General features: G+C 46.0%; 20 protein-coding genes, 2 long non-coding RNA genes, 2 other non-coding genes and 1 pseudogene across 35 annotated transcripts in view; 12 read left to right on the top strand and 13 right to left on the bottom strand.

Moving 5' to 3' along the window:
• Positions 1-127, top strand: part of LOC136351055 (uncharacterized) — a 2,211-nt gene extending 2,084 nt beyond the window's left edge. The window contains exon 1 of the mRNA XM_066305091.1: positions 1-127. This exon is cut by the window's left edge and continues 2,084 nt beyond it. The gene's annotated coding sequence lies outside the window, so the exon portion shown is untranslated.
• A 527-nt stretch (positions 128-654) lies between these two features.
• Positions 655-1,966, top strand: LOC9270054 (uncharacterized). Its single transcript, XR_010737284.1, has 2 exons — positions 655-960; positions 1,386-1,966. It is a non-coding gene; the product is annotated as an uncharacterized protein (transcript).
• Positions 1,967-2,415: 449 nt separating this feature from the next.
• Positions 2,416-6,484, bottom strand: LOC4327426 (internal alternative NAD(P)H-ubiquinone oxidoreductase A1, mitochondrial). Its single transcript, XM_015795571.3, has 8 exons — positions 5,991-6,484; positions 5,067-5,283; positions 4,561-4,721; positions 4,417-4,482; positions 4,107-4,270; positions 3,716-3,830; positions 2,780-2,959; positions 2,416-2,694 (listed from the first exon to the last, which is right to left on the bottom strand). Exons 1-8 carry the CDS (start codon positions 6,432-6,434, stop codon positions 2,542-2,544), a joined length of 1,500 nt encoding a protein of 499 aa, XP_015651057.1. The 5' UTR covers positions 6,435-6,484; the 3' UTR covers positions 2,416-2,541.
• A 393-nt stretch (positions 6,485-6,877) lies between these two features.
• On the top strand, positions 6,878-10,035 carry LOC4327425 (UPF0051 protein slr0074). Its single transcript, NM_001409098.1, has 2 exons — positions 6,878-8,425; positions 9,457-10,035. Exons 1-2 carry the CDS (start codon positions 7,010-7,012, stop codon positions 9,673-9,675), a joined length of 1,635 nt encoding a protein of 544 aa, NP_001396027.1. The 5' UTR covers positions 6,878-7,009; the 3' UTR covers positions 9,676-10,035.
• A 397-nt stretch (positions 10,036-10,432) lies between these two features.
• LOC4327424 (probable metal-nicotianamine transporter YSL18) lies at positions 10,433-13,635 on the top strand. 2 transcript variants are annotated; one of them, NM_001409096.1, is made up of 6 exons: positions 10,433-11,059; positions 11,171-11,337; positions 11,439-11,536; positions 11,622-11,756; positions 11,905-12,094; positions 12,247-13,635. In NM_001409096.1, exons 1-6 carry the CDS (start codon positions 10,726-10,728, stop codon positions 13,315-13,317), a joined length of 1,995 nt encoding a protein of 664 aa, NP_001396025.1. In that variant the 5' UTR covers positions 10,433-10,725; the 3' UTR covers positions 13,318-13,635. The 2 variants fall into 2 exon arrangements, with proteins under 2 accessions (NP_001396025.1, NP_001396024.1); NM_001409095.1 differs by having other exon boundaries at positions 12,202-13,635.
• Positions 13,636-13,723: 88 nt separating this feature from the next.
• LOC4327423 (malate dehydrogenase, chloroplastic) lies at positions 13,724-16,466 on the bottom strand. Of its 2 annotated transcripts, none has more exons than NM_001409093.1 (2): positions 16,163-16,466; positions 13,724-15,175 (listed from the first exon to the last, which is right to left on the bottom strand). In NM_001409093.1, the coding sequence occupies exon 2, from the start codon at positions 15,167-15,169 to the stop codon at positions 13,979-13,981; it is 1,191 nt and encodes a 396-aa protein (NP_001396022.1). In that variant the 5' UTR covers positions 15,170-15,175; positions 16,163-16,466; the 3' UTR covers positions 13,724-13,978. The 2 variants fall into 2 exon arrangements, with proteins under 2 accessions (NP_001396022.1, NP_001396023.1); NM_001409094.1 differs by having other exon boundaries at positions 13,724-15,171.
• Positions 16,467-16,798: 332 nt separating this feature from the next.
• On the top strand, positions 16,799-18,618 carry LOC4327421 (uncharacterized). Its single transcript, XM_015789714.3, has one exon. The coding sequence runs from the start codon at positions 17,082-17,084 to the stop codon at positions 18,267-18,269; it is 1,188 nt and encodes a 395-aa protein (XP_015645200.1). The 5' UTR covers positions 16,799-17,081; the 3' UTR covers positions 18,270-18,618.
• Positions 18,619-22,526: 3,908 nt separating this feature from the next.
• On the bottom strand, positions 22,527-23,603 carry LOC4327420 (uncharacterized protein At5g39865). The gene has a single exon (XM_015778007.3). The coding sequence runs from the start codon at positions 23,560-23,562 to the stop codon at positions 22,795-22,797; it is 768 nt and encodes a 255-aa protein (XP_015633493.1). The 5' UTR covers positions 23,563-23,603; the 3' UTR covers positions 22,527-22,794.
• Positions 23,604-25,658: 2,055 nt separating this feature from the next.
• On the top strand, positions 25,659-26,731 carry LOC9271335 (uncharacterized). Its single transcript, XR_001546969.3, has 2 exons — positions 25,659-25,851; positions 26,280-26,731. It is a non-coding gene; the product is annotated as an uncharacterized lncRNA (long non-coding RNA).
• A 3,672-nt stretch (positions 26,732-30,403) lies between these two features.
• Positions 30,404-30,475, bottom strand: TRNAG-UCC (transfer RNA glycine (anticodon UCC)). Its single transcript has one exon. It is a non-coding gene; the product is annotated as a tRNA-Gly (tRNA).
• Positions 30,476-33,294: 2,819 nt separating this feature from the next.
• LOC4327530 (protein VAPYRIN) lies at positions 33,295-35,443 on the top strand. The gene is made up of 2 exons (XM_015788202.3): positions 33,295-34,173; positions 34,756-35,443. The coding sequence occupies exons 1-2, from the start codon at positions 33,358-33,360 to the stop codon at positions 35,218-35,220; spliced, it is 1,281 nt and encodes a 426-aa protein (XP_015643688.1). The 5' UTR covers positions 33,295-33,357; the 3' UTR covers positions 35,221-35,443.
• A 526-nt stretch (positions 35,444-35,969) lies between these two features.
• Positions 35,970-38,138, bottom strand: LOC4327529 (thioredoxin-like fold domain-containing protein MRL7 homolog, chloroplastic). Of its 2 annotated transcripts, none has more exons than NM_001409127.1 (5): positions 37,404-38,138; positions 37,043-37,127; positions 36,838-36,949; positions 36,484-36,658; positions 35,970-36,340 (listed from the first exon to the last, which is right to left on the bottom strand). In NM_001409127.1, exons 1-4 carry the CDS (start codon positions 38,054-38,056, stop codon positions 36,555-36,557), a joined length of 954 nt encoding a protein of 317 aa, NP_001396056.1. In that variant the 5' UTR covers positions 38,057-38,138; the 3' UTR covers positions 35,970-36,340; positions 36,484-36,554. The 2 variants fall into 2 exon arrangements, with proteins under 2 accessions (NP_001396056.1, NP_001396055.1); NM_001409126.1 differs by having other exon boundaries at positions 35,973-36,340; positions 36,500-36,658.
• A 2,736-nt stretch (positions 38,139-40,874) lies between these two features.
• On the top strand, positions 40,875-42,071 carry LOC107278610 (protein G1-like7). The gene has a single exon (XM_015788494.3). It carries the CDS (start codon positions 41,152-41,154, stop codon positions 41,788-41,790), a length of 639 nt encoding a protein of 212 aa, XP_015643980.1. The 5' UTR covers positions 40,875-41,151; the 3' UTR covers positions 41,791-42,071.
• A 3,312-nt stretch (positions 42,072-45,383) lies between these two features.
• LOC136353829 (uncharacterized) lies at positions 45,384-46,112 on the bottom strand. The gene is made up of 2 exons (XR_010737265.1): positions 45,823-46,112; positions 45,384-45,733 (listed from the first exon to the last, which is right to left on the bottom strand). It is a non-coding gene; the product is annotated as an uncharacterized lncRNA (long non-coding RNA).
• A 27,637-nt stretch (positions 46,113-73,749) lies between these two features.
• Positions 73,750-79,346, bottom strand: LOC4327528 (probable methyltransferase PMT23). Its single transcript, XM_015772272.3, has 8 exons — positions 77,948-79,346; positions 77,198-77,347; positions 76,657-76,927; positions 76,388-76,498; positions 75,598-75,769; positions 75,103-75,366; positions 74,381-74,575; positions 73,750-74,269 (listed from the first exon to the last, which is right to left on the bottom strand). Exons 1-8 carry the CDS (start codon positions 78,599-78,601, stop codon positions 74,062-74,064), a joined length of 2,025 nt encoding a protein of 674 aa, XP_015627758.1. The 5' UTR covers positions 78,602-79,346; the 3' UTR covers positions 73,750-74,061.
• LOC107275986 (gamma-interferon-responsive lysosomal thiol protein) lies at positions 79,335-82,057 on the bottom strand. The gene is made up of 6 exons (XM_015789785.3): positions 81,426-82,057; positions 81,243-81,308; positions 80,867-81,007; positions 80,310-80,402; positions 80,098-80,214; positions 79,335-79,814 (listed from the first exon to the last, which is right to left on the bottom strand). The coding sequence occupies exons 1-6, from the start codon at positions 81,693-81,695 to the stop codon at positions 79,758-79,760; spliced, it is 744 nt and encodes a 247-aa protein (XP_015645271.1). The 5' UTR covers positions 81,696-82,057; the 3' UTR covers positions 79,335-79,757.
• Positions 82,058-82,599: 542 nt separating this feature from the next.
• Positions 82,600-84,579, bottom strand: LOC4327527 (phenylacetaldehyde reductase). The gene is made up of 6 exons (XM_015774996.2): positions 84,374-84,579; positions 84,094-84,266; positions 83,777-83,962; positions 83,221-83,383; positions 82,957-83,143; positions 82,600-82,869 (listed from the first exon to the last, which is right to left on the bottom strand). The coding sequence occupies exons 1-6, from the start codon at positions 84,501-84,503 to the stop codon at positions 82,728-82,730; spliced, it is 981 nt and encodes a 326-aa protein (XP_015630482.1). The 5' UTR covers positions 84,504-84,579; the 3' UTR covers positions 82,600-82,727.
• Positions 84,580-93,540: 8,961 nt separating this feature from the next.
• LOC107276820 (abscisic acid receptor PYL12) lies at positions 93,541-94,647 on the bottom strand. The gene has a single exon (XM_015788139.3). The coding sequence runs from the start codon at positions 94,594-94,596 to the stop codon at positions 93,826-93,828; it is 771 nt and encodes a 256-aa protein (XP_015643625.1). The 5' UTR covers positions 94,597-94,647; the 3' UTR covers positions 93,541-93,825.
• A 3,225-nt stretch (positions 94,648-97,872) lies between these two features.
• On the bottom strand, positions 97,873-103,331 carry LOC4327525 (exocyst complex component EXO70B1). Of its 9 annotated transcripts, none has more exons than XR_010737262.1 (5): positions 102,443-102,561; positions 100,607-102,318; positions 99,026-99,091; positions 98,194-98,908; positions 97,873-98,095 (listed from the first exon to the last, which is right to left on the bottom strand). XR_010737262.1 is itself a non-coding variant. In XM_026022211.2 (4 exons), the coding sequence occupies exons 2-3, from the start codon at positions 102,286-102,288 to the stop codon at positions 99,043-99,045; spliced, it is 1,662 nt and encodes a 553-aa protein (XP_025877996.1). In that variant the 5' UTR covers positions 102,289-102,402; positions 103,277-103,331; the 3' UTR covers positions 97,873-98,908; positions 99,026-99,042. The 9 variants fall into 9 exon arrangements, 4 of the variants coding, with proteins under 4 accessions (XP_025877996.1, XP_025877997.1, XP_025878000.1 ...); XR_010737261.1 differs by having other exon boundaries at positions 100,676-102,318; positions 102,443-102,557; XR_001540879.3 differs by having other exon boundaries at positions 100,607-102,549.
• LOC4327526 (GDSL esterase/lipase At1g58430) lies at positions 98,311-99,982 on the top strand. The gene is made up of 3 exons (XM_015784209.3): positions 98,311-98,916; positions 99,036-99,291; positions 99,589-99,982. The coding sequence occupies exons 1-3, from the start codon at positions 98,311-98,313 to the stop codon at positions 99,777-99,779; spliced, it is 1,053 nt and encodes a 350-aa protein (XP_015639695.1). The 3' UTR covers positions 99,780-99,982.
• Positions 103,332-103,802: 471 nt separating the features above from the next.
• On the bottom strand, positions 103,803-106,182 carry LOC4327524 (exocyst complex component EXO70B1). The gene has a single exon (XM_015759601.3). The coding sequence runs from the start codon at positions 105,995-105,997 to the stop codon at positions 104,039-104,041; it is 1,959 nt and encodes a 652-aa protein (XP_015615087.1). The 5' UTR covers positions 105,998-106,182; the 3' UTR covers positions 103,803-104,038.
• Positions 106,183-106,874: 692 nt separating this feature from the next.
• Positions 106,875-107,885, top strand: LOC4327523 (PRA1 family protein B2-like; annotated as a pseudogene).
• A 2,301-nt stretch (positions 107,886-110,186) lies between these two features.
• On the bottom strand, positions 110,187-112,690 carry LOC4327522 (laccase-3-like). Its single transcript, NM_001409125.1, has 5 exons — positions 112,484-112,690; positions 112,195-112,346; positions 111,806-112,050; positions 111,572-111,700; positions 110,187-111,475 (listed from the first exon to the last, which is right to left on the bottom strand). Exons 1-5 carry the CDS (start codon positions 112,577-112,579, stop codon positions 110,394-110,396), a joined length of 1,704 nt encoding a protein of 567 aa, NP_001396054.1. The 5' UTR covers positions 112,580-112,690; the 3' UTR covers positions 110,187-110,393.
• A 2,655-nt stretch (positions 112,691-115,345) lies between these two features.
• Positions 115,346-128,719, top strand: LOC4327520 (protein RETICULATA-RELATED 5, chloroplastic). The gene is made up of 12 exons (XM_066305050.1): positions 115,346-116,331; positions 116,578-116,787; positions 116,871-117,131; positions 117,987-118,073; positions 118,847-118,904; positions 124,312-124,519; positions 125,001-125,130; positions 125,519-126,049; positions 126,352-126,459; positions 126,678-127,223; positions 127,422-127,544; positions 128,248-128,719. The coding sequence occupies exons 1-12, from the start codon at positions 115,456-115,458 to the stop codon at positions 128,404-128,406; spliced, it is 3,297 nt and encodes a 1,098-aa protein (XP_066161147.1). The 5' UTR covers positions 115,346-115,455; the 3' UTR covers positions 128,407-128,719.
• Positions 128,720-135,814: 7,095 nt separating this feature from the next.
• LOC4327519 (uncharacterized) overlaps positions 135,815-136,005 on the top strand; it is a 941-nt gene continuing 750 nt past the window's right edge. The window contains exon 1 of the mRNA XM_015787136.3: positions 135,815-136,005. This exon is cut by the window's right edge and continues 750 nt beyond it. Coding sequence (XP_015642622.1) covers positions 135,952-136,005 — 54 coding nt within the window. The 5' untranslated portion in view covers positions 135,815-135,951.

The raw sequence follows: 136,005 nt of genomic DNA, 5'->3' as shown, positions 1-136,005 counted from the left end.
AGTGTAACATTTTTTCTTCTCTTTTCATTTTCCCCCGTAGGTTGCACTGAAATGTTTATCTGTTTAGTTCTCATGTAGCCTGTACCTGTTTAATTTATGGAAAGTTATTGATCAAGACATTTTTGCATTCGAAAGGTAATGAATGGTTCAACTGCATTTCCATGACAATAAATTGGATGCTGAAATGTGCATCCAACACAATGGTATTCTTGTGCATCAAATAATAGGCATAAACATTGTGTTTTTATTTGTGTCAATAAGCTCCTTCAGACATATAGAAAACTAACAGGTCAATAATGTAGTATATTGAAGTTGGAAGGAATACCCAGAGAATGGATCCATGGACACAATTGTCTTTTGTTGCTTGGGAGAAGGTACATAGCCTGATCTTTAGTCCTTGTTTATCCTCCAATGAAAATACTCACGCATTGATTGTTTCAATAGACAAGGTAAACTTTGCCATCGCCGTGAATTTTATGATCCATGGAAGCTGTTTCATTGAGCAGTGGTGGGTGTAACTGTGATAACCTTTATATTACTTGCTTGCTTTTAAGGAATAGCACACTTTTTGTGGGGATGGGATTACTCCCCTTTTTGGAACTACATATTGAGGAACGGATTTAACATAGAAAGAGCTTAATACATTTAAGTACTGATTGTGTGCATAGAAAGGGGTTTATTATTTGGAACAAAATTGCTTAGCTCGTAGTAATAAGGAAGTTCATAGTATTGAACTTTATATGACATGTGAGTTATATATATCATGTTTGTCTTTGGTCACTTCTATTTTATGACCATGTAACATTTATTTCATGTGGAACTTGGCAGAAGAGAATTTGAAGAGATTTCTTCTGATTGATTTCCATTTCGGACAAAATACAAAGCTCCCAGACCAGCTGTCACAAAGAGGTCTGGTTGATTTTCCAGATTTGTATGCCTGTCTCTAGCCGAGAGTAACAGGTATTTTTCTGCATCTATGACTGGCATGGATAGTAGATTGGCATATGGAAACAAACTCGGAAGGGTTTGGGTGGTGCTTAGGTGCTCTTGGCAGGGAAGGGAGACAACTCTGTGTTTTTGGGTTTTCAGTACATCTATCCTACATATCTTCCAAAAGCTCACACATAAGCCAGTTAATTGTTTTTTTTTTTGGCTTGCAGAATTACCTCAATAACTTCCATGTAAATATTTTACTCTTTTGCAGTATTACATGAACAGATTCAATGCTATTTTTCTGCAGAACTGCCCCAAGATGTAAAATGAAAATGCATTGAGTCTGTTCAATTAGAAAACACAAGATCACTGTGTATACTGTTCAAAGAATGTGCTAAACATATTATAGAACCAAACACAGTTCATCTCAACATTGTTGCTTTTTGTCTTAGTTGTCACAACTATTTAAACGGATGAAACAGTGGAATCTCTAAGCAAAGCTGTGAAGAGCTTCAGGGCTACCTCCTGGCGCGAAATGAAGGTGCTATTGCAAGCTGCTGCAGCTCTACTGGGTGAACAATTACTCACATGTCACCAGAACTCTAGCAATGAAGCAGCATATTGGAACCTGAAAAGATTTGGATCTCACCAATGTGGACAACGAGGCTCATGAGTTATGACTGCTATGATGATGATGATGAAGATCTGCTTCAGCAAGCTCATGTTATGGATGTACTACTTTAGTATGCTTTGCTTTGTTGATTGGGAGCTGCATCAGATCCTGTTTGACTGCTCAATCAATTGCACCATCTTACTCTCACCTACTGTTGGATGAGGGTGGGGCTTTGCTGTATGCTCAATGTTCTTGAACTCTTGCATATGACAGTAATGATGTTCCGTCCTTAAGAAATTGTACTTATGTAGTGCAGCAGTTGATCATCCAGGATTTAACCCAAGTTCTAGGTGATACAATATAGGTTGTACATGACCTAATAAATTTCTAAATAGAAGGTAAATCCATGTTGATTTTCAGGCGCCGTTTGTAGTCCGTACATTATGTTTTCTATGTGTAGATGTGTACCCAGTACAGTATTAATTTTGAAGTTTAAATATGAAGATAGAGTGATCATACATCAAATTTTGCTTGGATTCTGTTTTTGAGGTTTAACTACTTCAAGATGTCATAATTTTATTATTGTAAAGGTTTATAAGGATTTTATAAATTATATGAAACAAGTAACCATATTGTTCACATGCGGTCTTCACAGATAGTAATCACTCTAGTTATTGTTTTCTGTACTTCTTAAGTCAGCTCTGGGTAAAAATGAAGCCTGAACAAGTGGACAGTGCACAAAATCGCGATGGAGGCCAGAACCCACGGATTTTAAAAGATGGTGATAAGTTGCACGGACGTTCCATGATTCTTAGACTTCTCCAGATAGCGATACTAATCATCAGTATTTAAAGTTTGAACTCGCTTCCTTGGTTTGTTTTGATAGTGTTATTTAAGAAAAAAATTCTGTGGAAATTACACATATCTGACAAAAAAAAAGAAGTGGGAAAGGATGCACTGTACTGTTCATCGTTCAGATATCTACAAACAGGCACCTAAATACGGCTAATGTCACGGCCAAATAACAGTGTGGTCAGCCAGTTGATAGCCACATAAAACCTGTTCCTCCAGCTAACAACACGAGTCAGGTATGCTGAGCGCCAGATGAACCAGCTCACAAATCCTGCAAGAGATATCCCTTTCGATTCCTGACAATAAAGGGACAATTTCAGTTAACTCGTCAGAAGTTTAGAACAATGCAAGTTTTTTTTACAGACAGAAACAGTAACCAGCCTTGCTTTGCCTCAGATCGACTAGAGCTTTGTATCTTCCGACAGTTGCCATGCTCCCCAGATGCTTATACACAAAGGCAGGACCTAGATCAACGTCGATCTCACAGTTCGCATGCCCTCCTCCAGCTTTCATGACATGGTTAAGCAGGTGAGCTAGATACTTGCCTTGTCGTTCTGCAACCTGTTCCAGAGTACAAGTGCAGTAGAATGTATAAATATCTAATACGAGAAGATGCCCATTTCTTTCTAACCGATATCAATAATCCAAGATAGTGAAAGGATTGGGAATTGTTTCACCGAAAGATCTTGTTTCGGTTTATGTTAAACCCTTTAGCCTTTTAAGTTACTACTTAGCCTGGCCTAAGTAAAGCGTTTTCTGAACTTAAAGAGGGTCTTATACCACACCCTGCATGTTTTCCTTTACCTCAAACCTGCGGAACTACTTGGTTTTCTTTAAACAAAATGAGGGATGATACTGTTTTGGAAGTTTCTTCTAAAGAAAATAATTGAATTAAGTAATCATATGAGAGAGTGCATCTACTTCAAACAACAGAAAGTATTTGTATGAGAAAGAACAGAAATTAGGGCCTGTTCACTTTGATGCCATTTTCAACCTTACCAAATTTTGGTAAAGTTGCCAAAAAAGTGGCTACATTTAGTTTGCTGCCAAATTTTGGTAACTATATAAGAAATCATGCCAAAATTTGGTAAGATTTTTTTTGGCATCAAAGTGAACAGGCCCTTATACAATAGATGAGGTTTGTCATGGCCAAGAATCTGTTTAATGTTGATGTAAGGCCCTTTTGTCTTTTTTTTTTCTGGTTCCTATTCCTCCCAGTGTTCTTGGTACTCCAGAAAAGATTAAGGAAGCCCAAATATTAGTTTGCCAAATACTTTGTGATTGACTCGGACTGTAGGAAGATGTTCAGATAAGTACCTGAGCTAAAGCTGGGAGAACATCCTTGCCTGTGCTTTCAAGAAATCCACTGCAATCCCCAATAGCGAACACATCCCGGGCAGAAGGAACACGTAACCACTCATCAACCCCAATCCTGTGACCAGGCAACCAGTAAATCTATCACAGGTACCAAAGATGTAGATAGCCATGTTACACCAGTAATTGGGTGGATACCAAAAGCCTATAGATAGTAGAAGCTTCTTATAGTGCATGGTGAAACCTGATTCACAAATGAACTACATGTAGAAGATATATATATATATCCCTATTCCTCAAAGTACAGAAGGTGCGCAGGTGCATATAATCAAATCCCATTCAGTATATGATGCATATACATGAAACTCCATACGGTCAAGCCAATTTACAATACCTTCCACCTGGTGACTTTGGAAATGGCAACGACTTAACGAATGATGAAGGACCAACTCCAGTAGACCATACCAGCAAACCATAAGGAACCTCTTCTCCATTGTCCAGGATTAATTTGTTGGGTTGTACATCCTTCACAATGCCTCTCACAAGCCTAACACCTGACTGTTGGATGATCACAAGTTATTTTTAGTATTTCACTGCCAGCTTTCTTATACGATCCACACATATTTTTAGGTCTTGGAGTCTTGGTACATGATGGCTTAAAATGGCACAACAGTACAACACTAGATTAGACAGAGATTACATACCTTAGTTAGTTGATTTGTAGCATATTGCCTGAGGCGAACATCAAAAGATGACAATATCTCATTTGCCTGAAATAATAAAATGAAACAAAATTTGTTAAGTGTGGTCAAAGTTTAGAGAGAGGGAGAGATGCCAACAGCTCTAACCTCAATCAAGGTAACATGGATATAATCTTTAACATGTGAATAACGCTGTTTAACATCTCTGATGATAAAATCACTAAGTTCACCACTAAATTCGACACCTGTTGGACCACCTCCAACAACAACGCAATGCAAAAGTCTGCGCTTTTCTTCCTCCGATATTCCTGTTTTAACAAATAACATTGGCCAATTGGTTATAATAAGGAGGATATAAACAAAATTAGATTTCAGCACACAAGGTATTTTGTAAAAAACAAGTATACCTAAAATGTAATAGTTCTATTCTAAATTCTGCTCAATCAAACAGAGAAAAACAAGAAACAGCAATAAGAGCCCAGGTTAATGTAGTTGCAAATTTCATCAAGAGACAAACAAAATGTAAAAGTAACGAGTAATTACTGATTCCTTTGTGCCAGTGAAGTGTGAGTGTGTGATAGTTGTCAATGTGACAAATTACCTAAGTAACACAAATATCTTGATTTGAGTTGTTTTGTGTTTCTGTGGCATACCAGGTACATCAGATAGCATCAGGTTCAGAAGGAGCTTTCTGCGAATTTCTTGAGCATGGTGAACTTCCCGGAGAAATATTGCATGGTCAGTAACACCACGTATCCCAAAAGTTGAGGCCTCAGCTCCACACGCAAAGACCAGCTTATCATACGCTACCTTGAATTTCCAAGGTTTCAAGGTATCTTTCTCACCTTCAGTAACTGTCTCGCAATCAATCTAAAGGTCAAAGGACGATGAATAAATAGGTGAAACAACTTTTCAGAGAAAAATTGGTATAGGAAATTCATGTATTAACCATCCAGTGGGTTTGTAAAGTTTAAATGAAAACTGCACCCTAAATATGCACTAGATGGTGAATATTCACGAAGTACCATGCCTCTTTTCCAGGCAAAAGCTATTTCGTCCTAAAATATAGCAACCTAGTACTCTACTAGATAGGTTGCTACATTTTGGGCCGGATGGAGTACTAAACAATAAATACAGTATCACATAGAATCTGACGAACCATAGATGAATTCGTGAATATACGCAAGTTCAGCAGCGTTCTCTAGCTATTTTCCCCATTATTATTGGTCTAACTTTCTTCTCCTTCGATGTGACCAAAAGGCAGCTCACCAACTACTCAATCAACTACTTAAGAGACACGCAGCACATGCTGTGGATGGATCACGATGCAGATGAGTAAAGTCAAGATTCCTCCAGCAAAGCCCAGAAATCCGATTCACTCCTCTCCCCTATTCAAAAAGGTCAAAAGTATCGATTCTGCACGAGGAAAAATAGAAAGGATCGAGCTTCGATCATTCCCACATTTTGATCACTCCTCCAAGAATGTTGGAAACAGGCATTCCCCACGCAGGCACGTCTGTAAAACCAGTGGCCATTTGGCCGCACACACCAACCCAGAGCTGCTATGGGGGTCTCACCGTGTGAGCGTCGGGGTCGACGGCGGTGCAGCGGGCGAGGAGGAAGTAGGAGCCGGGGGACTTGGACACGGCGGGCTGGATGCGCGCGAGAGGCTCGGCGACGGAGCGGAACTCGAGCGTGCCGACGCAGGTGGAGGCGAGGAGCGGCGTGAACACCATGTGGTTGCGCGGGGAGACGCACACCACCTCGTACCCGGTCGTGTCGATGTCCTTCATCAGCCGCGACCCCGCCCACCCGGTCCCCAGCACCACCACCCGCGCCTTCTCCCCCTTCGCCGTCGGCCCCAGCCCCGCGAACCCCCTCCTCTCCACCGCATCCGCCGCCGCGGTGGAGAACGGCGAGTACGGGAGGCGGCTGTGGTGGAACGGGCTCGGCCCCGCGCCTCCCACGCAGCCGCGGCGCGAGATGCGGGAGAGCGACCGGAGCAAGGACGACGCCGCCATGGCCGGCGACGATGAGACGAGATTGCGATTGCTGAACCTGAACGAGAAGTGAGCGACTCTCGTTAAACGAACTGCGTTTTTGCTAGAAAGTCGCCGCGTGTGGAGAAAATGTTGGGTGACCCGACGACCTCACGCTCCGTCCGATCCGAGAGGCTGAGATCTGGACGGCGAGGGGCTCCCCCACCGTCGGATCGCGGGTGAACGGGCACCGTTGAAGGTCTAAAGCCCCCAGCCAGAGGCGGTTTCGTCGTCGCGTGTGCGGTGGAATTTTTTGCGGTGGCGGAGTGGCGAGGCCAAGAAACGGGGAGAAATCGCACAAAACCACGGCGTTTTCCGCATGGCCCGCCACGCGGCGCGAACCACATCCACTGCCGCGCCACGCCTCTCGGCCGCCACACGACCGTGCCCCCATCGCGCCGGGCTTCCCGTGGACCGCGCCCACCCGCGCCGGCCTCACGCGCGGCTGAGGCTCACGTAGCACGGGTCCACACCACCGAACAACAACCCACCCCTCCTGCGCTCTCCATCCCATCCGCATCCCTAATTTCGCCTCGGCCTCGCCACGCCGCCGCACCATGGCCGCAGCCGCCGCGTCGTCCACGCCCCTCTTCTCGCCCTGCTGCGCCGCCGCGACCGCCAAGCTCGGGGCGGCGTGCCCGTCGTCGTACGGATCCCGGCGGAGGCCGTGCACGCGCCGTGGACGCCTCTCGGTGGTGGCCGTGCAGACGGGCCCGCAGAAGCCATCGCCGTCGTCGTCGTCCCAGGCGGGGACGGAATCGGAGACGCTGCAGAACCTGCTGAAGAGGGAGTACAAGTATGGGTTCGTGTCTGATTTCGAGTCCTTCTCCATCCCCAAGGGGCTCTCCGAGGCCACGGTCCGCCGCATCTCGGAGCTCAAGGCGGAGCCGGCGTGGATGCTCGACTTCCGCCTCGCCGCCTACCGCCGGTTCCTGACCATGGTGCAGCCCACCTGGAGCGACAACGTGTACGAGCCGGTGGATCTCCAGTCCATCTGCTACTACTCCGCGCCCAAGACCAAGCCCAAGCTCAACAGCCTCGACGAGGTCGACCCGGAGCTTCTCAACACCTTCGATCGCCTCGGGATCCCGCTCAGCGAGCAGAAGCGCCTCGCCAACGTCGCCGTCGATGCCGTCATCGACTCCACCTCCATCGCCACCACCCACCGGGAGGAGCTCATGAAGAAGGGCGTCATCTTTTGCTCCATTTCCGAGGCCATCCGCGAGTACCCGGACCTTGTCAAGCGCTACCTTGGCAGCGTCGTGCCGCCGGCAGATAACTACTATGCTGCCCTCAATTCGGCCGTGTTCAGCGATGGGTCGTTCTGCTATGTGCCCAAGGATACGGTTTGCCCAATGGAGATATCGACATACTTTAGGATCAACGACAAGGAGACCGGGCAATTTGAGAGGACTCTAATTGTGGCTGATGAGAGGAGCACGGTTAGCTATCTGGAAGGGTGTACTGCTCCAGCTTATGACTCCAACCAGCTCCATGCGGCGGTTGTGGAGCTTGTGTGTGAGGAGCAGGCAGAGATCAAGTACTCTACGGTGCAGAATTGGTACTCTGGTGATGAGGAGGGGAAGGGGGGCATTTACAACTTTGTTACTAAGAGAGGACGGTGCAAAGGGCGGGGCTCTAAGATCTCATGGACACAGGTTGAGACAGGTTCAGCAATTACATGGAAGTACCCAAGTGTGGAGCTTCTTGGGGATGATACTGTTGGAGAGTTCTACTCAGTTGCACTGACGAAGGATTACCAGCAGGCAGACACAGGGACAAAAATGATCCACAAGGGAAAGAATTCGCGGAGTCGGATTATATCCAAAGGTATCTCAGCTGGGAAGTCACGGAATTGCTACCGTGGGTTGGTCCAGATAAACTCAGGCGCAGAAAATGCTTATAATTCTTCACAGTGTGATTCTTTGCTGATTGGGGATAACGCTGCTGCCAACACCTATCCGACTATTCAGGTAACTGCTCTGCTGTTCTTGATTTGCCTGGCATGAAGGGCCAATTGCATTTTTATAATGCAAACTATTAAGAGTAGGTTGTTAATCCTTTGTTCTGTATGTCATTTTTCAGTTTCTGTTTTACAAAAGCAATAGAGCATGTATAAATTAATAGGGGCTTTGATAATTTTGCAAGTTGGAGGGTTTCATATTAATCTTCGTAGTCCTTGGTTACAATCAGTCTTCTCCATTTAAGTTTCAATATATTGACATGCAAAGTAAATGGTAATGACACCCTTTTTGGGAATACACACTGTTCCATATATTAGAAGAAATATGGTCGCCGTTGATTCCATATTACTGAATTTAACTTTTATGCTGGCTAAAAACTATAAGAGTCAAACTATTGGTTTAGTCCAATTTATCTTATGGTTAGAAAATCTCCTGCCATGCACGTTTTCATGTTCAAAAGCAGGAAAAATCTCATACTTATTCATCTGGAACATTTATATGACACTGATGGCGTATAGCCAGCACAACTTTAGTACCGCTTCAGGTTTCATCATGCTCCCATTCAAATACACCTTTAGATGACCTTTTAGCTTTCCGCCCTTCAGCACCCTAGCCGCCTTCGGCCTTCCTAACAAGCGCTCGGGCCTCCTTTGCGCTGCCTTCCTCATAGAAGCCGCTGGGTTGACCTCGTTTGTCTAATAGTGTCATGCATTCTTTCTGCAATATCACTGTACCTTTAAGTTGCTTACCATCACCTCTAGGCTACTCGCTTAGTTCCAGCAGTTAATGTTTCTCATGGTATTCTTGATGGCCCATTGTGATCTTGAGCTAGACATGAGTTATCTCTGTGCACGCATGTCCTATGCACAAGCACTTCCATAATCTGCAATTACATGTATTTGCAGTTTTGAATACAGATGTGTAACTAATGAGCCTCCAGTACTATACTTATGCCTAAAATGCGTATCATCTATTTCTTTATCTAATATGGCTGAAATTACATTTACACTAACATTCTGTTCCAACTTGCGTGATAACAGGTGGGTTGCATTTCTAGTCGTGTTGAGCATGAGGCAAGCACTTCAAAAATAGGGGAGGACCAGCTATTTTATTTCCAACAAAGGGGGATAGACCATGAAAAGGCTGTTGCAGCGATGATTGGTGGATTCTGCAGGGCTGTTTTCGAGAATCTTCCTTACGAGTTTGCACATGAGATGGATGCACTTATGAACCTGAAGCTTGAGGGATCAGTTGGTTAATTAGATGGAGCAAAATGTCTTTGCAGTACAACACAACAATTATTTAGATGTCCTTTGTACAGAAGTATGAGAAGAATAAATTGCATGAGCAATGGACGTTTTCCTAGCCTTGTCTACCACTAGGGATGTCCTTGGCAACAAAGAAAATTCTGTTACTTATCTACTGTTTTATCCCTTTTTGTTTCTGTTTCTTCTGTTGTAAACAAACCCTTATTAGAATGCGTAGCCACACTAGAAATGTCTCCAAAAAAGCTACACAAGAAATGGAATCTGCTTTTTTAGACTTATTTGCATTGTATCTGTGTGAGCGCCACCTGAGCATGCATGATTGCTTATAGAAACATTTTGTTTTAATGTCTAGAGTTGTTTGGTCTGAGGATCCATGAAAGTCACAATAGTTACGATTCCCTTTTCCTGAGTACCATTCCTCAAAACAACCAAGATGACGACGATTCACTGATTTTTGGGACTATCATCCCTCGCATTGCACCGCTGGTAATTGAACTACTTATTTGCATGGCAAGAACGTTGCGCTGTTGGTATTTGAGTAACTTCTAGCCAAGGGTCACGATCTCCACGAATTTCGACCATCTCGAGCCATCATTTCGAATGGTCTGTTCAACTGTTGAACTTCGTTCGAAATTTATCAAAAATTGATTGAAATCAGCGAAAAAATGATTGGAGCTCGAATTTTACCGGCTAATCGAGATTCTGCTTCTGGCTTCATGCATGGCAAGAGCCAAGAGGGTGCGAAGGAGCAGTGACACCTCCAAATCTAACATTTCGCGGTTGCATTACCATCTCTTGCCTCTTGGGCTCTGCCAAGAATAGCCAAAGCATATGTAGCCTTCCTGCCTCTCGTGTTCACTCGTTCGGTCCTCTTCCTCCGTTCTCCTCTTCCCCTTGCCCTCCTCCAGATCGACCATCACTTGCATGCATGCGCAGGCACGATCGAACGCAGTAGATGCATTGGCTGCCAGCTCGATCCGCACCGACGATACTCCGGCGAGGCAAAGCGCGGCGTAAGGAGGAGGAGGAAAAGTGGCCGGGATGGAGTCGGTCGGCGACCCGCGGGATGGGCCGTCGACGGAGCGCGCGTTCGAGGGGCAGCCCGTCCCGCCGTGGACGGAGCAGGTGACGCTGCGCGCCGTGGTGGCGAGCGTGGCGCTGGGCGTGGCCCTGAGCAGCGTGATGATGAACCTGGTGTTCACGTCGGGGATCATCCCGTCGCTCAACATCTCCGCCGGCCTCCTCGGCTTCTTCCTCCTCAAGGCCTGGACGCGCCTGCTCGACCAGCTCGGCTCGCCGGGCCGCCCCTTCACCCGCCAGGAGAACGCCGTCGTCCAGACCTGCGTCGTCGCCTGCGCCAGCATGACATACAGCGGTACGCCACCGCGCGCGACACGACGCCGCGCTCTTGCCTCTTCCTGCATTGCCTCTTCCATTGATCTCGCCGTCGTAACGCCGACGTCGCTGGCGGCTGGCCTGTTCTTAGGTGGGTTTGGATCGTATCTGCTGGCCATGGATCGGAAGACGGCGGAGAAGACGAGCACCGGGGACGACTCCAGCGCGAGCGTCAGTGAGCCGGAGTTCGGTCGGATGATGGCCTTCTTCTTCCTCGTTAGCTTCGTCGGTCTCCTCGCCATTGTCCCCATGAGGAAGGTACGATCCACGAACGCACCTAAAAATACAAAAAAAAAAAGAAGAAGAAGAGATCATAGCTCCCTGATTCTTCGCCGATTTACTGGTTCATCCGTCCGTAGACAATGATCATCCGCCACCGGCTGACGTTCCCAAGCGGCTCGGCGACGGCTCACCTCATCAACAGCTTCCATACCCCTCACGGCGCTAGACAAGCGAAGTGAGCAGATTATCACTAGCTTGGTGAGTTATAGCCATGTTGTCACATGATTTACGGTAATATCTACGTCTACTTGTGATCACAGGAGGCAAGTCTCGCTCGTTCTCCGGTCGTCGTTGGCGAGCTTGTTCTGGTCCATCTTCCAGTGGTTCTACACCGGAGGTCCAAACTGCGGCTTCACTTCCTTCCCAACGTTTGGGCTCAGCGCCTTCAATCGCGGGTAAGCTGAGCCGAGCCTGAGCTAGGCAACGAACCGAGGAAACCGACGAATTCGAACACTGAATTCATGCAAAGTTTTTATTCGGGCTGGAGAAATTAATCGATCATCGGCTTGAGTGACTTGTGTTTCGTTGTTTGTTGCGTTGCAGTTTCTACATCAGTTTGAACGGAACTTATGTGGGAATCGGGATGATCAGTCCTCACCTGATAAACGTCTCGATGCTCTTCGGGTCCATCATCTCCTGGGGGATCATGCGGCCGTACATCCGGAGCAAAAGAGGAATCTGGTACGACGCCGATCTCCAGGAGACGAACTTGAAGAGCTTCAGTGGATACAAGGTACTACCAATGATCGAATATTTGTTGTTAGACAAAAAAAAAAAAAAGACGACGTCGATGATGTGCATCAAGAATCAGTCAGACTTCACTTTGTTGTGATCGAGAAGGTGTTTTGCGCCATAGCAATGATCCTCGGCGACGGCATCTTCCAGCTCGTCGCGATCTCGCTGAGGACGATACACACGGTGCGCCACCACCAGGTAGCGGCGGAGACGCTCAGGTCCTTCTCCGACGTCGACGCCATGCCGCGGCCGGTGATGAGCTTCGACGACCGCCGCAGGACGCAGGTGTTCCTCAGGGAGCACATCCCGAGCACCTTCGCCATCAGCGGGTACGTCGTCCTGGCCACCGTCTCCACCGTCGTCATCCCGCTCATGTACGGCCAGGTGAGGTACTACCACGTCGCCGCCGCGTACGCGTTCGCGCCCGTCCTGGCCTTCTGCAACGCCTACGGCACGGGCGTCGCGGAGACCAACTTCTCGGCGCAGTACAACAAGCTGGTGATCCTCATGTTCGCGTCGTGGATCGGGATCAAGAACGGCGGGATCGTCGGGAGCCTCGTCATCTGCGGCATCGTGTCGTCCATCGTCTCCACCGCCTCCGACTTCATGTCGGACTTCAAGACGAGCTACCTGACGCTCACCTCGCCGCGGGCCACGCTGGTGAGCCAGGTGATCGGCACGGCGATGGGGTGCGTCGTCAACCCGGCCGTGTTCACCGTCTTCCACCACTTCTACGAGATGAACCCCAACAAGACGTACCAGGCGCCGCTGGCCAAGATCTACCGGGGCATCGCCGTGCTCGGCGCCGGCGGCCTCGAGCTGCCCAAGTACTGCCTCGCCATCAGCGCCACCTTCTTCGTGCTGGCGCTGGCCGTCTGCGCGATGCGGGAGGTGGCCGCGCACGGCAAGTGGCGCGCCGAGCCGTACATCCCGAGCGTCACCGGCATGGCCGTGTCGTTCCTGCTGGTGCCGGCGGTGTCCATCGACATGTGCATCGGCAGCCTGATCGTGTTCCTGTGGAACCGCAACGACAAGCTGGGATCGCAGGTGTTCGGGCCGGTGCTGGCGTCCGGGCTCATCTGCGGCGACGGCCTCTTCTCCATACCGTACGCGCTGCTCGCGAGGTACGACGTCACGCCGCCCATCTGCATCAGGTTCCTCGGCCGGGTGCAGAACGACAAGCTGGACGCTTTCTTGGCGAGTAAGGCTAAAGCTGGATGATCCTGAATTCTTGATCGAGGAAGAAGTGGGCACAATTGTTTATTCCGTTCTTTTTCTTCCAACACCTGTAGATTATTTAGTGATAGAACTGATCTTTTCATGTAGAGCGAAATGGACTTTTTGTGCTTTTCAAACAGTTGAGATTTCAATCCAACGAACATACTATGGCAGCCGAAATAAATTCAACATGGTTTGCCTTGTTTTCTTACCAGAGTTGTAGGCTTGTAGCGGATTCAGTAGAAACAGACGTGCCATGGCATTGCAGCAGCAGCTCCTCGCCCTAGCTGTTCAGAAAATTTTGGCATGAAATTGGTAAGTAGTGACACAGTGAGAGATGATATCAATGAGGTTGCTATTTTGCCAAAGGCAATGGCGCAATGCCATGTTGCACTACCCAGAAGGTATATATAATAACATAAATCAGGCAACAATCAAAAACTACTTTATTCCTTAGTTTGTGTATCTCATCAAGATGCAGGCACAAGGGTCAAATAGCTCATGAAAACAGGCAACAGTTTGGGCATCCACGCCCTCATGTGATCAGAAGAGACTAAACAAGCAACAACTAGACACGAAAAATTCCGCCTTCAAAACTAAAAGCTATTGAGAACCATTTCTGCATTTATTATCTTCTCTCATGCCGATAGTCATTCTCCACACTTCAAGAAGTAGCGGCAGCCTGCTGTTTGTGGACGAACTCGATGCCCTTCTCAATGCTGGCCTTCAACTCAGGCTTCAATGACTCAAGGGCCTTGGCCTCATATTCAGTCACTCCCTCAAGGTCGGAAGAAATGATGGACTCAACACCATTCTTACCAAGCTTAACCCTAGATGCAAAGAACAGCAGCTCAGTTAATTCAGATTGAACAAATGTGCACTCGTAAACATCTGGATCACCAGCCAATGCACGGAGGGATGACTCAACAAATCTGGCAGCTGCATAGGCCATCGACAGGGTAGCAGATCCAGCACCAGCTTTCGCCTCCACCACCTCTGTCCCAGCATTCTGTATCCTCCTTGTCAGCTCTTCAGTTTCCTCATTTGTGAAGGTGACAGATGGTCTGGTTTTTGACAGCAATGGTAGGATAGTAATCCCAGCATGACCACCAACAACTGGGACATCAACATCAATGAGCTTCAGGTTCTTCTTCTGAGCTATAAATGTGTTAGCTCTGACAACATCTAGGGTGGTAACTCCGAAAAGCTTCTTGGGGTTATAGACACCCTTCTGTTTCAGAACCTCAGCAGCAATGGGCACTGTTGAGTTTACTGGGTTGCTAATGATATGGATAAAGGCTTCTGGACAATTGTCTGCAACAGCCTCAACAAGTGTCTTGACAATGCTCGCATTGATGTTAAAAAGATCATCACGAGTCATTCCTGGCTTCCTTGGGACTCCAGCAGGGATGACAACAACATCCACACCTTTCAAGCAGTTGGCTAATTCCGAGGGCCCAGTAAAGTCCAGAACCTGAGAAGGTGTGTTGCAGTGGCTCAGATCAGCAGCAACTCCTTTGACATTTGCAATATCATACAGATGTAGTGCAGAGACCAGAGGAGACATCTTAATTAACAAGCCCAACGGTTGACCAATGCCACCAGCAGCACCGAGAACTGCCACTTTGTAAGATGCCTCAGGAGAAATGTGAGATCCAGAGTTTGCCTTTGGTACAATCCTTGGAGAGATAGATGATCGAAGAGATGCATTCTGACCCAGGAATGATGACCTTGACTCAAAACTAATAGATGATCTTGCCTTTAAGCCACTGTAGCTTGTGATGTCGCAATTCCTTAACTTTGAGATAATGCCAGCCTGAGCACCAATCAAATTGATGGCAACAGTTGATGCCATGCCTAACTGCAGGAACAGTTCCATTAGATTTATATTGAGGAGATGCCGAATAGAAAATAGACAGGTCGTGACATGAATCATTTGTATATCATTAGGGAAGTGCATCTAAAACACTGACAAGTAATGGTAATACATATTAAAGCGATTCTTTATCTTTTGGACTACATGATGAAATGTCTTCTTGCAAATAGCAGTGAAACAACTGATGACATGACACAAAAGCTGGATCCTTCAGAACTTCAATAAATTACTAGCTTGTGAATTTCTTAGAAATTTTCTAAAAACTTTTAGTATGAAAATTATCTACAAGCTGATGATTATCATTTAAATATTGGTCATAACAAACAAAAGGTTCAGAAGAAATGAGCCCACGAGAAGCATGAGATGATATAATCTGAAGCTAAATTCTAGCATTATCATCACCTGACATCCAAGTTACAAAACTTATGAGCAAGATGAGAAAATTGGGGGTGCTAAAGTATCTTCCATACCGTTTCCCCACAAGGTATCTATATCCATCCTAAAGTAACTAAGGTGTTGATGCCTTTCTACATCAAAAAAAAAAAAAATACTACGATCGTCTTCCTCCAATCCATCAGCATCCAGAGAATACCAGTATACCAGAATCTTTAGTTGTCCCGGTTCCTCTTTTCTCTAGTACGCCGTTGCAGCCCGCTCAATTCTGCTCGGTCACAATCTACTGATCCAGCACAGCCGGCGCCAATCCTTTGTAAATCTCACAAATCTACAGACAACACCAATCCGCAAAGCTTCACGCTAGAACTAAGAACTACGCTGCAACCCAAACCGCACCAACGCGAACAGATCAGGACCAAGGAAGCAACACGAAAGTAGGAACCCACCACCTGCGCGGACAAGCAACAACGATACACAAAACAGATCCGCCCAATGCAAAGATCTCGTCCCAAACCACCAGCAATCGACACAAATACGGGCATGGGAGATCCTCCAATCGACTAAACAGTCTAGTACCTTGGGATGAGCAGACCGAAGTTGCTACCCTCCGCCTTCGGTTGGTCACTTGGGTTGGGGGTGGCAGCAGATCGTTCGGTACTCTCGTGAGCCGTAGCGGCGGCGGCGGCGGCGGCTGTGGAGGGGGCAGGTCAGGGGGGGGATGCGTGGGTTGGCTACCTCTTCGGTCGTAAAAGGGCAGAAGCGCAGAGCGCGCAGCAACGGGTTTGCTCGCTTTTTTTATGTTGCGGCGATGGCGACGGCCGCCGACGGCGACTTGCGGCCTCGCAAACGACGGCCCCCTCGAACCGCTCTCCGAGAGTCCCCGACCCATCTACTGACTACGACGTCAGTTGCTAGGTGGAACGGTGCGTGGAGTCGTGTCGTGCACCAAACTAACCTGCTGGCCCACGCCACAAGATAGGTGGCCCATAAGCAAATGTTAATGGGCCGAATAGCGGAACAGAGCTAAACCCGTTGTGGCGTCTCTCTCACCTTCCCCTCAAGCCACGGCGATCACCGGGATTCCATCGCCGAACAAACATGCCCTGGACACTTGAACAGTGCATCCCGAGTCCGCGGACGAATCCCCAAGGCGGCCACCAACCACCCTATACACATGGCAAGGCCAATGCAGACACGCGTACGTTTCACATCACAAGCTTTTAGCCTATGTAATGTGTGCAAGTTTTAGCCTGATTTCCTCTGCTACCTTTCGGCAACCTCCACCATTAAGGCCATCGAGCATGCACCTTGATCACGGGAACGAGCTAGCGAGAGGCAAAAGAACAGTACGTGAGATGAACACACAACCATACACGAAGGTTACTGTCCAACCGCCGCTACTGCCACTTTTCGCGGGAAAAGCACCTCTACCTACAGTCTTCGCGTGTACTCTTATACGTCGTCCCCTCCACACGTTGAACGCCCGAGACGATGCATGCTGCCGACACAGTCAGTCGGCGCAATGCCCATGGAAATCGTCACCAGGCGGGACAAGGAGGGGCTGCGGTGCAATGGCGCCGACGGCGAGAAGCTCCCGCAGCTGCTCGACTCGCCGCTCCCCACGCCGCGCCGGTCGTGCGCTTCGGCGGACGCGGCCAGCGTGCGGTGCCGCCGCGAAGCCTCCCCGCTGCGCACGCAGGTGCCGTTTTCCTGGGAGAGCTCCCCTGGGGTGCCCAAGAGGAGCAGCGCGTGCATGCACATGGCGCAGGAGATCATGCCGCCGCCGAAGCCGCCGCCTGGGCGCTGGAAGCAGTGCCCCGGCAGCAACTGGTGCGGCTACGGCAACTCGACCGCCGCGAGCAGCGACGACGACGATGCGTCGTTCTCCGACGCCCTGGACAGGGTCTCCACGCCCGATCAGCGGGTCGGCTCGTTCGACCGGATCACGTCCAAGCGCTTCGAGGACATCTTCCTCGGCCGCGCCACGAGCTTCGTCAATGACCGGTCCTCCCGCCGTGCACCAGCGGAAGCCTCCCTCGCCACGCCGTCCTCGTCCTCGGGCAGAGGCCCGAAACACTGGCGGCGACGCACCACGCGCCGCGATCACGACGGGCAGCAGCCGACGGCCAGGCAAAGCAACGACCACCCCGTCCAGGTGCAGCTTTTGCCGCGCATCAACATCAACGGCCGCGACGAGCAGATGTCACCGAGAGCCTGCGGGCTCATGGTGTTCTTCCCCTGGAGCGCCAAGCCCGCCGTTTGCGGGTTCAGGAGCCCGCCGGCGCAGTACGCGCCGTCCCCTCTCGCCGGCGCCAGCAACCCTTCGTCCTCACAGAGCCGCAGGTTCGTCACCCTACGCGACGCAATGCAGGAGGAGAACAAGACCGGCAGCGGCGGCCGAGACTTGCCGCGGCCGCGTGGCGAGAAGAGGAGCCGCGAGGAATGGCAGGCCGCAAGCCGTGGATGGGGCGTGTCGTCGCTGCTCGACGCGAGCAAGAAGTACTGCACCGACGCACGGAAGGCTCTGAGCAAGCTGTCCATCGGGTTAGGAACGGACAGCGGCAGTGGCAGTGGCAGCCCGAGAGTTGGCAGCAGGGAGAGGAAGTGCGGCAAGCAGGACCCCTCGTCGACGATGCCGGCCATGGCCACCAAGCTGACGCAGCTCAGGACTAGCAGAAACTAAGGTCAGATCATTCAGATTGATCGGTAGTTGCAAGAACAACTGCGCGTGGAGCATGTATATCTATGCATTTATGTAGGACTGCTCTCATCTCCTGACAGCTAGAATAAATCAGATGTGCCTATAAACATGTTAATCATGGTGTTATGCCTATAAAGTAATTATGGTATTTATCTTTGCAACTATTGATATGATCTTTTTAGGATTGTAATGGATGTTTTGTGTTACTGTGGCGATCTAGTGAGGGAATTGTGTTTCTATGTATAACTTGGTTCTTCTTCTTCTTCTTACATAGCCAATGTAAAGTGGCATTGTGGTGAGACAGCAAGGAGGTGTTTGGTTAGTTGCCTCACATTACCAAGCTACACTTTCTTAGATATGTGTTTATTTCAATGCCGCAACTATGTCGTACTACAATTTCTTAGCCTAGGAACCCATATGTCATTCTCTCAAATTTGAAACCATACCACACCGTTAAACAATTTAAAAAGCGTGTACGTGGAAAACGAATGAGAGAGGTTGGGAAAAGTGGCATCCGAATACACCCGATTTGCTTGGACTGTATCCCTTGCTTATTGGGTAGAGCCATATAAAAGTTGTGAAATTTATGGGTCATTCTGGTTTGATGTCAAAATATGTCATATCAATTTGGTAATTTGAATATTGATAGTGTATATTTGGATTAAAGCCAAATCATTGGTAATACCAACTATTAGTATAAATCTAGAACTGATCTCTATATCATCAATATTCAGTTTTCTTGTTCCTATAATTGTCTCGGATAACCCGCTTGACCTCCAGTGATCTGAGCCTTCAGTTTTCTCTCGGCCTACGAGTCACAACTTCTATACATGAACACACTACAATGTTGCTGGCTTGCTGCATTACCCTTCGAGTTGGTCACCAATTCATCTGCATTTCGCTTGGAGAAAGACTGCCTTGTGCTCCGCTGTGCACTTGTGCTGCTCATCGTTGCTTCCAGTGAGCAATGAGCATCACCCCTTGCCCATCAGCGCCACCTCCATCCTCAATGCGCTGCTGCTTAATCTGTTTCTTTTTTAAATGTCAGGCGAGGTGTGGTCTGTTCAGGGTGAGGACTGCTGGAACGTGGACAACGTCCGCTACCTCGTATGCACCCACACCCACAAGTGCAGGGAGACATGCCAGGATCACGGCAACGTCGACGGCCGCTGCAAATGGGGCTGCTCCCACCTGTGGCCCATCTGCGAGTGCCTGCCTCCAAACTTCCAATAATCCTAGGCGTCCTTCCGGCAAGTTACTGCATCCGTGCGTCCTTATATGTGTCCTTTGTTACTCCTACAGTGTTCCAGTTGTACCATTACCGGTGGTGATCAGTGGCAAAATTACAAGCGTAAGGGCAGGAAAAGGGACAAAGGGTGCCTAGAGTAAATGGCCGGCTCTGCAGTGCTCCTTTTCCTGTTCAGTTATTGACGATAGCCTGAGAAATTTACTACTCTTTTTTTAGAACAGAGAAATTTACTCGATTCAAAGTTCTTGCCTTTCTGGTACCACAGGCTAGCAAACCGTAAAGGCAGCCATTCATGCGTGCGTGAACGTACATACGTGGCAGGACGACGTGTTGCATGCACATATGCACGGTACACTTAATAATGCTTCCACACGCAGAGGCTGCCGGCCCATTCATGAGGTTCAAGCGCTAATGAGCCAGCATTTAAAACACCTTCACCTCAAGCTCTGAAGGACAATAGCAGCGGCCACCGCTGGTGACGGCTAGGTGGTCACTCTAACCCTCATCGCCGACAAACAGTGGATCGTGAAAGTCATGGAAAGAGAGGCATCATATAGGGCAGCAGGATTAGGACATACTAGCAGGGTACTACAACTAGTCTACACTTGCTGTGAAGCGGCCACTTGATCCACAATGATGGAGCACGCACGGAGCGGAGCCGCAATCAACAAGGCTGTCAAGGCGCGGGGCCCTCGCGGAGGCACGTTACCGCTGCGTGTGCGCGGTGCGCGACTGGGTGGATGGATGGGACTTGGGAAGCCGGAGGGGGAAGGGGATCACCGAGTCCCACCACCACGTGCCGTGGGGGACTTGCGCCCCTCGCGGCTCCAAGCTCCGGTAGCCCTTGACGCCAAGCGTAACCGCCGCAAGGTTCCACTTCCACGCGCAACACGCCGAGCGGCCGGCCACTGGCGTGAGTTGTGCGACTCTGACTGGTGTGGTGACTGATGCACGGTACCATGCCGTGCGCCGCCATCAACGCGTTGCGCGCTTTGCACGGAGCACGGTTGCGCTAACTAGCAGCTAGCACTGTGCAAGTGTGCATTGCGGGCACAGGGCACGAGATGGCAATGTGGCAAGTAAAAGCACCACATGGGTGGTCAATGTGCTGCCTGATCATGTTCGACGCTTGGTCGCTTCAACAAATTGGGGTTTGGGAGCCGGTGAGAGAGAAGAGAAGAACAGCACTTTTGTATCGCTGCATCTTGAGTCACACGCTCGCTGGTATTTAAGGTTTCCGAGCATGTATGGAAGTGGAAGAAAAGGAAAGAGAAGATTAGGAACTTAGGATCAATCTGAGACTTTGAATTGTACCTTAGAACATATTCAACGGTCTCTCCGAACAGTTCTCTAAGTTAAATTTTGATAAGTCTAGCAAAAAAAATTGTGATCCAACAGCCTCTTCGCATGGCTACTCCCCTCTTCCCTCTTGTGCCAGAGGAGAGGAAGCGTCGATGGCAGCCATTGGGCAAATCCGGGGTGGTGTGGTGGTTGAGATGAGGCAACGGCCATGCCGGAGCCCGCCCCCTAGCGCTAGCAATGTGGGAGGGCCAACCGGCAACTGGCGCGGAGAATGAGGTGGCCAATCAACTCTTCCTTCCTTCGTCTCCCCTCGGCGTCGATGAGAAGCATGTTGTCGCCATCGTCGTCTCGAGACCAGCTTCCTTGCCTTACTCCACTATAGACGTCCAGATCTACGTGTTGTAGGTTGTCACCGGAGGTAGCATCCCCACCGTTGGTCGACCTTGGCCTACGTCGTCCCAACTTCCTCCCGCTGGCTCCACCGCCTCCACACACTATCGTCGTCAACACCTCTGCCTAGACCCCCGAGGGGGGTGAGGAGGGGAAAGATATGGAGAAAGGAAGAAGTATAGAGATTGACATGTGAAATCCTCAGTCATGTTGGAATGACTGAAAAGTAAATTTGGCTCTTTAATTTTTTACAAGCTGATCAAAGAGATATTGGTCGTGTTTAGTTCATGTGCCAAATTTCTTTTAAGTATATAGACACACATTTGAAGTATTAAACGTGGACTAATAACAAAACAAATTACAGATTCCGCCTATACACTGCGAGACGAATTTATTAAGCCTAATTAATCCGTCATTAGCAAATATTTACTATAGCATCACATTGTCAAATCATGGCGTAATTAGGCTCAAAAGATTCGTCTTGCAATTTACATGCAAACTGTGCAATTATTTTTTCGTTCACATTTAATGCTCTATTTATGTGTCCAAACATTTGATGTGACTGAATTTTTAGAAGTTTGAAGGGAACTAAACACTGCCATTATTAATATTTGGATTTGGAGAGCTAGATTTGAAATGGTTGTTGGAGGTGCTCGTACCGGCTGTTTTGAAGCTCTTAAACCTGAAAAGGTACTACTACCTCATGGTTATGGAAAAAGGGTTGGCTGGCTGGCGACTCGTTAAGCCTTCACATAAGTTTTCAGTTCGATGATACTTTGGAGGTTAGTACGCTGAGCCTCTGAAACCTGTCCTATGCAACGGACACTTCACCGATCGGATTGCATTCAAACCCGGGCCGCACCCTTTCCATTTTCCGAATGAATAGCAGCCTTGAAAGAAAAGCTTTCTGACTTCTGAGCAAGGCGCTTGCTTTTTCAGCGTAGCAGCAGCCCACCATAGATATCGCCAGCAACCGTTGGCGTGTATGGCGACTGGCAAGCAGGAGTAGCAGCTTTCTAGAAACTTCAACAGTAAAGAAACAAGCAACATCGCACCAGCCATTCGAGCTCAGTGATCAGAGCGGTGAACAGTTTTGAAATCAGGCCAAATATTGCAGAGGAAGTGAGAATTAACAGCAGTAGAATTCACGCATCTACTAGTAGATTTATATATCTTTCTTAACTGCTACTCTAGTCATCTAGTGGCATTTATCAATCATTTACTCAAAAGTTAAAATAAGAGTATAGAACAAACCGATTCAGACTGACAATCTGCCATTCAAGGCTGAGCTAAGAGAGGGTAAAAAAGCGGTACTTGGTACTATAGCCAAGAAGTAAGGAAACAACAACTCTTTTACTAAATCCTAATCAAACATTAGAAACGTTGGTTAGCAAATGCTAAGAACTTGGAAGTTTCAATTGGGCACTGTCACACACAAAAACACCACTACAATAATAACAAGTAGTAGGAGTAACAGCTACACACACAGCTCATTTCATATCTCAAGTTTGAGCTAAAAAAACATTAAAATCTAGTAGTCATGAGATTGTGACCTTTGGATCTGGATCAGACGGCCGGCGGGGAGCAGTCCGGGCACCGGACGAGGCCATTCTCGTTGCAGCCGGCGCAGGTGCGGAAGCCGCCGCCGCCCTTGAGGCTGTACCGCTTGTGGCTGCCGTTGCAGCTGCCGCAGAGCACGTAGCGCTCGCCGCCGCACCGGCTGCAGGCGGCGAAGGCGGTTGCGCCGGCGCCGGCTACGACGCGTCGGAGCTCGCCGGACTCGTGGAGGCGGCGGACCTCCTCGGCGCCGCCGAGGTGGCGGCCGCCGACGAAGACCTGAGGGAGGGTGACACCGCGCGCGCGGGGGAGGAGCGCGCCGAGCTCCTGGAGGTAGCGGGGGTCCATGGCGAGGTCCCGCTCGTCGACGGAGGCCCGGAGGCCGCGCAGGATGGCGCGCACGGCGCGGCAGTCCTCATACGTGGAGCGGACGACGTGGAGGGAGGTGAAGTAGAGCACCACCCGGCGGTCGGCCTCGGCCACGGCGGCGTGCGGCGCCTGGAGGGTGCGGAGCGCGCGGAGGGCGGAGGCGGCGACTCGGACGCGGTGGAAGACGCGGACGGAGGGGGAGCAGGGGGCGGTGTTGGGCGGCAGCTGCGGCGGCGTCGGGGAGGGCGAGTGGTCGGAGAGGAGGAGAGCCTGGAGGTCCTTGAGGGAGGGAGAGGAGAAGGACAAGCGAGGAGAGGCGGCGGCGGCGGCGAGCGCGGTGGAGGGCGAGGGGGAGGCGGCGGCGGAGGAAGGGGAGGAGGGGCGCGTCTTCACCCAGGGCAGCCACATGGGGGAGATGGATGAGGCGAGGGGAAGACGGGGGCGGAGATGGGAGGGGGGAGGAGGCGAGGGGATTTGTTCGTTTTCCGGTTTTGGAGTTGCGGGGAAGCGTGTGTTTTGGGCTTTTGTGTTATGGTAGGCCTACTACAGCTTTTTTGGCTCGCTTTCGTTTTGGTTTTGGGTTCAAGTTTTCGAAGTTGTTAGGTTTGGTTGGGGTTTGAAGCCTCGAAGAGGAGCGCTCTTCTTTTCCTTTCTAGCCCTTAAAAGTTTGATCCTTCAGAAAAACGCCCCTCAAAGTTTGTAGGGTGTGTTTTCTTATGTACCGAAGTACCCCTTCGTTCCAAAATAAACAAATATTAGATGAGATGTCACCTAGTATAACGAATTTAGACATGTCTCTATCCAGATTTATCATATTGGGTGATGTCCCATTACATCTTAGATTGGTTTATTTTGAGATGGAGAGAGAACTTTCTAAAAAATGTCTTTTTTCGATTATCAGTACTAGACTAGTAGGATTTTCTCAAGAAAGATAGTCATATGTTATTTATGTTTTTAGGTAACATAATGTTTCATTAAATAATGTAAACAACCCACTTATATACTAAGTAGGAATTCACACAGTTACGGAAGAAGAAGAAGAAGAAGAAGAAGAAGAAGAAGAAGAAGAAGAACTCAGCAACATGAATCTATCATGTTCCCCTATATACGATAGTTTGCAATTGAGAAAGACACACAAACACGGGCGGAGCCAGGATTTTGAGTTGTTGGTGTCATGGCACGTGAAGGTTGCAAGACGTCGTTTTCTCCCATAGAGTCATTTCACCGAAAATGGCCCTAGTGATGTCGATGTACTCTTTGATTAACTTAGTTACAGTGAGAAGGGGATGGAAAAACTGCATGGCGTTTTCTGACCAGCACAAAGAACTGCCATGTTTATATAATGGACAAAAACTATGTAATGGTAAAGACCGGTGATCATATCTCCGCACAGTAACATTATGGAAAATGTTCAATTTGGTTGAAATGGAGGGTTTTTCCTAGCAGTCAATGGATGGTTTATTTAGCCTTAATGCAAGAGGACGCGGTGGCCGGTGCTGATTTGTGGAAAATGGATGGCCCAACGTGTGGGTGTCTTTTTTCTCTTGTTTATGTTTCTTCCTGTGCCCCTTCTGTTACTTAATGACAAACATGTGACTATACTATGAGCTTAGCTTTTCTCACCTCCTCCTATCCTTCATTATTGAACCCAACCCCACAACACTGCCCAGTGGGCCACTTATCTGCATGTCAGTACACTCCTGCCCAGTGGATCAAAGATCAAAACTATGAAGAAATTAATATTGTTCAGGAGATGACACTATGAGAGTTTCTAAAAATAATGCATTAGTAGTATCATAAGAAGATAACAGACTATATAATCCCGTTGTGTAAAGCTAATGAAAGGCCCATGTACCATGCACGAGTACCATGATAGTATGCTTGTCCAGGCAGGGTACTCAAGAACAGTAGGAGTATGACGGTAACTGATACGATTGGCTTTATCTGCAAGCATTGCAGTTTGGTTTGCGACGTCGAATTATTGCATGCCGGCTTTTCCCTCCTGTAGCACGGTCGGTGAAGCAACAAGGAAATGTAAAGATCTTTCACAACAAAATGGATGCCTTCTTTCTGCTAGTACTCCTCCTCTGCACCCCCAAACTGTCTCAGGCAACGACTGTCACCTGGCAACTACCGAACCTGCCTCTCGGAGTGCCAGTATTGGAAAACCGTGCTTCAAAGCAATGGCATATTGACAGGTGAGTGAGTGATAACCAACATCAGGCTCGTGCGTTGCAGGGGATGCCACCATAACGGCATTTACAATGCGCCCAACAGTTTTGAGGAGCCACAGCTGCCATGTGCGCTGAAACCACGCCCTAAAAAAATTTCTCTCCCACAGTGCAAGGGTCTTCATGCGTAGCTTTGGTTTTTTCGTTTCAGCCCCTCGTATTTTCTATTTCAGTCCCTTGCTATCTTTCTATTAACAAAGAAATCCAAATTTTACACTTTGCACCCCAAAAGTCAGATAATACGTATAGATTTCTCCCCAATCAGATAAGGCTGGAGCTGCCACTTCTTCTCCCCCTCACCGCGTCCCATCCCCATCCCCATCGCCGGCGCCCCTCCCTCCCCATCGTCGGCGCCCTCTCTCCCATCCCTATCCCTGTCGCTGGCGCCCCTCCTTCCCATCCCCATCAACGTCGCCGGCGCCCCTCCCTCCCCGTCGTCGGCGCGACGAGCCGCGATCTCTGGGAGGTTAGTTTCTTGGGTTGCTTTGTTGCAGAGACTGATCTCCTGTTTTTTCTTTCTTCTTGGACTGCTCTTTCAGATAGAATTTTTTAGATCGGTTTTCTGTTGAGGAAGGCAAGTTCTTTCCAGCGTGATTTGTTGTTTGTTCTCGATGTCTTTTTTATTGATTAGTACTAAAGCATCGATTCTAGATTGGTCTTGTGTTCATGTATACGCTTCAGGTGTTGAAGCCATCAATCAGTTCAGTGTGTGCTAACCTGTTCCAGGTTCTCATCTGGGTTCATGCTTTGAATTGGTTTAGTTTTTTTTGGTCTTTGTGATTATGAAATTTCAGTAGTTGGATGTTGATTTTCCAATAGATGAACAGTCGATCAGTGCAGTATGTCAATCAGTCAATGACTAATGCAGCTGTTCATGTCTTGTGCTTGATTCAGGCGAGCGCGGGAGGAGAAGAAACGCGCGCGCAGGGAGGGCGATTTGGGGATGAAGCGCGCCGGGAGGAACCGCGCGGCAAAGCCACGCCTCAGCAATGCGCCATGCCCTTGTTTCTCCACGCTGCCCCGCCTCGATAGCGCCGAAGAACGGGTGACCAAGTTTGGTCACACGCGCTCGCGATTTGTGGGCCAACGCTAGGACGTGGCGGCGATTTTTGGCGGCTCGCCTATGTGGACCGCTCGGGCTGAATACCAGCAGGGTGCACTGTGAATGGCCTAACTGTATTGCCCTCTTTCTCAGCAAAGCTTCGCTCTAAAGTTGTTACTGTATTTCTAGTGTTGCACATACAAAAGTAGTACTAGTACTCCTTTAGTTACAGAGTAAATACAACTTGGAGACAGGTTTTACATTCTTGCTTCCTAAAATAATCATACAAGAATCTTGACTGCTCTGTCTCGGGATACAAGTTTTAATTAGCAGGTGGAAAGTAGTGCTGACAGCTCGGTTTAGGAGTAAGCTGCATTGACCACCGACTGATGTTCGGAAAATATATTGTACTGTACCTGCCAGCAGTCCAGCGGTATCACTCGGTACTCAGAGAATTAGATAACCTAGCGCCATCAGCAACACCACCAATTCACCAACGCATCGAGGGGTCGAGAATATGCCCGCGGCGTGCTCCGTTCACGTGACGGGTGGTGGGTGCCGGGGAAGAGAGCGAAAGGCTGCGAAAGCTTCAAGGACAGTGGAAATGCCGCATTTCAAAGGCTGTGTTTACATCTAAATTTTGGATCCAAACTTTCAACTTTTTCCATCACATCAACCTGTCATACACACACATTCAGTCACATCGTATCAATTTTAACCTAAACTTCTAACTTTAGAAGAAACTAAACACAGCCAAATGCCTCTGCTTCGACCCCTAGCATGCATGTGGCACGGCCCCGTCACCATCAGATGGGCTGAAGTTTTATTTTGGTACCGGAACCATGCGGCGAGAGTTGGAGAAGTGGAGAGGTTGACTCGCGATCTATCTCTGATTCTGCAGACCTACTAAACCTGGCGATGCCATGTGACGTCCACGGTTACCCTTAGCAACTGTCACGGACCTGGCTAACCACGGTTACCTTGAACGATCCCGAAATCTTAGAATGCTAATGAGATATCAAAAAACTACTCCAAGAAAGGATAAAGGAGTGTTCTCGTCCAATGATGTTTTTTTTTTCTCAAACTTTGGATAACCTTCCATAATCATTCCCTTGATTACATTATGGTGATGTTTGAAACTCATGAAGATAAATATTAAGTTGATGTACGTAAAACGAGAAAGCTATTAGCACATGATTAATTAAGTTTCAATTATTATAAATCTGATAAATGAACATATTTGGTATTTTAAAGTAACTTATATATAAAAAGTTTTCGCATGGAATATACTCCCTCCATTCCAAAATATAGGGCACAACTACTTTTTAAAGTTGTTTCATAATATAAGGCGTGCATACATGTATGGCAATTAATTAGCATCTCTTCTCTCCTAAATTATTATTATTTAAATCATACACTCACAAGATGCTTAATTCTATTGGGTGCATGTATTGTATTAGTTGGATTGACAAATAGGTGATAATAATTGTTTCTTGGTCTTTGGGTCAAGGGTGGTTATGCCCTATATTTTGGAATGGAGGGAGTACCGTTTAGTAGTTTGAAAAGCGTGCTAACGGAAACCGAGATAAAATTTATATCTTCATGAGTGTAAAGCGAAACGCACCGTTTAGTACTGTAGTTTGCTATTTGCGAGTGTAGGAGTATCGCTACAAAGCGAAATGCTGACTAGGCTTTGCTTTTTCTCGGTACATGAGGGTGATGGGATCTTATGACCGTAGGATATGGAAAAAATACACCTTCGTCGCTTCCGTCGTCCACCTTTAAAGCCGGTGGATCCTATGGATGGACACATGTTGTGCAGGGGCGCATCAACCATGAGATGACGGGGGCTCGAGCCTTCACCATTGGTGTTAGAATTATTGGAAACTCCACTAGATTTTCTTACCATAGATTTACCATAGATAGATAGAAATAAGGCTATAGGTTTGTTTAGTTTATTCTTTTTTTTCGGGGAAAAACATGAACTTTATTACTTAGCCATAGCACACAAGGTGGGAAATAAAATTACAACTTCCGTCCGGCCAAAAGTTCGTAGGGGACTTACACCGGGCTTTATTAGCTAAAATATGGCTAATACGATTGCAGTCCCTGTTCGCCTTCTTCAGCTTCATATCCCTGGCCTCCTTCATCACGCCCTGGATCTCACTGACTAAAAACATATACCATGTATTGGAAGTAGATAAGCACAGGCTTCCTTTCGAGCCAGTCTTCACATATTTTTTTCTCTAGAGCCGGTCTCCCTTAGGAGATGTACCTCTTAACACAACTATATTTTTATCAGCGTGAAAAAAAACACAAATATATATTTATTTATGTTCAAATAATATTGAGCAATTTTAGTAAGAGAGGCACGAAGGCTAATTAGCACAGTTGCACACATGTTTTAGCCTTTTGGTCCATAAGGCCCACAACAAAGTTTCTAGTGAAAGACTTACAAATGGAAGTTTGCAGGCACTACTAAAAGTTTTGCAAACAAAAGTAAAAAATGCATATTGAGAACGTAGTTGTGCTAAATAGCAATTCCTAGATAGGGATCGCTTGATCACCTGCTATTGGGCCAAGCGCCAGTTCAAAACTAGCCCTTTTCAGAGGTGTGAAAGCCAGGTTAAGCTGTATTTATGCCATTGGAATAAGTCCACTTGCTGCCCCTCATCTTTACGTCGAGTACTCAAGTCTAATTAACATCCATAAACCGCAATACTAGAAATCTCCACCCATTATCTTAGCAAAACGGTCCAAATCAGGTCCCATAATAATATGGGTGTTTGTTTTTCGCTAATGTGGCATCCTAGTCAGAAAAAAAGATTAAAGAACATGTGGAGCCCACATGTAAATGGCCACCTCTCCTTCTAATACTTCTCACCTCTTCCCATCTACTCCTACATGCAGACAAGCTGCCACCGACCACCCAATCCGTGTCATCCCCATCCGCACCATCGAAGCCACCGCCCTCCTCCAGCATGCTAGCAAACCATGCCCTTAGCATCCCCTCCCTTGTTAGTGTCTACCCTCGTAGTCCCCTCCGCGTCGCCGCCATCCGCCTTGGGTGGTCTTGCCACCCCGGTACCACCGTCGTCTGAGGGCGGTGGCAGGAGGTCACCGTCCACGTTGAGTCATCCATCCCCAAAGTAGCCAGCCCTGCATTCGTTAGGGAGCGGTGCCCAGGATGCGGGGTTTGATCACAGATGGCCGGCTACGGCGAATTTCGCGCGCAAGCATAAAGAGGGATGCAACTGGTGGCAGGTGGCCTCCTACTCTCGGCGGCTACGAGATTGTTCCGGATCTACGCTGCGGTAGAAGATGAAGGAGCTCGAGCTCAAGATATATTGAGCAGAGAGCTAGTTGTGAAGAAAGCGGTGTAGCGTGAGTTCACCCGTGAGAAAGGAAGCGTCGGCGGCAACTGCTATTGTGGTTGTGTGAGCCGTGTGAGCCTCGCACAAGGTTGAGCTCGGCCCTGCGCTCACGAGAAGGAAGGCGGCAATGGCGGCGCCTGGCGTCTCTCCATAGCACATGCGTACGAGGTGGCACAACAATAGAAACGAGTTCGTGGCTGCAGATGTTACTGTTCACCTTGAGTCCTCGACGAAGTAGCGCCACCCGCCGTCCGGCTGCGTGCAAGGGAGGTGAGCGTCCCACCACCGTTGTCACCTCCTGTGGATGGGCTCATCAGCCACGCCCCTCTCCCCACTAGCGAGCTACTTAGGAAGAGAGGTGAGAGTGGGGCCCCACATGTTTTTTATTTTATTACTATCTAGGATGCCACATTATAACTAGGTAAGGGTGAAGATGTCTAGTATTGTGGTATAAGGATTCTAATTAAACTCGATGAGAAGGCAAGGAAGTGTCCATGTAATTTAGGCCCATTGGAGACCGCCTAATGGGCCCAACAGGAAGGTGAAAGAGAGTCTCTATCCACGCGAGCCCAAGAAATTTATAAGCAAAAAATTAAAAAACATGCGTTTGCCGGGAGTCGAACCCGGGTCTATTGCTTGGAAGGCAATTATCCTAACCGTTGGACTACAAACGCTTTGATAGCAGTAATTCAAAACTTAACAATAAGTTACATGTTTAATTGATGTCCTGGATACAGCACGTATCATGCGATCGGTCCTATTGGAGTTGCGTGATTCAACTAGTTTATAGACAATAATTCGCTAAGGCAACTGGTCTTTAGGCTGATATAGTAACTGGTTCTTGAAATTTTCCCTTTTAGAATCTATGGATTTTCCCGTGTACAACAGGCTTAGCATTTCTAAATATTCCCCTTTCCCTCGCATCACGTGAGGTTATGTGAATTATTCCGGCCATCCATCCATCCGAGCATGCCCGGTGGATCGACCTGGAACTCAACGTCTGGGTTTAAACTTTAAACCTACCAGGATTGTACTACTACTTACACATGACCTACGGCGCGTGATAAGTCCAGGGCGACGGAATTGTTGGGTAGCGGCAGCATCCCCTGAAGCCGAGTATTCTACTACTCCACTGGGTCTCCTTGCGGCCGCGTGCCGCCGAGCCGCGGGGCACGCGGCCAAGCCCCGGTATTGTTCAGATTCGTGCGCGAGAAACGGCAAGGGAAATGGGGGGAAGAGGAGAGGGCAGCCGGGCACATGCAGGCTAGAATCCAACGAAATTGAGGGGGTTCTCACCTTCACCAAGCGACCGGGGCCGTATTCTCGTCGCGCGCGTGCGAGGCTGTGCTCGTCTGAAGTCCTTCACGAGGGAACTGTAGCGCGCTCGCTTGCTCGGCGTGATTTGCCGATTGCCACCCGTTCTGATGGGACGTGCGTGCTGGATGGATCGTAGCCTGGCTCCATCATTCTTTGCAGGTCCCAGCAGATAAATGCGATCGAGTGGCAGTCGGATCCGCCGGGGTCGGTACGGCCTGCCGGCGATGGTGTGGCCATCTACGGTCTGGGTTGGGGGGCAATTGAACTCGATCCACTTCCAGGATGAATTCACCGTTTTCGCTGCGCAAAACGGTATAGGTCTGAACGCTATGAATCCCTGAGTGGTCCCAGTTAAGTTAGGTTGGTCTGATTATCTACTGCTACTATGTCAAAATTTTCAATTTTGTTATTGGTAAATTTTGGTAAAATAAGTATCATTTGGTGCATGCACATCTCCTACTTTACTGTAAGTTCGTAACTGGTGAGTTTAGTCCACATCAGTATTAAAAGTTGAGGGCAGTCCACATCCATCAATTAGCATGTGGTAGAGATGGCCCATGGTTGATGAGCTAGATTGCGCGCTCCAACTGTAACTTCTATAATAAAGAAATTTAAAATGTTTGTAATGCTACCTAGCACTAAAATCTGTTGGTGAATTAACTATAGGTACATATATTATATTACTATACCTCTCCATGGAGTGAGTTCCAAAATTAATCTCATAATTAAGTAAGAGCAAAACGAGGAATTCCTTTATATTTTGTCCTCAATGTTTTTTCTTCAATTGTTAAGAGGATAATATCTTATCCTCTTAATAATTAAAGAAAACCGTTCAGAAAAAGATAAGATAAAACTCATCGTGTTAGCTTATTATGTACCTTTTATTAATCTCTACTATTATAAAAATTAAAGATGTTTTTACCGATACTTTGGTATGCCATCGTGTATGAGTCGGTTTTTAAGTTCGTTCACTTTAATAAATACATATCTGTATTTGAGACGGGTTTTAAGTTCGTTCGTTTTTAGAAACACAGAAGGAGTCATATAAGAAATCTCTTAAAAAACTCGCTTGCTAACTTGAGATGATCGGACTCCTAATTATAGCTAATGATTTTCTATATATATATCCAAGCTGATTTCCACAGTGAATTTTACCTTAACTAAACTATATAACAATAATAATATTATTAGAATAGCTTTCACCCGTTGCAATGCATGGGCATTTTTTATCTATTATCTCTTAATGTTCAGAAAAATCTTTGCATTTTCACCTGCATATATTTGTTCTAATTAGTTCAACCGAATTAAAAAATTTATCCTCAAATAGTAGGGACATATATACCTTTCCAACAAGGAGAGGAAACCTATTCAATCAAATAAAAGAATTGTTTGAACCACTTTTCCCCGAAACTGACTTTCAAACTACTAGAAACTTATGACAAAGAGGTTTCCAGAAATGGTCGTTTTTTTTTCTTATATCAAGATTATTGTACCAATGTGAGATGAATTCTTTGGTGTTATCAATATTTTTGTAACGTTGGAAGTATTCCTTCCGTAAAAGCAACTTGATTTTTATCTATGCAACTTTACAACTTATCATTTGGGATGAAGGAAGTAGGATATTGGTGAGGTATTTACTCTATTACCGTATAAACATTTTGGATAAACCCATGTTGCTCTCCCTTCCTATCGTCTTATTCAACTCTACATTTTGTTAAGAAGTGTGTGGACGTATGAGCATGAGTATGTACTACCTCATGACGAGTGGTTTCAATTTCACCCTTTTGTTGAGAAGTGTATGAACATGCTAGCCTAAATACTCCGTAAAATTCCTAACCAAAGCTAAATACTCCCTACCATTTATTTTAAAATTTTAAAAAACCCACCCTTTTGTTTGTATATAGTCAGTGAGTATGTTCGATCGGCCACTTGGTTGTAATACTGCTTGTATAACGTTACATACTCGGCAATACACCCCGGCTGTGTTAATTTGGCAGCGTGTGCTGTTCACTTGTACATTACTCATCAAGTGGCGGACAAGTTGTAGAAATGTAGAGGCCAAACCATCAAAAAGCCAAACTACTCCACACAAGACACCGTATGCACAAACGATCAACATTCCCATCATGCCCATCCAGCGTGACATCAAAAGCGGCGTCCTAGGAAGCCAGCCACCATTCCATGCCTTCCCCTGCCGATTCCACCCCCTGCTACTACCAGTCTCTCTGCCTTCCAAGAAATGGCCACCGCGAAGCCAGCCTCTCCCTCGCCGCCGCCGAGCACCGCCGTCGTCCCGGCCGCCAATACCGCAGCAGCCGCGGACAAGCCGGCGGTCGAGCAGCTCCTGGAGGTGGCGGAGGACGAGGTCGTCATCGACTTCAAGCCCAACGCCAAGTGCCGCGCTGACCTCCGCCTCCGCTCGCTGCACCCGTCCCTCCCCGTCGCCTTCAAGGTCCAGACCTCCTCCCCTCTCAAGTTCCTCGTCAGCCCCCCGCGCGGCGCCGTGCAGCCGCTCTCGTCGGCCTCCCTCCGCGTCGTGCTCCGCCCGCAGCAGCACGCTCCCGCGTCCTTCCCGCGCTCCCGAGGCGACCGCTTCCTCGTGCTCTCCTCCCTCTCCGCCGCGCACCTCGACTCCTCCGCCTCCTCCAGCGCCGCTACCGGCGGCACCACCGCCATCCGCCTCCGCGTGTTCTTCGGCGGGCCGTACCTGCTCCGCCTCGCGGCGGAAGCCGGGGACGCCGCGGCCGTGCGCCTCATCCTGCGCCGGCAGCCGCACCTCCTGCCGCTCCTGGAGCCCGAGGCGGCGGTGCCCGACGGCGCCGAGCAGTGGGCGCCACTGCACGCGGTGGCCGCGAGGGGGGACACCGGGGAGGTGAGGCGCCTGGGGCCGGACTCGATGGGAGCGCGCGACCGTGAGGGGAGGACCGCCCTCCACGTTGCCGCCGCGGCCGGGGAGGCGGAGGCGGCGGCGGCGCTGGTGGACATGGGCGCCGACGCCGCGGCGACCGACGCGCGCGGGAGGACTCCACTGGACGTCGCGCGCGAGAAGGGCTATGTAAGTTTACTCCTACTAGAATCTACCTGTCTGTCCTTCTTACTGTCGTGTACCTAAGCTCAGGGAATTCGGATGCTGCTTTTTAATTGCAACTCGACAAAGATTCCTCCTGGTAACTAACCGTGCAACCATGTGTGAATGTGAACCATAATCTGTGTGGTCCTAAATGCACTAGCAGGTCGTAAAAACGTTTGTGTCAAATTAGGAAAACATTGATTTAGTTGTAGACTTGTAAAGCATCACTGGTCGTACAAAAGTTACAGAACCGACGGGGAGGATCATGGACCAGCTGGAGGATGTACGTAGGTAGCTTGGCTTATGTGACCTGTCGATGCGCTCGTGAATCATGATAGGAGTAGGACGACGCTACAGTAGTGCAATTCCATTATTGTCCACCAGAAATGCATAAATGGCCAGCATGGGACTTTCTGTCTGCGAAATGACATGGTTGAACAGTACTTCTGTTACTTTTCAAGAGCAGCATTATCAGTATTGTTTTGCAAGAAGTGTACTCTAAGCAGCGCGTTTTTATTACAAATTAAGTTATACTGGTGTAGTTACGATGTTGTTCGGTGGGTGTAGCAAGAAGTGGTGGACGTCCTGGAACGGTGGGAACTGGTCATGACGGCGGCGAGGCGAGGCGACCTCCAGAGCCTCGAGTCCCTCCTCAGCAAGCGCGCCGGCGTCCGGGGACGTGACCAGTACGGCCTGACGGCGCTCCACCTTGCTGCCATCAAAGGGCACTGCGACGTGATCGCGCTGCTCGCCGGGTCAGGCTGCATGGACATCGAGTGCGAGGACGTGGAAGGGCACCGCCCGCTGCACCTCGCCGTCGAAGGCGGCAGCGCCGAGGCCGTCGAGCTGCTGCTCGACATGGGCGCCGAAGTGCACGCCGCCACCAGGCGGGGCGCGACGCCGCTCCAGATGGCCGTGACGATGGGGTACGAGGCCATCGCGCTGCTGCTGCGAGGCCGTGGCGCCGACGAGGCGGCCGCGCCGGCGTTGTGCATCGCGTCCTCGTCTTCCTCCTCGATATCGTGTGCGTAGATTCGTTGTGTCCACTGCTCAATCCAGAGTTGTTGTTTATACTTTGTAATTTGTACCAGGAGTCTAGGTGACAGTATTGTACTGTATAGTTTTATAGTTTACAGAGGTGATTGTTCTGTTTTTGTCAGTAACTCTTGTTAAGCAAAGTGAATGTTTGCATCGGATTCCTTTCTTTATAGTTCGATATGGGGAACAATTAATAATTGTTGATTTCATAGGCTGACATGACGCGTGTTCCATTTCGTACTAGTACCTTTGATCAGAAATTGCATTTTGCATTCCTTTTGGAGCACTCAAAACCAGTGGCAGATTGTTCATGATCTCTCTTATGCGGACAGTCTACTATTAAAGCTCTTGTTATGACAAACTTAAATATATCATTTTCATATACCCAAAACCTATAGTTCAAGTTATTTTTATAGATGGAAACACCCAAAACATATACTTTAATTTATTTTATAGCCAAACTTAACTTATGCTGACTGGACGCATTCTCAAGCGACTTGTTTTTGAGACCGGGGGAAGCATTGCCATCCCATTCTCATGGGAATTTGGAGCACAACTATACCCCCTTTGCCACCCAAGATAAAAAAAGGGGGGCTAACCAAAGAAAAGAGTATCTGAAAGCAGTTCCACAAGATGAGATTGTTCTACCAAAATGACCCTATAATGCATGTATGGTATGTCTTGTATCGTTCTCCATCCAACAAATTCAATTACGTCACTGAAAAATAATCAGAGGAGTTATAAGATGACAAATGGGTTGACCCCCCTGCCTTCATTTTGCATCTATGGCGTGAAATGACATTACACTACGCCTCAAAAGTTTACAATCGACTTTACAACCTCCTTAACAGGATGGCCACGCAGATAATTAAGCTAGCATTCCCTCCTGTTCTATCTAGAAATTTGATGAACTGTATGTTTTGTTAGAGTACAGTACAAAGGTGAAAGTGTACAGCTAAAAACATGAGCATACCAAAATATATGACATAGTTGATACCTGACCCCCTCCCAACTTGAGATGAGCCAGTAAGAGGTTTCTCTCCTTCCTCTTCAAGTGATACATTTATTACAGATACAAGCATCATAACCACACTGGTCTATTTAGACTATTTTCCTGGCAAATAAAGTTAGCAAAATTAATAATATTCTCCCCTGAACCAGGTACTAATACAGAGAAAGGACATTAAAGAGAACAATGACCAGTATAGAATACAGTTTTCTAACGGGGAACAGGTTATCATTGGATGAAAAGCTTACCACAGTGTACACTCACCAAGAGTTGAGAATTAAGGCACTGTCTCAATACATAAGCGCTGAAATGCAGGAGATTAGCACGGAGGTGCAATAGCTTCAGGATTAACACAAGATGGTCTCTTTGCATTGTAGTAGAAATGGGCAATCATTTGAACTAGTTCGTCGGCAGTTCTTAGTTCTGTAAACAAGCAAATGAGGCAATCAGGTGTTGTCAGAGTGGCAATTTTGACCATTGAAAAAGGTGGGCCTAACATGAAAGTGCATATTAGCAATCAAGGAATTTAATAATTCAAAGTTCCATTCAATTTGTTAACTATGTGAACAGGATTTACCATAAAAATGGAACTAACTACTCACCTTTTTCCCTGTATAATATCTTGTTTCCCCTGAGGAATAATAATTGTGGGCATTCTTTTACTTGAAGTGCAAATGCCAGGTCTCTCTCAATATTCATATCAACCTTCACTGTCTGGAACTCAATTAAATTTAGCATATGACCAACCACCTCAATAACCTTACCGTAATACATCAAGTATTAACTATAAATATGATTCACACTGACCCGAGGAGGTAGCCGATCTTTACTATTCCAGTAAACTTTAGCCGCCTTTTCCAATTCTTGAAGAAACTTCCAATTGTCAGCTGCCCTATAAACAAAGGCAAAACATTACGCGTACATATCATCCTGTCATGGAAGTAGAACACCTAATTTTCTGAGGCAACTCAAAACGATAGTACATTTTTACATTTTTATGCATTACTTCAGGGGTAGTTCTGAACTTTTGATTCAATGGATTCAAAATTATCAGATATGACAATATAAAGTGAGAAGCTTGAAGTTTATGAAGTTTATCACTTTGGTCCTAACATATAGGTACTATGGGTTCACATGAATAGAGTCTGGGTAGAATAGTGATTTATACCTGTTGTAGCGCTCGAAGACAAGAACGATGAGGGGGCTAGGGTGGAAGGCGAAGCTCTCCCACTCCAAGCAGTTGATCTCTTTGACCCATCCCTCCTCGACCTCCCTCTCCCAATCGATCTCCACACCATCCACCGTCACATTCTTGATGGAATGCTTGTCAAAGTACTCCGACGCCCGAATCCCCCACCCGATGTCGGCGTCCAGAGGCCAGGAGGGATCCTCCTCCTCAACCACAGCCTTCAGCTCCCCCTCTTCCTCACCAGTCCCCTCTTTTCCCTCCTCGTCGGAGAGCTCCTCCTTTCGCTTCAAGATGTCGCCCTTGCCTTCGAGGACTTCGGGGTCGCGCTCCCGGATGGAAGCGAAGACCTGCTCGAGGCGGCCACGCACGAAGTCCTCCACCGCCGCCGCCTCGCTCCGGCGCCCGCGGCGCGGCTTGCGGGGCTTGGTTGTGGGGAAATCGGGGGTGTCGTCGCCTAGGTTCTCGTGGCTGGTACGGGGCTCGGGCTTGGGAGGCCGTGGTGGTGGCGGCGGCGGGGCGGAGGAGGCGAGGAGGCGGCTGGGGTGGTGGCCATGGCGGCGGCCGTGGATGGGGTTTAAGCCGGTGGTGGGAGGCGAGGGTTTTAGGGGGAGGAGAGTGGGAAGACGAAGCATCACGGCGACGAAGTTCACCGGCCTTCGCGCGGCGCTCGTCTTTCACCGTTCTTTCCTGCCCTATCCGAATTGGTGCATCACTGCATCTACCGAGCTACGGGCTACTAGTCGGCCCACTACATTGGTCTTATTACAAATTTGGGCACAAATCCGTGTGATATGTGCTATCGGGCCGGGATTCCTCTTCTCCTGGTGGTGTTGGTATCCGGCCCAATGCATGTGCTCCCAGTCGGGAACTTGAGACCAAGCCCAACTACCTGACGTCAGCGGTTGACGTAATGACGGTGCTAGCCAGGCGCTGTCGACGTCATTTTCCTCCGTGCGGAGGAGGCGCTGTCGATGAACACGCGCGTGGCGTGTCAGGGCAGCGCACCTGGGCTCGTCCAGGCGCGCGGCGGCGATCGATCGATCCGCGGGCGTCAGGCGCGCGTCGCCCGGCCGGCACTGGGTCCGTCAAACTGGAGTATATACTAGTACTAGCTCTGATCCACCGGGCTCCCGCACCGTGCTGCGCTCTTGTCTTTGCGCTCTTGCTTGTCCCACTTAACGCGATCGGTGCAGGTAGCGCAGCCGCATCCCCTGTCTGTCCCTCCACCGGCGAAGAACGGCCGGTGCGTTAGACGATGGAAGCTTGATTAAAACGGATGGCTAATCGCGATCGATTCGGCGGCGAATTTAAGGCGCTCACCAGTACGTAGAGGACGAATACGGGTGTTTGCGTACTAGTATTCCCCTATTCAAAAAATTAGAATTTCAAAGGCAAAGGAAATTCGTGGAGGATGGAACAGGGAGCATCTGCCGTACCAAACAGCTATAGATGTGATACTACTGAAAATCTGAACATAAGTATTAATACATATTACATCCCGTAGTAGATCCTATAATAAATTCGTTTATTTTGAGATGCAGGGAATAGTATGTAACTATCTATTAGCCATCCTCTGCACTACAGTGAATGTAAAACAATAACAGAAAAAAACTAAGAGATCAACACACTATAGCTACGGTGTTTTCTCAATATTCACTGCATTAAACAAACTGTGGTGGGCACAGCTATAGTGCTTCTCCGCAGTACTGTCGACGATCCATGTCCCTGGAGGATTACGCCTACCGTCAGTACAGCAGCCGACCGACGATCACTTACCGATCACACGTATCACTGTGTCAGCTATTGATGATGGCGCTGGATACAATGGATTATGAAATATATTAATCATCCGAACATATGCTCAATTGCAATTACTTGTATTTTTTGGCAGTTTAATTTTCTGCTCAAACGTGGAGTGTATATGAATTATTAATTAGCATTAATTTGTACTCATTCCATCCAAAAAAAACTCAACCTAGAAAGGGTCAGGGAGTAGAACTCTAGCTTCTTTCCGTAGTTTATGTAGATAGTACTAGAAGGTTAGAATTAGAAAAGATCGAGATGAGAAAGTGACATCTGAACTGTTGAATCTGTATTGTAAGCAGAAAAAGTCTGGAAGTAACTGACAAAGAAGAAAATTGAAAAGGATGGGTTGTTCCCTATGCATTTGGGTACTGCCTTTGTGATTACTTGTGAAATTGCCGACGAACCTTTTTAAAATCAAATCGCCAATTTACTTGTATGAAGGGCACTGTTAATCCTTCTGTAGTACTCCCACCAATTCACTTTTGACGGTGCTTCAGTGCTTGCTAACTTTTACTTTGCATCGTTTTAATATCACTACTCCTATTTCATAAATAAATTAGAAGTATATATATAAAAAAATAAAATCTAACAAATACTATTGACAAATACCTCATTTCAAAAAATCATCGTTTCATCGACGAATGCAACTTCCAAGAAATTCTATTATACGAGCCAACTTATCCCAGAGATATCATAACTTATCCCAAAGATATCATCACTGTCGGGGTTCTATTCATTTCACTCTGTTAACCCATGTAAAAAGACCATGTTCTGCTAGGAGGGCTGTACAATGCATTTTTCAACACGAGAGTTAATTTTATACTTTGCCAAGAGCATGAGATGAACAGCATATCCAAATTTCATAATGATTATATTTTCGTAGATGATTCTATTTAATTAGACTTTTGTAAAGCAATAAGGCACTCTTACTGTATTAAGTCAAAAGCCAGGTTTGAGTAAATTTTCCGGTCTATGAGGATTGGAGTTAGTTAATTCACCTTTAAACTTGCTACTTCCGTACATTTTAAGCACAACCATGAGTTTATGTGTTCAACCTTTGATAATCTGTCTTAATTCTTGAAAAAAAATAAAGAACATAAGTCACGCATAAAATACTATTCATATTTTATCATCTAATAATAATAAAAATACTAATAATAAAAAATTTCAAATAAGATGTACGATTCAAGTTAGACACGGAAACTCATGGTTGCGCTTAAAATAGGACGGGGGAGTAATAAAGTTAAAAAACCATCAACCTATAAACCGTAAAAATCCAAAAAATCATATTAGAAATCCAAGCATAAATAAAAAGAAACCATATATAAACAGAATCTCTCTCTCTCTATATATATATATCACAGGGTGCGCACAGCACACGTATAACTGTACAGTGTACACAACACTGTACAGTACAACCACAACTGGGAGATGTACTGTATGCATTGCATTATGTACGTACTCTCTACGTGCAATCTCTACGTGGTTTTCATAAGTACGTATGTATGGCGCGCACGTATATACATAACGTACACCTCCGGATGCGCCGGCCGGCAACCACGTGAATGGGCCGGGTGGCCCGCCAGTGTAGCTGCTGCCAATTGCCATCAACCTCACACCCCCTCCGCTCCACTTCACTGACTAACATTCAGCTCCCCTCCCGGCTGCCCGTCGCTCTCCCCCGCCCCCGCTCCCTTTCCAACGTCCCATCTCGATCCACCCCGTCGAGCACCGCCCAGATCTCTCTTCCTTTTTTTACCGCGCACCCCCCCCCCCCTCGCCGGGTGCGCCTCTACTCACCGCCCGCCGACGATCGATCGCGCGCGAGAGAGAGAGAGCTAGCTTAGTTTCTTGATGCTAATTAAGCTTGGTCGTCGTCGCTGTGGCCGTCATCAGCTAGCTTGATTTCTTGCTTGGGTATATGGATCCGTCTGGCCCCGGTCCGTCCTCTGCGGCGGCTGGCGGCGCGCCGGCCGTGGCGGCGGCGCCGCAGCCGCCGGCGCAGCTGAGCAGGTACGAGTCGCAGAAGCGGAGGGACTGGAACACGTTCCTGCAGTACCTGCGGAACCACCGGCCGCCGCTGACGCTGGCGCGGTGCAGCGGCGCGCACGTGATCGAGTTCCTGAGGTACCTGGACCAGTTCGGGAAGACCAAGGTGCACGCGTCGGGGTGCGCCTTCTACGGCCAGCCCAGCCCGCCGGGGCCGTGCCCGTGCCCGCTGCGTCAGGCGTGGGGATCCCTCGACGCGCTCATCGGCCGCCTCCGCGCCGCGTACGAGGAGAGCGGCGGCACGCCCGAGTCCAACCCGTTCGCCGCGCGCGCCGTCCGGATCTACCTCCGCGAGGTGCGGGACTCGCAGGCCAAGGCGCGCGGCATCCCGTACGAGAAGAAGAAGCGCAAGCGCTCGCAGGCGGCGCAGCCCGCCGGCGTCGAGCCGTCCGGCTCGTCTTCTGCTGCAGCTGCAGCTGCCGGTGGTGGAGACGCGGGCAGCGGTGGCGGTGCAGCTGCTACTACCACAGCTCAACCTGGAGGGAGTGGCACTGCACCAAGCGCCTCCTGATCAGTATAGTAAACCTGCAAACCTTGTCCATTAATTTGTTTATCGCATCCAACATCGCAAGATCTGAGTTTTTTTGGTATATTTTAGTTTAATTTGCTTGTTCCTTCGTTGATCTCCTCCACTTTATATTTTTTCTTCTTTCCCCTCTTTTTCCTTGATCAAATTAATTAGGTTTAGTACATGGCAAGGAATTGTAGGGGAAAATAAACTAATCGCTGTCGCTGCTACTATTTGCTCATGATCCCATACATATTCTGATAAGAAATGGAGATTCCAGGTAATATTAATGGCTTCCTAGCTTAGCCCTTTCCTTTCATCACCGTCGCAAAGCTTTGTCACTAACTTACTAGCGATGCACCGTAAGATTGATCTCAAGCTCTCACTCACATGCATCCACTGCAAATCTGCAATTCCTCGATATTTTCTTGGATTTAGGGGCACAAATAGTACACCAAGAATAGAATGGCTCCGTCCCTGTTGCTTCAATATCTGCAGCATCTGACCCGGGAACACTCCTTGTCTAAAAACATATTTTTGCAGCATCCGATGAAATTGCATATCTCCTTTTTCTCTCCTAGGAGGATGAACTGTGCAGGAGGAGAGCGACACAGGCACAAGCTAGCTAGCTAGGCCCCTGCATTGATGGCGGTGCTCCCCAACGTACTCCCGCACGGCCCTAAGCCCCTCACGCTCCCTACAGTACTCCGGCCAGCTGCGGCCTTCTTCCCCAGCCGTCCGGCCAGCCCATCTCCCACCTTTTGCTCCCACCTTTTTCGATCCGTTTCCACTCACAGGCTCATAGCCACATCTGCAGGGAGAGATCGATCTGTTCTTGAAATGCGGATGCTCCAGTCTCCAGGCATCGATCTGTTCTTGAAGCTTTTCTAATGGTGAGTGGACAGAGAGAGAGAGGAGGAGGAAGAAGAGGAGAGATAGGGCTAGGCAGGCATGAAGGCGGGAGGGGTTTGTCGTGGGCGGCTTTAAATAGTAAAGAGCGGGGGGTGGAGGAGGAGGAGGAGAGTGAGGGGATCGATATATGATCAGCAATCACACTGGTCCCCGGCGGAATGAATCGATTGGTTACTGTAGGCTACGGATGGGGATCGAGAGAGCAACGGCCGCCCGTGGCATGGCAGGGCAGGCGCCCTCGCTAGCGCTAGCTCGCTACCTCCCGTGTGATCTGTCTCTCTGACCGCACGTGCACACTCCCTCACTGTCACGCAGCCAAGCTGCCGCGCCCTCTCTTTCTATCTTCTTCCCAGGTGCAGCTTGCTTCATGGTCTAGCTACCCTCCCGCGTCTGCATGGCCAGTGAACTAGTGACCCATGCTGGCCAGTGTGCGTGTGTGTGGGCGTGCTTGTACTCCGCTCTGCGCACTCACTCCCTCGCTCGATCGATCAATCGCCACTCAATCTCTGCAGGTCGGTCAGTCAGTCAGTCAGTCAGTCAATGACCACCTCATGCAGGGCCTGTTGCTCGCACGCGCCCGTCGTCCTCTCTTCCGGCATGGTGCTCGCTCCAATGCATTCAAATCTTGTCTCTTTACATACAGGCATGAATGCATGATTGATCTACTACTTTCTATACTCCGTATTTCTTTCTCTCTCTCTCTATCGTCTCCTCTAATTTGTATATTTTCCACCCTTTTCGTTTTTCCACTTTTGGTTGCGTTTCGTTTGTGTAGGTCATGGTTCCGAATATAGCTGACGGTAGATGGAGGGATTAATTAGTTATTAGTACTGCATACACCTAATTAATTACAGCTGAACTAGTAAAATTTTTTTGGGTGTTCTGAAGGAACTTTTGGGGCCAAATCACCTGCCAAAATTAATTTACAGGCTCTGAACCATACATTAGCTTCTTGTTCGACGCATATATACTGTTAATCTCCTCCCCTGAATTAATTCCCTTTTCTGATCTGAAACTCTCTTAACTTTCTGAAATACTAGTATTAGGGACCGAGGTAGAAGACGATGAACAGTGTATGGCTAGCCTTTCTCCCTCGCTTTCTCAGCAAAGGAGTGGCGGGCCAATTAGCGAGGCTCGACTTTGCTGATGTCGTCGTCCAACCAACTACTTGCATTGGCCGGCCAAGAAATAGCGGAAAGCCAATGAATCGCTTCCCTTGCAGGCCGGGCCCTCTCCCCCCCTTCCCCTAGCTAGCTAGCTTCTCCTCCTCTCACGCGCGCGCGGCGCTACTGTAGAACACTGTAGCGTTGCTGTTCATATGCATGCCGGGGCGCCTGCTTGCGCCTGCATGCCTTGCCTGCCGCTGCGCCATCAACACCCCAAGCCCTTTCTTTTTCTTGCCTGTTTTTTTAGTGCCCGGTTGCTTTGCAATGCCTTTGTTGGACCCACGGTGCAATTGCGGCAGGCCAGCGATCGACCTCCTCCTTCGTTTGCCTCTTGAATCGAACGATCGATCACAGGAGCCCCGTGTGCATGCTTGCTTGCTTTCAAATCTCACTATACTGTCAGGTCTTGTCGCACTATAAATATTATCGTGCATATGGGCCATTATTTGCGGCCCCCACCCTACATATATATATATATATATAGGATATATATATATATATATATAGGACGACTCTTCTGTATACTCAGGTGTATGTACTTCCCCTTGTTAATGGATGATCCATTAGCATCCAAATTAAAGTGAAATTATTAATTTGAAACCACCGTATGCATGTGCACAGCTGACACCGGATTTTGTGCTCACTCAAACGAGAACGTTGGTATGCATTTGCTTTCAAATTTTTAATTTTCTTTCCAGCATATATTACGTCCGTACTGAATGAGTATATACTGTTTTTTTGTTTGGTCAGTAGACATACTAAGTTTTTGATATATACTGCACATACTATTTTTTAATTTGGTCAGTATATACTTTTTTTGTTTGATATATACTATTTTTTTTGTTTGGAAGTATATACCTTTTTTAGTTAATATAAGTATTATCTGCTATTTTTTAGTTAATAAGTACTATATATACTACAATAATCATCAGAGATGTATATATCTCATTTTTTAAGTATACTCATTGAAGGAGAATATACCTTTTTTTTGTTAGTAGTAGTATGTACTGTTTTTTTTTGTTAGTAGTATAGTAGTATATACTGATCATGTATATACTACATTTTCAGTTAGTAGTAGTATATGCTACTTTTTAAACTAGTGTCGGTATCTTTTTTTTTTTAAGTTAGTATCGGTATATACTGTTTTTTATAGTTAGTATCGGTATATGCCTTTTTTAACATATTTTTTAAGTTACTAGCGGTATATACTTTGTTATCTATTTTGATTTTACACTGTAGCAGTACAGACTACTGGGCTACTGGCTGCATTCATGATTTGATGATGCAAAAGTATCAGTAGTATAAAATACATGCTTTTTTCAAAGATTCAGAAAAGCGGCATGTATTTCCAAAACTAGCCATACTCGACTATACTCGTTGGGTTTATTAATTCCTAACTGTTGCATATATATGCGCTTTTCACAGTAGTATGTAATAGTGACAAATAATATGAAATTAGTTGATCTTGTAGTAGTATATAATCAGGAAGAGATTCAATGGAGTATAATTAAGAAGAGAGATGTATATGCAGGCAACCAGATCGATACATGAGCTGATGTGCACATATATACTGTGATTACTATAATCTGATGTATACATTCGTTGGATGCCATGATCTTCGGTTGGTGGCTTGGTGCTGTGCTGTCTGATGTCTCCAGCGCCGCTTTTTTCCGTTCCCGTATGATTTCAGTGAGCCAATAGATTGGTCGTCGCCTCCGGCTTTGCCGATGGGCTGCGCGCCTGCATTGTCGACGCAACATGGCCGTGGCCATCGATCACGATCGAATCGCCGCCATTGATGACGATCGAGTCGCCGATGGATCACGAGGCAGCTGGCGACCTTCATGCTGGCTTATACCTCGATCGATCTGTAAGAAAAAGAAAGAGAGAATCCTTGATCAATCTGCAAGAAATACAAAACGAGAGAAAACGGGATGGACATACCAGAATCAATCACCTGGGAATATCCAAATAATGGTGGTGCAAAAGCCGATCATGTCGATGGAATCACGCCGCCGGCACTCCGGCAGGCGGACGAGCTGCATGGGCTTGACGATGATGGATTTCTGCTGTGTCGTTGTCCGCTACTCGCCGCCGTGGCCTGAGCCATCCTTGCGGCCTTGCCGGTGGATCGCGCGCATCGCCGTCGTTGTCTGCTACTCGCCGCCGTGGCCCAAGCCAGCCACCCTTGCCGATGTATCGCCTCGCCGTCACCTCCAAATTGCCCTTATATCGGATCGGTCTGTTGATTTTCTGTTCGGTTTAGCACTACGTGAGAACGAGATATTTATGTGAGCATTCAGTATGCTCCCGATATGTGCGGGATACAAATATTACGATGATTTTTTTCCTCGCAAAAATCAAAACGGGTCGTGGTATGTGGATCCGCTAGCAGACTCGATCTCTGCTAGTTGCGAACGGACGGTGGATGAAACCAGGAGTATGTACACCTGGGTGTATAGAAGCATTTTTCATATACATACATACATACATACACACACATATATACACACACATATATACATACATACATACATACATACATACATACATACATACACACACATATGTATATATATATATATATATACATATATGTATATATGTATATATATATATATGTATATATATATATATTGCTATATAGTATCTCTGTGTTGCACCAACTGCTAGCTAGCTGACCAGAGTCCAACACATTATGGCCGGGGGGGGGGGGGGAAGACAGATGCTTTAACTACTGCTATATTGGAAGAACATTGATATTATTTCTTGTGGTTGATCATTCATGCACTGTGCCGATCGATCTATCTACAGTAGAAGCATGCAACGGTAGAAAGGAACAGTAGATGTGTGCATGATTCATGAATGTGTGTTGAGGCTAGCTAGCTGCCTATTTCTGTTTGGAATTAATGCAGACAGTAGTATGCTGATTGCTATGTCGCGGTTGATTCATGCTTAGAAGCATTATAATCACAACATGCGCGTGGACTAATTATATTCCCCTTTTTTTGGTACGGAGAAGAACTGTGTTCCAGGGACAGGGCATCGTTGGATTCTTCATCACATGATGATTGTGTTTCGATTTTAAAATCTATGGTGATTGGGCATTCGCTTGTGCGCTACTGGATCTGAATGTACAACGAACTGTGCGTATGCACAGAGACGTACAAGCCACCGTCGCCGCGCTATTCGTTATTAGCTGCACTGGAAAGCTAACTGCAAGCTGTCAATTATTTAATCTCACATCACTTGCTAGCTGGTTGAAATAAGAGGGAAAAACGTGATCTAGTGCATAAATTGATCTGAGTTTATCGCCGTGTCGGAATAGATACAGCTGATGGAATATTTTCGCTGTTCTTAAAGCTGAGGAAAACCGTTTAATATTTTCGTTGTTTCAAGATATCATTAATTATACCCATCTACGTACTATTTGATTTTAGATTTTTCAACTCTTTTCTAAATGTAACTAGAACATTTATAAGTTTTTCTAAAACTATTATTCCCGTTTACATAGCTAAATAAAACGATTTAACTTTTCTAAATACAGAACAAATGGACAGCAGCTAAGGTTGTGTTTAGATTTAGGGGTGTAAAGTTTTGGTATGTCACATCGGATATATAAACACACATTTGAAGTATTAAACGTAGTCTAATAACAAAATAAATTACATAATTCGCCTGTAAACCGTGAGACGAATTTATTAAGCCTAATTAATCCATCAAGCAAATGTTTACTGTAGCACCACATTGTCAAATCATAGCGCAATTAGGCTTAAAAGATTCGTCTCGTAATTTACACGTACGCAATCTGTGTAATTAGTTATTTTTTCGTCTATATTTAATACTACTCCATACATGTGTCCAAACATTTGATGTGACAGGGTGTAAAATTTTACCAGGGGATCTAAACATGGCCTAAACATGGCCTAAGTTATTTTTGAAATGTTCCGTAGTACCATGATGGAAATAATTAATTACACGCTGTACTCATGCCACCACATACAAGGACCAAATGCCCTGGAGCCTAGGCATCACATTCTGACCCTACAGTCCTATACATATATATGGGTGTTCTCAACTCCTTTCGTCCATAAAAAAAAACAAGTATTGAATGTGACACATACAAATACTATGAATATAGACAAATACTAGGATGTATCACATTCGGTACTCGGTTGGTTTTTTAGGGATATAGAGAGTAGCTCCTTAATGTAAACACTACACTGGATCAAGTCACCTCTGACGGGCCTAAACCCTCACCTTTGACGGGTTTAGCCCTGGTCAGAGATTAGTGGTCACTGATGACTTCGATTCACTTGTGACGGGTTAAGACCCGTCAGAGGTAAGAGTCACCTCAAACGGCTCCCAACTAAAACCCGTCACAGGTGAGAGTCATCTCTGACCGGTCTCAATCAAAACCCGTCACAGGTAAAAGCCATCTCTGAGGGGTATATATTTTAACATGTCACTGGTCAAAATTGGGAGCCGTCACTGGTGTGAAAAGTGGGAAAAAAAGAAAAAAAAAACACCATCCTCCTAGGTTGCCATCAAATTCATTTGGACAATCACAAATCACATCTGGCATTCACAAATCAAAAAAATCGTCGCAATTCTTCTCGTCTCCATTACATTTGTCCCGATTACAAATCACAGGAACAGTCGCAACAAGAAGCAAAATCATCAATCACAGTAGCAACATGAACACCACAAGGAAGGCAAGCAGAATCGTTCATCATGAACAGAACAATGGGCCTCCACCTGCCATCAGCTTGGGCGCGGAGAAGACGAAGAAACGGCGGTCAGCGCTACGGCGACGGCGACCCGAGCTCGGTGGCGGAGTAGACGAAGAGACGACGGCGGCGGAGTAGACGAAGGAGACGGTGGCCGGAGCATGGGGGCGACCAGATCCGGTGGTCCCTAACCACATAGAGACCGGATCTGGTGCCCAGGAGCTCGGGATGGTGGAGATGAGGCGACCGGCGACCTTGGGGCGGAGGGTGAAGGAGGCAGCGACCGGAGCTCCGGGGCTTGTAGATCCGGTGGTAGGGCTTGTAGATCCGGCAGTACTTGAGGGCGCCGACGCGGAGAGAGGAGGCGGCGTGGCGACCGGTGGTGGCGGCGGCGAGCGGCCTGCGGCTGCCACCGGCGGCGGCGGCGCTGTAGAGGAGGAAGGGCGAGGCGGCGTCGAGGAGGGAGGGCGCCATCTGGGGCTGCGGTTTCGAGGAGGGTGAGCGCCATCAGGCGGCGACGAGCAGCCTGCGGCTGCCTCGCTGCTCAACACTCATCGCTCGATGCCGCCGCCGTAGAGGAGGAAGGGCGAGGCGGCGTCGAGGAGGGAGGGCGCCATCTGGGGCTGCGGCTGTGAGGAGGGAGGGCGCCATCCGGTGGCGACGAGCGGCCTGCGGCTGCCTCGCTGCCCAACACTCATCGCTCGGTCTCTCGTTGCTGTGGGGGAGGCGCCCGGAAGAAGGGAGAGAGAGAGGGGAGGGAGAAAGGGAGAAAGAAGAAGAGGATAAGGATGGACTCGGCAGTAGGGAGAAGAAGAGGATAAGGGTGAGGAGAGCGATTTTTTTTTTTTTGTGATCTTTGACGGGCACACAAAATTTGATCCGTCACTGGTGACTTTAGCTCACCTTTGACGGGTTCTATTTTTGGACCGTCAGAGGTGACTAGTTACCTGTGACGGGCTAAATATTTTTGGCTCGTCAGAGGTGACTTTACCTCACCTTTGACGGGTTCTATTTTTGGACCGTCACAGGTGACTAGTTACCTGTGACGGGTCGTCGCCGGATGGCTCACCGATGACGGCACCCCGTAGAACCCGTCAAAGGTGACCCTCATTACTGACCAACACTTATGTCCGTCACAGATATGCCGTCACAGGTGTGAGGATCTGGCGTAGTGAAATTACCTACTCCTAAGTAGGAGTAGTAAGTAAGGTGCACCATTTAAATGTAGGTAATAATAGTTGAAGTTACCATTATAAGTATATATTGCTAGAAGTGGATAGTAAGGTGGGGCCATATTACAATAGAAAAATGAGACAAATAGGGAATGAATGGAAGATAGAGATTTTAATATTTGTTTAGTTCTTATGACCTGACAGTAATGCTATTACGAGATGATACTACTACCTGCTTTATTTACCACCTCCACGATGGTGAACCAGGTATAAGAACTCATTACTACCTGCTTTTCCTGTGCTATACTCCCTTAGTCATGAATAAATTCCCTCACCACTGAATACTTGAAATTCAACAGAACCCCAGTTTTCTTCTTTTTCTTCTTTAACCATAAATCCAAAAATTTTTCTACCTCCTTTCTTTTTCATGTATTTTTCTGATCAGGAAAAATAAAAAATTATGTCAGTTATTTTGAAGTTATTCTAATATCGTACACACAAAAATTTGCAATTATTCATCTACTACTGGAATTTGGATTTATTTTATCGATGCAAATTGGATTTGGATAGAAGGGTACATTCTTTTATTTTAGATAGAAGAAAAGTTTCTTCTATCTAAAATAAAAGAATTTTGCTGATTTATTTATTGCTATATCCAATTTATGAAATTGATACACCGTTTAATTGATATCATTTAGCAAAATGAAAGTTATGTAAGGTATCAAAGTTTGACTGCAAGCACTATTTGAGAACGTAGATGTAGTATTTTTTTAATTCGTACCTGGTGCTTTAATTTGAACTCAATTAATTACTATACAGGCTTAATAACAACACTTTTCTACTGACACGGTCATGCATGCCATAATCAGATGTTTCAGAAATGTCTGCTAGCCGACAAATTAAGAAGCATATATACTCCAGGTCGTGTTAATTTGTAGACACTTTAATTCTCAGAACAAATTGCGCTGCTGAAACATGCGCGGCCGCGATAATCCGTTTACAAATCAAGGTCATGTAGAAATCGCGGGATATATGTGGGTTGAATACCGACCGACTTGAAAATCTTCACATTTTTAGTCCCAAAAGGGTTAATTCATAGCTAGTAAAACAATAAATTTTAAAACGTAAAGAAACTATTACGTTGATAAAAAAAATTATGCTATTATTGGCTGCAACCAAAATTTAAATTTTAAAACGTAAATTTAATTTTAAGTTGATTTTGAGGTTTTCGCAAGGGGAAATATTAGTGAGAACTAACAAATAAGTGAAAAGCGGTAAAATTGGACCTAAAATGTACCTAAAGTCAACAAAAAGTTTATCGAGACAGGTATATGCATGAACTATGTAATTATCAAATCTCAAGTCTAATCTCAAATTCATTCAGATAGAAAAACAAATTTATTTTTCTTAACAAAGACACCTTAGGGGCGCATCTTATCCTATCCCTTCTTCCTATATAATTGGTACCCACTAAAACTCATTCATTGCTATAAAGCTGCAAAACTGTGAGGCCACGTCACCTGAATTACTGAGCCGTTCGATCTATTCGTTATATACGATCTCATCCGTTTGATCCCTCCGACGTCAGCTCAGTTGGGAGCAATAGGAACCCAAGTATTCTACTGAAGAAGCACGGCCCATTTTCTGTACCAAGCCCACCAATCGTGTGCTTCCTCTCCATCTCCTAAAAGCTCCAACCTTTGAGCTTCTTGACCGTTAATCTCATTTCTTCTTAAACTCCCTTTTAACTCCCCCATGGTCCCACTAATCGTTTATAGAGCTTCTCTTTTCATCAAAACAAATTCAAGTGAACAAGTACATCTAAAAAAATCCCACAGCAACACGCGGGGTATCATCTAGTTTTACTATAAAGTTAATGCTCACAAACTCTTAAAGCACATCATGTAAGTGTGCCACATCATCATCCACTAGCAATTATTATTTAGAGTATTTTAGATATCATGCAAACATGACATATTTTTACAATTTTGTTGGATTTTGTAGAACTTAATATGCAAGCAATATCAAATCAATATCTTCACATAATTTTCACATTATTTAAATATATACATCTATCATTTCTATAATGTATAACATGCATTCATCCACATATTCCGCAGCAAAGCGCGGGGTATCAACTAGTATTAAGGAAAACAAGAACCAATAAAGAAAAGGCCACACCAAAAAGGAAAATTAAAACCAAATTTGACAAAGACTTTTTCTCCACCACATCGCAACTATGATCACTCTATGTTATTCCACATCCACATAAATTCTAACGCAAGTGAAAGAGAGGACAAACAGAGAACTAAGAAAAACCTAGATGAACCCCAATTGCATAGTGACCTTTTAAAATCGCAATAGACGTATGTCCCGAAAGATAGATCTACAAGGCCGCTGAAGAAACATTGGCAAGGACACACTCGATCCCGAATTATATTTGCTCATGTACTACCATCTGTCAACATGAAGCGGGGAGAGAGAGAGAGAGATTGTTATTCCAAAGAACACCGTCACCCCCCTCTCTCCGCACACACCCCACCACATGTCCACATGCATGCAATGACGCCATGGACATGAAGCCCAGACCCAATCACACCCTTATGGAAAAAAAATCACCGAGGTAAGATGGCTAGGGGACAACAATAGTAGATCCGTCATAACCACTGCCATTGAAGACGATAAGGGAAAACAAAATCTTTATTTGGAGGAAAACCTAAACAAACTACTAGATCCACTAGAGGGTCAGATCCCCTTTTCCTTCTATAATAGCAGGAAGGGGGCACCAGGGAGACGCTAGGGTTTCTGGGTTCGGCAGTGAAAAAAGAGAGCAAATTTCAAGTGAAATAGTCAGCGTCATGTTACTTTTCGCCTGTATTTTTCCCCCTTCCGAAATGTAGTTGAGTTTAATTTGGACTTGTGTTTTGGTGGTAATGTAATTCATGCCGATATCTTTGTATAGTAATTTTTTCATGAAATTAGTAAACTTTTAGATCCCTTTTTTTTTTACAGATTTTTCACTTATTTGATGGTTTTCTTTAGACATTTCCACTTGTCATCATAATCTATTATCCAACATTGTATTTTAAAACTAAGGGCCTCTTCGGATTACAGTATTTTCAAAGGATTTTTTGAGGAATACTGTTGACAGGGATTTTTTTTCCTTTCCTATCATTCGGAAGGCACAAACAGGTTATAGGAAAAATCTAAGGAAAGATTCCTTTGCTGCTGATTACAAAGGAAAAACACAGGAAAAATAACATCCACTCCGACCTCATTTTTCTTTTCCTTCGCGTAAGACCGAGGTAATCAAGCAGTAAACAAGAACTTTTACGAATACAGACAAAGCAACTAAGCAAGAACTCTGAAGGATAGGAATAAGAAGCAATCCAATTAGAAGAAAAAAAAATAAGGGGAAAAAGCAACTCGAGGTTGCCAGCCGCTCGAGCTTGTGATGGCCATGGCGGCAGCTCGCTCCTGCCGCGCGGCCGTGCGAGCTCCGTCTCGCTTGCTCTGCCCGGTACGTAGCTCGGCTGTGCGCGCGAGCTTGCTCCGCAAACCATCAAGCCCGCCATCCCTGTTGATTTTGTTTGTTTGCTGCTCCCCATGCCTCTGGAAGATTGGGGAAAAGGATGATGCGGTGAAGAGGATAAGGCTTTCCTGTCTAGAGAGTACTCGAGAATAGTAACTAGATAGAAAATAGTATTCTATTGCTTAATTAGATTATAATCTACGTAGTTACTCTTGATCGTAAAATTCCTGTGTCGTATATATTCCTGTTTTCTGAATGCTTTCTACCATCAAATTCCTTAGTTTTTCAAGCCTCCGTTTTCCATATGAAATCCTATACTATCCAGTGTTTTTCCTATTCCTGCATTTTTCCTATCCTGTGTTACGAATAAGCCCTAAGAACACCGTTCTAAAAATTGAACCCATATTTTATTTATTTACTTCATTCCACGGCTTATCAGCACACCGTAGATTAAGTGATGAAGTTTAGCTCAAAGTTATATGTAGTACTTCCTCCGTTTCATAATGCAAGACATTCTAGCATTGACCACATGCATATAGATGTTAATGAATCTAGACATAGACATATGTTAATGAATCCAAACATATGTCTATATCTAGATTCATTAATATTTATATGAATATGGGCAATGCTAGAATGACTTACATTATGAAACGGAGGGAGTATATAATAGTTGTTCTGTTGTAGTACCGGATATATAATAGCTCAAAGTTTGATAAAGGTAAGGTACGTAGAATGATGCTTTCCCTAGTGCCCTAGCCACTGATCAATATTTGAGGAATAAAAGGTGGGGCTGATTGATGATATTTCTTGTTTTACTCAAATTATATGCGGTATGACAGCATGTACGGATTGCTTTTAAATCTAGAGAACAAGCTAGACGAATATATATCATCGACGTACGTTGGCAGACAAATGGTTCATAGAGAAGTTCAATATAACGTTATAAAATGACGTTTGTTAGCATTTACTTCCTCCAGCCAAAGTCTAAGTCCAGTAAGTAATTAACACATCCACCATGTGACAAACCAATAAAATATACACACATGCATGCAACCAATAAGTCCTAAGATGACTTGTTGAGTTGCAGTCAACAATTTAATTTAGCACATATACATTACAAATAGGCTTTAGATTTTTTTTAAAAAAACCAAAAAATAAAATAGGTCTTAAACTTTTGGATGGAGAAATATATAATATAATATATCTATAAATAAGAACATAAAAGAAGCACACGAACTACCTTCTTGTGTTGTTTAACGTACTATATATTACATTATACTATATGTTCGCATTCGGTTTATCATGAGGAAAAGAACTTTGCATTCATATGTATGTATATACTCCCATGTTCCAAAATAAAAAGTTTCTAGATTCTTTAGCGAAAACTAAGGTAGAGGGAAAAGATTCCCTTTTAGGCTCTGTTCGTATGTCAATGTTCCCAACTCCCCTACTCGTTTTCCGTGCGCACGTTTTTCAAACTACTAAACGGTGCATTTTTTGTAAAAAGTTTATATATGAAAGTGGCTTAAAAAATCATATTGATTCATTTTTGAAAAAAAAGAGCATATAATTAATTAATCATGTACTAATAGAATGCTCTGTTTTCTGTGCCGGAGGGATGGAGGGATGGGTTCCCAACCCAGTCAAACAAATAGAGCCTTAGTCATTTCAGTGGTCAAAATTTGAATTTTGAATTTCTTAAATTTTCTTTCTAAGCATCTTATTGGCTTAAAATTATAGATTTCCATGCATGAGAATGCTAAAAATGTTTATATTGTGATATAAAATGTTTATATTTTGTAACGGTGAGTACACCAGTGCGGCTTATCATAATATGTCTGACTCTACCACTTGTACTAATTTAATTAAGTAGTTATCGCGCACACTGAAAAGTTAGATTAAAGCATAACTGATTGTCTAATTTGTTTCTAATTTGATGAGACAAATGTTTAAAGCAGGTATATAATAGAAGTAGTTATTTTGTATGGATGCAGAGTAACATTTTTCTTAATCAATGAGCACTTAAATGAGTATTTGTAGATGTTTGTTTTTGAAAGCACTTCTAGTAATATACTCACTCCGTTTGAAAATATAAGGCATTCTTGTTTCCCACGAAGTCAGCGCTTGGAACTTTTAACTAATAACTAAACTAAATATATAGCAGTATGTGTTTAGTTTCATGAGTGTAGTATCACTAGATATGTATTTGAGAATATTTTTCTACGATGTTAATTTTGTAGTTATTGATAATATATTATGAGAGAACTAATGGTAAAAAAAAATACAATATTGGAGAACGGTGTATAAACCTAACACGTCTTACATTTTTAAATGGAACAAGTATTTGAGTGGATGATCAAACGCTCAAGAAATCGCTTTAAGGCAAGTTCATAACCATTTATTTCTGCTTCCTCTTTTATTTCTCCCGTTTTTATTTTGTTTGGTTTCCTCTTTTTATGTGACTAGCAAATATGCCCGTGCGTTGCAATGGGATCTAGTAGGAGGGGTTAAATGTTCCATTCCACTCTTTTATAGTATGTTTTCAGTTTTTTTAGTGTGTTTCAACTTTTTCCCATGGTTGTTTTCTCCGTTTTTATGTATGTTCATCGGTTTTTCGGAAACTTTTTTTCAAGGAGTAGGCGGATTGACAAAACTCTGCTTTCGCCCTTCCTGCATTATAGGAATAACTTGGAGTGAAAAGCTTGGACCCCACATGATGGTCCCTTGTGGTGGCGGTACAACACAATGATTGAGAAATCAATTGAACATATGATGGTCATGCCTGTGCGGTCAAAGCGTGGGCTCATGTTCTACTCCCACCATCTCCTCAACTACATTGCTTCCCCATCTTTGTCGAACCTCTTCCACTGTTGGGCCTCACCAATGCCCAGCGACACCGACCAGTTTGCCTCCCATTGTGAGTATCTCCGCACTCAACACCGTCGTCTTAAATGTCACGTAGGCCTACCCGACACCACCCGCATGGCCTCCGTCGGCGTATGGGTCACCGTCAATGGCCACTTCAAGCTTCCAGTCACCAAGCACTTCCTTGAGAACGTATTATTCAAATTATCATATGGATCGTTTTTCAAATTCAGTGTTTGTTTGGTCATGACTTCATGTAGAACGAATCCATGTTTATACTAGATGGGTACGCCGCGCGTTGCTGCGAGAGAATTATGTGATAATATAGTAGATATGAGTTCTAAAATTTTATTTCTTACCTACTATACGATTTGTTTCATGTGTTTATATATTTTTGTACTTTTATCAATTATCCAAAAAAAAACAGTTATGATTGGGTTGTATAGTATGCTTTTTAGGGGAAAGAGATGCAATTTACACCCTTGATGAATCATTCAAATGCTAAAAACAATTGAGGTGATGTGGCTTCATGAGAAAAGAGAGAATTGGCATTACCTATACTTAGTGGAGATGATTTATAGATATATAGGATTCAAAAGTCATAGGTTCGCTGCAGAGTAGACCTACTTTAATTAATTATTAATTTTGATTTCCTAATTATTATGGGTCCACATGTCATATGGATAATGGGGCTTGTTACTATTATATATTTGTTCTATTAATGACTCGGTTATTTCCTAATTGACAAGTTGGTGATCCTTTGACATCGTTTAAATTGTAGACTTACTGGTGGAGCAAAAGCAAAACATGATATGATTTATGGTTGTGCGCTTGGCATGGGAAGGCAAATCGGATGTGCTGCGTGTGTGGAGCTTATTGGATTCCGACGTGTGGGATGCTTGATCGTCGATGTGGAAGCGGTGAATTTGGTTTGGAAGTGATCGATCAGGCTCACACGTGCTGCTAGGGCGCCAATGCAGAAACACGAAAACCGTCGATGTACGCTAGACAACGACGAATAACAGAAACAGTAAAAATATTTTAAATATGTAAAGATAAAGATAAAGAAAAAAACGAGACCATGAGGAAATAAAGCATGAACGGGGTGTGGTGAGATATATTTTTGTCCTTTTTTTATTATAGATCACTGTCCTTTTGTGATTAGCAATTTAAGTTGTTTGTTTATTTTTTAGAAACAAAAAAGAAAAAAAAAAGATCGGAAGGGGGAGAAGCAAGCGCGGGGTGGGGGTGGGACGTATTTTCGTCTTTTTACGATTAGATCTTTTGTTCTTTTGTGATTAGGAATTTAGGTCCGATTATTTTCCCTTTTTTTCCACGTCCGAATTTTTTTATGCCATGAAGGAAATCACACCTTTTTCTATTATATATAAACGGATAACGGAAACATTTTAAATTTATTAAGTACTCCCTACGTCCCATAATATAAGGGATTTTAAGTTTTTGCTTGTACTGTTTGACCACTCGTCTTCTTTAAAAAAATTTAAAATTATTATTTTTTTTACTTACCTTATTTTTTTTTACTTACCTTATTATCCAAAGTATTTTAAGCATAACTTTTTATTTTTTATATTTGTACAATTTTTTTAATAAGATGAGTGGTCAAACAATGCAAACAAAAACTCAAAATTTCATTATGGGAGAGAGAGAGAGTAGTAGAGATAGAGATAGGAATAAGAGATAGAGATTGGCCAGGGTACATAAGTATCCAGCGTTTCTGTTTTTTTTCCACTCCCAAATCTTTTCCCGATTTCATTTTTTTTAATTTATGATCTTTTTCTAACTGACTTCTTTTATAGGAACTACTGCACGAACCAATTTAACGGAATTTTAGCTCCGTTTGGATTTTTTTAACGGACTTGGAAAAAGTACACCGAAGGTCCCTTCACTTGCCATCGAGTTACAAAATTATCCCCCAACCGCAAAACCAAATATATGATATCCCTCAACTTAGAAAAATTGTTCACTTAACATTTAACGTCCTTTAGTGGTTTTGACCCGCTTTTATCCGACGTGGCGGCTGAGTCAGCGTAGGACCCACATGGGCCCTATATATCAAGATGCCACATCATCACCCTCTCTCCCCATCCTCTCCCTTCCTCCTCTTCTCTCACTCTCTCTTCCTCTCTCACTTTTCTCCTCTCAGGTAGGCAGGCTGGTGGGTGGGGAGGAGGTCGCCGGGGTAAGGCGGGGGAGGAGGTCCAACGGTTGGCGATAGCGGCGCCTGCCGGTACGAATCCTGCTGCCGCGCCGCCATGTCCTCCTCCCGTGGGCCGTAGGAGGTCTGACGGCCGGCGATGGGGGAGAAGGGGAGGGCAGCGCCTGCGGGTATGAATCCCGCTGCCACGCCGCCATGTCCTCCTCCCGCGGGTTGTCGTCTCCTCCGTCCCACCAGAACCCTAACGATCCCTTCGCCGCGGCGAAGACGGAGGCGGAAGGGGAGGCGGCGCCGCCCGGAAACCCTATCATGCCCAGTGACCCTCCCTCACCGCAGATGGAGGCCACTTCAGAGACACTCACCCAAGAGGAGATGTTGCGTCGGCGGAAGAGCTGTAGGCGCAACACCGGCGTCTCGTCGACATGTATCGGCGGCTCTACTGGACGCTCGGGAAGGAGCGTCGGGCGCGGCACCAGTAGTACGCCTGGGAGCTTGGGCGGAGCTCGCTTGAGGCCGAGCAGTGTCACGCCCCGAACCAGTTCCGGCTGGAACTAGCCCGTGACGCTCCAAATTAACCTGTTAATCGATACCAGTCCCAGGAAACAGTGCTGGTATCACAGGGAGACAGAATATCATAGCAACAGAGGTCTCTTTATTATAGAGTAGGAGTACAGTCATGTTGGGCTACGGACAGATCCCGAGCTCACAACTGCATTACAAAAGCGAAACGGAAGCCAGGACTTGGACCAATCATCACAGGCGCGACTTGGGAACTAGGCCGAAACCCTAAAACTCATCGTAGCCGGCTTGCTCCTGGAAGAACTCCTCATCAGCAGGATCCACTTCATCTTCTTCCGCAACTGGGGGGGGGATTATTTATATAGAGCAAGGGTGAGTACGGGAGTACTCAGCAAGCCAGGGGAAAATAAGTGTTTAATGCAGGCTTCAAGGAAAGGCTGTTGTTTTTGCAATTGATTTTATTTGAACTCTTTTCTAAAAGCAACTAAGTGAGTGCTTCTCAAACGACACGGACGAGGCAGTGCGTCTCGTCCGGTCGGAGTATGTGCAATGTATCAGTCTTTAGATTTTGAAACAAGGTTGGCACCCGGCCAAAAGCTTTTTAAACGGCCACCCGGGCCAACACCTTTCAAATGGCCACCCGGGCCTAGCTGATCCCATCAGCTGCAGGTTTCTTTTCAAACATCGAACCCGATTTCACAACAGCAAATTTCACAAGCAGTAGTCAAACAAAACTACGCTAGGAATCACCTCACATCCGCCCATGACCGTGGGCACGGCTGTTCGAACAGTTTGTTAACCTCTGCAGAGGGGGTACACTTTACCCACACGACATTACTAACCCGGGTCACCCAGCCCGTGGGGATCAGCCACGTCGGGAGACCTCCAAGCTTTCATGACAAGGCATTTCGAAAGCCGACACAGGTTTACCATATGCCGACGAGAGGGGTCCCAGACCAACAACAGGTTAGGTCCCAGACCATACTGTGCCAGGAAGCCCAGGGGTCCTCTCCGACACCACCCCGGCGAATCCACATGTCTCTCGGCATCAAGGCTCCCCTGATAAGCTAGTTACTCAGCCAGGGGTGTCCCATTCCACCCATGTGGTCGTACTTGTCTTATGTTTGGATGAAATTCCAAGGAATCGGTCCTTAAGTGCGAGAGCGGGAAACCGTACACCCGGTACGTTCCCCGGTCCGCGGATTTGGAAATTCATTTAGTTCGCAAGCACCGACCCAGGTGTCGGGTTTTCCAAGGCTTTTGTAAAACTCCAGTTTTACCCAAGTTGTTACTTCAGATTTTAAATTTGAAGGCGACCGTCGATATTCGCACAGAGTGCACGAGTATCGAGTCGCATCTGGGTGGTTACAAGGGGACATGGTGTAACAATTAACAACGGATGGATCAAATGCAACAAGTTAGGTAGGTCCGCCAATCTGCCTTGCAGACGGGACAACAGATTAAGTGTGATCCTATCAATGCATAATATTTTGCAAGCAATATAATTAAATTTCAAATATAGGCTCAAGTTGTTCAAAGGTGGCTTGCCTTGCTCGAGATCTGGAGCTTGATCCTTGAAATCCTCGCACTGCGGGTCTTCGGGCTCCGAAACTACACGCGAAACGGGACAACTCAACAAACGGCGAAAATAAAGCCCTATTAATGACCCCTAAGCGTGCCATTAGGTAGATCTCGAGATTTGGGAAATTTTGGAAGTTGAACGGAGTCAAGCGGAGTTATGGTTGGAAAGATATTGAATTTCTAAGGTTATTGGATTTTTTTTGGTCTAAAGGAAAAAGGATTTAATTAAATCCCTTTTGGAAAAAGAAAAAGGAAATGATGAAGGGAGGGACTCTAGACTTTCCTCGGGCGGCTAGGGCGCGGCCCAAAGGTATTCGGCTCGGTCCGGCCGAGCTAAACGGGCCGGACGGCCCAAAGCGGCCCATTTACGCGCGCGCGCGGGAGAGGAGAGAGAGAGAGCCGGTGGACCGGGCTCACCTCGCGCGGCCCCGGGTGGGACCCGCTTGTCAGCGGCTCGGCCCACCGTGCGGAGGGAGCACGCGGCGCATGCGCGCGGCTCGCGGTGAGGGCGGAGGCGGCGGGCCCACGTGCAGCCTCACGGCTTACCGCGGACCACGCGCACGGGGAGAAACGGAGGGAGCGGCTGGCCGGGTCGGCTTATCTGGTCGCGGCCGAGGTGGCGCCGACGTGGCGCCTACGTGGCAGCCACGCGGGTCGGCGGAAGGTAGACGAAGGCCCAGCCGAAACGGACGGCGGGCGGCGGCGGCGATCGGCGGAGCGGGCCACGGCGATACAAGCGACAGCGAGTACACCGGGCGGTAGTACGGGACGAGAGGAGACGAGCCAACGGCTCGGATTCGCCGGAGGTAGCTCGGCGGCGGCGGATTGCGGCGGCGGCAACCGGCGGCGGAAGAAGAGGGAAACGGCGATGAGGCCACGAGAGGTCGATTTCCGGCGGTGAGAGCATCTACAAGGCCACGGGAACTCGATGCTAGGGTTGGATTGGACGGAGCTATGCCGAGCTGGGCTGGCGACGTGCGGCTACTTCGGAGCTCGAGCGGCGATGGCGGCGAGCACAAGGCGAGCAACGGCATCGGTCGGGGCGGCGCCGGCCAACTATGGGAGGTCTACTCGAGCTAAAACCGAAGTCTAAGGGGGGGAGACGGAGCGAGGAGGGAGAACGAAGCGAAACATCACCGCGGGGAGGGAGAGGCGCTGTGACGAGAGGCCGACGGCGCGGGAGTGACCTCTCCGGCCTCGGGCCGGGGAAGAGGAAGAAGAGGCGCGGCCGGAGTCCTCTTCGGCGTCCTTGCTCGTGCCGGCTCCTCCGACACGCGCGGCGATGATTGGGGACGGCGAAAAAAAGAGACGGCAGTGGAGGAGGCGAAAATGGGGAGGAAAGGAGAAGGGGAGGCCGGGGGTTTAAGGAGGCGGCAATGTCGGTTTGGGGAACCGACTTGCGCGGTCAAGAGCGCGAGCTGGCGCTCGGCTAGCGGCCAAAGCGGTGGCAGACGAGATGACGCCGGCGGGAGAGGAAAAAGGAGGAAGGGGAAAAGGAGGAGGAGAAAGGAATTCTCTCCTTTGCCGATTCGGGAAAAAGAGGGTGGGCGCGGGGCGACGACGCGGCAGAGGGAGGTGAGGCGCGGCCTCCGGGCCTTGGCGGCTAGCGCGCGGAGTGGCGGGGGCCGGTGATGACGACGGCGGGCGGTTTGGAGCGGAGCGGCGACAGCGGCGACTGGCGCGGGCAGAGCTGACGGCGGCGGCGACCGGGCGGTCGGCCACTCGGCTTGCGCGGGCGCGAGCGGCTCACGCGCGCACGCGCGCGGCGCGCGGGCAAAGCGGCGGGATCGGGAGAGAGCGAGGGAGCGCGAGGGAGAGAGAGAGAGAGGAAAAAGGAAAAGGGCCGGGGAGGCAAAGCAGACTTTGCGGAGGAAAAAGATTCGGAAGATTTGGATTCGGAAATTGGAACTTGACGATAGATCGGGGATTGAGATCTTGAGATGGCACGGACACTAGACAACAAGCAAGGAAACAAAATTTCGCAATTAGGGTTTTTGAGAGATAATTTTCCCGCTAGGCGCCACGACGGAACGGGCGCTACAGACCAACCCCCCTAACAAGGATCTCGACCCCGAGATCCAGCACCTAAGGGAGCAGCTCCGGAAACTCGGCGCGGAGAAGATCTTCTCGTTCCCAGGTTGCCTCATCTTCAGAATGATTGCTCCATTGGACCTTGTAGAACTTGATGGTCTTTCTTCGAGTCTGACGTTCTGCTTCCTCAAGAACCTTGATCGGTCTTTCCTTGTAGGTCAGATTCTTTTCCAGCTCGATGTTACCCAGGGGAACTTGCTCTTCTGGAACTCGAAGACATTTCTTTAACTGGGATACGTGGAACACGTTGTGCACATCTGCGAGACCTTCAGGTAGCTCAAGCTGATAAGCCACTTCGCCACGTCTGGCGGTTATGAGGTAGGGGCCGATATAGCGGGGTGCTAACTTGCCGGACATCCCAAACCTTCTCATTCCTCGGAGTGGTGATACCCGTAGGTACACATGATCTCCTTTTTCGAACTCAAGGTCACGCCTCCGATTGTCAGCGTAATTCTTCTGACGGTTCTGTGCTGTCTTCAAACGTTCTCGTATCAGCTTAACTTGTTCTTCTGCTGACTTGAGTATGTCAGGACCGAATACCAAGGCTTCGCCCACCTCATTCCAGCACAAGGGAGTGCGGCACCTTCTTCCGAACATTGCCTCATTCGGCGACATCTGAATGCTGGCCTGATAACTGTTGTTGTATGAGAACTCGGCATACGGCAAACAACGATCCCAAGTGCCTTCGAAATCCAAGGCACATGCTCGCAGCATGTCTTCTAGGATCTGGTTTACTCTTTCTGTCTGACCATCGGTCTGCGGGTGGTAGGCCGTACTAAAATTCAGATCAGTTCCGAGTGCTTCATGCAATTGCTTCCAGAACCTTGAGGTGAACTGAGTGCCTCGATCCGACACTATTTTCTTGGGACAGCCAAATCTACATACGACATGAGTCATGTAGAGTTCTGCTAGTTTCTTTCCATCATAGGTGGTCTTCACTGGCACGAAATGTGCTGACTTCGTGAGTCGGTCCACGATTACCCAAATGGAGTCGTATCCGCTGGGGGTTCTTGGCAAACCGGTGATGAAATCCATTCCGATCTCTTCCCATTTCCACTCGGGAATCGGTAAGGGTTGTAGCAGTCCAGCTGGCCTTTGGTGTTCTGCCTTGACTCTTTGGCAAATGTCACACAGGGCTACGTATTCTGCGACATCTCGTTTCATTCCAGCCCACCAGAAGTATGCCTTGATATCTTGGTACATCTTCGTACTTCCTGGGTGAATGGAGTAGGCGGACTCATGAGCTTCCTTTAGGATGAGGTCTCTTAACTCCTTCTTGGCCGGTACACAGATGCGTGGACCGTACCAAACTGTGCCTTGATCGTCTATGGAGAAGTTGGTGTCTTTCTTCTCCTGTATTCTTTCTATTAACTCTTTTATCCCTTCGTCTTCTTTCTGTGCCTCCCGAATTTGCGATTCTAGGGTAGGCTGTACTGTCAAGCTGGCAGGGACTCCTGACTGTACCACGGTCAGCCTTAACTTCTCCAATTCTCTGCACAGTTGACCTTGGTCAGGCCGTATTTGAGCTATATTGCAATAGGCCTTGCGACTTAGCGCATCAGCGACCACGTTGGCTTTACCAGGATGATAGTGGATTCCAAGATCGTAATCCTTGATTAGTTCCAACCATCTTCTCTGTCTCATATTTAACTCGGTCTGAGTGAAGATATACTTAAGACTTTTGTGATCGGTGTATACTTCACATCTGTTCCCGATTAAATAGTGCCTCCAGATCTTAAGAGCATGAATCACGGCTGCCAACTCGAGATCATGGGTGGGGTAATTGACTTCATGAGGCCTGAGCTGCCTGGATGCATAGGCCACAACCTTTCGTTCTTGCATTAGGACACATCCTAAGCCCTGTCTTGATGCATCACAGAAGATCTCGAAGTCTTTTCGGATATCTGGCAAGGTGAGAACTGGGGCAGTGGTCAATCTTTTCTTCATTTCTTGAAAGCTGTCTTCACAGGCTGTGGACCATTGAAATTTCTTCTCCTTCTTTAACAGCTCGGTCATAGGTCTGGCTAGCTTAGAGAATCCTTCAATGAATCTTCGATAATATCCAGCTAAGCCGAGGAAGCTGCGAATCTCTGACACATTCTTGGGCGGGTTCCACGCAAGTACAGCTTCAACTTTGCTGGGATCTACTTCGACACCGTTGGAGGAGATCACGTGACCAAGAAAAGCTACTCGGTCCAACCAGAATTCGCATTTCGAGAATTTAGCGAATAGTTGATGATCTCTGAGCTTTTCCATTATCAGCCTCAGGTGTTCAGCATGTTCTTCCTCGTTCTTAGAGTATATCAGGATGTCATCGATGAATACCACGACAAACTGGTCCAGGTATTCCATAAAGATTTTGTTCATTAAGTTCATGAAGAATGCTGGAGCATTGGTGAGTCCGAAGGACATTACTGTAAACTCATATAGACCATAACGCGTCGAGAAAGCGGTCTTCGGAATATCTTCAGATCTGATTTTCAGTTGGTGGTAACCTGACCTCAAGTCAATTTTTGAGAAGACTCTTGCTCCTTTAAGTTGATCGAATAAGTCGTCAATCCGAGGCAACGGGTACTTGTTCTTTATAGTTACTTCATTCAGGGCTCTATAGTCAATTACCATTCTCTCAGAGCCATCCTTTTTCTTAACCAGAAGCACTGGGGCTCCCCAAGGGGATGAGCTAGGTCGCACATAACCTTTACTTTCCAGTTCTTCGATTTGTCTTTTAACTTCTGCTAATTCATTAGCGGCCATTCGGTAGGGTCTTTTTGCAATTGGAGCTGTGCCTGGTGCCAGTTCTATGGCGAACTCAATCTCTCTATCTGGTGGCATTCTTGTTAATTCTTCCGGAAATACGTCGGGATATTCACAGACTATGGGCACCGACTCCAAGGAGGTGACTTGCAAACAGGTTAGGATAGACCGACTTGCGGTAGGGGTGTTAGGGGTAAAGCGGACTTGCTTTCCTCCAGGTCCTTGCAAGGTGATGGACTTTTCGGCACAATCTATCTGTCCTTTGTGCTTAGCCAACCAATCCATCCCTAGAATGATGTCCAAGCTTTGCGAGTCTAGGACTATCGGTTTGGCTAGGAAGTCAACTTCCTCAATTCTAAGGTTAACTTCCGGGCATATTTGAGTTGCCCTTATATTTCTTCCAGGGGAATGTACTATCATTGGTACACGCAAATTTTGGGTTTTCCAACCATTTCTTTTCACAAAAGCTTGCGATATGAAAGAATGGGAAGCTCCTGAATCAAACAGAACTATTGCGGGTACGGAGTTGACAGAGAACATACCCATCACAACGTCTGGAGCATCCTGAGCGGTTTCAGCTTGAATGTGATTCACACGTCCTCGACCAAAGTGGTTGGAAGCACGGGAACCTTGTCCACTTGCCTGAGAGCTAGGACGAGACTGAGCTGCCGCTGGAGTAGGAGTTCTGGCGGTGCTGCCATTAGCATGCCCTGAGTTGGTGTTGGTAGGATTCTGAGGACACTGTCTAGCATAGTGACCCATCTGGTTGCACCGGAAACACTGAACTGCTGACGGTCCCTGTGGTGACTTGAAGGAGGTAACACTGTTTGGCGCAGTGTTGCCACTAGGGCATGCTTCTGTGGCTGAGGTGCCGGACGGTTTATCTGAGGACGAGGGGCGTAGCCTGGCTGGCGGTTAGTCTGAGTGACCGACTGATGGTATTGCATGGGTTGACCGTAGCGAGGGCGAGGTGCGCCTCGGGAAGAATTTCCCTGATGGTTAGACTTGCGTTTCTTGTATTCTTCGGTGGCCTCTTTTCTGGCATCCTCAAGTAGAAGTGCTTTGTTGATCATATGTTGAAAAGTGGGGAAGTCATGAGCAAGCAACTGGAGTCTCATTCCAACTGCGATTCCTTTCAAGAATTTCCTGATCTTTTTCTTATCGGTGTCTACTTCCTCAGGGGCGTACCGAGCCAACTTGTTGAACTGACTTAGGTACTCATTGACACTGCTGTGGCCTTGCTTAAGTCTGTTAAATTCTTCTTTCTTCATGTCAATAGTGCTTTCAGGCACATGAGCTGCACGGAAGGCAGCTGCAAACTCATCCCAAGCAATGTTAGTGGGTTCAGGATGTGCATTGCAGTAATTCTCCCACCAATCTGCGGCAGGTCCTCTTAGCTGGTGAGAGGCGTAGAGCGTCTTCTCAACAGGAGTACACTGCACTAAGTTGAGTTTTCTATCAACATCTTTCAACCAATCGTCAGCCTCGACGGGCTCGACGGTCTGAGAGAACTCTGGCGGTCGAGACCTCAGAAAGTCCGTCAGCTTGGATCTGTTGTTGCCCACGTGAGGGTGGCCATTTCCATGCGCATTATGCTGAAAGCTGGCTATGGCTGTGGTTAGACCTTGCAGGATTTGTGTCTGAACTGCCATTATGTGTTGCATGTTGTTTTCCACATGAGGTGGGGAAGGGAGGCGTTCTCCTCCAGAATTGTGACTGGCAGTGTGGTGAGAGCGGTGAGACTGCTCCAACTCTGCTTCACGGGAAACTGTGCGATGCGAGCGGTTGCTGCGGCGAGGTTGCTCAACCTCTGCGTCGCGGGAAACAGTACGGTGCGAACGGTTGCTGTGGTGAGAATGCTCATTAGCTGGTTCGTGATTTGCTTCTGCTTCAACTCTACCATCATCAAAACCAAAGCGGACTGGTGCACGAGCTGTACGACGGGGGCGGCTAGCCATCTAAACTCCCAGAAAAGGGCGGGGTAAGAGTCAGATAAGCACTTAGGAGGGCAAGGAGCAAAGCAAATAGCAACTCAGATAGCACACACTAGGCATAAACTGGATTTTTCAAATCATAAAAACACCTGATACAACGGGTGTGGACTAGTCACAGAGCTACGCCGAGCTTGACTGTGCGCACACCTCCTAGGAGAACCAGACTACCAAACAACACCCACAACAATCACACGCACGCACTACCTCGCCACGACTCCAAAAGAGTTGGCGGCGGAACAAAAGGGCCTAACACACGGACGGCTGCTGAAGACTGCCTCCTCTACTCCTCGTCGGCCGGGCTGCCTCCTGTGGTCGGCTCCTCAGTCGAAGAAACGTCGATCGGCTGGCGCGAAGGGACCGGCGGGACCTGTCGAGGGCCGGCAGCAGCACGGGCCGCTGGCGGTGGGGGAGCTGGGTGGCGGAAACGGAACACGGTGGAAGAACCAACAACACGCTTCCGCGCAGTGCGGATAAAGCGTGGGCCACGGCGGGAGGAAGCGACTGGAGTGTGTCCGGGGGTGTAGGAAGGGCTAACTGGGTGTGGGTAGGGGGAGTACACTGGTGAGTACGGTGCACGCGAGCTGGGGGAGCGCGGGCCACTGGGTGTGCGAGCAGAGCCGCGGGAGCTGTGGGAGGACAGGTGGCTGGCGTGGCAGAGACGGCCTGAGTCCCAAGAGATAGTGTCAACTGAGGTGACACCCTCCTCGGCCAGACGGGCCTCCAAGGCGGCGTAGCGGCGGGCAAGGGAACGGTAAGCCTCAAGGAGTAGGTCGTGCTGAGTGGCCTGAGCCTCCGAAAGCTCGACCATGCGAGTCAGCACTGGCTGAGACTCGCTGTACGGACAAGGGTACCTGGCGTCTGAGTGGCCAGAAGGAAGACGTGGAAGCTGCCGGAAGGCGGAGCCTCCGAGACGGTGGCCGTAGTCGTGGGCCAGGCGGCGAAGCGCAGTCCAGGAGAGGTCCTGGTACGCGATCTGGAGAGTGGGCCTGGCCACAGTGAAGTGGTGAGGGCGAAGGCCAACTCCGTGTATACCTCCACGAGGGTAAAGGTACACAGAGAGCTCACAGTGAGGGGGAACACGGTCCACGGAGTACCCCGTGTACTCGGGACACGAGAAGCCAAGGAAACGGGCGAGGTCACGAAGCTGGGCGACGTGGTGACCCTCACCAAAACCGTGGGAACTGAAGCTGGCGTTCACTGCCATCTACAATTTTGAAAGAGGGAGAAAGATCAGTAACCCTTTTTTGAAACAAACTATGGAAAATAAAGAAAACAGAAGAAACCCTAGTTTTTCGCAAGTAGTTTTGAATCTAGTATCCTTAGGGTCGTCCTAAGCGTCGGGTTTCGCCCTAGGGCCAAGCCTGTGCTCTGATACCATCTCTTGTCACGCCCCGAACCAGTTCCGGCTGGAACTAGCCCGTGACGCTCCAAATTAACCTGTTAATCGATACCAGTCCCAGGAAACAGTGCTGGTATCACAGGGAGACAGAATATCATAGCAACAGAGGTCTCTTTATTATAGAGTAGGAGTACAGTCATGTTGGGCTACGGACAGATCCCGAGCTCACAACTGCATTACAAAAGCGAAACGGAAGCCAGGACTTGGACCAATCATCACAGGCGCGACTTGGGAACTAGGCCGAAACCCTAAAACTCATCGTAGCCGGCTTGCTCCTGGAAGAACTCCTCATCAGCAGGATCCACTTCATCTTCTTCCGCAACTGGGGGGGGGATTATTTATATAGAGCAAGGGTGAGTACGGGAGTACTCAGCAAGCCAGGGGAAAATAAGTGTTTAATGCAGGCTTCAAGGAAAGGCTGTTGTTTTTGCAATTGATTTTATTTGAACTCTTTTCTAAAAGCAACTAAGTGAGTGCTTCTCAAACGACACGGACGAGGCAGTGCGTCTCGTCCGGTCGGAGTATGTGCAATGTATCAGTCTTTAGATTTTGAAACAAGGTTGGCACCCGGCCAAAAGCTTTTTAAACGGCCACCCGGGCCAACACCTTTCAAATGGCCACCCGGGCCTAGCTGATCCCATCAGCTGCAGGTTTCTTTTCAAACATCGAACCCGATTTCACAACAGCAAATTTCACAAGCAGTAGTCAAACAAAACTACGCTAGGAATCACCTCACATCCGCCCATGACCGTGGGCACGGCTGTTCGAACAGTTTGTTAACCTCTGCAGAGGGGGTACACTTTACCCACACGACATTACTAACCCGGGTCACCCAGCCCGTGGGGATCAGCCACGTCGGGAGACCTCCAAGCTTTCATGACAAGGCATTTCGAAAGCCGACACAGGTTTACCATATGCCGACGAGAGGGGTCCCAGACCAACAACAGGTTAGGTCCCAGACCATACTGTGCCAGGAAGCCCAGGGGTCCTCTCCGACACCACCCCGGCGAATCCACATGTCTCTCGGCATCAAGGCTCCCCTGATAAGCTAGTTACTCAGCCAGGGGTGTCCCATTCCACCCATGTGGTCGTACTTGTCTTATGTTTGGATGAAATTCCAAGGAATCGGTCCTTAAGTGCGAGAGCGGGAAACCGTACACCCGGTACGTTCCCCGGTCCGCGGATTTGGAAATTCATTTAGTTCGCAAGCACCGACCCAGGTGTCGGGTTTTCCAAGGCTTTTGTAAAACTCCAGTTTTACCCAAGTTGTTACTTCAGATTTTAAATTTGAAGGCGACCGTCGATATTCGCACAGAGTGCACGAGTATCGAGTCGCATCTGGGTGGTTACAAGGGGACATGGTGTAACAATTAACAACGGATGGATCAAATGCAACAAGTTAGGTAGGTCCGCCAATCTGCCTTGCAGACGGGACAACAGATTAAGTGTGATCCTATCAATGCATAATATTTTGCAAGCAATATAATTAAATTTCAAATATAGGCTCAAGTTGTTCAAAGGTGGCTTGCCTTGCTCGAGATCTGGAGCTTGATCCTTGAAATCCTCGCACTGCGGGTCTTCGGGCTCCGAAACTACACGCGAAACGGGACAACTCAACAAACGGCGAAAATAAAGCCCTATTAATGACCCCTAAGCGTGCCATTAGGTAGATCTCGAGATTTGGGAAATTTTGGAAGTTGAACGGAGTCAAGCGGAGTTATGGTTGGAAAGATATTGAATTTCTAAGGTTATTGGATTTTTTTTGGTCTAAAGGAAAAAGGATTTAATTAAATCCCTTTTGGAAAAAGAAAAAGGAAATGATGAAGGGAGGGACTCTAGACTTTCCTCGGGCGGCTAGGGCGCGGCCCAAAGGTATTCGGCTCGGTCCGGCCGAGCTAAACGGGCCGGACGGCCCAAAGCGGCCCATTTACGCGCGCGCGCGGGAGAGGAGAGAGAGAGAGCCGGTGGACCGGGCTCACCTCGCGCGGCCCCGGGTGGGACCCGCTTGTCAGCGGCTCGGCCCACCGTGCGGAGGGAGCACGCGGCGCATGCGCGCGGCTCGCGGTGAGGGCGGAGGCGGCGGGCCCACGTGCAGCCTCACGGCTTACCGCGGACCACGCGCACGGGGAGAAACGGAGGGAGCGGCTGGCCGGGTCGGCTTATCTGGTCGCGGCCGAGGTGGCGCCGACGTGGCGCCTACGTGGCAGCCACGCGGGTCGGCGGAAGGTAGACGAAGGCCCAGCCGAAACGGACGGCGGGCGGCGGCGGCGATCGGCGGAGCGGGCCACGGCGATACAAGCGACAGCGAGTACACCGGGCGGTAGTACGGGACGAGAGGAGACGAGCCAACGGCTCGGATTCGCCGGAGGTAGCTCGGCGGCGGCGGATTGCGGCGGCGGCAACCGGCGGCGGAAGAAGAGGGAAACGGCGATGAGGCCACGAGAGGTCGATTTCCGGCGGTGAGAGCATCTACAAGGCCACGGGAACTCGATGCTAGGGTTGGATTGGACGGAGCTATGCCGAGCTGGGCTGGCGACGTGCGGCTACTTCGGAGCTCGAGCGGCGACGGCGGCGAGCACAAGGCGAGCAACGGCATCGGTCGGGGCGGCGCCGGCCAACTATGGGAGGTCTACTCGAGCTAAAACCGAAGTCTAAGGGGGGGAGACGGAGCGAGGAGGGAGAACGAAGCGAAACATCACCGCGGGGAGGGAGAGGCGCTGTGACGAGAGGCCGACGGCGCGGGAGTGACCTCTCCGGCCTCGGGCCGGGGAAGAGGAAGAAGAGGCGCGGCCGGAGTCCTCTTCGGCGTCCTTGCTCGTGCCGGCTCCTCCGACACGCGCGGCGATGATTGGGGACGGCGAAAAAAAGAGACGGCAGTGGAGGAGGCGAAAATGGGGAGGAAAGGAGAAGGGGAGGCCGGGGGTTTAAGGAGGCGGCAATGTCGGTTTGGGGAACCGACTTGCGCGGTCAAGAGCGCGAGCTGGCGCTCGGCTAGCGGCCAAAGCGGTGGCAGACGGGATGACGCCGGCGGGAGAGGAAAAAGGAGGAAGGGGAAAAGGAGGAGGAGAAAGGAATTCTCTCCTTTGCCGATTCGGGAAAAAGAGGGTGGGCGCGGGGCGACGACGCGGCAGAGGGAGGTGAGGCGCGGCCTCCGGGCCTTGGCGGCTAGCGCGCGGAGTGGCGGGGGCCGGTGATGACGACGGCGGGCGGTTTGGAGCGGAGCGGCGACAGCGGCGACTGGCGCGGGCAGAGCTGACGGCGGCGGCGACCGGGCGGTCGGCCACTCGGCTTGCGCGGGCGCGAGCGGCTCACGCGCGCACGCGCGCGGCGCGCGGGCAAAGCGGCGGGATCGGGAGAGAGCGAGGGAGCGCGAGGGAGAGAGAGAGAGAGAGGAAAAAGGAAAAGGGCCGGGGAGGCAAAGCAGACTTTGCGGAGGAAAAAGATTCGGAAGATTTGGATTCGGAAATTGGAACTTGACGATAGATCGGGGATTGAGATCTTGAGATGGCACGGACACTAGACAACAAGCAAGGAAACAAAATTTCGCAATTAGGGTTTTTGAGAGATAATTTTCCCGCTAGGCGCCACGACGGAACGGGCGCTACAAGCAGCCACCGCCGCCGCCCTTCGTGTCCGGGCTTGGCGGGGACCTGGTGGTGGTTAAGCTAGTGTCCGCGACGGTGCCGAGGTGGAAGAAGTACGACTTCGCCAGGTGTAAGGTGCAGATCATGGCGATGGCCAGGTTTTGCCACCCCCGCATCCTCTTCGATGACCATCGCGATGGCGTGTCCCTCCCTGCCGCGCTCTTGACAAACAGTGTTGGTGATGATGTGGCATCCTGACATGTGGGGTCCACGTGGGTCCCACGCTAACTCAACCTCCACGTCGGATAAAACCGGGGTCAAAAACACCAAAGGATCTAAAATGAACGGTTTTGTAAGTTGAGAGATGTCATATATCTAGTTTTGTGGTTGGGGACGATTTTTGTAACTCGATGACAAGTTGAGGGACCTTCGGTGTACTTTTTACAACGGACTTTGACCCCTCGGCCCGGTAGAACCAATTTAACTGACGATTGCGGCTCATAGGCCATAACCCATACATGTCTCCGTACCCATGCGGCCCACGTTCACGGTTTGTTCTCCTGTGATCTGCTGGGTCCGCACGACGCGGGCCTACCACAGACGAACACGAACATAGCGTGCGCGGCCGAACGTGGTGTGTCCTCGTCTCCGCTGCGACGGGCGTGGGCGAGCACCACCGCTCGTCTACGCGCTCGAGCATCAGATCTCATCAGATCTCGTGAGCCACCGTCGCCCGGCGGCAATGGTCAAGCCAAAGGTAAGGATAGTATGGGTGGCTATCAAACACCCGATCATAGTGCTGCCCTAATAAATTAGGGTAATATGATATTATCTATTATCTTACATTGACAGTTTTGGAATCAAACTAAACCTAACCTTTTTCATGAGCTTCTAGCATTGATGTGTAGTCAGCGTGTTGCACTGGACCAGTTTTTTGAAATTTTAGAATCTGATTTTTAGGATTAATTTTAGGTGGTTTCTTCCGCAGTTTTGTTGCCCAACTCTTTTTTATTTTTTCATGTTTGCTATTCCTAAGTAAACAAGTAAAAGAAACCAGCTAAATTTATTCTTAAAATCAACATTTCAAATTAAAATTAGCTTCGTCTTAAAAGCCGAAGAAGCTATGCCAAATACTGGCTTCTTAAATTGCATGAACAAAATAATAATAGAGAGGAAACACATCACTTACACAATGCTTTCTTCACCTCTGAAGCGCTTCGAAAAAAATAAACTAAAGGTAAGTTTCAGCACGCCAACGTACGCCCCTCTCTGGCGGATTCAGGTCCGGCCTGTCCATTCTACACCCATTGCTGGGGACAATATCATAGTATTTGATGGGTGTTCAATCCAAACAGACGAGTCAACTGTGAAGCATGCAAAGAAATAATATACCCGAGACAACACAAAAAGCACCGGTAACAAAATAGCTTGGGAGTTTACTGTTGTTACTTTGCAAGAAGGCATGAAAACATCATTGCTAAATATACGAAGGTAAATACCAATGAATAATCAAGACATGCTTTCAAAATCCACAATCTGTTATTGCTAACCTATTGGCTATTGCTGTAGCCATAAGTTCTTTAATTTGTACACAACAAAACGGAAACAAAAGAATCAACTCAGTAAGCCCGATGGTTAATATGGACTGCTAACTACAAACAGAGGGAATGAACTCACCGTTGATATGGGGCTAATTTGTGTCATCTATGCTATGCGAAGAATCCATGTAATTAGAATTTAAAGAATCAAATCAGTTGTTTGATTTTTACTAACAGCAACAGAAGACGAAGCATGAATCATCTTGACTCAGAACCTGCACTGTATGGGCGCCAGAAGCCCTTTGTAGCGACAAGAAATTGTTGCTTCACAATTGCAGTCCTGTAGTGCAAAGAGCGAAGAACTGGATCCATTTTTCTAATCACTTGCTCAGTATCTTGCAACACGAACCATTTTCCAGGTCTAAGTATCCTATCAATTTCTGCTGCTACTTCAATGATATCACACCTAAAATACAAAAGCATTAATACCAAGCTTGCTTGATTCTGTACGTTGGTAGAAGAGAATAATGATATTTAAACAGAACAGTTCTCAAAGAATCAAGACATGATTTTTCACCTATTTGTGAGGCCCTGAAGGAGATAACTCATGTGAACAAGATCATAGGTCCGGGGATATGTATTAAAAGATTCACACCAGTCATGATATACCCCAATCAAACCTCTGTTGAAAATGATAGGCAAGGCTTCTGGATGATCAAAAGGTACAACGTTCATAACCCACAAAGGTTTGTGGATGAGTGACGCCGCAAATCTGGTAGAAGAAAGAAAACCAGGTAATTTTATCTCACCATCAAACAAACTATATAGCTAGACTGCTCATCGTTATAAGAAAAAGAAGGATCCTTGAAACATACTGTAAACAGCAATTGGAATCGTGTGAACAGAACATCTGCTTTTGAAGATTACATAGAATGATAGATCCTTAACACAACAAGCTACTATTAGACTACAATCTGGGACATTTCAGAAATTCAAGAAGTTCAAGCCTATACGTGTAAAGATTGGCTGCTGAAATCCACTAAACAAAATGAAATGTACTCTTCAATAGAAAAGCTACCATATAAGGAATAGTGAACACTAGAACACTGGGACCAATATATAAACTCTCAAAACCAACAACCGGACTAAACCAAATGAACAGTCTAACTATTCAGGAAAACAAAGGACAGAAAATTTCATGGGATCAAAACAAAGCATTCAAACATTGAAAGACATGGTCATAACTTGTGAAATATCAACAAGCCCATTGAAGAAAATTAAGAATCAAAGTTTTCTCACCCTCCAAAACCAGCATTCATATCCATGACATTGCGAACGGTAGACCAATTAACTGCAAACTCATTGAAATATACTTCTGAAACAAGGTCCTTCCAGTGCTTTGTGTCAGAATCAAATTTTTCTTGAGAAAACTGAGTAGAAGCGTTGTCAGATATAGTTGAGTATTTGATGTTAAGCCTTTCTGGCCAGGAAATGGGCCAGCTGTTTCCTTCACCTGAACTTGACACAGCAGGTAACAAGAGGCAACTATCAAGTGGTGCATACCTAAAGAGGGCAACAAAAAAATAACATTAGTTTATCTAGTACAATAAAACTTCTACAAAGCTTAGACACCAGTAGCAAGAACTACTAGCAGATGACACAAAACTTAAGTGCCTACATCAGTGCAGCAATCAGCCCAAACATGCACTAGTGATGTAAGGACTTGCACAAATTGTGTAAGTCTCAACTGTATGTGAAATAAAACAAAGGAAATGACTCATCAATAAGATGTACCAAGGGGAATGTGATCCTTCCCTACTAGGGCATAGGGGTGGTTCATTCTGTTTTCTCTCAAAGTAGCAAGAATTTGAGGTTGGCTTCTGATATATAACAACACCAATCCTATTAACATCCTTAGATTTTACTACTGTCCTCCAGCAAATTGACTTGGTCAGAGTAACCATCGCTGCAATAAGTGGAACACAAACTCCAGTTAGCAAGAATACATTGATCCCTACAATCATATGTAAACTATATTGATCCGTGCCTTTAAGGAAAAGTAACAGGTAGTAACATATATAAACCCATCACAGGTCAAACAACAGTGAAATATTCTGTAATCATACACGCATAATGAGAACACTATCATATGAATTTGTTAAATTCATGTTCTTAACTGCAGACTGTGTTACACACCAATATTGTTAAAAATGTCAACATAACTGAGACGATACTTTTTATATTCTTAAAATGTGATGCTATCTCAACTGCCTGGGAACTTAGTGTGCCAAGCCTCTGAAGCTTTCACTCGTTCTAACAAGACTTTGTAATTTCCCTTCTAGTACACACCCCTTCATTATACAGAGGTACCAAATTTACAGTCTTTTTTTTATTCTACTTAATATAAGCCAGCATGGAACTTGCTATTATATAGGGTCACAATAAAATACTATGCATGAAACCTTCTTAGCAACAAATTATTTATCTGTTCCGCAAAGATGCATAATTTGTTTGAGATAGTAATGTGTAATTTGAGAACTTATGATGGTAAAAATCACTACGACACATAATAGATCTTACTAACCATTCCAGTCGTCTTCATCTCTTTTGCCACGACGATATACAGGAGTTGCAGACCAGATGTAGTATCCTCCAGGCCTGAGCACTCTATTAAGCTCTAATAATGGTTTTCCACCTGTATGCCCCAGGTTAGTGAAGTCATAATTAAAAAAGTGCGCATTACATTTTAACATAGAAAATATAATAAATGAACCCACTGAACATTCCTATTTAAAAGTCAACAACGTGAAGAATTGTAAGATAAACATATCAACAATGGTTTAAAGTACTTGCCATCAGCATACCAGTGGACCCTACACCTTGCACAATGGATCACATCAAATGAATTATCAGGGAATGGAAGTTTTTGTGTTCCAATCACTGCCAACAATGCTGGAATTCCACGTTCGAGAGCAAACTGTATCTGAGCTTCATGCTCATCTTTGGGTGCAACAGACATAGTAATGACATTCCTGTCAAGCAAGTATCCACCAAAGCTGGCAACACCGCATCCAACATCCAGAACAGTTCTTGTATGGGTCCCCCATTCAATGTTTGGCATGATCTATTAAATCAACAAGGCTGGAAGTAAACAATTATAACAAGGGATAACATCATATCGGATACTTTGAAGCAATATATTTTAACTTTGCATGATTATCCTAGGAATATATGTCCATGTTTGCTTTTGAACCACCAGGATCCATATTAATTTTAGGAATATGCCACTTAAACACTGAACTTAGGCTGTGAAGTTGTTTCACAGACAAGCATAAATTTATTGTCTTAATATTATGAAACTTATCTACGACTTAACAACTTCTAAAGTATATACCTGTTGAATAAATCGAATGTATTTAGTCACACCAGCTTTAAATTGAGTTCCACCTCCAGGGAAAACAAAATAATTGCCAGACTTCCTAACCCAGTTCTGGTCCTTCTTGTATTCCACTAACTTTGGATGAGGGACATTATTGTACCAAATCTGAAATTTGCAGAGGAAATATGTCATCACAAGATATAGCCACAATTGGCTTTTATAAAACAGAATTCTAGTTGATGAACATCTTGTGGACGATGCCACAATTGGCTTTTATAAAACAGAATTCTAGTTGATGAACATCTTGTGGACGATAGTTGCACAGATAAAATGCACGGGTCTTTCTGATTTGACAAAAAAAAAATCCTACTACCTAGTGGATATGCACAATTCTCAACCTGGCAACATACATTAGACGGGGACGTTGAAGCCACGTCCCTAAGACCCTAACAGTGTTCTCCATTATGGTTTCCAGGTTCATTTGTACATATAAGTTCATAACAGTAGCTAGTTTAGTAACAAAATACTGAAGAAACTGCAATGTTTGCTTTGTTTACTTGGATGCTTAAACATGCTAGTTTGGGTTGAGTATCACCGATCACGGCACAGCCAAACCACACGGCACACAACAGACTCTTTGTCAGGTACTCCTATGGGACAAGATTTAGCAATATCAAATTACCATTACTACCATTTCACCATTGTGGAATGAACAAGGTAAAACCGCTTCCTCGCTTACCGAAGAAGGCAAGCAGTCATGCTCACCATGTCACGGCTGCGCGGCCACGGCAAGGGTGACCGGTACCCCGTGGGCAGCGGCACGAGGCACCTCGGCCTCGGCGCCGTCGGGCAGTGGCGCTCCCGGTGCTCCATGTGACGCAGCGACTTCAACGCCTTCACCGCCTTCACGTTGTCCAGGCACGGTATGTAGTCCGCGGCCACCACTCCCTTCCCCACCTCGCACACCTCCCACGACGGCACCGCCACACCTGCCGCCGCCGCCGCTGCTGCTCCTGCTCCATCGCCGCCGGCCGAGACGCCCCTGCTGGTTCCGTTGGTGCCCGCCGATCCACGCACTCCGACGGCGGCAGGGGGCGTGCTCCGACTGCGATCTGGCTGAGGAGCGTCCCTGGTGGGTGCGGTGGCGCCAGCGTTGCTCCCACCGGACGCGTCAACTGGGGTCTCCGGTGAAGATGCGTTGGCGGGGACGGAAACTGGAGTCAGGGGTGGCGGCGTGGCGGCGATAGGAGAGGAGGAGGAGGAGGAGAGGTGAGAGGAGGGGAAGGAGAAGAAAGGGAGCGCGGCAGGTGCGGGGCTGAAGAGGAGGAAGAGGGATGAGAGGAGGAGGAAGAGGAAGACGGAAACAACGATAGGGCGCTTGCGATCGGAGAGGAAGGAGAGGGCGGAGGAGATGGCCATTTCTGCTCCGGTTGGGGGATTGGAAACGGGAGAGCGGGATGGAGCAGGGCGAGATCGCCGACGGCGGCGATGGCCGCCGCCGTGGCCGTGGAAGGAAGCGGGGACAGTGCAGAGAGTTGCAGATGGTGGCGGAGGTTGGTTTCAGAGTTTCAGTTTAAGAGAGGTTGTTTAGTTCAGTTAATGGAGGAGCAGAAGTAGACTAGTAGTATAGTAGTCTCTTGTTGAGCTACTTTTGCACGTTGATGCCTGCTAGTCGTCTGTATTTTCAGGATAACCCTTGTGGGCAATCAGGAATTTTCGTCGTCTCTCGTCAAACAATTTACATTCTTGTTTAAATTTATATAATTCAGCAAAAGAACTATTAGCTAGAAACTGGAAATTTTAGTTTTTTTAAAAAAAAAATCTCACCAGCTAGATATTTATAAGTTACTTTTCAGAATCTCTAGCTCCTTAACCTTACACTTTGTTCAGGACCAATCTTTAAATAACTAGTCATACGGTGATACATACGCAAAAGTTTCTTTTAAATGAGTATTGCAGAGCCTGAGCTGATAAGGATAAACCGGGGAAGGTATTAGCAGTCTCTGTTTCAGAAAAGAGCATGTTCTGGAATCTGGAGTGTCAGATGATTGTACCATTAGTGCTTAATAAACCATCTTCGCCATCCTTCTGAAAATGGGGCCCACTCTACTTTGGAATGCTATTTACAAGCACAAACGTGCCACCCATGTGATTAGTGAGAATCAGGAGAGCCGGGAAGGTTGTTTATTACTGCAACAGCCAGGAAGGCAGAAAGAAGTACAATTGCCAACGAGGCTGTCTTAAAAAGAGTCCTTCAGCTCCACCGGTTTGCTGTTTACAGTTTTATTTACACTTGATCTGTATAACAACAGGCCTAATAGAACAATCAAGCGTGAGCGTGACTAGTCTCCTTATCTGAGACAGTCAATGATACTGAACTCGCTGTTAGAGAAAAGAGAGAAATTTTTTTTGCAGAGGCAAAGAAAGGGGGAAAAAATTCGCAACTTTATGTGCTACACAATGCCTTGTTTGCGAATGTTGTTTACTTCTACTCCGTATTTGTTAGTCTACTTGGTTAGCTTCATCTGATCTTGAACTGTTTGAGTTTTCTCGACGAAATGGCGCTCCAGAGAGGTCAGAACCACACCGCGATGCAGAAGGCAAGTAGAACGGCCAACTTTTGTGGATCCCTCTGCATTACAAGAACATGGACATCGATCAGGCTTGTGTATCTGAACAAAATGATGTGAACTGAAATGTGCAAAACAAATCTGTGCATGTTCTTATTAGTCCCACAAATGCCAATAACCATAACACTAGTTGCATGACGGAAACGCTGGCTCAATCAACTGCAAAATACATCTAGACCAAGCAGAGTAGTATAGATTCCAGAACAGCTTGAAACAAAACATTTTGTTGCCTCATGCCTGTTTCTAAGGTTTATTTGAACTGACAGTTTTGCTAGCTAAGCACACCTTGCCTCCTCGGCTTGCTCTTGTCTGTTGAGCAATGGCGAGGTGTTTCCCCCTGCATGCCTCAGGAAGTTCACCATCATAAGCTCTGCAGATGTAGGCTTCAAAATTTGTGTAATCCTGCAGATCAGTGACATAATGTGCTAGTTCTCCTGACAGATTTAAGTAATGGTGTATAATATGACTAGAATTTTCAGAAAAGAAATGGAACTTACATCACCAAGGGGGCGCCCGTTTACGGTCACCCAGGGTACAAACTGATGAGGAGGCTGAAGGGCATTCGTCTCTGCAGCATACTGGAGTTGAAGCTGCACATTCAATTGATTTATTATTAGATGATCAAAATTCAACGTACATAGAAATATGCTGCTGAGCTGTTCTGAACAAATCTGAAGAATAGCGCAAGAATCAGATCCATTATCTTGTGAATGCATATTACTCCCTCCGTCCCAAAATTTAGCATTTTTTTTGTGGATGGGACGTATCCTAGTAGAATCTGGACAGACCTTCTATCCAGATTCGTAGTAATAAATTATGTCCTATCCAGCTAAAAGTTGCTATATTTTAGGACGGATGGAGTATATGGTGGTCTTCAGAAAAAAAATCATTTAGGATGTACTTTCATTGTTACTAAACACAACTATACCAGAACTACTTATTTTATTTTTCTAAATAAAAAAAACAAGCTGAGTACTTTCTTAGCTCAACATATATCAACTGCAAATCTGAAAGTAAAAGACAATGGAAATAGGAAGCCAATAACTGAACCTACCTGTGTGCCGTACCCTGAGTTATAGCAGTCCATAACAGGTTGAGAGGCTAGACCAGTTTCTTGAAAGCAAGATTGCCACGCGTTCCATTTTTGAGTCAGCGCTAAATGCTCAATGCAATTAATGAAAGGGAAATGCTGTTCCTGCATTCAGAAGAACAGATACTGGTGGCACTTCAGTGCATTGTCTCAAATTCTATCGATGTGAGCAATAGATGAGCTTGGCAGATCTACCATATGCTCATTCATACAGTACATCATACTACTACTATATAGATGGATTAAATGCCAGCATGTTTTGTCACATAATTACACTACAGGACACTGAACTATTGAGTTCAGAAACTTTTTTTTTTGTTCTGTTAATGTAAGGCATTACCGCGTCAGGCCAAAGTCTGATCACGCAAGCTTCTATCGCATTGAGTTGGCATTCCTCCTCTCCATGCTGCAAAACCAAGCAATTAGAGTAGGCAATCGGAAACCATGGTGAGCGCGGGGCGAGGATGACGAACAGATTAATAACGAGATGGGTGAGGAACGGAGGCTAGCGATCGAGGCGGACCTGGCAGGTAATCGATCCGTCGGGCGAGACGCGGCCATTGCCGAAGGGGACGAGGCGGAGGTCAACGACGGGGGAGAGGCCGTCCCGGAAGATCCTCGCGAGATCGTTGACGACGAAGCCGGAGCAGAACGGGCACAGCGTCTCGTAATAGACCGACATCGTGACCCTCCCAGCGGCGCATGGCGCCGTGGCGAAGGAGAACAGTACGAGGGACAAGATGAGGATTCGAGGAAGAATTCGCGAGGAGGAAGAACAAGAACAACAAGCCATGGGGCAAGCGGGGAGAGGAAAAGAGAGCTAAAGGCGCCGCCTTTTTTTTTTTTTGGTGCAGGGGGCTAGCCAATGTACGCGTCGTCGATCGAATCGATCGATCGCGAGATCGATATGCTTTAGCTCCTTTTGGAGGCGAAAGGAAGGAGACGGAGGAGGAGATGCTCTTGGATCATCTCCTCTCCTGGAAGGCAGCCTTTTCCCAGGTCAGGTTGCGCGGGAGACAGGTTTTCAAGAAGCGAGCGTGGCTTCATGTCAGGCCGGCGAATCGAATCGAGTGAGAAGAACCAGCTTTGCCGCTTGCTACTGTAGCCTTTGCTTTCGATGGTGTGGCGACCTGTGGCTGTGGGGTTCAACGTACGATTACATGTTCGAACTCCACACAAGAGCACCGAGTGACTTTATGCTGGATGCCGCAGATATCGACGATCAGGTTCCTATGGGGCTATGGGGCATGGGCTACGTCACTAGAAACTCCGATGACTGCACATATGAGGGAAACTGTTTTAACGGCTCGAGTGGACTCACCCGTTTATTACATGTCATCTAAATAAAATGACAAAGATTTTTAACTGTAAGCTGGAGTCGGTTCGAAAAATAAAATGACAAAGATTTTTGAGTTGTAGGATGACCTAGTTGGTTATCTTATTGCTGCAGGTAAAAGAGAACAAGTAAAGGGAGGGACCTGGAAGAGATCTCAGAGCTAGATTTCTTCTGCTTTCCTTTTCCTGTTCTTTACTCTGTTCCTTTTTTATTTTGAATGATTTTGTTTCTCTTCTATCCACTTCATTTCTTAGCCTTTTTCCACTTTCTACTTTATGATGTTTGCTCCCTTATTCTTCTTTCGCTTTTTGATCAGTTTTAAGTCCAGAACCACCAAATGATGCAATTTAAAACATATCCATTTCTGAAGTTAAAAAAAGTGTATTATTGATGGGGAGGAAATGCCTACGCATTCCGACAGTTTATTCAACCGTGAAACCTGAAATACAGCAGTTTCTGAACCTGAGTACGAAATATATGTTCACAGGCTTATATATAACCTTTGCTTCTCAAGCAATCCACAGAGTCCCTGATGGTTTTTTCGAACGGAATGAAATGCACACCAAGATCAATTAGCTTCTTCGAGGCAGCCTTTGATCTCACCACCCACCCTTGTTTATCCTCCTGGATTCTGATGCAGAAAAGAAAAAGAAAGAAATTAGCAAGAGAAGAACACTGCATCTGATTTAAGAGATGTTGATGCCCATAGATGCATCACCTGTGGATCGGGAATTCAGGGTAAAGCTCAGCAAGTTTATCATGGAAATCAATCAGACGCTCTATGGACTCGATGCATAAGTGGCGTCCCTGTGCCGATGTGTTCTCATAGATCACTACCGCGGACTGTGCCACATCTCTGACATCGACACAGCCAATGTAGAAGTCATCGATGTCAAACCTCTGGCCTGTGCATGACAAGCGATCTTAGAAGCTACTTACATCAATTAAACATTGTAACACTGAAGAGAGTTGAGAGACTGACCTCCGAGAATCTGAAGCAGCATATGGAGACTAGAAGTAGGGGATGGCATCAACATTGGGCCCAATACCAAGCCTGGATTGAGGGCGACCAGCTGCAAGCCTTCCTTTGCGGCGAAGTCCCAGGCAGCCTTCTCTGCCAGCGTTTTAGATACGTTGTACCAATGCTGCACTGAGTAAAATTAGCACAGCTTGAAGAAAAAAAAAAGGTACAGTGCACTACATATTTCCACAATGTGAAGTTGATTTAATTCCGTTGCCATTACAGCACATGCATATAGAAGCAAAATATAGTAACTTTTCGGATTGCGTGTCTGGATGATGTAGATATTCCCATCTGACATGCACTGTGCTTTTTCCAAATAAGGAAAAAGCACAGCAAGTCTGCAACAACCAACAGATTGCACAACTCACACCAAGCGTAACATCATATATCAGCACATATGATTGTGATTTGTGACTTGTTAATTAGTGCCAGCACCCTGATTACCCCCAAGTCCCCCAACACATCGCAGACTCCCGGTGCGGCTAGTGCAGTTGCAAATTGGGAAGTTGTGTACCTGATGTTTCTTGAGGAGCTCGACGTCGGCCCAGCTGTCGTCGTCGATGACCTTATCAGCAGGCCACTCAGGATTGGGCACTATGGCAACCTGCGACGCCATCAGCATTACACGGGCGACACCGCAGTCCTTCGCGGCACGGAGGACGTTGAGAGTGCCACTCACCGCTGGCTTCAGCAGCTCACCCTGCAGGGCAGGCACAGCAGCAGAAAACGTCGTAAATTAGGCGATGAGTTGACCGAAAGAACTGCATTCGTGCAAGTGTGCAGGCAGTACTGCAGCTGCAGCTGTGCGATTGTGAAGGGAGAATTTGTTGCCTCGGGGTCTTGAGTCGGGTGAAGTGTGAGAGGGGAAGCCAGGTGGAAGACGCCGTGGGCGCCGTCCACCGCCGGCGTGATGGAGGCCGGGTCGAGGAGGTCCATCTGGAACAGCCGGAGCCGCGTGTCGGCGCCGTCCAGAGCCTGCAGGTGCCTCGTCTCGCCGTCGTCCTCTACGAGAGAAGAAAAAACCGGAGATCTTGAGCTGCCCGCGTATGGTTCGGTGTAGTCATGATCTCGTGGAGATGAGCAGAGAGAATCTAGAGCGCGTGTTACATACGGAGGTTCTTGACGGTGGCGTGGACGGTGTAGCCGCGGTCGAGGAGGAGGCGGACGAGCCACGAGCCGATGAAGCCGCTGCCGCCCGTCACGCAGACGAGGGCGCCGCTGCTGTCCCCGGTCGCCGCCATCTCGCCGCTCCGCTCTCCGCAATCCGCTCGACTCGGCGCGCTCGGACGGACACGGGCACCGTGGTGGAAAGAGACCGGGTGGCCCGTGTTTGGCACGTTGCGTGAACTAGGCGGGTTAGCTAGCGTGGTGCACGAGGGCCACATGAATAGCCATATGAATCCGAAAACACTTACCCTCGGTCGTCCGGCGCGGGGGAGCCGGATCGGGCGCTCCCCCCACGCCCCTCTCCCCACGTGTGCACCTATAGGTCCACTTACTTCTCTTTCTTTTTTCATAAAAGATATTTTACCTAGTGTATTTACAATGTTTCACTATTTATACACCTAATATTGTAGTGAATTAAAATACTCTTTAAAAAAACCATATATTTTGGAAACTCTCTATTAAGGGAATTTGGTTTATTTTTTGTTTTACCAAAGATGTTTCAACTAGTGTACTCACAATGTTTCACTATGTATAGATCTAATGTTGCATTGAACGGAACATTTCATTGCAACAAAAAAAACCCACATATTTTGGAAACCCCCTATTAAGGGAATTTGGTTTATTTTTTGTTCTACCGAAAAATGTTTCATCTAGTGTACTCACAATGTTTCTATGTATAGATCTAATGTTGCACTGAACTGAAACATTCTTTCGCTATTTACTGAAACATTGTTTTTATATAAGGTGAAGCAACACCTGATTTGAAAGAGTGAAACATTTCCGATCTACATAGTGAAACAATTCCGGTGGAACATCGTGCAACATTTAAAATAATTCAATAATAAGCTAAATTTTTTTTCATCGGAATATATCCATGTGTGGTCTTGTTTTGAAGATTTAATTGCAACAAATTTAATAGTGCAATCGGATCATGATTTGAATGAGTAATTTAAGAGAAAAATCAGTTTAAAATAGTTTTGCACGTAAACGATTTTCCCGGCCCCGGATCGGGCGACCGACCGTAGCCGCGTCCATATGAATCCATCGTTTCCATTCGTCGTTGAGATGGACAGCGCTGAGCCGGTGAGTGGCCCAGTTTGCTCTCTGAGCTAGTAGTACTCCTTCCATCCCATCCTATAATATAAGAAATTATTCCCTTTTGAATAAGTATAAGGATAGCATGAAAATACTATAATACCTCTATTAAATGATATTTGCTTATAGGTGAGTGGGTAGTTAAGGGTTAAAATGGGTAAAAATTTGAATTGTAATTGATGGATGTGACAAGTAGTACACCAAAATCCCTTATATTGTGGGACAACTAAAAAATGGTAAAATCCCTTATATTATGGGACGGAGGGAGTATTACATTACAAATTAAGGTCAGCAACGATGTTGACGTGATTCCGCATTGCAACAATTTAATCAAAATACTATTATCTTCTTAAAAAAATATAAGAAGTTTAGATTAGATACGAGTATAACGAAAGTTAACGAATTAAATAAAAAGTGATTGTGATTGGTCAAGAAAAGAAAATAGGTAAGGAATTTGAATAGTGAGAAGTTGTGATTGTTTAAGAAAAAAATATGAGTGAAGAAATTGTTACTCCATTCATCCTATAATAAGTTAATTTTATATGGGATGTGGCATTTCTCAGCGAATTGTCAGCCTCAGTATGAATTCTCTGCTTGTACCGTTGTATGGTGGAGCCAACCGAACATCCAATGCGAGATATTCAACTATTTATTACTTTTAGATTTAGCAATTAATTATTTACCATTAGATTGATACATCATTCATATATATGAATCGTAAATAGTTAAACATCAAATTTAAAATTTAAAAGTAACAAATAATTAAATGCCCCGCACAACACCCGGGCGGGTGGTGGTTCAGACTTCAGAGAGGCGAGTGCACCAGAGGCATTGAAGTAAATCGCAATCCTTAGTTGGATGCTAGTTGGATTGGTTTGGATCGACATGGGCTGGAGGTTTTCAGACTTTCACTTTGGGCCAACTGGGAAGATGTCCATTTGTTCCGTTGGCTGGCCTGAGCCCTGAGCCTTCCAAGGATTTCTTACTCCCTCCGTTTGATCTTTTTAATTAAACTTATTTGAATTTAATAAATTTTATAAAAATATCATAATATTTTAAATATAAAAAAATGTGTTATTAAAATATATTCAATGCTAAATTTAATGAAATTAATTTAGTGTTTTAGATGCTAAATTTTTCTATAAATTTGGTCAACCTTAAAAAGGTTTGACTTGAAAAAAAAGTTAAAATGACTTGAAATTTGAAACGGAGAGACCAGTTTGTTCCTTACCATTTCCCACTGCAGTTTATCTCCAGTACCATATCTCTTTCCCCTCAAAACAGGGCAAAATATCATCTCTCTCCGAATTACGTTTTTTCCGATGGGTATCATCAAAAACAGTTCGATGACGGATTTGATGTAGCCCGTGGAATCTGGAGTTCTGGACAAGAAAAATAATTTCAGACCACCGAACGATGATTTGTTTTTAATAAAAATGAAGATCGAAGCATCCTCGGTATCTACCGTGGAAAAATAAACGAATCAATAAAGATAATTTATGATATATCTGTAGTCTTAACGGTTAAAAAGTAGGAAAAAGTACGAATTATCCAACCGAATTATCGCGGTCGTCCGAATTATCCCAAAACCATAAAACCGGACATTCTTCACCCCCAACTATGTAAATTGGACAAATTACCCCCTCGACCCAATCCGCGGTAGTTTTGGTCCACATGGCGTACGCGTGGCAGTCCAGTCAGCACTCTATTTATAAAAAAAAATGTGGGACCCACCCGTCATCTCCTCATCCTCTCTTCATCTCTCTTCTCTCTCTCTCACTCTTCCTCTCTCTGTCAAACGGGTCGGCGGCGGCGTGCGGGGGAGGACGCGGCGGCAGCGGGCGGTACCGACCAGGGGGGGTGAGGAGGATGGAGCGCACGGCGGCGGCAGTGGCGGGTGACGCGGAGGCGGCGGCAGCAGCGATGGGGAATGAGGAGGATGACGACGACGAGGATGGCGACGGAGGAGTGGAGGACGACGGCGAGGACGTTGGCTGCGGTGGCCATGGCGGAGAGGCGGAGCGCGGGGAGGACGCGGCTGTGGTGGGCGGTGCTGAGGAGGTGGCGGAGCGCCGGGGTGCGCCGCGAGCTTTGTCACCGCCCCCGCTGTGCCCGCTGTCCCGACGGCTCCACAGAGAGAGAGAGAGAGAGAGGGAGGGGGGAAGCTGCGCCGAGCGGCCGCCTCCTTATCCCCCGCCCCTGGTGCTCTGCTACCTCCTCGGCGCCGCCCGCCGCCGCCGCGTCCTCCCCGCGCTCCACCTCTCCGCCATGACCGCCGCAGCCAGCGTCCTCGTCCTCGTCCTCCACTCCGCCATCGCCATCCTTGTCGTCCTCCTCCTCATCCCCCGCCACCGTGCACGCCATCCTCGTCGTAGTCCTCCTCATCTCCTCTCGTCGGCGCCGCCCGCCGCCGCCGCGTCCTCCCCGGCGCTCCGCCACTGCCCGCACGCCGCTACCGCGTCCTCCCCCGCACGCCACCGCCAACCCGTTTGAGAGAGAGAGGAAGAGTGAGAGAGAGAGAAGAGAGAGGATGAGGAGATGATAGGTGGGTCCCACATTTTTTTTATATAAATAGAGTGCTGACTGGACTGCCACGCGTACGCCACGTGGACCAAAACCACCGCGGATTGGGTCGAGGGGGGTAATTTGTCCGGTTTGCATAGTTGGGAGTGAAGAATGCCCGGTTTTGTGGTTCTGGGGTAATTCGAACGACCACGATAGTTCGGGAGGGTAATTCGTACTTTTTCCTTATAAAATATGGTTGAAAAATTGACTTTGATAAAAAAAGAGAGACTAAATTAAGTTTTAAAATTTAGATTTTCAATGCAGTTGATGAGCAAATAAACAGGAAGGACATGTTTGCACAAGTGATGCAAAATTTATCTCCTCGATGACTTCACGTGTCCTATCGGAGAGATTTGATAATTTAACACTTCTTAAAATGGCTTTCGATTATTTGATATCTTGGCCCACTTTCATTCACTCAGATGGTCCCACATATCATCCTCACAGGTTTCAATGAAAATAACTGGAAAAAAATGTGTTAAATTATCAATTTTTTTGTCCTATCGATGCCGGTCGGACACAATAATCGTCCAACGTGCATGGTGAGGCAAATCGCCACTCCCGGTCTACAAAAGTATCATCCTAGCTACTACTACACCATGCAACTGGCCGCGCAATTTGCCAAGTCGACCTCCTGCTTTGGATGCTTACATGGTCACATATAATCTCTATCCTTTCTCTGTTCCTTGTCCTAGTTGGGTCTTTCGCAAACCAGTACATGCGGCGAGCAATTAAAGTGGCCGACAGTGTAAGCACACAATCATGGCGCCAAACCCTCGATACCAATTCGCCGGATGGCGAGTTGTTCTACCTCATTAGTCATTAGTTTTCCTTGTCACTCAACCCCCTCATGTCCTGCACAAACCTCGATTTCAATTCGCTGTTTACTGATTCTTCCACAGTCGATGCGACTTCCATGACAATTTAACCACGCAAACTGCACAGGAGTATTTCAATAGCTGGGCCAATCTTTTTTGTAAGCAGAGTAAGACAAACTTGAAACTAGTGCTAATTGTCCAAGCTTGCTGGTAACTACTGATGCGTAGTGCTCAAGCCACTAATTTAGCTGACAACCAGCAAAGGAGCTTGTGACACTGACATGCGGCAATGTTTCTCTGCGTATGTCGAGAAGAAAGACTTGTAGATGGAGTATGATTTGTGAACCACTTGCAGCTCAAGTGTGCGCTACATGACCTACATCACAATGCAACTCGGCTCAAGTTTACGTGGTACATTTGCAAGATGGAGTAGGCCAAGGAAAGGCATCGCCGGACAGGGGGCTGCCTCCGATTTTTCTTGGCTAGATTTTGAATGGAGACACAGGCACACAGCTCTCGTTTGAAATGTATGCGCGCGCGCGCGGCAGCAAGTTGGCTTCGCTGCAGGATTCCTCCAGATTGAGACTTGGAAATGTGGGATGATTGTCTGTTTACGGCACAAGTTGTTAATTTGTTTATTTTAGTCCCTGTTAATTTGTCCATTTAGCACGCGTGTCTTTTACAAGTTTTATGTGCTTTTGACGTATTTCATTTTAGTTGTGTGTTATTGAATTATATTCCACCTGTTTAAAAATATTTGATATTCAGAAAAATATTGGGTTAAACTTTTAAATTCCGACCATCAACCATAAATGCGTAGTTTAAAAACAAAAGAAATGATAAATGCAGTTTTGTCTTGAAAAGTATACTTTCATAATATCAATAATCTTGTTAGATTTTATATACTTATTTTAATATAAAACTGATCGTGAAAATTTTAAAAGTTTAACCGAATCTTGTTATCGTAAACATAAAATATTTAGGGTGTAGCTATATTTATGGCGTCATATTTTTCATCAAAAAATAGTCGGCATGTATTTACATTGTAAGTCCCTAAATTACATATGTAATTTTAGTGTATTTACAATGTAAGTCTCAAAATTACATATGTAAGTACTAAAATTACATACTAATTACATATGTAAGTGGGGTGTAAATGAGGTGTAACTACTGTGTAAGTGGCTGAAAAAAAATCGACTGTAGCATATGGCGCCATATTTCTAGCAACTCCGAATATTTATGATTGGAGGGAGTCTATATTGCAGACCTTTCTCCACCTTAAATCATTTTAGGCCTACGAGATTCGATCTAATCCACAATTAACCTGCAGGAGTTTGCAGTATTCCATCCCACTGGTCCTACATATATATATCCTTTTCCAATTTTCTTAATTAGAATTGCATCTATATATGAGCTGAGAAAGAAATACCTTAATTAGAAATTTAGAATATAATATCGAATAACCTTCGAGTCGCAGTGAATCAAATCATAATTATGCTCAAGAGCGATAGAAAACAATGGCTATGGGGCCAGGATAAGCAGTTGACAACTTGGCAGTTGGCACACGAAATTTCATATGCAAAGAAAGGAGCAACACTTGTAGTACCAAGTTGCATCAATGTTAAAATGCACGCTGAAAGAACTCGTAGAGAAAAAAAAGAAATAAAATAATAAGAACCGTATAGCAAACAACGAATCTGGACATACCTTTGTCTAGATTCATTGTACTAGGAGAATGTAACCCTACATCCCTTCCTAGATTACGGAGGGAATAAGTAATTTTCTCATCATTTGATATTGTTGGCTTATTAGATGCAAAATTTAAAATTTGAAACTAAATTCGGAGTTAATATTTGGGTTTATCTTCGTACTTGCATAATATAAAAGTTTTACCTTTAAATTATTTTTATTATTCCATTTATATTTCTACGATTTATTGTGTTCTTTTAAAAAAAATGGGGGCATGGCCTAGTTTGGTGCCTCTAAAGAATAAGGATTGAGATAAGAAGCTTATCAAATATTGCCATCAAGCCTATGTAAGCGTACCTTTTTTTAAGGGGCAATTGCAAATTTACCACTACTTTGAATCGTTATTGCAAGATTGCCACTAGAAAATTACAAAAATACCACTAGAACTGTCATTCAAGTGGTATCCTTGCAATATTAAAAAAACCGATGGCAAATTTGCAAATGCCCCTTTTTTTAACGGTGAGTTGCTTACCGTAGGAAGAATAAGATCAGGTGATACTCTAGTAGTTTTGATACGACGTGCTAAAGAGTATCACTACTTAAACAGAGCCCGGCCAAAACAACGGGTCATGCCCCCCCCCCCCCAAGGCATGTGGCGAATGAGTCGGCAGGTTATCTCTTTGCCCACTGTACACGAAGAATCTAAAGTCTAATTGCGCCCTAGGTTATCATACCAACAGCTGGACCATTGAGATCCAAATCAAAGCGTTCAAGAATGGTGGAAATATTGGCCAACAAATCCTATTGGTCGTGTGGAAAATCTGGAAGGAAAGAAACCGGTCTTCGAGCACAGGAGACCATGACCCCTAGACTCATGGTGAAAATAAAGAAGCAAGCAAGAACATGGGTCTTGGCAGGTGCAAAACGGCTACGAGAGATTTTACCAAACACTTAGGTCCAGTACAGCTCTATACAGTTTTTCCTTTCCATCTCTAGAGGTTGTATTTTTCTACCACTATATGTCTATATTCAATGAAATAGCAAAATCTCGTACTAATTCCGTTAAAAAAAAAGAAGCGTCCGGCGAGATAACTACTTGAAAAGCTACTCTCATCACATCAAAATTATTTAAAGTTCGTGCACATGTAGTCAATTAATGAGACTATATATTAACTGGGACGTAGCATAATGTTATGCCTCTTGTTGACTAAAAATGTTCGGGTATAAATGGGATCGATAATTGATATATTTTATAGGCTAAATTACGTCAGAGAGTTTATAACCATCAAACGGCTTGCCGAGTCACTTTGTAAGTAGGTGATAATAGGATGTCACTACAAACGATTTAAAATGAGACCCTTTAACAGACCGTCCAAAATGAAACATGACCAATATAGTCAGCTATCAAAAGTGGCTTAAATACAAACCATCTTTGCTAAGGTGCTCTGAAATTTGATAACTCATGAGAGTTTTTACTGCCCTTAAAGTGATACCCCCAGATACTTGATACTGGCAGGTACCATTTGAAATCAAACCACTAAATCAACAAGGTCATGATCGGAAATAATTTTTCCATGGGAAACGCTCCACCAGGCCCACATGTCAGGAATGACATGCTCATGCCTCTCTCTCTCTCTCTCTCCCATTGCTTGTGTCTCTCGCGCGACCACGACCGCATCTCGGTCTTTTGACCATCGTCACGTTCTCATCCAACTCCTTTGACAACGCGTGAGTGAGTTGCCTTCCCCAACAAGGCCTGACCAGCAACTCACCTCATCGAATTCTAGCTTGCCTCCTCCTAGTTTCGATGATGGCGCATATGCGCCGCCTCGGCCTCCCATAACCTGCCTTCGAGAGTTGCTTGCTTCGTCCCCGACACCGGTATACTAGTACTATTAGGTAGGAGGGAGGAGGACAGTGATCATTGAGCCAACACCCTTAGCCGGCCCATTACCATCACCACTGCCCCCGGAGGGCACCACTGAGTTGGAGGATCGGAGGCCTCCTTACCATTGCCCTCGGCCAAATATAATGGACTAGAGACGCTGGTGAGAGGGGAGGGTGTGAGAAAGGGCAAGTGATGGTGGGGAAGGAGGAGAAAGAGGAGCCGTTGAGGTGAGAGCAGAATGACAATTGATGATCCGTCGAGGAAGGATGAACACGATGCCTTGGGGAATTACATAAATGGAAAAAAGACGACCATTTTACTTTTATAATTTACATGGTGTTTTGAGGCTTGGTGTGGTGGGATGAGTGCCGGTGTTGGTAAGTAGCAAAGATCCTCAGCCCTCCGATGATGATCGATGAGTGGCTATGATTTGGTACCTCTTTCCGGCAGTACCAAAGATCCTCAGCCATCCGATGAGATGATCAATTAGTGGCTACGATTTGATACCTCCCTCCCCCGAACAAGGGTAAGAACTACGAACTCTCTTACTACGGGTACTATTTCCTCCGTTTCAGGTGATAAGATGTTTTGGCTTTGATCAAAGCCAAACTATTTTAAGTTTGACCAAGTTTATAAAAAATATAGTAATATTTTCGATCAAAGGTAAATTTATTATAAAAATATATTTAATTATTAATTTAATAAAACTAATTTGGTAATGTAAATATTATTATATTTGTCTATAAACTTAGTCAAACTTGAAGCAGTTTGACTTTGACCAAAGTTAAAACATCGTACAACCTGAGACGGAGGGAGTATCACACAAGATTTATACTATACTCCCTATATATAACTCAAACCATCAACGATGATGATACACCATAAACTATCCTAATTGTCAATTATTGTCATTAATTAGACGAATTTAGGTACAAATTTAATAGATGCGTCAAAGATCAAACATAAATAATTGTGTCACCCATAGAATGTACTTATGTACGTACTGATCAGAATCATTTCGATGAAAATACTCCGAAGACAAATAAAGCTAGCTTCTTACTTTGCAATACGACAGTATATATAAATTGCTCAGCCTGTGGCAGCTGGCTAGCTAGTCGTCTCGAAATCTCAGTGAAAAAAAAATGAACATGATTATGAGCAGGTTAATCTTGACGTACGGTACACATTACACCGTACTTAATTTGTCAAAACAAGAAATTAAACCAGTCTAAATCAAAACTAATTAAGCTAGCACTATCTAATTAATTACCCTACATAGATAAGTATGAAAAATAAAGAGCCCGGCCGGCGGCTGGCTCGCCAGGCAGGCATATGCATGCATCATGCATGATCGATCGATCCGTTGGCGCGCGGCGCTTCCGGCGCGAGCCGCTCGACCGTTCGCGCAAGCGACTGGAGGTTGCAGCGCACGATCGTGTCCACGAACACGCGCGTCTCCTCCCAGGTGTTCCCCGGCGGCACGTCCACCACGTACGACTCGACCACCACGGCCATCGCCGGCGCCGCCGCCTCGTGGACGGTGGTCACCGAGCGGTAGTTGGCGAGGCGGTGCTCGCCGCCGACGATCCGGAAGCTGAGCACGCGGCGGTCGTCGTCCAGGACCTCGAGCCGCTCGCGGCTGCTCGTGGCCGGCAGCCCGGACACGACGCGCACCTCCCGCACCGACCCGACCTCGCCGCCGTCGCCGTCCACGAGGCGGCAGCTCTTGATGAACTTCTTGTACGCCTGCGGCCGGTCGAACCTCCGCACCACCGACCACACCGCGTCCGCCGGCGCCGCGATCGCCTGCACCACGGTGGAGAAGCACTGCCCCGCGCCCACCGCGTGCTCGTGGTACCGCGCCACCTCGCACGGCACCGCCGGGCACGCCTTACCGCCGCCGGCTCCGGAGCCGATCGGCCGGCTGAGCTGCGGCGGTGGCGAAGGACGTACGGCGGCGTACGGCATTGTATCAAGCGCTCGTCGTTGCCTTCTTTTTCCTCTGTAAAGTAAGAATGAGACAGACAGGGGTGGGTCAGGATTAACGACGAAAGTTCTCGTCCCTGAGATTTTATATGCGTCATTTGTGAGGCAAGAGGTGGATGGTTGCATGTTAAATAGGTGTGCTTGCTTTCGTTACTGTGGTGGTTAGTTGAGCAAGTTGATGCGCTCCTTCAGGGGTTACTGACGAGGGTAATCAGGGGACGATAGAGTTTTGACTTTTTTGAGGTTTGTTTCTAATGGAGTAGTAGTAAAAAGGGCTGGAAGTAACTAGTTTGAACAAGTCATTAGGTAGAAAAAGCGAAGATTAAACTGGCTATAGTGGTTTCCCTCTTGGTCTTACTAGAGTAGGTGATAAAATAGTAACCTTGTTGTTACGGATAGACCTATCTATAAATAGCAACTTGCAGAATCTTTCGTCTATGTGAACCTAATTAATATGACGTCAAAATAGATTAATGCAAAGTTTCTTTAGCATGTGGTACATGGACCGGAGAATTAGTACTAAACCAATTACTCCTTAGCCACTTGCCAGTACAAAATGGACTAGCAACCTGCGCGTCACGAACGGAAGAATCCATGGAATCCTTGTCTACTTCCCTAGTACGTCTTTCTAGAAGTGACATTCTGAGTAGTATATAGATAGAACCTAATTCAAAGCCTAATGTTATGTTCTCCCCTGTTGTTTAATCAGCTAAGAAATCCATACTCCATATGCCTCTGTGCCCATTGGGTTCAACTAACTCATCATTGTCCAATAGAAAAAGAGATGGTGATAAATTATCAAGTGTGGGAAAAATTGAAAATAAAATCCTTGTTAGCTGACTCATCTAACAAGTGTGCTGTGTGCAAGAGGTGCAACTTGTGCTCCACTTGGTACTGACGTGCTGTGATGGATTGGGAATCTGTGATCTCATCTTTTTTGAATGGCCTGGGCTCCACTAATAGCCCACAGAGGCACAGAGAGGTGATAGCCTTGATTAGGCCAGTGCCGTGGCGCGACTGGATAGAGAAGCCCAAGCCAACCCGGCACGCAAAAGGCTCGCAAAACTCGGCCCAACTCGAGGAAAGTGGCCTCGTTGATGCTCCTCGGCATAATCAGCCAAGAGGGGTTGCTAGTTGGCGCGTGCCAGCTGCTCCCGACCCAAGGCGCATCAACCCTTTTTTTTCGCGATTTGTTTTTTCTTTTTTTTTGCGATTTTTTTCGGTTTTTTTTTCGTTTTTTTCTGATAACTTTTTAAAATCTTTAGCACACTTATTTTTTAAAAAATGTTTTGAGTTGAAAGTTTTTAAATCTTAACTTGAAAATTTTTAAATCTGATTTGAAAGTATTCAAATCTCGAGTTGAAATTTTTCGAATCTGAGTTGAAAGTTTTCAAATCTCGAGTTGAAAGTTTTCGAATCGGAGTCGAAAGTTTTCAATTCTCGAGTTGAAAGTTTTTAAATCTGAGTCGAAAGTTTTCATATTTTTTCAAATCTTAACTTAAAAAATTTCAAATCTGTACTTGAAAGTTTTTAAATCTTGAGTTGAAAGTTTTCGAATCTCGAGTTGAAAGTTTTCGAATCTGAGTTGAAAGTTTTTGAATCTCGAGTTGAAAATTTTTAAATCTGAGTTGAAAGTTTTCAAATATGAGTTGAAAGATTTCAAGTCAGAGTTGAAAGTATTCAAGTCAGAGTTGAAAGTATTCAAATCTGGGTTGAAAGTTTACACATATATGGAAAAATTTCGGAAAAAAAAAACTAACCGTGTCTTGTCGTCTATTGGGCCGTGTGGGCCGGCGCGTACGCGCCAATTAGGATTCCTGTCAGCCAAGCCCCGGTGAAAACAAATGTACCGCGAGTCTGAGAATGCTAATTCGCGGCGCGGCGTTGTCGGCGTGTACTTCCGGCCCACACGGCCCACGCATACACGCACGATTTTTTTTCTTTTTTTTCGCAACCGTTTCTTTCTTTTTCTTTTTTTTTTCTTTTTTCGTAGTTCGCTTCCGTACGGATAGGAGAAAAAATTGTTATTAGTTTACTAGTCATTATTTTTATATTTTTATTAGTGATTAGTTTACTTAGTAATTTTTAAATTTTAACTTAATTTTTTTTTAAATTTGGACTTTGGACTTGAAAGTTTTTAAATCTCGAGTTGGAAGTTTTTAAATCTCGAGTTGAAAATTTTCAAATCTCAAGTTGAAAGTTTTCAAAATTTTCAAATCTGGACTTGAAAGTTTTTGAATCTCGAGTTAAAAATTTTCAAATCTCAAGTTGAAAGTTTTCAAAATTTTCGAATCTCGAGTTGAAAATTTTCGAATCTGAGTTGAAAGTTTTCAAATTTTAACTTTAAAATTTAAATCTTAAATCAAAAGTTTTCAAATCTAACTTAAAAAATTTTCAATCTATTAGTAAAAATATCTCAAAAAAATCTTCAGAATCTTTCCTAATTACTCCATCAATCTACTTATGATAGTCATATGTCTAAATCTAAAAAAGTTATTTTTGATAGCCATATTTCAATCCAACAACTTATCATCTTAATGGCTTTTTTGGATTTAATGTGTGATTCTTCATTCTTCCACGCAAGATTGGCTACATGGACATCGAGGAATATAAATATTAATGAATCGCTTGTTTACGAGGAATGACTAGTAGCATATTTAAATGGATAATAAGTAGAATCACTTATCCTTAATTTATGTGTCAAAGATAAAATATTACTATCAAAAATAGATGGAGAGAGTATTATCATTAGTGTTAAGTGTTAAATAAAGGTAGTTGAGGCCTTAAGTTAAGGGGGTGTGCACGCTAGCGCGCCAGCTAGCCACCCCCACCGCGAGTCCGCAACTACCCAACCCCACAGCACCGCGTGCCCGCGTGCGATGGCATTCGCGCCGCGCGTAGGCCGCGCGGGCTGATCAGCTGATGGTCCGCGCGGGGCTACGATTCTGCTACGACTTCATACGAGTCTACGAACCAGTCGCCGCAGCCCGGTAACGATCTTGGGGCAGGCTTGCACACAGGTGCAAAGATACGTGTGGCAGACATCCGCTCGACGGCAACCGCCTGGCAGTGGAGCCACCGTGTCACTGTCACCTACCAAAGCTCTGCAAGGATTCTAACTTTCCAATAGCCCGTGAGTTTACGTTTTGTCCTGATGCATGATGAACAGCCCATCATCAACGGGAGAAGCCAACCAATCTATCATGGACATGTCGTCCTGTGTCGTATGGCGTGCAGTTTGTACTTTGGATTACAGGTAATATTGATCTGTACATATACTACTTTTAATAATACTCCAGAAACTAAATACTACTAGAAAGGATTTTGTTCGCCTTTTAGTACGTGAGGGATAATTATCCCTTGATGTTATTGGTCGGAGTACCATTGCATCACCATGAATGAGAAATAATAAAGAAATGAAAAGAGGATTGCAAACCAAACTGGGATGCTCCCCGCATATGGGTTCTGCATTTAGCAGCATAACATCTAAAAAGCAGATACCACAAATATTTTCAGGGGACTACTCCAGGACCAATAGGAACTAGAGATTACTACCATGAAGGGCACATGCTTGCATCGCATGCTAACCATCTACTGTAGAGTAGTAAATACAAAATCTCCAGTTCTGCCAAAAACAACCAACTCGAGTCAAGAAAAAGGACAGCAGTTTCATGCAAAAGAAAACATTAAATAGTACATATCCGGGAGATATGCATTACTTACTGCGAATCAGCTAAATATTTCCCCAATTTATTAGGCATGTATTACCCCCCTGGAAATATAACAAAGAACCAACTGGAGTCTGGAGAGTATTAAAACCAAGGCAAGGGGTTCCTTCTCATGGCGCACACCATTCTACTCCTAGTAGTGCTCCTCCTTTCCTCCACCACCACCATTTCCACCTCCAAGAGAACTCAGCCAAAGTTCTCGGCTATCTTCTACTTTGGCGACTCCGTTCTCGACACCGGCAACAACAATTATATCCCAACATTGGCTGTGGGAAACCATGCTCCTTACGGCAGGAACTTCCCAGGAAGAAAGCCAACAGGGAGGTTCTCCAATGGCCGGCTTGTTCCAGACCTCCTCAATGAGAAGCTGCAGCTCAAAGAATTCTCACCACCATTCCTGGAGAAGGACCTGTCCAACAATGACATCATGACCGGGGTGAACTTCGCGTCGGCTGGTTCAGGATTTGAAGACCAGACGTCACGCTTGTCCAATACCCTGCCAATGTCGAAACAGGTGAACCTCTTCAAGGAGTACCTCCTCCGGCTCAGGAACATCGTCGGAGAGGAGGAGGCTTCCAGGATCATAGAGAACTCCCTGATATTTATCAGCTCAGGAACCAATGACTTCACACGTTATTATCGTTCCTTAAAGAGGAAGAAGATGAACATAGGTGAATACCAGGATAGTGTACTCCGGATAGCACAGGCTTCTGTCAAGGTAAAAGATCATAAGCATTTCCTGAGTTGTTTGTACTCAGCTAGATTGAAGCTGATTGTTTCAATTCTGAAGCAGTAGAGACTAGATATATGACTCTTCTTTCACTTACTGGAATGCAGGAACTGTTTAGCCTGGGTGGGAGGCAGTTCTGCTTGGCAGGTCTTCCACCATTTGGCTGCACACCATTTCAGATTACGTTAAGTGGAGATCCTGACAGAGCATGTGTGGATGAGCAGAACAGGGATGCCCAGGCCTACAACTCTAAACTTGAAAAGCTACTTCCAGCATTGCAAGGCTCACTCCATGGAAGCAAAATTGTCTACTTGGATGCCTATCAAGCTTTCAAGGAGATCCTCGACAATCCCGCTAAATATGGTATGGTTGTCCAATAATGGCGTGAGTTGTAACTTACTACATTACAAATACACGCATTCATTTGTAATATCATATAAAGTTGTGAAGCATAATACCACAACAGATTTGGTAAACACTAAAAACACCACAATGCTAAACTTGGGAATTAACAGCTAGAAGCTGACAGGAAACCAAACAACTAACTAGCTAACAATTTAATGGCAAGAGACAGAAATATCATTTCTTAGTTACTTATTCCATGTACTGTTTTTTTTTTGTAACTATAGCAGCTCTCACCAAAGTTTGCCATGATAACAGGATTTATAGAGATAACACGAGGATGTTGTGGGACTGGGCTCAGAGAAGTCGGACTGTTGTGCAATGCATTGAGCCCTATCTGCAGGAACGAGTCATCATTTGTATTTTACGATGCTGTGCACCCAACAGAGAGGGTCTATAGGATAACAACTGATTACATACTGAAAAATGCTATTCCACAGTTCAGTTAAATCAAATTATCAAATAATATTTCATTCCTTATGTTGATGCATTCTGCCCGTTCTTTTTGCTGTGCAGTGTGCACTAAGTCCATATAACAAGAAAGAACCCTTTGAACATTTACCATTAATCGTGTTATGCTTATGTATGACACACTGTAATCCTTGGCAGTCCCAATAATGGGTTTAAACTGTTTACAAGGTGAAATATAGAATGAAGAACATAAAACTTTGACTGGATAAGAAAAAAATGAGATGACTATAGAGACAAAACGACTACAGGGTTATCCCTTTGTAAGAGTGATGAAAGGAGTTTTCTATAAATCTTCCATACTGTGAAATCAACATTTTGGTTGAAGCAAGGGTTCCGCTAAATAAAAGGTCGAGAGGTCTGCAAATTCCATCAAAATAAACAAACAAACTAAGCTACCATATGGATCCAGAACGAACTGGCACATATTGTGCATTTTTTATGCCTCTGTTTTATAAATGGGATAGATTCAGTGTTGAATAAAAAATGTCTTAGATTATAGAAAAACACATCAACATCTAAAACATCAAATTAGTTTCATTAAAATCTACCAGGAAATATGTCTTGATAGTGTGTTTTTCTATAAACTTGGTCAAAGTTTAAGAAGTCTGACTTAGAAAACTAAAATGTCTTACAATATGGAGCAGAGGGAGAAGAAGATAAATCCTGGGTAAAACAGTGCAGTAGTATATTAGCATTAGTTGCTCTAGGACTCCAGAGTTCACATGATCCCAATTAGTAAAGCATCAACCACTACAGCACATACTGTGAAAATAATACAAGTGGCTAAAACAAGGATGCTACACACCTTAGGCTGGTCTCCCTGAGAAACATTATAACACAGATTAGCACAACGCACCCAGAAGAAGCACTTCACCTGGTCATTGCTTTGAACAACTGCTGAATTCGTGATCTCACATCCTCAAGTCGCATATATGACTCTCCTGCAGATCCTGTTGCCTTCAACATCTCAGCCATATCCCTGTAGGCTGGAATTACCAGCTCCTCCACTAAAATGCTAAAATCCACTCCTTGCTGCTTATCCACCAAGACCCACCGTGACTGCACTTGGCAAATTGCTTCTACAAAGTTGTTAAAACGGCTCAGCTTCTCTGTAATAACATTCACGTTGCTGCAAAACCTTTTGTCCATCTCAAGTATCATGATAGCCTTACCCCAGGTAGCCCGTCGGTATTCCAAAATCCATTGGTTAACCTTTGAATGTATTACCTTGATCCAATCCTCACCCAGCAAGACCTTGAGTTCACAACCATTGACTTTCTTGATTATATAGATCCCATTGTTAACCAGGAAGACACAACTGAGAGGAGCATGGCTATAAACCTTGGATTTTGAAACAAGATTTCCCGTGAGCACATCCACAATCCAAGCAAGGTGGATTGCCAGTGATGATGTTGGACGATCAGGTTCTATTGGACAGTTTCCAGAAGGATCAGAACTACCAAACTCTAATAGCATCACTTCTTCCAAAGTATGGCGAGAAACACATGCTGTCACAAGGTAGTTCATCACATACCTTGTCATTGGATGCACTCCACCATCTAGTGGACAAGACTCACTTGGATCACGTCGTACTAGGTTTTCAAGAGCCATTAAGATGGCCTTAATTGACAATCCGAGGCATTCACGAAGAGCAGCTACTTCAGGATTAAAAGCATCATCAAGAACAGGAAGTATATCACGTACAGCATCATACATATCAACTATGCGGAATAGACATTCTGGATTTTTTCCAGCAGCGGCAATAAAATTTCCGAAGGATAGGAGTTGGAGAAATGGATGACACGCAGTGACAAAAGCAACGTCACTGTAGGATGTGAAACCCTCAAAAATGCTATCACACAGGTGTCTTTCACTTGGGATCAAGATGTGAAACACAACACGAATTGCAGGGATCCAGCACATGATTTGAATCTCAAGCTCCTCCCACGATGCTGACTTGAACATCTCTGCCATGTGAGCATGAACCCCAAGGCGTGCAATGCTCTCATCAATGAAGTTGAGGCGTGAAGAAGCATAGGTCTCAGCACATGAATCACCAAAACCAGCGGCAACCATCCTCTTTGCAATTCGGTTTGCCTCAAAGATTACGCCCTCAGGTAAAGCATCAACAATGATGTCGAAGTTGCTAACTGGCTGGGCTACAAGGGTGTGCCTATCATCATCATCATCATGGCTTTTCCTGGTGTTGGGGTAGCTGCAGTTGGTATCGAAGCCAGATGCATCAATCAGGTGCTGCAACTCTTCTCCAAGCCTCAAGGAACAACGCTCTAGAAGATGGTCAAAACTCTCAAGGAGGATATGGTCCGCTGACATGCTTTCAAGGCTGTGGATGGTGGAAGTTAGTTCATCCACAGCTTCTAAGAAGGCATCAGCATCATCAGAACTAGACCAGAGGGGCCGATTCAAGCAGAGAAATTGGGAAATCAGGTCGTTAAGTGCCTGCAGAGTATCCTCCATGCCAGCCATCACCCTTTCTTAGATTAAATTCCTTCAGATCTGCAACTTTGGATATATGAACTTCTTGAGTCTTCAGTGCAAGCCATGGAAGAGGATGGTGCAGTCCAGTCCAAAGATCTGCAGCTGACAAAATTGACTAGGATGAATGAAATTGCGAACATACCTCAGTGAAGACGAATTTTGAAATTGGTGATGCAAAAGATTGTATAACTATAGTCACAGCTCTTCATGAAAATTAGTGCTTGATGTAATAGGGGAATAATGGATTGAGCGTATGTAGACATAACTACAGCAGTTTTTCAGAAATAATAAAACCTGTGTGTTGACAGGTCGCAATCAAGTTAAGTCAAGACAGAAACATCCAACAGTTCGATGGAAGAGTACAATCACAAAGCACTATTTCCTGGCAACCATAGAATTTGGACTTTTCTTTCAAGTTTGAACCAACTCAGCAAGTTACTGAGACTTAAAGGCAAACTGCAGTTGGACTGACTGATTCCACAGAAAAAAAGAACCGAGGAAGCATTGACAAGCAGCACATATAAGTCCTAAAAACAAAAGAGCAGCAGGTTTCCTCCTCTTATGGTTACCTAACATCCAGTTCTTACCCCATCCCAACGGTCCCACCCCCACCCCCACCCACCCCGCCCAAAAAAAAAGATAGCTGTTAAAATTTTCTACATGATGTACCATGTACATGTAAAATAAAGATCAACTCATCTATAGTTGCAGCAACCAAAACTAGCACCTAACCTCATACATTTTCATAAATTTCTTAGATTGTTGGTTTGTCGTTTGACATTCTTAAATTATGTAAAACTAGTATTGTACCCCTGTTTTGCAGCTACTAGATATGTTAATGCATATGTAAGTGGGTGTAACCCGATACATTCAGCAGGCTATTTTAGTATTTTCCTTGAATAGTTGGTTTGCATGCAACCAAGCATGCCCAGCATGTAATATTAATAGTTAAGGAAGATAGATAAGTGCAACATACTTGGCTGCTCCATACTGTCTCACCTAAGAGCATCTTTCCACCAGAAACCTCAATTCTACATTTGAGCAATGAACGTCAGTCAACCTTTAGATCATGCTTCAATGTATCCACCACAATCATTCATGATCTTATTTCAACCGTGTTAATAAAAAATACTCTAGGTCAACAAAACTCATTGTTGAAATAGAACACAATTATCAACAACTTTAACATGAGAGCTAATTTCACAATGGCATTTAATATCAGTATAAAGGCAATAAAGGAATACATAAAGATTTATGTTTGAACCACTTCATCAGGAAAACAAACCCAAAAGAGGAAAAGGCTAATTAGCTTGCCATGCTTATTATGAAAGAGTTCTTACCACTCTAACCATCATAAAAGCCGGGCAATATAAATTGGCTAAAATCTAGTGGATCTGAATGATATAGGTGCTTATCACTTGAATGCAGTAAGCATTTGAAATAAACAAACCATCACACTTCATTTGTGAAAACTTAAGGAGCAAATAAGCCAAAAAAGGAAATATCAATAACATCATAAATTAGATTGCATTACCAATTGATAATTAAACAGACACCTAGGATAATTTACAAAGTTTAAGAAACCCATAATTTTCTCATCTAAGATGAAAAGTAAACCTTATGGAACAATGCCACCAAACACATAATGGCATCACCAGTGTTCAGATATCCACCATAGCAGCAACAATGACACCAAAATCACAGCTATAGAAGCATAGTGACTATAATGAACTAATAATCACTTGGACACTCCTTCAAACAGGTGCTGGATTCGTGCTTCGACATCTTCTGGGGAATGCTTGATGAACAAGTCCTGTGCAGCTTCCGGAGATGATTTCAACCTTGAAATCAAGCCCATATATGCAGACTTCACAGAATCTGTTATTGCTGCCCTAACATCCTCGCGCAGCTGCTCATCTGCAATCACCCATTCTGACTGGATAGCACATATCTCTTCCAAGTAGCCATTAAACATCCGCAGTTTTTGTAGCAAGGCCTTTGCAGGGAGACTACCAATGCCAGGACCACCCGTCTGCAACACTGACATGACCTTTGCCCAAGCCCCACGCTGGTACTCCAAACTCCAACGGCGCACTCTACTCATCATCTGCTTCATCCACTCATCACCAAGCAAAACCCCAAGCTCACTGTCATTCACCTTGTGAATAATGTACTTCCCGTTGTTCATCAAGAATATGGATGCAAGTGGCGGGTCCCTATATATCTTAGATTTGGTCTCCAAATTCTTGTGAAGCACATCCATGATCCATGCAATGTGCACTGCAAGTGACGAAGTGGGGCGATCGGGATCAACAGCAATAGCTGCCCCGCCAACAGCACCTAAGTCACCTTCCATCACCTCTTCCAGTGTCTGTCTTGATCCACACGCAGCACGGAGATAGTTCATCACATACCGGGTGATTGGGTGTATGCCACCACCAGGAACAGAAACACGGGCAGGATCACGTCGGATGAGATTTTCCAATTCCATGAATATACCTTTGATAGAGGAACCAAGGGTGTTGCAAACAGCAGAGACCTCGGCACGAAGTGCAGCAGAGTAGGGATCAGCAAAGACAGGGTCGAGGTCAGGAAGGAGGTCTCGCACGGCCTCATACATGTCAATGACACGGAAGAGGCGCTCTGGAGCACGACTAGCAGCAGAAACTGCGTCGCCGAAGGAGATAAGCTGCAGCACCTGGGTACGAACTGCAGCAACAAAAGCGAGGTCGCCATAAGGGGCGAGGCCGTCAAAGACACGGTCGCAGAGGCGGCGCTCGCTGGGGATCAGGATGCGGAACACCATCTTGAAGGCCGGGATCCATCGGGCAATGTCGAACTCGAGCTCCTCCCACGGCAAGGAGTGAACCTCGTCGATAGTGCGGGCACGGATGCCGAGGCGGGCGACGCTCTCGTCGATAAATCCGCGGCGTGCGGCCGCGTACGCCTCGGCACACTCGCGGCCGAAGCCAGCGTCCACCATCCGCCTCGCGATCTGGTGCACGTCGGAGACCGATCCCGGGGGGAGGGCGTCGATGACCACGTCGAAGTCCGAGACCGGCTTGGCGATTGGGATTGGCTCATCGCCGTAGCCGTCGTCCGCGTCGTAGTCCTCCTCCTCGCTCTCATCAGAAGCGAACCCGCCGGGCGCTGGCGGCGCCACGTCGTCGGGGCGCTCTATGAGCGCCCGGAATTCATCCTCCAGCCGGGCCATACACCGGCTGAGCAGCTCATCGGCACGGTCGAGCAGCCCGCGGTTGGTCCCAGCTGCGTCCAGCTCCTGCACGGTGCCGATTAGGTCGTCCACCGCCTCCAGGAACGCGTCCGCGTCCGCCGAGTCGGCCCAAATCAGCCTATCCATCGTCACGAACTGCGAGATCTGCCGGTCCAGCGTGCGCACGGTCCGCTCCAGTGACGTCACCGCCGGCATCGCCGCCACCGCCGGGGGAACCGCGGGCGGGGGCGGCATCGGCGGCGACGCCGGCACCGAGTGCTCCCCAGCACCCGCTCCTCCAGCCGCCGCGACCGCCGCCGCCGCCGCCGCAGCCCGCGTGGCGTAGAGTTTGTCCAGCGAGAGGCGGCCGTCGTAGTTGGAGAAGACCTTCAGTATATCCTCCGTCATCGTGTCGGTGCGGCCCAGGGTCTTGACGATGTGCTGCACCGTGGCGAGCAGCTTCTCCTCGCCGTCCTCCGCCATCGGCGGCTCCGGCAGGACCCCACCTCCCGAAGCCTCCCCACCGGCGGCCTAGCCCCGACGGCAAGGGTTTGGCTCACGGCGTGCGGCCGCGAAGCTCCTCCGTGTGGCTGCGGTTGCGGAGGGTGCACGCCGTGGTGGTCTGGCGCTCTGGCGGACAGCGACAACGCGAGGGACTGTGAGAGCTCACTGGGGTGTCGCCGTGTCGCCGTGCTTAATCGCCAGCGTTGGTTCCAGAACTTACCGCGCCGTCGGGCCGGTAAATCCCGGCGGGCGGTGGATGTGAGCCGTAGCTTGTCGTATGGACGGTCAGATGAGGCCCGTGGAGATGGGGGCAAGATAAAGTAAAAGGCGCGGTGACCACGGCAGACTTGCGGTGGATGGGGCGGTGGGGAAAGCATAAATGCGGATAGCGGTGGGTTAGACGAGGGTTTTAATTACTCACTGACATGTAGGGTCACGGGGTTTTGAGTGTCACGTCGTGGCGGAAAGGCGCCGGTGGGCTAGCGTGATTGACGCGGAACCCGAGGTGGACGGACTATGGAAATCGCACTTGGGCTGCCTTCCCGCAACATCCGCTTGGGCTTGGCAAAGTACATCGAGGCATAAAACTACATGGGCTGCCAAAAAGGGACGGTCCATTAAGGGCCCAAGATTCCAAAAGAGTTAGGTCTCGGCCCACTCAGGAAGATATTGTTAATCGTGGTAGGGTGAGATTCAAATCACGGGTTAAACAACGGAAAGAAAAGGCTGACGCGTGGGTCCCAAGTTTGCCCCGAGTCCACTGTGAAACGAGGTTGGTTCATGGGAGAGTGGAGGCGGCACAGATCCACCCATCGACGGGCATAAATTTGGGCTAATCCCGAATCTATTCGCTCCCAGAACAAACGCCATGGCCTCCGCCGCCGCACCGACGCCGCAGCCGTTGCTCCCCGTGACCAACCCCGCGGCCGCCGGTGGCTCCGCGCCGTCCTCCGGCTCGGCGCTCACCGACGCGCCGCTCGCCACGCCGGCGTTCCGGCTCTTCGTGAGTAGGTTCTCCGACACGGCGCGGCGCTCGCTCGCCGACCGACGGCCCTGGACGGAGCTGGTCGACCGGTCGGCCATCTCCAAGCCGGACTAGCTCTCCGAGGCCACCTCGCGGCTGCGCCGCAACCTCGCCTACTTCCGCGTCAACTACGCCGCCGTGGTGGCGTTCTCCCTCGCGGCCTCGCTGCTGGCGCACCCCTTCTCCCTCCTCGTCCTCCTCGCCATCCTCGGCGGCTGGTGCTTCCTCTACGTCTTCCGAGCCGCCGACCAGCCCGTCGTTCTCTTCGGCCGCACCTTCACCGACCGCGAGACGCTGCTCGGCCTCGTCGTCGCGTCCGTGCTGGCCTTCTTCATGACCTCCGTGGCGTCGCTCATCATCTCCGGGCTGCTCGTCGGCGGCGCGATCGTTGCCGTGCACGGCGCATTCCGCGTGCCTGAGGACCTCTTCCTTGACGACCCGAGCGTTGGCTCCAATGGCAACACTACCAGCAGGCTGCTCTCCTTCCTCGGGGCGCCCGGATCTGGGGTTTGATGCGGCGCAGGATCTGGTAGGATTCTTGGGCTCGTGGAATTTATTTTGAGTACGAATTGGCATGGATCTGGTTCGTCGGCTGTAGCTAATTGGTTGCCGCTCTGCTTGTGCTTAATTGTGAGTAGTTATGAATATGCAGATCATATTTTGCCTTCTAATATGTGGTTCGAATTATGCAAAGATCTGCTAGATTTGTACTTCACTTGTTAGTTTGAATCTGAGTGGTGACTGGTAAGAATTGTTAGATGTCAGCAACTCAGTATGTCTTGTGCTCTGTTCTTTCAAGTAACTGTACACCGACTCCTTAGCAAGTTTATGGTCCTTCAATTACTTACTGCGTTGTTTGGATCATTTTATTTACTGCACTATTTGGAGCATTTATCTGCTTTATTATATTCACTGCTTTATCTGAATGTTTTGGTGTTGTACTGCAATATTTGCTTTTCATGTCTTACTACATAGTATTTTGGAGAACCAGTGCATTGTAATACAGCAAGGATGTATATCTGTGATTCTTAAACTGTAGGACTCTATAGGTTTGTTATGTTGTCAATAAGTATGGACACTTGAGAGTATCACTTATCAGTTTGTTGTGTTGGTTAGAATGTCCAGAACTTCAATACCATTTTACAGTGAATGCCTTCAATATTTGAGTAGTTATGCAAAGTTTTAAGTTATTCCAGTTATGTTGCATGTAGGATAGAGAAACTTACAGTTTTCTTGCATTGGTCAAATATGTTGGTAAACCTTCTTTGATATCTTATTGACTTGCTGCCAGAGCATCCCAGTAACATGTTTTTGCTGTATATACATGGCAATTAATATTTTAACTGGTGTTTTACGATCCTTGAGTAATGAGTAGGCCCCTGAGATATGTAGTGGTACCTTTCATCTGCAGAATTACCATAAATTAACACTACAAAGTGTGATACCTCTGCATTACCCTTCTAAGGATCAATGGTGAATCCTAGACTGTCTTATGGTACGAGTCCAGGCAAGTCTCTCGTTGATATATCACTGCATAACTTTCTCATAAGATGCTGCAGATTAAAAGTCTAACCTTTGAAGGTGCTTCATCATTCTTGCCTGTTTGAACTACCTTTGGATATTGGATTATGATAAAGACATATGGCAGTTTTTTTTTTCAATTTGACTTACTCAACACCTTGATTGACTTCTTATGTTGAATATATGTGAGAATGGTTGACTTTGTAAATTGGAAGCTAGAACAGCACCAGCGACAATGAGACAGATGTTAACGTTGACTAATTGTCAGTACTCAATAGTACGAATTTTGCTTCTCTATGGAAGTTTTGCATTAATGTTGCAGTATGGAGTTAGTCACTTTTCGATATCACATGGGTCTTCCAGTTATTTACTCTTTTCCAGGTAAGTATTGGCTAATGATTGGGGTTGAATATTCTTAGGACTTCCTCATTTTCGAAGATGTTTTCTCGGCTATTCTCTGAGTTGGAGTATATGTTTAACGGATTTCCTAAATTTATGGCGTCATATTCTGTTGCTCGTCATATTCTGTTTAACGGATTTCACAGTCGAATATTTTGGCCATCAGTTCATCAGTGCACGAATCTCACTGAATATTTTGTGCACGAATATGTGGGGAAGGAATTATGGGTTGTGAAATATGACTCCTGACAGAAGAAAGCTAAGGATAAGCTTTGTCAATAACACTAGTAGTACCATACAGAAGTGCAAAAGCGGACAACAGAATGCGATATGGAAAGTTTGGGCCGTTTTGGTTTGCTACCAAAACTGAGCCATACCAATATTTTGGTTATCAGAACAGTAACACTAAGAGTTTGGATTGTGACCAAATCACTGGTAGTGCCTAGACTTAATTTGGTAGCAAGGCATTGGCTGGAATTGGTAGCCATCCGTCGCCCGCCGGAAGCGCCCAGAAGCAGGTCACACAGCCCAAACTAGTTCACAAACTAGTTCACGCACTTCCGTTCAAAAAAAAAGGCTAGGGCTTCATCTTTTCTCTACTTCAATAAATACCCAGCCACTACTCGTCTCCTCGGCTGGCCGCCTCACCGCTCTGCTTATTTGTGCTTATTCTACAGCAAATAGTACCAAATCTATTACACCACAAAAAAAATTGGTAACCCTTCATTGGTACCAATCCAAATGGAAATTGACCCATAAAAATTTGGCACTTCATTGGCACTAATCCAAACACTCATAATTACTGTGCTATACTACCAAAATCTTGGTAGTGCCAAAACTTGCCTAGGAATAAGAGCAAGTTCAATAGTATAGCCCACTACTAGCTCTAATTCATCTATAGCAAATCTAATAATCAATTCATACAATAGTTGCTTACTATACTATTAATATATGGTCCCACCTGTCATACACACATTGCGTCTTGGAGTCTGTGCTGCAGCTGGCTACAAATCTGTAGCCCGCTGCTCTTCTCTCTCATCGTTTATTTCATTAAAATATGTTTATAGCTGACTACTCTAAGCCCCATAGTAACTGGTAGTACTTCCTACTCCAGCAGAAATGAAATGATGACTACTTGACTATCCTTTGACATTTCTTTCCTCCTTCGATGGACGCATTTCAGTACTATGTTGCATATTTGCAATGGTGATCTGAGTAACACTTGCTACAAAAAGGATTTATTCCAAAATAATGCATAGAAATCACATAAAAACTCTTAACTTTACAGGGGAAAGCTCAAATCAAGATGAAAAATCAACCCCTAGTACTGGAGATCACAAAATAAACCCCCAAAAAGCATCAATTTGGAATACGACATGAACGGGATTTTGTATTCTTAACGCAGTATCATCATCTGCCGAATGCTGATCACTAGCACATTGGAAGATCAACAGGAGGCGCCTCCAGAGTCTCCAGTTTGCCATACCCATCCTCCACCAGGAACGCCATTGCCAGGCCCCAGGTTATGTGCACGTCAAGATGGCAATGCATGAGCCACACCCCAGGGTTGTCGGCGACGAACCGGATGACGGCCCAGCCGTTTGTCGGCACCGCGACGGTGTTCCTCTGTGGCGGGTCGACGTAGTTGAACTTCTTGGCGTCCTTCTTGGGGTCGAAGTTGCCGAAGCCCTCGGCGAGGATGTAGAAGTCGTAGCCGTGGATGTGGATGGGGTGGTTCTCCGGCGAGACGATGCTGGTGTCCTGCAGGACGATCTGCACCACGGAGCCGAACTTGAGCTTGTACAGCTTCGTCGCCGGGACGGGCTGCCACAGGTAGCGGGGGACGTTCTGCGCCGTGTAGTCGAACTGCACCGGCGGGTACGCCGGGAAGTCGGTGGTGAACACGCCGGGGATGCCGTAGTAGTGCGCGTGGAGGAGCGAGGTGGTCTGCGGGAAGACGAAGGAGATGTTGTTCATGCTGGCCGTGAAGCGAGTGTTGTTCGGGCCACCGCACTGCTGCCCGGGCTCGCAGTTGAACAGGCCGACACCGACGGTGAAGAAGAGGTTCTCGTCGACGGGGCCGGGGATCTTGACCTCGTGGGGGCTCCTGATGCCCGCGGCGAAGGCGGTGGCGGTGTTGGTGTCGTTGAACGCCGGGAGGACCGGGAACGCCGGCGGGATGGAGGGGCCGAAGTCGGTGGCGCAGCCGCAGTCGTACTCGATGACGGCCGTGGTGGTGGTGTTGTCAAAGGCCACGCCCTGCGCGGAGTCGTAGGCGCGCGCGGCGAGGTAGTACCGGGTGGGCGCCTGGTCCATGGTGACGAGGACGTCGGTGGTCTGGCCCGGCGCGATCATGAGCACCGAGGTGGTGAACGGCTTGGTGTAGGACGCGTCGACGCCGACCACGGTCATCTTGTGCTGCGCGATCGAGACGAACAGCTCCTGGTTGAGTGCCGCGTTGATGAACCGCAGCAGCGCCGTCTCGCCGGGCTTCACCGGGACAGCCGTGGTCTCTGCATGCATGTTATCATGTCTCTGTAAATTTGCCACGCACTGACGCACACACACTGGCTGGTAGAACACGCATACTAGAGTGAGTGATTTTCTACCTTCCTTGGAGCAGTTGTACAGATCACCAGGCTGACCGTTGATGGTGTACGCGTCGGAGATGTTCGGCGCGGCGCCGGTCCTCTGAGCCTCCCTGATGACTTGGATCGGGTCCGCGTCCCACCATTCCCCTGTCCATCGTGCCAAGTGCCAACATTTTCAGTGTCAGTTCAGACGACTGATCTGATAGTTAATATGCAGATCTGTGTACAAAAGTAGGAAGGATCAAGACTGACCGAGAATAAGGGGGACTTCTCGCGCGGGCTTCTCGAAGGGGTAGGTCTTGTTCTCCCTGGGGCGGATGATGAGCGCGCCGTAGACGGTGGCCCTGAGCCAGGAGCTGTGCGCGTGCCACCACAGCGTGCCCTCCTGCCCCTCGATGGTGAACCGGTACTTGTAGCTGCCGCCCGGCTTGATCGGGCACTGTGTCACGAACTCCGGCCCGTCCGCCCACCCCGTCCTGAACTGCCGGATGCCGTGCCTGCACGCGCGCGTTGATCACCATGTGTTAGCTAGCTAGATCTCGACCGGCGGCGCAGAAAACAACAATCGTCGCCGTTGACGACCAGGAGCGGAAGTCGTTAGCTGTTTGATTGGTGTACGTAGTTGGGTCGACGACACGTACCAATGGATGGTGACGTTGTACTGCGCGTGGTTGACGACGTTGATCACCACGGTGTCGCCCTCCCGGACCTCCAGCGTCGGCCCCGGCAGCTGCCCGTTCACCGTGATCACGTTGTGTGTCTTGCACAGCCTCTTCACCGGCGTCTCTTGAACCTTCAATAATCCATACACAAAAAGCAGTACCAGTACATTAATTACACGTACAGAAAACGGTGCATCGAGATATACAGGCAATAATAGTGTGCTCGTAGCTAGTAAGATGACACAAGAGGAAAATATATGGCACGTACAATGAATTCATGATGGTGCACTTCGGCGCCGGCGAGCAGCGCGAGCACGCTGCACGAGAGGAGGAAGAGCAGCCGGGACGACGAGGACGACGCCATGCCGGCTAAGCGCAAACGTTGCGGCGCGTGTGCTGGCGTCGGCTCACCGATCGAACGGGTGACACAGTAGCTTAGCTATAGCTCTTGCCCTGAAGGTTTCTGTGTGGCGATGAGAAACTTCCCACAGTGATGGCGCGGTATATATAGCGTTTCAAAAAGGACATGGTTCTACGATCGATTTCTCGTTGTGTTTCGTCATGCATGTTGCTTCTCTGGTTGGTTGGTTAGGTTTTGATTCTTGCGTGGTAGAGGGAAAACTTTCGCAAACACATGCTCATTCACGCATGCATGCCTCGAGGTCGAGTTCGTGTCACCAAGGTTCAACTATGCAGATAGTTTGGTGCACCCACTGGCCTGCCCAGGCCAGCAGCGGCTGCCCCCGTTGGCGCCCTGGTTTCACAGAACAAAGCTTAAGCACTTTCTTCGCACGCGCCAACGCGTCAAGTTGTGTTTGGACAATGGTTCTGAGATTTTTGTGTGCTGTGTCATCTGATTAGGTTGTTACTTTACTTAGCTTTTGCTTCGAGTTTGAAAGACAGACATTCCATTTCGTACCGCTACCAATCCGTTAATCCGTCAATTGAATGGGACAAAGTCGTTGCGGTTAATCCATTTTTACCCCATGGTTTGAGAAGCAAAACTATCTCATGCAAACGATAATTAAGGGTGGATTGGTGTTTTGCAGTCTAGCTACTGATTTGCTTTGTGATTTAGTTCTATTCATCCTTTTGAACCTTGTCTGATTTCAGACGAAACCTATAGCTAGAGACTGTTTGTTGACCATCTCTGTCGTATCAGTTAGTCTGCCGTTATCAATAGCTGAGTAGGGAGTAATACTTGTGCCTTTTCATGTCAATTGCGTCTTTGCTAAAACTTGTGGGCAAAGCGAACTTAGTTTGGAATTATAATGATTAGGAGTTAACTGTCACATTTTATATTATTAATTCCTCACTGCTCAGCTGTGAGCCTTTTGTGTTTCCACTGCTGAATCTGATTGGAGTCATATTGTATTGACCTTAGTACTGGGGAGTTGGAACTGGTAGCTAGCCTATAATATCAAGTGTCAATATTTGTTCCAACAAATCCTCCAAATCAATCTTCTGATAATAACACATTGGCACCAAATCTGATTGCAGCCCATTTTCTAGACGGCGGGTGTGCATGCATGGCTTGCAAATGAGCTTGGAAGCTAAGACTTAACACTTTACATGCATCCATCAATCGTCGTAAAACGAATTTCCATTTCTTCATATGAACTGCTCGTAAAACGAATTTCCATTTCTTCATATGAACTGCTCCAACATATTGGCATCGATTCCAGATATAAATCGCATTAGCGTCACCTAAACAATGAAGTTCTTGCTGATGCAATATTGAATTGAGGGGGAAATGATAATGAAATGTCTCTTGTTTCTGCAGTTGACATCAACACCTTGTTCTGAAAGTCTGAACAATGACACTAGAAAAGCACCAAGCTCCAACTTTAGAAAAACGTTTGCATTTTTGCCGTCGTGGACGGACCAAGGGGGGTAGTAGGTTGTTAACTTGGCGCGCCGGCGTGTTGCCGTCGTCCACGACGACCAGTCGACCACCCTGCAAAGCGTCAGCGTATCTATCTTGGTGAGTCATCTTCTTCTCTGAGTTAGGAGGGGGCAGGTGAGAACAACAAAAATGTTCAAGCAAAGCAACCAAACTCCGATCCACTCTCAAAGCCTCCAAGGCTCCAACCAATCTGAGAAGAATTTCGGACATGCCGTTTGACTTCAATCATTAGTGAGATCATCACTTGATGATAGTGGCGTTGTCTCTGGCCATGCCAGGGGGATTTCTTTTTTGTTTTGACAGAGCAGCTTTGGACTTTGCAGGTTGGAGAGAAAAATGCCATGGCTGAATTCTGCGCCTTATTATAATCGGGGTTGGATGAGGCGTCCGCGTCCTCTTGTCATCCGGGTACGACTGAATATACAATGTGATTAGTATTTTGGATCAATGACGAGGTGGATGCAGTGACAAAGCAGTTGTTGATGAGAAGTACTACTACATTATCTGGAAACTCTGCAACATGTAGTTAGTCAAAAAAAAAAAAACTCTGCAACATGTTATGCAGCATTTTCGATCGCTAGTTTTGTAACAAAATTTAATCAATGGCTGCAGCAAAATATTCACATCTTCCGTAGTACTCCCCCGTTACACAATATAAGTCATTCTAGCATTTCTCACATTTATATTGATGTTAATGAATCAAGATAGATATATATGTTTAGATTCATTAACATCAATATGAATGTGAAAAATGTTAGAATGACTTATATTGTGAAACGGAAGAAGTACCTATCCTCTGTCCGCAGGGTATGACCCTGAACTTCTTTAGTTATGATCGTTTTGCTATGTGGATTGATCGTTTGCTGTGTTCGTTGGAGCTGGGAACATATTCTCTCCACACAGAAAATGGAGCGACGCATTTTCTTATAATTAATTAAGTATTTGCTATTTTTTTTAAAAAAATGATTAATATAATTTTTTAAAGCAACTTCGCATATAAATTTCTTTTAAAAAATACACCGCTTAGCGGTTTGAAAAGTGTGTGAATTCAGCCTAAATTGTTCAGAAATTTTCGTGCAATCAAAACTGCAGTTCAGCTTCAGTAAAGCGCAAAAATGGCCATCTTTCGTAGTGAAGGTCTGAAGCAGAACAAATGCTTGCCTGGGCCCCATCTGGCATTGAGTGTACGATACGAAAAATGCGTGGCGTTGCTCGCGGCGTACCAGACGCTCGCCTTCCCCGGCTTTGACTCACAGACTCCACGTCTCCACCCCGAATCTCACTTCCCGTCTCGCCCCCGCCCCCAATCCTCACCGCCGCCGCCCGGGCCAGCCATGGTGGGCGCCGACGCCGAGTCCTCGGCGGTGGTCGACGCCGGCGAGGGCCACGGAGACCTGGCCCTCGATTCCTCCTCCGCTGCCTCCACCGACCCTCTGCTCCACCCGCCGCCGTCCCCTTCCTCCACCCCCTCCTCTCCCACCGCGATCGCCGACCACGACGCGTTCATCGAGGAAGACGGCGAGGATGACTCCGCGCCCCACGTCCCATCCGCTTCCGACGAGGCGGCCCCGGAGTTCGTCCAGATCACCGTCTCCGAGCCTAAGAAGCACGCGGAGCCGGCCGCGGGGGCAGCGGGGGTCATTCCTGGCTCCGGGAGCTACTTCTCCTACCTCATCACCACCAGGGCGGCCGACGGCGGCCTGTTCCGCGTGAGGCGGCGCTTCCGCGACGTCGTCGCCCTCGCGGACCGCCTCGCGGCGGCCTACCGGGGGCTCTTCGTCCCGGCGCGACCAGACAAGAGCATCGTCGAGGGGCAGGTCATGCAGCGGCATGAGTTCGTGAACCAGCGCTGCGCCGCGCTCCAGCGCTACCTCGGCCGCCTTGCCGCGCACCCCACCATCGGCCGCAGCGCCGAACTCCATGACTTCCTGACTGAGCCAAGCGGCATTCCCACCTCCGCGGGCGAGTCACCCAGATCGGATCCCGCGTTGAGTGCTGCCATGTCCGCGGCCGCCGTTACCGCTCCAACGGCGCCTGCAAAGCCTGGGAGAGATATTTTTGGGATGTTTAAGGACCTGAAGCAGACGGTGGCGAATGGATTGGTGGCAGTGAGGCCGCCTCCAGTGGAGGAGGAAACTGATGCAAAGTTCGTCATGCACAAGGCCAAGCTGGAGTACTTCGAGCAGCATCTCACGACGGCATCTCAGCAGGTACTGTGCTTGTTTTGTACTGGTTTAGCTGGATGCTAGAGCACATACAAACACAGAGTTTACCCTTCTGCATAATTAGTACATTATCATCGCTGATAGACAGGATAAATGAAGCAAGTGACATAGAGAGTTCCTCATGCATGCTTATAATTTGCGAGTTGAGCAACAAATAGATATGTTGTGGCACAAATTTTCAGTGATGTGAATAAGCACAGCAACTGATCTTCTCGTTTGTGCGGTTTGTAGGTAGAGGCTCTTCTTAAAGCTTATGATGATCTTAAAGCAACTACAGGTCAACTGGGAATGACATTCATTAAGCTGGCAAAGTTTGAAAAGGAGCAGGATACATGTAATTCTCAGAGAAAAAGAGCTGTTGATATGAGCAATTTCGCAAATGCTGTTATCAACATGAGCAGATCACAGACAAAACTAAATGCTAAAATTGAAATACATCTGGTATGTTGGAAATTGTAATAGAAAGAATGTTTGCTTCTTATGATTTCTTTTCATGAATCATAATATTATTTTTGCTTTGACAGGGCACTATCTATGAATACTTGGAGACAATGACTTCTGTTCGTAATGCATTTACTGATCGCGCAAATGCTTTGCTTCGTGTGCAAAGTCTGTCAGGAGATTTATTTCTCTTGCATACTCAGGCAGCAAAACTTGAGTCCGTATCATCCAGAGGAATGGGCCAGGAAAGATTAAGATACCAAAAGATTGAAGAACTGAAAGAAACAATAAGAAAAACAGAAGATGCAAAAGGCAATGCACGCCAGGAATATGAGCTTATCAAGGTAATTCACTTGAACTTGTGGATTAAATTGAGTGTACAATTTGTGCATTGTACTTATCATTCTTCCCAGTTAAATGTTGACTTATTGTTCATAACTGTTGTATATTTAACTGCATTATGCAAGGTTGTCACTGTATAAGTTCAGATGACAAAATCAACTACAGTACGGTTTGTTGTATTTCTTTGTTTTGGTCCTTTTGGAAGAGAAATACAATCAATTGTCATGCAGATCGATGCATAACCTGACTGTAGTATGTTCAGTTTACGTTTGTAACAGAGTGCTGTTTTTTTAACACAGTACCTTGCAATACTTAAATGGCTTGAAACATCACACATACTCTACATGTGCATCACTTGTTCATTCTAATTTTAGCTCATTAGGGAACATAATGTTTCTAAAGAGGTCACAATGAATTTAGAACTGTGCTGTCAACACTAGCAGCAGGGGTACGATTGTTTCGAAATGAACAAGAGTCAAGAGTGTTGGTTCCAAAATGGTCATGTTAGAGGCTTTGAGCTGTGGTGAATGCATTCAGAGTGCATCCATTGTTTCTGATGTCAAATGAGTTGCTACGTACGTACTGATCTTTAAGTTTTCACGATGTAACTTTCTGCAATTTAGAAGATGATGATATGATATCTGACTTGGTTGTGCTATGCTGTGTACTGGGACCTGGTTTCTTCTGGAAAACCTGTATGAGGTTTATTTTCCAGGTGGAACCTGTGATGTCATGACAATACTGGAGTATGGTTGAGCCTGTCATTCAACTCATTAACTATATATATCGGGGTAGTTTCCTTTTGGGTTATTGTCAAAATATTGGAGTTTACTTTTTAACATTTTCTTATAATGCAGGAAAACAACATGAATGAGATCATAAGGTTTAACAAAGAAAAACGCCATGGTTTGGTTGAGATGCTGAAAGGCTTTGTAAGAAATCAGGTAGAATCACTAAAATTCAATTGCAATGTTATTCTTTTGTCTGCTGTTGTGGATCCTTTCAATCTATTAATGATAAGCAAATGATAAATATGCACTTACTTCTGTATTCCAACAAAATTCCAAGAGTATTAGCTAGTGCTGAGATGGAATGAGAGTTACTGTGATCATATGGTGTATGTAGTATCTGGTTTAAATTAAATTCAGTGGATGATATCTAGTTGCTTCCTTTCTGTCAATCTGCAAAGCTAACACTTTGAAATCTGTTGTGGCAACTGGTAACCATGATGGTATGAAATTTACCTCGCACAACTTTGAAGTCTGCATCTCTATCCATTTAGGATTGGTTGTTTCATTTCATCGCAGTCTCAGCTTTGGTTGCATTTGTCAATTTAAACCTATTCTTCTTTTTGACTTCGCTGGTGATCCTATTCCTAGAGCAACAACTAGACATTTCCCAAACTATGCACACCTAGTGACCTCAGATGATGGAGAGGAGGGGTCAAATTGGCATTGTTGATATTACAGCATAATTTGTTCCATAGTGGTCACTATGCTTAAAAATGATTTAGTGGGCTACTGTGTTTTTTTCTCTAGAAGAGAGTTTGCAATTTCATTGCCATCAGGTTCACCGTTCATGTTCTCTCTCTTTTTCTTTTTTTCTTTTTCAAAATTTCCTTCTATACTATTGACATCAATAGCACATTTCATATTTTCAGTAAATGCAGTAACCACAAAGCTATTAAAACTTGCATCATTGTTCTTCTGCGATGCAGGTTTCATACTCAGAGCATATTTCTAGTATATGGACAAAGGTAGCAGAAGAAACCACAGGATATACAGGCAAGGGCAGCTGAAGTAGGATGTAAATATGCATGTGAATTTTAGCCTTTTATCTGCAGATCAACATCAGTTACAGAATTCGAAATCGTCTTATAGCTCAACACAGTGGTATAGAGTATAGACTATAAACAGAGATGTCACACTTCCCTCCATCCAAAGGGCGTCGGATCTGTGATTTTTCTGGAGATGGTATCTCCGGCTGTTTAGGCGTATAGCAGAATTTTCTAGGAAAGAGAATCAAATGATCAGCAAACCAACACAACTGTTTTTTTTTCCCAGTCCTTTTTTTTTCCACCCTGGGCTTTACAGTAATGTAATGTTGAGTTTCTGTACACGAAACTAGATTAGCTGGAATTTTCTGGTTCCTGAGAGAACCACATACATGAAGATTTCTTTTTGGTCTCCGAACATATTTGTACGCATGCACTTACCTGCCAGCTACTCCAGTTGCCATATCCACTTCTTTTTGTTTCCTCTACGTAGGAGAGTACTGGATGGTTTTTGTGATGTGCAACGGTTTGGCTCGATATTATGCTGGGCATTCACCAGGCAGAACGAGCCACGTTTCTGCAGAAGGTGAGCCACCCATTCCAGCAGGCTGCTGACTGGGCATGCTCGCGACGACTCAGCCTGTGGTATGTGCGGCTCGTGATCGTGGCGATGACCTGACGACTCCTTTTGGGCCCATAGCCATCGGCATCAGCTGCTTATCCCCCTACACGTAAGTATCATTTTGTCAGTTTCTACCGGTGGTTCCGAACCTGTAATTCGATGAAAGATTTCTTCCCAGCCTTCCTTGTGTCATTATTTTTTTTGAAGGAAAGGCAAAAAGCATTGCCTTGTATATATTAATAGAGCAGGAGAAAATTATAGCGTGGTATATACAGGGTTAGACGAAAAAAGAATAACCCGTAAAAGAAGAGGCAAAAAGCAGGGATTAGGTGATATCTTCCAAGATTCCAAACTCTTGTAAGATTGCAGCCCCTGCTTTGACGCATGCTCTGCCTTCCTCCTTGATTTTTGCTAAAATTGAGGACGGCGCAGACGCATTGTTGCGGAAGATTCTTATGTTTTGTTCGCACCAGATTTCCCACGAGATTAGAATCACCAGAGTCCTGAGAGGCTTGCGTGGGGTGCTTGGGGACTCCGCTACGAGAGTCCACCATTGCTCGACCGAGTGACAATTTTCCCAATTGTCCATTTGGAGGTCAGTCCCGGTCCATCTTTGAATTTCCGTCCATATCCTCTTTGTGAGTCTGCATTTGGCTAGGAGATGTAAGGCCGATTCATCGACGGTGTAGCAGAGTGGGCAAGTCTTTTGGTTTTGCCATCCTCTTTTTTCCAGTCTATCCGCCGTCCATACTCTATTTTGAGTGACCAGCCAGGAGAAGAATTTGCATTTCGGAGGTGCCCATGCCTTCCAAATTGACTGATAGAAGATGGATTTCGCAGCCCCGAGGAACTGCAGCCGATAGGCCGATTTTGCGGAGTACTGTCCATTTGCTGTGAGATTCCAACGGATGCTACCATGGCTTTCGTTGAGCGGCCGCATGGTTCTGATCATTATCCAAAGGTGGACATATTGCTGGAGTTGATTCGCCTCAGCGATACGGGAGATGTCAATATCTCGGATCCAGTTGTTTTCCGAAATGGCATCTTGCACGGTTCTGTTTTTTCTTTTGGAGACCATGAAAATCTCTAGGGCGATCAGTTGCGGCGTTTGATTATCTAACCATTTCGAGCTCCAAAAGCGCGCAGTTTGCCGTCTCCCACCGTTATTGTTGTTGCGGCCGCGAAGAGGTCTTTATCTAGCTGATTGCATGGGAGCACAGTTCCCACCCAAGGTTTGTCTGGCGCCACCCATTCGTTCCAAAGCCATCTAAGTCTGAGGGCTGATGCGAAGCGTTGCAGGTCCAGAACACCCAGGCCACCCCAATCTTTAGGCCTGCAGACTCTTTTCCAGTTGACTTTGCATTTTTCCCCTGAGATATTTTCGCCTCCCGCCCATAGGAATTTTTTCCTTATTTTGTCCAACTCCTCTAAGGTCCCGTCTGGCAGTTTTAGAGATGTTAGGTGGTAGATGGGTTGTGCCGTGAGGACTGATTTTGTCAGACAGATTCTAGCGGCGGTCGACATCATTTTCCCTTGCCACGGGGCGAGACGCGATCGACATTTGTCCCTCAGGGGCTGGATGTGGATTTTCTTGAGTCTTCCAACCACGAGAGGTAGACCAAGGTACTTCATTGGGAAGTTTGTGAGTCCCGCTGGGAAGATCCTAGTTATGCTGGAGAGATCAATGTTATCACACCGGATTGGGGCAATTTGGCTTTTGCTCATGTTTGTTCAGAGGTCGGTCACATGCCCAAAGTCACTTAAGATGTTGGTGAGAGCTGTCATATCTTGGACACTTGGGTTCACGAATATGGCCGCATCATCCGCATAGAGGGAGGTTCTGAACCTGGGGGCTCTTCCTCGAAGGGGGGATAGATGCCCTAGCTCCGTTGCTTTCTCTAGAAGGTGGTGAAGTGGGTCAATTGCTAGAATGAAGAGCAGCGGTGAAAGGGGGTCGCCCTGTCTGAGACCTCTTCCGTGTTTTATAGGCGATCCTGGGCATCCATTGAGGAGGATCTTTGTTGTCGAGGAGGCTAAGATGTTTGAGACCCAGTTAGTCCATCTGGATGTGAAGCCTTTCCTCTGTATAAGGTCGATTAGGTAATCCCATCTAACCAAATCGAAAGCTTTGGTTATGTCTAGTTTCAGCAGGAGGGTTGGCGTTCTTGTCTGATGGAATTTTCTCGTCAGGTTTCTCACATACATAAAGTTGTCGTGTATGTATCTTTTCTTTATGAAGGCGCTCTGGGTGTGGCTGATCAGGGTCCCCATGTGGGGTTGCAAACGCAAGGTGAGCACTTTTGAAATTAGCTTTCCTATTCCATGTATGAGACTGATTGGCCTGTAGTCTCCAGCGCATTTTGCCCCTTCTTTTTTTTGGTATGAGCACCACATTTGCCGAATTGAGGATCGGGAGGTTGTTGCTTCGCAGCTGGTCAAAGGAATGGATGACCGCCATGATGTCTCCTTTTATCGTTTCCCAACAAGCTTTGTAGAAGGCTCCGGTGAAGCCGTCCGAGCCTGGCGCTTTATCGCTAGGGGACTGCTTTAGCGCAGCATGGACTTCCTCTTCAGTAATGGGACCACTGATTGCAGAGCAGTTGAAAGTCGGTAGCTGCAGGACGTCCCAGTCGAGATCTTTTGAACGTGGGCCTGGGCGCGCCATGAAGGTCTGGAAGTGCTCTTTTAGAGCGGCAACTTTTTCGTTGTGTTTTAATTTCCACATGTTTCCCACTCGTAGCCTCTGGATGAAATTTTTTCTCTTCCTTGCATTCATCTTCAAATGGAAGAATTTTGTGTTTGCATCCCCCTCTCTGAGATTGGTGATTCGTGCTGCCTGCCTTCTGCGAGCTCTTTCAACGATCGCTAGGCCTATCACCCTATCTTTGAGGTTTCTTCTTAGCGCGAGTTCAGCTTGGCTGAGTTGCCTTGACTCTTGAGCTATATCGAATTGGAGAATAATCTCGAGCGCCATATGGAGGTGCAGTCTCCCGTGCGATATTAGTTTCTTACTCCACGCTCTTAGTCTTATTGCCGTATTTCCTAGCTTGTGGAAGAGTATGTGATGTGCTTCATGGTGTGGTTGGGGGGCTGACCAGGCTTCTGTCACCACCTCCTGGAAACCTGGGAGCTGGATCCAGAAGTTTTCGAAGCGGAAAGTTTTCACGCGTGGGGCCTCTCCTTGTTCAGTTAGCATCAGCGGGCAATGGTCTGAGAGCGAGGTGGAGAGGGCATGCAGTAGGTGCTTCTCAAAGGTTGTGTCCCAACTAGCGTTGCAAAAGAAACGATTTAGTTTGACAAGGGTCAGGCTGTCTTGCTCGTTACTCCAGGTGTAACGCCTGTTTTGAAGTGCAATCTCCTTGAGCTCGCAAGCGTTGAGAGTTTCTTTGAAAATGCGCATTTGTCTGCGGTTGAGGTTTGCGTTATTTTTGTCTGAAGCTTTGTAAATTATGTGAAAGTCTCCGAGCACCAGCCATTTTGAATTGTCAGATGGCTTGATGCCTCATAGTTCTCTCAAGAAGGTTTGCTTTGCACTCTCCCTGGTTGGCCCGTAAACAACCGTGATGAGGAAGGTAGTCTGACATTCTTTTAGGGAGACTGTGGCCGAAAGTGAGTAGGTTCTCTGCACGAAGTCTTTGATATCAACAAAATCCTCATTCCAAAGGATTAGGATACCGCCCCTTGTTCCTAGTGGTCCTGTCGCCGGCTTGAATTGAAAAGACCATAAGCATCCCCCGCCAAGGGAGTTTACCAGCCTAGCGTCTATGTTGCTCATTTTTGTTTCTTGAAGACATGTGATGTGGGGTTTAGCCTCTTAGAGCGTCTCTCTTACTGTCGCTCTTCTAGCCGGTCTGTTCAAACCACGAACGTTCCAGGAGAGGATATCGATGAGCGGATATGTCCTTGTGTCATTATTGTGTGTACAGAAACTACATATTGCTCTCTACAATGACAGGTACACTAGTTTGCACTGTAGTAGTTCAAAACCGTACCACAAGGGGAAAATGGGAGCGACAGATACCACTCCATCTCTGCCATGAAAAATCGAAAATTAGACCCGTTCTCCACCACGAGAAATTCCCTAAAAAATCTAGATTTTAAGTTCAATTCTCTGTACAACTTCTGCTGCATCTGCAGCTGCATGGTGGTGTCAAGCAAGTGCAGCCATTTCTGTTCCACTCAACCTGTTCCTTCTATTCTTTTCCTGTGAAAAAATTTTCCTGGGTAATTTCTGGGATAGGTTTATCAGAATTGCAAAATTGTGCACCGAGACAGAGAGGCTCCGCGAGGGGAAACGGGCGTCTTCGCGTCTGTTTTACTCTACCCCAACGACCACAAGCTGCTCCGTGCTCCCTCTCTGGACTCGCCCCATTTCCTCTCGCCGCCGGCGCGTCGGCGCCGCGCCTCCGGCTGAGGAGAATGCTGCCCCCCGCGCCCACCCGAAACCCGGGAGCCTGCAGGTTCATACCCCTCCTCCCACCAAAACCGCTTCTCTCTCCCGCCGCCGCCGCCGCCTCCTCCCGCGGTGGCCTCTGCGTCGCCGCCGCATCCCGCCGCGATTTCCTCCTCCTAGTCCCCTCCATCGCCGCGGCCTCCACCGTGCTCCAGTCCCTCCCGCTATCCGCCTCCGCCGCGGACGATGAGAAGCAGGCCGCGTCGCCCGCGCCGGGCCCTGCAGCGGCTCCGGCTCCAACCTCCGCGGGAGAGCCCGAGGCGGAGGCGCTGTCGAGGGTGTACGACGCGACGGTCATCGGGGAGCCGCAGGCCGTGGGGAAGGACGCGCGGCGGAGGGTGTGGGAGAAGCTGATGGCCGCGCGGGTGGTGTACCTCGGCGAGGCCGAGCTCGTGCCCGACCGCGACGACAGGGTGCTCGAGCTCGAGGTCGTGAGGAAGCTGGCGGCACGGTGCGCCGAGGCCGGAAGGAGCATCTCGCTTGCGCTCGAAGCCTTCCCGTGCAACCTCCAGGAGCAGCTCAACCAGTTCATGGACAGGAGGTCTTTGTTCTACACTTCTACAGTTGTACTTATTAGTCTAGTTTATCTAGCTGACTGACTGACTGACTATATACAGGATGGGCTCTTGTTGTGATTTATCTGTAGCTTTGAGTTTTTAGAGATTTGAGTCCTAATCGTTTCAAATTCAAGTGCAGTTAGTACTTGTCAGTCTGTAGTTTGTGTTGAGCTCTGAGATTACTTAGGCTCTATTAGATTGTAGCGTTAAAGGCTCTATTAGATTGTAGCGTTAAACTTTGTGGAAACCTTGCCACAATACTAGCTAAAATTGCCTTGCAGCAACATCACCAAACAAATGTTGTACTGTAAAAGTTCCAACCGGCCACCCCAAATGGATTTTCTAGAATTGATATGTACCTACTACATTGCAAGCATGATGGCGGATGGCCATGAATTAATGTCTGAATGCTGCTTATGATAATATCAAGTGCACTTACCTTATGAAAATTCATTCTTTGCTCAGAATTGATGGCAACAACTTAAGGTTGTACACTTCTCACTGGGCACCAGAGCGCTGGCAGGAGTATGAACCCCTTTTGAACTACTGTCGTGATAATGGAGTCAAACTTGTTGCCTGTGGAACTCCACTTGAGGTAATCCATATGTTACATTGCCCCCAAATAGTGCATGTGATCAATTCAGTTGTATTGCCATAACAGTATTTTTTATTGATCATTCTTATTTTGTAGACAAGTTGCAATTTAGTCATTTTATATTGATATTACACCATTCCAACTGGCAAGTTTTTTCTTGTATTTTATAGTTAGTCTAGTGTTTTTACCAACTGAATATGGGCCTGTTCTACACCTTTTTTTTTTGGCCCATGTCCAGAAAATGACTCCTATTATAACCCCCTCCACCCTCCTTTTCTCCCATGCCCAAGTAAATGTTCTGATATGCATTATGCTAAATATATGGTTTACTTTTCATCATTTACAATATTTGGTTGAAATACAATTATATAGTCCATTTTCTGGCTAGGTGTCAAGAACTGTCCAAGCAGAAGGAATTAGAGGCCTTTCAAAAGCACAAAGAAAGCTGTACGCTCCTCCAGCTGGCTCAGGCTTCATTTCTGGTTTTACATCCATCTCAGGCCGATCATTGATAGACAAGATTTCAGCAATTCATGGCTCTCCATTTGGCCCAAGCTCGTACCTATCTGCACAGGCAAGAGTAGTTGATGACTATACCATGTCCCAAAAAATAATGAAAGAAATTACTAATGGATATCCTTCAGGGATGCTTGTTGTTGTAACTGGTTCAAGCCATGTTATATATGGTTCACGTGGAATTGGAGTCCCTGCTAGAATATCTAAAAAGATGCAAAAGAAGAAACAAGTTGTAGTACTTCTTAATCCTGAGAGGCAAGGTATTAGGAGAGAAGGTGAAATCCCTGTAGCTGATTTCTTGTGGTACTCTGCTGCCAAGCCATGCAGTCGAAATTGCTTTGACCGTGCTGAAATTGCTAGAGTTATGAATGCGGCTGGTAGGAGGCGAGAAGCATTACCCCAGGTATCACTCGCTCTTGCTCAAATATCTGTGGTGTTACATAACCTAATAATTGTAAATGCTGTGCATAGAGGTGTTAAGTCCAATGGAAAAGTATAGCTATTGGCAGAGAGACATATATTTGATGAAGAGTCTGTAAAAACAAGTGATTTTTTCATCGAATAGTCAATTGAACTCCTTTAAAAGTAATTAGTGTAAAAGATCTTGGTATAGTTAATCAGTTTTTGTTTACTAATACAGCCTTTTCCCCCTCTTATCTCTAAGAATTTGAGCTAATGGTACATTCTGCTTTAAATTTATGACAGGATCTTCAGAAAGGAATAGATCTTGGCGTGGTTTCTCCTGAGATACTGCAAAACTTTTTTGACCTTGAGAAATATCCTGTTATGGCTGAACTGATTCACCGATTCCAAGTAAGCTGCCATCGCACTGTTTATCTTTTGCTCTTTTCCCCTTTACAGTTTTACTCGAGATCTCTATTTATTTATGTTAGTGGTTGACCAAAATGCTACTGCTTTGAAGTATATGCTCTCCTTAGTTATCAGAAAAAAAAGAGTCAATTGATGATGCTGGTATGTCGATAATAGAGATGTTCCATGGTTAAATTATAAAAAATGATCATTTTATGCAGGGTTTCCGTGAAAGGTTATTAGCTGATCCCAAATTCCTGCATAGATTAGCTATTGAAGAGGGTATATCAATTACCACCACTCTCATAGCTCAGTATGAGAAACGGAAAGGAAGGTTTCTTGAAGAGATCGACTATGTCCTTACTGATACGATTAGAGGTTCTGTTGTTGACTTCTTTACAGTGTGGCTTCCTGCTCCTACCATTTCACTCTTATCTTTAGGTGATAATGGTTCTGGTGAGAGTTTGGAGCTTCTCAAAGGACTTTTAGGGTCACTTCCAGATAATGCATTTCAAAAGGGTATTATGGGGCAGAGCTGGAACACAAACCAGAGGTTTGCCTCAGTGCTGATGGGTGGAATTAAACTTGCTGGTGTGGGATTCATTTCTAGTATTGGAGCTGGAGTTGCTTCAGATGTTCTGTATGCTGCTCGTCGAGTTTTGAGACCTTCTACAAGTGTTGAAACAGCGCGCAGAAGAACCCCCATATGGAAATCGGCGACTGTTTATAGTTGCTTCCTTGGAACATCAGCAAATCTACGATATCAGGTACAGAATAGCTCACCGCGATTATATCTGTATGTTTTTACTGGTGGTCTTGTGAACTCCCTAGTTCAGCTCATATGCTATTGATAGCTCACCATTGAATTTGCTTGACCGGTAATTTGTGATGAAAATAAAGGCAACTTAACATTTCCCATTCAATTTTGAGAATGATTTGTAACGTTGCCCAGTATATATGTTCAGGTCATTGCTGGTCTGGTGGAGCATCGCCTAGGAGAATATCTGATGGCTTACTATAACCAGCCGCTTCTTGCTAACTTGTTGTCCTTTGTTTCACGGACAATTAATTCATACTGGGGAACACAGGTAGACTGTTTCTTCACTTTTTATCTCCCCGTGATTTTTTCCGTAGTTAAATTGTGTGCTCAGGCTGGTTAATGTATAGAGCAGAAATAGATAAGAGCTGCTAGACCTACAGTTATATAGTACTACTTCTGTTTTATATTATAAGTCGTTTTGATTTTTTTGTCAAGTCAAACTTCTTTAGTTTTGATCAAGTTAGTAGAAAAATATAATAATATTTTTGATATAAAATAAAGAAACTATCAAAATATATTCAATGTTAGATTTACTAAATTGGTACTATAAGTGTTGCTATGTTTTATTTATAAGTTTGGTCAAACTTGAAGTTTGATTTTAAAAAGGTCAAAGCGACTTATAATATGAAACGAAAGGAGTATTAAATGGCAAGCATTCTAAAAAACTCCTATAAACATGCACTGGTGTCTAACCGTATATTTGTGCAGGGGATATGACTAGTTGAGATGAAGAGCGAAATTCTCATTATTCACTAGTAGTGTAGTAGTATAATACTACTAAGTAGTCCTTGATCAGCTTTTTGTTTGATAAAACATTTGTTAAACTCCTTCATGGACATTAATGAAAACCTTTCATTGATAGGATCAATCCCTGCAAAGTACTACTGTAGTCTCCAACTTCATATATATTACACAAGTTAGGACTTGCAATCTACCGTTTCTTTGCTGACACTTGTGCTTGATCGATGCAGCAATGGATTGATCTTGCACGGGCTACAGGCCTGCAAACTAGTAAGAAAGAGCTGCCATCTCCAGAGATTTCAAACCTACCTGACATGCCACTGTTAGAATGTGGCACAACAGAAGTACAAAATATGGATGATAGCAACAAGCAACAGCCAATGAAGTAACCGTACATAGCCAATGACTCCTTGGCCTGTTTGATTGTGGCCATTCAACACAGGGACAACTTTTGTTTTGATCACCCGATACTGTACAGGTATATATACGGGAAAGACTTCGTACGGCAGATTGAAGCTCGTCGATATTTTTGTTTCCCAATCTTTATGGCCAGGCCAATTTTAACCCTTCGAGAGTATATATTTGTACATCAGTGAATGAAACAAATCAAGTTCGAAACACGTAAACAATTACACGCAGGAGTTCCCTCTGAACACATCCTATTTACTCATTCTGAATCCAATGTTTTCTTGAGGATTGGCAGTTTGGCACGTGTCAGCCTTAATCGTTCTATTGGCTGGATTTTTTGTAACAAAGAAAGTATAGCTTCTGTCATCTGCATCAGCTATAGGTACACATAATCGAACCACATAATCAGGGTAAGGGTCCTTTGAATCAAAGGATTTAATAGTAAATTTTTCTATTTGGCCCTTTGATTCAAAGGATTGAAGCTTTCCAAATCCTATGAAATTCTTATGGAATGGCACATTGCATGTGGATTTTGGAGGAAATTTAGCAAGAGCTCCAATCTCTTGAAAAATTTACTTCGAGTCTATCTCATCCGATTCTTGCGTTTTTCCTGCGCTCCAATCAAACGATCATTCATGTATTTTTCCTGTGTTTTGCAATCATCTGTTTTACACTTCAATTCCTGTCAGAATTATGTGTTTTTCCTATTTCTCCGTTTTTTCTACCCTACGATTCAAAGGGGCCCTAAAAGGATTAATGTAAAAATTTCATAGGATTCAAATCTTATAATAATTTTTTTTATTTGGTCTTTGATACAAAGGATTGGAGCTTTCTAATTCCTATTAAATTCATATGGAATAGCTTATTGCATATAGATTTTGGAGGAATTTTAGCAAGAGTTCTAACCTCTTGAAATTTTCTTTAATAAGTCTATCTCTTTCATTTGATTCTTGCGTTGTCATTCTTTTTTTTTTTGTGCGCTTTGCAATACTCCGTTTTCTTGTATTTCTATTAGAATCCTACTTCCTTTTCTTTTCCATTCCTCTGTTTTTTACATACCCACGATTTGAAGGGGGTGGGATACCAGGATTGCACTATTCACCATCACACCAATTGTGCTACCCTGCTAAAAATATTGGCTGGATATGATTGTTTGTTTGTCTATTGAGAGAAATGTTTCCAGCTTCCAAGCGTATTTCTTCTGGTTTACCCACTAATAATATTTCTCTCCAATTCCTAACGATATGTTTTGTTGCTGATACTTCCGTAGCAATGTACCATCATTTGCATTTTAACTTATCAGTTGTGGCCAAAATTTACATTTTAAAACTTAGTTTTAGTTTTGGAATTGATTTTGGAGTTTGTTTATCATAGTTTATTTTTCAGGTTTATTTCTTAAATTGCTAAAGGATTTTTTCAGGTTTATAGGAAAATCAAAGGAATTTTTCCTTTTCCACCAAGTTGTAGAGAGAATGCGGGAAAATTTCGTTCCACTCATACCTCTTAAAAAATTCATATGGATTGATTTGTGCATACCTTTATATTTCTCCACTTTTTCTATTCCTATGGATAAAAATTCCTCCAAACCGAACACATCCTTAATAATTTATGAATGGAATATTTATATATGTATTATTGTCCGTTTAAAAGCTAATACTAGAAAATAGAGCATGTTTCTAAAAAGAAAACCTAAAATTAACTTTAAAATTAAGTTTCTGTATTCAATCATTAGCTATTTTTAATAAGCTAGCAAGCAATAAGAGACGAATATTCTACATTTCTTCAACAAGTGCTGCACTATGCAGCCATAGTACCCTTAGACATCTTTATGCTGATGCTCATAGCCATGAATCTAGCGGAGATCACCAATGCATATGGTGAAAGTGTTCCATATGGATGGGACCTATATACATGGACTTTAACAATAACGATTCTTACCACGCATATAAATAAGGTAGTATTAGAAGAAGTAGAGATAGATAATATTATTTATTTTATATGGGTAGTCCTCGTGCATATGGATTTCTTTCGTTATTTTTTTATATAGACTAGTTTACAATGATATAGGTGGCAAAATGAAATATTATATTACTATGTACTACTTTTGCACCATAATGTGGATGCCCTAACTTTGTGAGATGGTGATGTCTCGAGCATAAGTTCTGATTGTTCATCCAAAATTCCAAATACTTCCCCCGTTTCACAATGTAAGTCATTCTAGCATTTTCCACATTCATATTGATGCGCAATGTACTCCCTCCGTTTCACAATGTAAGTCATTCTAGCATTTCCCACATTCATATTGATGCTAATTAGCATCAATATGAATGTGGGAAATGCTAGAATGACTTACATTGTGAAACGGAGAGAATACATTGCAGGGCTTTTATCCTATCAATACTCAATACTACTCAAACTCGAATAATCAAACAAGACCACGTCCATCACCCTCCGGCTGTTGCGAGGGGAATCCAGTTCTCTAGTCCCAACCATCCAAAGCAGCGATATCCATCTCCAAATGGAATTCAGCAATATTCATCTTTTCCAAGAACCTAAATATGCTGCCTCACCATTCGATCTCTGGACCACCGAAAAACAATATCCAGATGAAGGCTTAGTTTGAACTTATAACAATATCCAATGGCCCTGTTCGTTTCCTCTAAAATTTGAGGATAAACTTTTGTATTAAAATGACACGTTTTTCAAACTGCTAAACGGTGTATTTCGGGCAAAAATTTCTATATGAAAGTTGTTCTAAAATGTCAGACTAATCCATTTTTCAAGTTTGTAATAATTAAAACTCAATTAATCACACGTTATTACCATCTCGTTTTATGTGAAACACTTAATCTTCATCTTCAGGAGATTCAAACACCACCATTATTGAGCTGATTGAACTACATATTATCTACTTAATTATAAAAATAACTTAAATATTTTGATAAATAAACTCAGCAAACAAATAGTTTAAAACAAGTGATCCAAGCAATGTAGCACATGAAAATGTTGTAAGAAAGTGTATTTTTTTTAAATGTGAAGCAAATAATCCATTTCAAAAATATGGTAAAGTCTTACAGGGCAAAACCGGTGATCCAAATATACATTAATTAATCCAATTGGTACCAGATACCCACACTTTAGCAGTTCAGCCAATTCAAGTGTAGAACCCTTACCGAATAAAAGAAAAAAAAACAGAGAGAGTATACATACTCGTATCTGTATTTCCTCCAAGCAGGGTTTACCAAACTGCGCGGTAATCATACAGTTATGGTATACCGTAACCTTTTTAATTTTTGAAATTATGGTATACCTCACGATAATCATACGGTTACCGTAGTAACCACCAAACCGTGAGGTAGCGGTTACCCCACCCAAAGTCCATGCACTGCTCGGTTCAATTGTACGACAGGACGAGTGTGAGTTTTGATATGGGAGTAGTACTACTATGGCTGTGTTTAGATCTAGGGGTGAAAATTTTTACCGTGTTACATTGGATATACGGATACGCATTTGAAGTATTAAACATACTCTAATAACAAAATAAATTACAGAATCCACCTGAAAACTGCGTGACGAATTTATTAAGCCTGATTAATCCGTCATTAGTAAATATTTACTGTAGCACCACATTATCAAATTATGGTGCAATTAGGCTTAAAAGATTCGTCTTATAATTTACACGCAACCTATGTATTTAGTTTTTCTTTTTGTTTATATTTAATATTTTATATATGTGTCCAAACATTCGATATGATAGGGTGAAAAAACTTGCCAAGTAGGAGTATCTAAACCGGCCCCATATATGGTTTAAACAAGAGCACTTGATACTCAGGGTGTGTTTAGTTCCTGAAAAATATTAGAAGTTTGAATAAAGTTGGAAGTTTGAAAAAAAAAGTTAGAAGTTTATGTGTGTAGGAAAGTTTTTAATGTGATATGATGTGATGGAAAGTTTGGGATAGAGAGAAACTAGGCTGATGAAAAGTTGAAAGTTGAGAGAAGTTTGGTGTGAACTAAACAGGGCCTACACACAGCCTCAGATCACATGATATACCCACGGCTAGCCAGCGTGACAGACGGGGCCAAACGCCGGTGCTCTCTCCCGTCTCTGACACTTGCCAGGTTGGTTGCCCAGCCTGCCAGCGCCGGTGCCACATGTAAGACCCAGCAGTTTACTCCAGGCGATGCGGATAGAATAGCGCAGCGCCTGCCTGGCTCGCTGACCAAGTCGATGGATTCGACCCTCTTCGGGAGAGCCAACGGTGGATTTGATCCGAAATCCCGAATGAATACTCGTATTTCTGAGGGCTGGACGGATGCCGAGGCGGTCGGTGCCGGTACGGCAGGTGCGGTTGGATTAATGTACCAGCTCCCGGCGCCCTGCGAAGCTTCGTGGCTGCTTCGTCCCCAGCTGCGGGAGCTCTACCACCACCACCCCGGCGCACGTGAACGCTCAATGAGTCCATCTGTCACTCACGCCTCCGCTGCGTCGGCCTGACAGGTTAGAGGAGGATTAGTAGTAATAATAGTACTCTATACGCCAAATTGAAGGTTTGATCCATGCACGTATCTGGATTCTGGACGTGGGGGGTAGCGGCTAGCCGCACGTAGATGGCACGAACACGGTTACGCAGCTGTCACGGGGCGTGTGCCCGTGTGGGATCTGGACGAGGAGATCGATCATGCGCCCCCGTACAACGGGGGTTGCACGGGATCCGGCTCAGTTGGGACGACGTACGCACGCAAGATTACGGTCGGAATTCCGGACGGAAACGGGAAAATCTCGCGTCGCGTACGTACACGGCGACGTGATGATGTGCGTCTCCAGATCCCGGCTGCTCCCCCGCCCGGGCCGCACGCGTGCCGCGCGGCCTGAAGAGCCCCGAGCCCTGGGAGACCCGCCCGTGCAGCAGCAGCGCGTGCGCTTGGGCGCTTCGCGCAACAACCAGGCGAGGCAACTAGGCAAGTGGTGGCGCACGGTTGGTGCGCGGGGGTGCAGCGCTCTCGGTGCCCGGGGTTACTGTGGATTTGGGCGGTTTGGCGAGGGGGATATGCACCCCGGTTTGCTTGCACCGTCGCACGGTCGCCGTGCCGTGCCTTGCCGCCACCGTGCAGCAGCAGCAACAGCCACACCCGGACTACGACCGAGTTTAGTTCATAGCTTTTTTTTTTCAAACTTCTAATTTTTTTTATCACATCAAAACTTTTCTACACACGTAAACTTTCAACTTTTTTCTTCAAATTTTTAATTTTAGTCAAACTTTTAATTTTAACGTGGAAACACAGCTTACGACGGAGAGTCCCGACGTTTTTGGGATTCCTACAGCCTGGGGAATGTGAGAATGTTATCGTGGCATCTTTTGGCTGAAAATTTTGTTCCTAGCTTCTCCATTCGTGCCAGGTATGTTTGGAATTATTCCTTGTTGCGCGTACTATTTCGATGCCATCTGTTACTGACAATGCTGTGAAATTTAGCTCTGTTTTCTTTTCCCGTTAAGTTACTATGTTCAAGATCAAGGCGGTCCTAACTGCTACGGCTGTTTATTTGTTTAACTCGAATTGATAATAGGGACCTGATAACCTAATGTCTTCCTCGAAAGAAAAGGAAAGAAAATTAAGAAACCAATGCCGTCTTGATAAAAGAGAAGCTCAATCTAGCTACTTTTCCCATATGATATGTATTCCGTTCTATGGAGGTGGGTGCATACAACGATCTAGTTGGTGCTTGAGATTTTTCAGATCTCTACCAGTAAAGATTTTCTTATATTTTTTAAAAAGATCTGATACATCATAAGGAAGTGGCAAAAGGATCTGATACATCATAAGGATGAGGCAAAAGGTGGCGTAAAGTGGCAAATTTGTAAGGAAGTGCCAAAAAGAAAATTCGGTAATCGCCATATTCATCATAAGAACGTCATGTGATTTAATCTGCGCACTCTTGAATCTTGATCATCCTCTTCCCCATGCTATTTAGCCATTACTAGGATTTAGGAATGTTCTCCCCGAGAATCATTACAGATAATGCAAGGGGGATTATTAGTGCTAATCATTGCAAAGTGCTGTTTCGTGGCAACTTCCTGAGTAAGACACAGGACCATGACCATCCTGATATCCCAATATTTCAAATAATTTGTGTAATGATCTAACACTCTGACATCTAGTAGGTATTTTGATTGCTAGTGAAAATTTTAGTATAGATACCTCCAAAGGAATCTATGGGAAAGCAGAAAACACATATCCAGTGAAGCAAAGCACTAAAAAAAGCTTAAACGAACCCTGCATGGCCCAGAGAACATGATGCACTAGGGCATTTCTTTGGCCTACAGCCTAGATATAGTTGAGAAAAAAAATGCTTGATGTATTTCATTTCGTTGGTTTTGCTAGATCCACACTCCCAAAGAACATTGCAAAGGAAAAAAAATCTCGCTATTCTTTTTTTTTTGAAAAATCATTTTCATTTTTGAAAAGGCAAAAATCTCGCTCTTCTGCTGAAAAAACACAAACAAATCTTTATTGGTGAACTCAATTGTAATTTAAAATTGATTTACTATCATATCATGTTTGCTGTCCATGAAGCTTAAGTATATGGTATATTTACAAATAATATTATAAATTGAACCAAAATAATTACCCTTGAAGAATAACATTGTTATGGCACATTGCCCTTTATTGATTCAACATGCCTGCAGAGTGAAAAAAAACATTTGCATGTTTTTTTATGGAGTATAACAGTATGAATTTTCATTCAAACATGCCATAAATTGTTTGTCATGGTATTGTAAAAGTCACTCTGAATTCAGTAAATTGATAGTGTGCTGAATATTGTTTCTAAATATTATGTTTGTTAGTAATACATTACTGCAGTCGAAGAATCGTAAACAACTTTCAATATAAGAATTTCCTTTACTAGAAGTATTTTTCGGTCCTTCGAAGTTACATTTACCTCAAAATGTTACTCTAATCAGGAGGTTTATTCCTCTTCGTGGATCGAGTTATCGAACATACTAATTGACTCTCAGGGAGTCAAGGATCATGAAATACTCATAGGATAAACTAAAATCATATAAATTTTCTTTGGAGTGAGAAACCATAAACCTGTGAACCAAAAAGAACGTGTCGTTTTGGATATTGAAATAGAAATTAGTAATCAATGATTTATTTTTTATTTTGGAAAAGGTAATCAATGTTTTATTTTGAAAACCCTATAAATAAACAAACAATTTGTTTTCAAGATCGAAAAGAGTATAAAGAAACATAATACTCCACTTGTATTAGGAACATGTAAATCTTATAGTCCAAACCGTGTAACACTTGTGTGTAAACGTAGCATTGCTCTATTTAATAACCACCGAGATAGTTATGATCTGTGATGGCGCCCCATCTCCACTTGGCGCGCTATATATACGCACGGCTAGTCAGCCTCCTGTGCCACTCCCATCAAGCTCACAAGAAAACCAAAACAGCAACCAATCAACAAGCGATCGAGCACCTTCGCCGCCGTTGAAGACGACGACGACGACGACTCCGGCATGGGCAACAGCCTGCGGTGCTGCCTGGCCTGCGTCCTCCCCTGCGGAGCGCTC

This window comes from Oryza sativa, chromosome 1 (assembly GCF_034140825.1).
Source record: "Oryza sativa Japonica Group chromosome 1, ASM3414082v1".
Taxonomy (NCBI): domain Eukaryota; kingdom Viridiplantae; phylum Streptophyta; class Magnoliopsida; order Poales; family Poaceae; genus Oryza; species Oryza sativa.
This window is presented reverse-complemented; position numbering and strand designations above follow the sequence as displayed.

Bases quoted from the DNA above. Each gene is read 5' to 3' on its own strand.
- LOC4327426 (XM_015795571.3), bottom strand. From the start codon at position 6,434: ATGGCGGCGTCGTCCTTGCTCCGGTCGCTCTCCCGCATCTCGCGCCGC. The intron at 5,284-5,990 runs GTGAGACCCCCA...TTTGACCTTTAG, and splicing joins TCGACCCCGACGCTCACACG to ATTGATTGCGAGACAGTTAC. The intron at 2,695-2,779 runs GCTGGTTACTGT...CTTTATTGTCAG, and splicing joins TCGATCTGAGGCAAAGCAAG to GAATCGAAAGGGATATCTCT.
- LOC4327425 (NM_001409098.1), top strand. From the start codon at position 7,010: ATGGCCGCAGCCGCCGCGTCGTCCACGCCCCTCTTCTCGCCCTGCTGC. The intron at 8,426-9,456 runs GTAACTGCTCTG...GCGTGATAACAG, and splicing joins ACACCTATCCGACTATTCAG to GTGGGTTGCATTTCTAGTCG.
- LOC4327424 (NM_001409095.1), top strand. From the start codon at position 10,726: ATGGAGTCGGTCGGCGACCCGCGGGATGGGCCGTCGACGGAGCGCGCG. The intron at 11,757-11,904 runs GTAAGCTGAGCC...GTTGCGTTGCAG, and splicing joins CTCAGCGCCTTCAATCGCGG to TTTCTACATCAGTTTGAACG. The intron at 12,095-12,201 runs GTACTACCAATG...GTGATCGAGAAG, and splicing joins AGAGCTTCAGTGGATACAAG to GTGTTTTGCGCCATAGCAAT.
- LOC4327423 (NM_001409093.1), bottom strand. From the start codon at position 15,169: ATGGCATCAACTGTTGCCATCAATTTGATTGGTGCTCAGGCTGGCATT.
- LOC4327421 (XM_015789714.3), top strand. From the start codon at position 17,082: ATGCTGCCGACACAGTCAGTCGGCGCAATGCCCATGGAAATCGTCACC.
- LOC4327420 (XM_015778007.3), bottom strand. From the start codon at position 23,562: ATGTGGCTGCCCTGGGTGAAGACGCGCCCCTCCTCCCCTTCCTCCGCC.
- LOC4327530 (XM_015788202.3), top strand. From the start codon at position 33,358: ATGGCCACCGCGAAGCCAGCCTCTCCCTCGCCGCCGCCGAGCACCGCC. The intron at 34,174-34,755 runs GTAAGTTTACTC...CGGTGGGTGTAG, and splicing joins TCGCGCGCGAGAAGGGCTAT to CAAGAAGTGGTGGACGTCCT.
- LOC4327529 (NM_001409127.1), bottom strand. From the start codon at position 38,056: ATGCTTCGTCTTCCCACTCTCCTCCCCCTAAAACCCTCGCCTCCCACC. The intron at 37,128-37,403 runs GTATAAATCACT...CTTTGTTTATAG, and splicing joins GTCTTCGAGCGCTACAACAG to GGCAGCTGACAATTGGAAGT. The intron at 36,950-37,042 runs GTCAGTGTGAAT...ATTGAGTTCCAG, and splicing joins AAGATCGGCTACCTCCTCGG to ACAGTGAAGGTTGATATGAA.
- LOC107278610 (XM_015788494.3), top strand. From the start codon at position 41,152: ATGGATCCGTCTGGCCCCGGTCCGTCCTCTGCGGCGGCTGGCGGCGCG.
- LOC4327528 (XM_015772272.3), bottom strand. From the start codon at position 78,601: ATGGCCATCTCCTCCGCCCTCTCCTTCCTCTCCGATCGCAAGCGCCCT. The intron at 75,367-75,597 runs GTACATCTTATT...TGCCCTCTTTAG, and splicing joins GAAGGATCACATTCCCCTTG to GTATGCACCACTTGATAGTT. The intron at 74,576-75,102 runs GTGAGAAAACTT...TTCTTCTACCAG, and splicing joins ATGAATGCTGGTTTTGGAGG to ATTTGCGGCGTCACTCATCC.
- LOC107275986 (XM_015789785.3), bottom strand. From the start codon at position 81,695: ATGGCTTGTTGTTCTTGTTCTTCCTCCTCGCGAATTCTTCCTCGAATC. The intron at 81,309-81,425 runs GTCCGCCTCGAT...TTGGTTTTGCAG, and splicing joins ACGGATCGATTACCTGCCAG to CATGGAGAGGAGGAATGCCA. The intron at 80,403-80,866 runs GTAGGTTCAGTT...TTGAATGTGCAG, and splicing joins ACTCAGGGTACGGCACACAG to CTTCAACTCCAGTATGCTGC.
- LOC4327527 (XM_015774996.2), bottom strand. From the start codon at position 84,503: ATGGCGGCGACCGGGGACAGCAGCGGCGCCCTCGTCTGCGTGACGGGC. The intron at 83,963-84,093 runs GCAACAAATTCT...CCTGCCCTGCAG, and splicing joins ACCCGACTCAAGACCCCGAG to GGTGAGCTGCTGAAGCCAGC. The intron at 83,144-83,220 runs GTCAGTCTCTCA...TGTCATGCACAG, and splicing joins GCTGCTTCAGATTCTCGGAG to GCCAGAGGTTTGACATCGAT.
- LOC107276820 (XM_015788139.3), bottom strand. From the start codon at position 94,596: ATGCAACCATCCACCTCTTGCCTCACAAATGACGCATATAAAATCTCA.
- LOC4327526 (XM_015784209.3), top strand. From the start codon at position 98,311: ATGGCGCACACCATTCTACTCCTAGTAGTGCTCCTCCTTTCCTCCACC. The intron at 98,917-99,035 runs GTAAAAGATCAT...ACTGGAATGCAG, and splicing joins TAGCACAGGCTTCTGTCAAG to GAACTGTTTAGCCTGGGTGG. The intron at 99,292-99,588 runs GTATGGTTGTCC...CCATGATAACAG, and splicing joins CGACAATCCCGCTAAATATG to GATTTATAGAGATAACACGA.
- LOC4327525 (XM_026022211.2), bottom strand. From the start codon at position 102,288: ATGGCTGGCATGGAGGATACTCTGCAGGCACTTAACGACCTGATTTCC. The intron at 99,092-100,675 runs GTGAAGTGCTTC...AATGGTGTGCAG, and splicing joins TTGTTCAAAGCAATGACCAG to CCAAATGGTGGAAGACCTGC.
- LOC4327524 (XM_015759601.3), bottom strand. From the start codon at position 105,997: ATGGCGGAGGACGGCGAGGAGAAGCTGCTCGCCACGGTGCAGCACATC.
- LOC4327522 (NM_001409125.1), bottom strand. From the start codon at position 112,579: ATGGCGTCGTCCTCGTCGTCCCGGCTGCTCTTCCTCCTCTCGTGCAGC. The intron at 112,347-112,483 runs GTACGTGCCATA...GGATTATTGAAG, and splicing joins TGCACCATCATGAATTCATT to GTTCAAGAGACGCCGGTGAA. The intron at 112,051-112,194 runs GTACGTGTCGTC...GCGCGCGTGCAG, and splicing joins TACAACGTCACCATCCATTG to GCACGGCATCCGGCAGTTCA.
- LOC4327520 (XM_066305050.1), top strand. From the start codon at position 115,456: ATGGTGGGCGCCGACGCCGAGTCCTCGGCGGTGGTCGACGCCGGCGAG. The intron at 118,074-118,846 runs GTAGAATCACTA...TCTGCGATGCAG, and splicing joins AAGGCTTTGTAAGAAATCAG to GTTTCATACTCAGAGCATAT. The intron at 125,131-125,518 runs GTAATCCATATG...TTTTCTGGCTAG, and splicing joins CCTGTGGAACTCCACTTGAG to GTGTCAAGAACTGTCCAAGC.